Raw genomic sequence first — 138,392 nt, 5'->3', positions numbered from 1 at the left:
CGTTTAATAAATGATGGCCTGATATTTCTCGCTTGCGACGTACCTCTCTGATTAGTAAATGTTTTCTGCTCGCTGATTAACGTTGTTTATTTCTTAATTAGGTTCAGCGCCGGCTGTCTCGCGGTTCCCAAATAATTGTTTGATTAATGGGCCTGGATTTACATTTTCATTAAGCTCCCCCCCCCCAATTAACAGTGCCAGAACAGGCAGATCTGGGCCCTCAGAATGACAATTTTAGCCCATTAAGTAATAACTGTTCTATTGATCAGGGATAATGGAGCACGGGCAGTAGATCCACGGCTGAGTCACAGAATTCCCGGGGGGAATGTTGGCAACGCACCCCAGCAGCACCTGCTGCTCCAGCTCCCTTTGCCTCCACTCGGTGATTAAAGGGGTTTTAATTGATTTCCAGTTTGGGCACTGGTTGGTGGGGGAGGGTTTGGATTCAGGGAGGGGAATCACCACTTGGTGGGGTGAATTCCCTGGATGGGGAATGGTGGAAGAGGAATGGGATGGGGATGTGAATGGGGGTGAGAAATGGGGCTGGGAATGGGGAATGAGGGGTGGGGACAAGGCCAGAAATAGGAATAGGGGCAGGAACAGGGATTTGGGGACAGGAAGGGACACAAGGACAAAGAGGAGAACACTGCCAGGGGGAACTGCTCATCCCGAGGGAAGGGAGAGGAATCCCTGCTTGTGTCAGCCTGAAATGCGCCCAGAGATGCTTCCCCAGTGGGGAGGGGGAGACCCTGGAGGACAAACGAACCCTTTTCCATATTGCCAGGGGACATGCCAGGCTGTGGGGATGTCACCCTGGCAGGGCTTTGTCACTGGTAGCGCTCCAGACGAGCCCGTTGCTATATTTGCTCTCACCACAACCGCAGCTTTTCCTTTTTCCTTTTTTTTTTTTCTTTTTTTTTTTTTTTTAACTGGATTCTGCTCTCCAAAAGTAGGACACAGCCATTCCACGTGTCTGCTCCAAAGCTCCATAATCTCCTGCCGTTGGCCAGGCTCGGGAATCATTGTGCTGGGAGCTCTCTGGCCAGGAGCAGCTTTGCCGGGTGCTCCAAGGCTCCCTCGGCTCTGGATCCAGCCAGGAGAGGTTTAGGACACCCCCAGGAACCCCTGGGATCTCCTCCTGTTTTGTGGGAACGATGTCACCTCTGCCTGGGGACCATCACACAGTGACAGCCGTGTGGCTTTTCTTCCTTCCCACCACCCCACTGCCCTCACCCTGCCCCTGGGATCTCCTCATCCTCGCCAGAAGAGCAAATCCCTCTGCAAGGAGCTGCCAAGGGAAGGTGAAAAAATAGAGCAAAAATGGGGATTTTGGAAGGTCTTCCTGAGTTTCCCCATTCCACATTAGAAGAAATCTGGATTTGCCTCATTGTTCTCCAGTTTTCCCCCTCTGGAGTGCCAACCTGCCCCAGGGAGGGCGAGGAGCAGCTCACAGCTCATTTATCAGCCAGAGCTGAGGGAAGAGCCAAAATCCTGTGGCAAAGCCACGGGAAGCAGCTTTGTCTCTGGATTTGCAGCTCCATGGAAGTGTCGGGGTGATTCCTGAGCACACAGATGGTTCCTCTGCTCCCCCTCAGCCAAACACCTGCCCTGCCACCAGGATTTGGGGACCTGCTCCAGCTGGGAATGTCAAGATCCAGACCAAAAGCACCACCAAGGCCATGGCTGGGAGCAGCCACAGCCTCAGGCCGAGCACAAAACTCCAGGAGTTCACTGGAAGATTTCCAGCTCTGCCTTGTGTCCTGTCCATCCGTGATGGAGGATTTATGGAGCTGCTGCTTGCCCAGGTCAGGGACAGATCATCGTCCCTGCCTCTGCTCCGGCCCTTCCCCACATCCATCACCACCCATCCCTGAGGCTCCCAGGAATTGCTGGAGGAGTTTTCCTACATCCTGATGGACATCAGGACACGCTGCCCTTCCTGGGTGGGTGCAGCTGGGGAACTCCTCACTGATCCAAACCCCTCACCCCTCCCAAAGGACCCCAAAATTCCCTCCTTCAAACATTTTTCCTCTTAAATCCCCGACTTTTCAGGGCAGGAAGAAATTCCAGGAGCTATTTGGTGATGCCGTCCGTGGATTCTCCAGGCAGGACGCGGCACGGTCTCATCCCGGCGCCTGCCGTGCTCCGAGGGCAGCTTGCAAACTCCAACACGTGAAAAGACAAACCCAGATCCATGAATTAGTGGGAAGAAATGGAAATTCGATCCCTTTTTGAAGTTCAAAGGGAAGGTGCTGTGTGTGAGGGAGGCAGGGGAATGGGAGCTGCGGCTGGGATGTGCCTCCCATCCTCATGGAACGCTCAGGACACCAATTACAGGAATATTCATCAGCTTTTGGATTTCAACAGCTCTTTTGGAAAACAAAGCCCCGAGCCCCAAATCAGCTGGAAGCAGCTGCACGGATTGCAAAATGCCCTTTGCTTGAGAGTTCCTGCCTGGTTTAAGGAATGTTTTGTGTCTAGGGAGAAAAGTGTGCTGGCTGAGGACAGCGGGAATGGTTTTAAATGAAAAAAGGAGAGATTTCGATTTGATTTCAGGAAGAAATCCTTCCCTGGGAGGGAGGGGAGGCCCTGGCACAGGGTGCCCAGAGAAGCTGTGGCTGCCCCTGGATCCCTGGAAGTGTCCCAAGGCCAGGCTGGATGGAGCATCCCTTCTTTCCCTGAGCCATTCCCTCCTCCCCAAACCATCCCCTCCTGCCATAAATCTTTCTTTCCTGACCCAAAATGCCCCTCATGCCCTGTGCCGGCAGCACAATTCCGAAGTGTTGGTTTTTATAATTAATTAACAGGACGATCAGATTTAGGCCCTGCTGACAAATGGGATGTTGTATTCCGGGAGTTTATCCCTAAGGAACAAATAAACAAACACAGAGCTGGAAACCTCATGAATTTTTTAAAGAGCTTATCAAAATCTTTTTTTTCCCCCCTTTTCCCACAGGCAGAGTGACTGAAAGGGGAAATATCCCCTCCATCTGCATTCCCAGCACTTCTTTTCCCTCCAATCCCTTAATCCTCTTCTTTCCAGCTTTAATCCACACGGTTGCCTCTTTCTTGTTTGTTTTTTTTTTTATTATTATTATTATTAATTCCCCCCACTCCAAATAATCACAAAACCAACACCAAGACTCCAGAGATCCGTGTCCAAACTCCCGGCTCCGTGAGCATCCACAAAACCCTCAGCATTACATCATCCCAATTCTTATTTTCTTTTTTCCCCTCTTTTTTTACCCTAGAATGACCCAGGATCTGCAGCCCCGGGGCGTTTTTTGGGATTGCAGGCAGCAGGAATTGGCCATCCATCACTGCGGGCACCGGGAGAGAGCAGCTCCCCGCTGGAGCCATCCCTGTCACTGGCATCCTAACGAGTTCATTAAGGAAAAGCAGAGCAGGGGAGGTGCGGGCCCTCCGGGAATTCTTCCTGGGAGAGGCTCATGGAATTCCCAGAGAACCGTGGCTGCTTCCCAAGGGGAGAAAGGCAACGCCAGAATCGAGGAAAAGCCTTCAGAAGCTCCAGGGGGATCACAGGGCGTTGGATTCCCATTCCAAAGAGAAGTTTCTCAATATTCCCCCGCAGCTGCCTGGGGCTGGTCCGTCCTTTGCAGCACCGGGGATGACTCGCATGGATCTCCTGCCTCCGACCCCTCCAGATCCCAAAATTCATCCCTAAAAGCAATTCAAACCCATCAGGAAAACTGCTTTTCGGTGATTGCAGCTTGTTCCTGCCCAAGCCATACCCCTGGAAAATGATGTGGGAAAGAAGAGCAGGAAAGGCCAGCCAGAGCTCGTTATTCCACAGCTTTCCTGATTCCTGGGCTTTATTCCCTTTCCTGCCCCACACTCAGCTGGAGCAAGGGCTCTGAGAATGCAAAATTTGCTAATTAATGACCTTTAATCAGCTCCTACCTGATAACTCAGCCCCAATGCGGGAAAACCGGGATTGCAGGGACATTTTCCACCCGCAGAGGAACACCCTGGGAGGTCAGCAGGGATATAAATGTGTCAATGAATGAAATGAGGATCCTTACCCTGCCCTTCCCTGGATGTCACCTCCCTAATAACTCAGACCTGGAAGTACAAGCAGAGCTTCATCCTCGGGAAGAAGGATGGAAAATCTCTGGGATGCTGCTCCAGCATCTGCCTTGGGAATATCAGGGACCAGCGGGAGAGAAACTCCCTTTCAGCTGTAGCCTGCACCTCCCAGGCAAAGAATGATCTCCTAAAAAGTTGAATTTCCAATCCCAAAAGGCCCCAAATGTGACTTCAACCCCAGATTTCTTTTCCCATGTGCCGGCTTCTTATGGAGCACAGCAAAACATCACCAGGCATCTTTTCAGTGCCTCCATCTAAATCAGAGATTCTGACCTTTCTGCTCAGGATCTTTCCTGCCATCCTGTTTTTTAATGTGTGTGTGTGTGTGCTGGAACTTCCTAATCCTCCAAATGAGATTGGATGCAGCATTTTCAATATTATAATGCACCGCATCCTCTTTTTTCCCCAAGTCCTCCCGAGCCCTCGGGTTAATTAGAAGGTTTTTAAATGCCCATAAACGAGGGCTGCGGTGGTGAGGAGGAGGGCACGGCCACTCCAGTGTCCCCACTGGGGTAGGGACACAATATTTGTCCTTTTCCAGTGAAAGCCACCCCAGTGCCAGGCACTGGGAGCCGCTGGCTCGTTTTCCCTGGATAAGGCCGGCGCCAGGAACCTCCACAATCACTTCTGGCTCAAAATCCGGCGTTCCTGACGCGGGGATTTATCTGGGGACACTTCAGGCCAAGGTCAGAAGTCCCTTGTCGCTAACCTCAATGTCTTTGGGATGAAAACAACCCTCAAACCCCTGCGGAATTGGGTCCTTCTGGCGCAGCATCACTGGGAGCAGGGATTGGGAATCGGTGCCACGGTCCAGAAGGAAAACAGATTTGATGTCCCAGGAGGAGCCTGGGAAGCCAAACTTTATTCCAACAGATGGTGTTCCCGGGGGAAGGCACCGTGCATCCATCCCACCAGGAGGGCTGGAATTGCAAACGCCCTGCTGGGGAGATGCAGAGGGAGAGGATATCCCGGTTTTTATAGGATAATAGGAAGAATCGCTGGGTTTAGGGGGAATATGGGGGAATTTGGAAAGCCCTTGGGCTGTGGGATCCACTGGCCCAGCCCTTTGCAGGTCTCGTCTCCCCCCATCCCGCAATTCCCAGGGTTTAGCCGGGGGGAAGGAGCTCTGAGTGACCGAATCCAGGGAACAAAATCCCGGGAGGATTAAAATAGTACAAAACAGCTCCTCAGCCCCCAGACTGGAACTGAGGCAGCATTCCCAGCCTGGTTTCCTATGGAAACGAGCGCCGCGGTCCAGCCGCTTCCCTGCGCCTGCCTGGGGCGGTGTCGGGTGGTTCCTGGCACATGGATGCTCCCGAATCCCGCGTGGATCTGGGCCGAGGCTGCGCTTTCCCTCGGCAGGACCCATCCCACCACGGGCTCCAGGAATTCATCAGCGGGATGAATAAATCCCTGGGGATGTGTTGGAACCCTCCGTTCCCCTGGCACACAGAAAATTCCACCCTCTGAGCCCGTATCCCAGGCTGCGGCTTTGGGAGCGGAGATTCCCAAAGATTTGGGAGAAGGTGCTGCCTTAATCAGCTCCAGGCACAGGAGTTTCCTCTGGAGCCTTTTGGAATTCTCTGCTCACCTGGAGGGACTCGTTGTGTGCCACAGCCGGGAATGCTGAGGGATTGGGATCACAGCCGGGAATTCTGATGGACTGGGATCACAGCCAGGAATTCTGATGGATTGGGATCACAGCAGAGCCAGCATCGAGTCCCAGCTGCCACCAGCACCCCCTAAAAATCCCCCCCCAGCGCTTAAAGTTGGCAATAAAAGGGGTGGGGGAAAAAAATGTCCCGCTCACTTTAATCCCTTCAGGGTCGCAATTTTTCTTATTCCCAGGCTCGGGAAGTTTTATGCAATTAATTTTTAATTGACCTGACAGCACCCAAAAAAAAACCCCCAAAAATCCACAAAGGCAAAAAATATCAATAGATATATCCCATTATATATTTTATTTTAATAGATGTATTATATAGATAGATATCTATAGATATATTATATAGACATATATAATACGTCTATTAATTTTGATCTATTTAACCGTGATATATTTATTTAGAACGTTTATTTAGATAATTTAGATGCATTTCCATCTATATCTGTAGCTATCTATTGGGTGTGCGTGCTTCTCTACGTATTTTTAATTTTTTTTTTTATATATTTTAAACGTAGGTTTAATCCTTTCTGGCTCCATTCGGTAATTCCCGGGCCGGTCCCGAGCGCCGGGAGGATGGAACCAGATTCCCGAGGTGGATCCAGATCTTCAGCATCCCTTTCTTTGGGCGCATCAGCGGGGCCGGGACCACCCCAGAGCCGCTTCCAGGCATTGCCGCATCCCTGAAAAACAGGGAAAACAAGGAATAAATTCCAAAAGCGGCTGGCAGGGGCCGGCGGGAGGGGAGGGGTTAAGGCCGGCAGCCGGCGGAGGCAGCGGAGCCGCCGCATGGAGACATTAAGAAGCGGCGCCCGGCAGCGGCTGCGGGCAGAACCGAGCGGCAGCCGCCGGGCCGGGCTCCTCTCCACCGGCACCGCTATCACCAAAACCTCCCGGGAGCGGTACCGGTACCGCCAGATCCACCCTCGGCAGCGGGGCCGGGCCGCGGGCAGCGCCCCGAGTCTCCTCCCGGCCCCGCCGCTCCCGGATGGAGGAACGGAGGGATGGATGGAGAGATGGATGGAGCGGCTGGAGCGGCGGCCGGGAACAGGGCCCGGGGACGGTGAGGAGGAGGAGGAGGAGGAGGAAGCGGGGGAGGAAAAAAGGCTCGGAGGTACAGGGGGGTAAGCGGCGCTGCTGGAGGGGGGAGAGCATTAAAACCGGGGTTAAAGGGAAAAAAAACAAAAAAAAAACCCCAAAAAAACCAAAACCCCAAATTTCCAAGCAAAAAATAAGAAAACAAGCAACACCACCAACCATCCCCCCAGCCACCCTGCGCAAAATAAAATTTTAAAAAACAGGAGGAAAAAGCAGGGCGAAGCTCGGCCAGCGGGGGTCGGCAGGACCCCGGCCCGCCGGGAATTGTGCATGGGAAGAGGCAGCGGCGTGTGCGGGAACTTGGGGGGGCACCGGGTCCCCCCGCGGCTTTGAGGGAGTTAATGATCCCCTCCTCAGCCCGGCAGGGATTTTTCGCTGGTTTCTGCTGGTTTGGGAAGGGTTTTGCTTTGCCGAGAGAGGCAGACAGGAGAGCTCGCTCTCCTCGTCCTCATCCTCCTTCCCAGACTTTGTGCAGGAACATCTCCGCCGGGGAAATAAGGAACATGAGGGAATGTAATCCTGCCAGAAGCCTCCCCCCTGTTTATTTTTCTCTTCCCACATCCCATGCTGGCAACTTCGGGGGATAATTTAATATAAAGATGAGCAGGGAGAGCAGAGGCAGTGGCAGAACGGCGTGAAGGTAACCTTGAGCTGAGCCCTATAAACCCCGGCCTCCGTCAAGGCAGGATTAAAGAAACTTTCCTGGCAATCCAGAGCTGGGAATCACAGCCTGGCACTGGGAGCCACAGCCCCGCGCTGCTCCCACCCAGCCTGGCCCTGGCCCTCTGCATCTTCTCATCCGGTGAGTGCTGCATCCTTCCTTCCTCTGGGAATTTATCTGGGACTTATCCTTTATAAGGGGCTGTCCCTTCTCTGGGCTTGGGAAAAAGCTCTGCCTTGGAATATCCAATGCTGTTGAGCTCCAGAGGCTCCCCCAAGACAGGATTTGTTAGCAGTAGTTAGGAGTTTTTTAATGCATATTATTATATTATAGATGTTATTAGCAATTATTGTGGTTTTATATAGATTATATTACATCTATTCCATACATTATTAGCAGATATTATGGGGTTTATATTTATTATTCTATTATCTATATTACTAGCCTCTACCGTGGTTTAAATATATATTATATTATAATATTCCACGTATTATTAGCAGTTATTAGGCCCAGGGATATTTCCCCAGGAGGTTTTACTCTGTTTTTTGGGATGCCTTTCCCAAATCCTGGTGCTCAAGGATCTGAGTCCAGCTGCAGCATCAGGGCTGCAGGAGCCTGTGTCCAGTGGGATATATTCCTGTCTTTTAGGGTCCTTGATATTTGGGATCCTGGCAGATGAGAACCACCCCACACAGAGCCCTGGTTCCCTAAGGGAATTTTGGGATGGTTTCTCTCTCCCAGAAAAAAAAAAAAAAAGCTCCCTTCTTCCTGGGGGATCTTTTCCCCATGGAAAGCTGGGCCAACCCTCAGCAGCTCCAGGCTCCCATCCAGAGTCACCATTCCCATGGCTGAGGCAGGATCCATTCTCCCTGTGTGAGGTGCAGCCTCCATGAATGTTCTGCATCATTCCCAGCTCAGTCCAGATCTCGGAAAAAAAATCCCTGCTTCTCCCAACCCCTTCGGACTCACTCGGTCACTGTGGGCAGTGCAGGGAGCTCTGCGATGGGAATTTGTGCTTCCCAATGTGTTGGCTCTCTCCGGAGCCGGGAGCTCCTCCCGGGAGTGGGGAAGGAGCGTGGGCCAGGAGGATGTGCCCTGTGCTGAGGGATGAAGAGCCTGCAGCATCCATGGGAACGGCAAATCCCTTCCCGAGCCGGGCCTCCCTCGTGCAGCAGGATGAAGGGAAAGGAAGGAATCGGCTCTCCCGGGAAAGGAGGTTTGGAAGGAAGTGTTGCACGAAATCCTCCTTCTCACTCCATTAATGTCCGTGGGCTGTGCAAGGCATTGTCTGCTGCTGGAAAAGCTCGTTAGTTAATTGCCCCAGTGCTGCTGTAATCCCAGATTAACGAGGGCTGAGGCAAATCTCCGTGGAGCAGACCTGAGCGTGGGATTTAGAGAGGGAGATTGGATTTGGCTTTTCCCTACCTGGGGAGTCCGTGAGGGCTTTATCCTGGGCTGGATGTGCCGGGTGCTCCCAGGGGAAGAGGTTTTCTGTGGGGTTGAGTCACACTTCCCAAATCCCCCCTGATGGTCCTCGTGGTGGGATTTAGGCTGCTCTGAGCACCACGAGGTGGGGTCCTGGTGGGATTCCCTTGGGACAATGTCCCTTTGGTGTTTCTCATCACCTCCCGTAAATCCTGGAGCCAGGACCGGGCCCCCGTGCTCAAAACCTCGGGATGAAACCCTTTGGCTGCTGTGGGGTTTATTCCTCGTCGTTAAGGAGAAAACCAGCAGCGTCTTGACTTTCCCTGGAATAAGGAGCTGTCAGGCTCGGGATGTGCCGGCAGCTGCAGCTCAGGAATGCTTTTCCACAGTGACAGGGACGTGCAGGTGCCCATGGATGGAGTGTCCGGAGGATTTGGGGAGGATGAGCAGTGCAGGGAGGGCCGTGCATCCCCCCGGGTGGCTGCCAGCCCCGGCACTGCCTCTGGAAAACTCAATCCCGTGTATCTTAAACCTCCTTCTCCTCCGGGATTCAGGCAGCTCCGTCTGGGGGCAGCTTTGCTGAGCCAGCAGCTGGCTGAGATCCAGCTGTGTTTCCCTGGGGAACAGCCCCGGCCTTCCTCCCGCCCTCCTCCTCCTCCTCCTGGCTCCTGGTGGGAGCGCATCCCTTGGGATGCACATCCCGGCTCCCCAAGTCTGATTGAAAACCGTAACTGGATTTTGCAGACTGGGCATATGAAACCCCCCGAACGTGAGACATGAAAACTCAGGTTAAACCCTGTCACAGGCACTCAGCGTCCTCTGAAGGAATTACATCACCTTTTCCAAGGGCTGGAGTGTCGGCAGGGTGGGAAGGAACAGGAGAGGGAGTCTGGGAGCATCCCTCGGTGTCACTGAGACCCCGCAATCCGGGCTGGCCTCTCCCGAACACCGCTGTTTGTCACCCAAAAAACAGGGAATTAACGGGGGAATGGAGGTTTCTCAGCCTTGAATGGCGGGCTGGGGCTGGTGCCGGCAGCAGGAATGCTCAGGGAGGGATGCTGGAAGCCGGCAGGGATGTGGTGAGGGAAGGTTGGGATCCTGCTCGCCAGCACCCAAATTCAATGACCCCTATCCCAAAGGAGGGAGCTTCCCTCTCCTTGCACAGCCCCTCCCGAAATACCCCGGGCAGATGGGATAACGCTGCTGGAGAGAACCGGATCACCCAGACCCCTGGGGTTGCTGCAGATTAATTAATTAATGAAAATGCTAACGATGCCGGGAGGGGAACACCAAGTCCCGCAGCTGGATCCCTGCTGTGCCACCTCATTTCCATCATCCCACAATTCCCTGGACCCTCTCCTGCCCGAATCTCCGCAATCCACGGTTCTTTCCTTCCCCATTTCCTTCCCTGCCTTCGGCAGTGCCGGGTGCTTTTTAAATGATTCATGGCTTAAACCATTTTTCTTTATGAGCTGCTTTTCACACTTGTGAGGGGAATTCAGCCTCCAAGAACCTGGAACGGGCTTTGATGGAATTGTGGGTGGAGGAGCAGAGCGTGAAGTAAAAACTCTCCATTTTCAGCTCCACTTGGGCCATTGTGGAGTAGAATAACCAGGGAAAGCAGCAGAGCCATGGAGATGGGATTACCTGGGAATTAGTGGCCTGGAGGCAACGGCATTTCTTTGCTTCTGGGGGCTGGAGCAGCCTGCTCATCCCAGCTGGGATTGCTTTGGGGAGAATTCCCACCACCATCGTGGTGATCCCACCCCGTGCCAGCCCATGGCTGTGGGGATGAGCATCCCTTGTACAAGAACCAGCATCCTCTGGGCAGGAATCGGCGTCCTCAGGGCGGGGAGGAGCATCCCTTGGGCAGGAATCCGCATCCCTTAGGTCGAGGTCTGGGACATCGGTGGGAATTTGGAATGCCAAAGGCAGCTCAATGTCGTAATTAAAAATGGGGTTAAACTTCCTTAAATAAGCTTGATTAAACAAAATTGCCTTTCTGGGCCAGGCTGCAGGCTCTGGGCTCGTGTAGCACTGTCCAGTTATTGGAATAAGCCAGGGCAGGATCCATCCTGATGTTCCTGGATTTATTTATAGCTCAGGCCTGGCAGAAACGGGGCTGGTGCCCTGTGGGCTCTGTCCTCTGGAGAGCACAGGGAGCACTAAGAGGAGGTTGTGCAATTAGCACGACCTCATTTCAGAGGAGCCTCTCAGAGACCTTAATCAATTAGTCTGGGGCAGCACCAAACGGATCCCGGATCCTTCTGGATTTGCATTCCTCTGGATCTCAGTGCCTCATGCCCTGGGAAAGTGCTGAGGCCATTGATAAATCCCCAGAGTATTTCAAAATCAGTTTTTGTTCTAAGCAAAATCAGCTCCCTAATCCCAGTCCAAACTCCTCCTTGGACTCCCAGCAAGGAGGAAGATTTGAAAATCTTCTCCCACAAAACTCTTGGAAATCCCACACAAAAATCCACCAGCAAATCCTGCCCTGGATTTTCAAATTGAGCCAATAAATCCCAAATGAGAGTTTTTTCTTTGCATCCCTTGCTGGTTTGGCCTGTGGGAAGGATTTTGTGGCTCCACAGGGAAACCCAGGCCAGGGAAGTGTCTCACCCTTGAGGATGAGGATCTGATCCCGGTGCAGCTTCCTGGGATGAGTCTGGAAGCTGCTGAGTCAGCTGCTTTTAAGGCTTCCCCAGAGGAGAGGAGGCACAAATCCATTTCTCAGCAAAATGAAGACAGAGAGAAGCTGAATAAATAAACTTGGCTGTGATTTGAAGGCAGCTGACAGCTCCCTGTGCTCGCCCCTGCGAGAGGCTCTGGGAGGTGCTGGATGCTCCAGGTGTGCCCTGCTGGGATGGAGTAATCCTAATTTATCTCACTTTCATTCCCAGCCATAATGGTGTTTAAATCCAGCCCAATGAATCCCATTTGTTGCTTCCTTAAAGAGTGGGAAAGGGACAAAATCCATTTCCACAGGGCTGGAAAAGAGGATGGCAGCTCCTGCCATTGGGAGCTTGGGTTGCCCAACCTCTGCCTGGGCAATAATTCCAGGTTTCCATCGCAGGACATTCCTAGGGATGGAGGCTGAAGGGTTTGAGGGATGGCAGAGCTGAGGGTGCCCAGTGTCACTGGGGTTTGTACTGGTGTCACTGGGGGTTGTACTGGTGTCACTGGTTGGTGCTGGGAGGATTTGGGGCTGCAGGAGCTGCTCTGGGAGCTCTTTATGGAGCTGCTCTGGGATGGGATGGAGACACGTGTGGCTTTCTGGTGGTCACTGCACCCAAGTGGGTGGCTTTTGGTGGCAGCAGGTCCAGGGATCCTCCATGCACTGTGTCCCATGAGTCCTGCACCCCATGGATTGGGGTATTTTACCCCATCCCCTGAGTCCTTCATGTGGCTGCATTTCCAGGCTCGGCAGAAGCATGCCAGCATTCCCAAGGCTGCCCAGAGGGGTGCTGCTGTCCCCATGTCCTGTGGCGTGGGACCCAGGTCTGTCCCTGCGTCACAGCCCGCCCGTGGGGTCACCCCATTGATGTCACCACCCCGCGGTTTTCAAGCCCTATTCTTTCCCCGTCCCTGTGATAAGAAATGTTAATGAGAGGATGAAATTGGATATTCCCGTCGCCTTCTCCTCCTAAAGGAATTCTGGTGGTGGTTAATTTGCTGGTTTTAATGGGCCCATTGTTCTCCCGGCTGCGGGAGCCACGTCAGGGTGTTTGGCCCTGCTCAGATGGGAGGTGGTGCCTGAAGACAAGTGAACCTTGGGGCTCAATAATTGCAGAGCAATTTGAAGACAAGCCCCAGATCCATAATTGATGGGCCCTTCATTCATCCCGCTCCCGCTGTGCCGAAGCCACTCGAGCAGCTCTCGGACCTGCTCCCACCTCTCCACGTGCAGAGGGATGGATAAACCTGGATAAAGCTGGCAAATTATCGAGGATTTCCTCAGCATGGAGACAGGTGACACCGCTCAGGGAGGTGGGATGGGTGTGGAGCGATGCTCAGCCGGGTATCCCGGTGCTGGGATGAGGATTTTGGCTCTTGGAGAGAATGTGGTAATGGAATTTTGGGTATCCTGGTGCTGGGATGAAGATTTTGGCTCCTGGAGGGAGTGTGGTGATGGATGTAGGCAGGGAACCATTCCCCAATCCCGGCTGGACCCACATCCTGGGCAGTGCCCCTGGCTGTGCTTTGGCTCTGGGTGCCAAAGGGTCTGGGGGAGCAGGGAGGGATTCCCCAATCCTGGCGCTGCCAGCCGGGGGGATTTTTCCAACACTGCAGCTCCCAGGGCTGGGATGTAAGCAGAGGGATGGATCACAGCGGGTCATAACCGAACGAGGGCTGGCGGATAATTCCCTGCATTCCCTGCTGTCCCAGCAGTTTTCCAAGCCGCCGTGGCAGCAGCAGCCGCCGGAAGGCCAGGCTGAGGACACTGCACTGCGCTGGCTTGGGGACTGTCCCCGTTTGCTTCATTAGTTTGGATGACAAAGTGTGTCACCACTGTCCCCCGGCCACGCCGCGGGCTGGCGCCGGCGCCGCTCCCGAGCGGTGGGGTTGGGGGCAGGATGGGACCCCCGGGGACACGGTGGCGGGTGACGGTGACACTGGGGGACATGGGGTGGCCGGTCCTTCACCCCGGCGCTGCTGCACGGGGTGTGGATCCATCCTTACAACGCAGGGAGCGCTGGTGGGATGCAGGGAAGGGCGTTCTCGGATCCTTCCCGCATCCCTCAGCTCCCGATATTCCCCAGCCCCTGCCGATACTGGGAGCACTGGTGCCTGTACTGGGAGCACTGGTGGCGCCTCTCTCTGCTGGCCTCTTCGCCTGTGATCCCCCGGCATTCGGGAGCCCGGAGCCGAGCCCATTATCTGCTCGAGACAATTAGCAGAAGCATTAATGGAATATATGCAAATGAGCAGTAATTGACCTGTGACTCCGCAGTTCATGATGGAGAAGGATGAGCTCCAGATGGCTTAATGAGAGTAATTTAAGCCCCTTCTTTATATGCTGTGCCGGAGCCTGGCAAGGCCAAGCCGAGGAGGGGAGGAGGAGGGGTGGCACTGGGGACATTGGGGACGTTCTCTTTGCTCCCCAAACCAGCCCGTATCCAGCTCCCATCCAAACCCCGGGAAGGTGGGTTTATTCTGGATAAAGGAAAGCGATAAAATCCCGGTCAGGGAGCGCGGGAGAGCAGCCAAGCACCCCAGGGACCACCGGGCTGGGGGCTGCTCTCCCAGCCTGGCTCTCTCTCCCTGGTGCCACCTGCACCTCCCCTGCCACATCCCACAGGTGCAAACCCCCAAACCCCTGCAACTCCGAGGTTACTCAGCCTTTACTCCGGCTGTGCTGGCTCCTAGCCAGGCTGGGGAGGGCTGGTTTGGGGTTGTGTCCCTCCACTGCTCTGCCCCAGCCTGTCAAGCCCTGAGCTCCATAAAAAATTCCCGCGGCAGAGCCGGAGGTATCTGAATAACCACTCTGGGAAACCAAATTAAAATATTGATGTATAATTCATGCCATATGTTCCACCAATATTTTTTATTTAATCAACTGAAGACAGATGGCAGGAACATAGAGGCCATTAAACTAATGGCACTTTGTCTTTCCATTTATTTCCGTCTCCTTTCCTAAAATAAGACGAGACCGTGACAGGCAGCACACCCTGGGCACTGGGATGTGTCAGCAGGGACATTTCCCATCGGGTATTCTCCCAGGAAGGCCTGGAGCAAATCTTCCATAGCTGGGGGATGGTTTGAAGGAGAGAAATCCCATGAGGGAAGTCCAGCCTGGCAGGGCTGGAGGGGACTGTCCCTTCTCTGCTCTTCCAGTGCCAAGAGCCACCAGGGATGGTCCTGGTGTTCCTGGGACAACACTACCTTGGTGGCAAGGTGGGAATGGGGATGCTCCTGGCTGGAGGATAGAGGATGTCATGGCGATCTCCATGAGGGACTGGAGAGGCATCCAGGGACCCTGTGGGACGCTGGAATATCCACTGGCACCCTGCTGCCCATGCATGGGTTTCACTCGGAATCTGCTGGTGCTGAGATGTTCAGATCTAGGGGTGAAATGTGCTCCTGCAGAGTGCGTGTGCACAGCTCATCCTCCTGGGGATGAAATTGGGTGAAACTGGGAATTTTCCACGTCCCAGAGCCATCCTGCAGCGCCTCTCCTGCACAACGAGGCAGAGCCGTGTAGGCTCTGGGATTTGGGCTCACCCCGCCAGCATCGCTCCCTCTGCACCCAGTTACACACCTGGGAGAGGTGGAACTGCCCCTCTCCAGGGCTGGAAGGTGATGGACACCTCGGGGGTCCTTCCTCACCCCCTCGGGGACAGGGCCACCACCCTCCGGTGTCCTGGGACGTTTTCATGAGTGTGCCTCTCTCTTTGACTTGCAGGTGGAGATTTCTGGCCCTGGGAGTGAGCTGAAAGGGGTTTCCTCAGACAAAGGGTGCCAGGCAGCATTCCAGGCTCCAGGCGCGTCCAGGGACCTTTTATTCTTTGCCTGAAAGGGCAGCGGTGCCGTTCCCATTCCAGCGATGCCTGACGGAGCCGGTGCCGCCGGGAGCGAGGAGCTGCGGCAGCTGATCGGCTTTCAAATCACCTTCAAACCTCGATTTCCTTAACATGATCCCTCCATCAGCGCAGTCCCCGGGGCACAGCCGGGGGGCTTTGCCGGCAGGAGAATAAACCGGGGCTGGAGGTGACAGCCAGCGCTGGAACACCCCGGCCACCACGCGGGGACTCCAAATCCACCTTCCCCAGCACTCCAGGACTTTTTCAGGGTCGGGCAAACAGCTTTGCACGACTTCGCCCTGCAGCTCTCAGCCCATCTGGCCGCCGGGATTCCCCTCCAATCCCGGCGGGATAATCCCCTCCTCGGAGCATCCCCGGAGCCTCTGAGCAGCTTCCCCGCGGCGCCGGCTGCCGGGGAAGGGATGAAGACGCTATGGCCAAGCTTTTGCTAAAACTCCAGCGGTACTTTCGGCGCAAACCCGTGCGTTTCTTCACGCTGCTGGCTCTCTACCTGGCGGCCGGCAGCTTGGTTTTCCTGCATTCCGGTTTCTCCGGGGAGCCCAGGGTACCGGGGAGCCCCCGCAGCCCCGCGGCCGCCGAGGGGCCGGGGCTGCCCTACCTGGGGGTGATGCAGCTCAGCCGCGGCTTCAAGGCGGCGGCCACGATGCCGGCGGGAGGCCGGCGACACGGCCCCTGGTTTAAAAGCACCTCCAAGGAGCCGTCGGACAGGGGAAAATCCCGGGAAAACGGCGGCCCCCGGAGCCGGGCGCTCAGGAGCAGGAGCGGCCGGGAGAAGGAGGAGGACAGAGGTGAGGGTTGGGGACATGCACCAAGGTGGGGTCTCTCTTTTTTTCCTCTCCCAGGGGGGCCTTACGAATTGGTTTTTGAGCTAGTTTTGGGTTGTGCATCCTTACCACGACCACACACACCCCAGGAAATGTGTATTTATTTGTTCATTTATAAACCATGTGCGTGCGCTGCTGGAGCATCAAGGTTTTCTTTCCACATTCCACGGGAGCAGCACCTCACTCTGGAGAACATCAGTCCAGAGGATATTTCCAGAAGGGTTTTTCTCCCTTCTTCTTCCCTCCTCCCTCTCCTCCCTCCCCAAATGCCAATAATTTGCTTTTATTTTTCCATCTTCAGTCTTTCCCCCTGGTTCCTCACCAAGCTCCGAGTCCCCCCCTTGCTGTTAGAGGAGATTTTGGGGGTGGCAGCTGCTCCCACCCTTTGGCTCTGCCAGGGGCCAAAATCAGTTTTCACCCTGTTGGCCTGAATCGACACAAAATTCAGGTTTGTGTGGGTGTTGTGTCGAGGCAGGAGCTGGCTGTGATTCCCATGGAAGTGCAGACAGGGCTGGGCTGTGGCCTCTGGAGCCAGGAGATCCGTGCCTGGCTGGGGTCTTGTCAAGTAGTCCATTATTAATGATCAAGGATAAGAAAATGGAGTCCTTCCCATTGATTTTTAAAATATCCATCTATTTATCCTGAAGGCAGCCAGAGCTGCACATTCTGTGGGATTTGTGTGGCTGGACTGCAGCAGGAACCCCCAGCTCCATGGCAAACCGGGGCTTTCCCAGGGGTCCAGGCTTGATCTCTCCAACCTGGGCTGCTCCCAGGGAATGGAGGACTCCTCCTCCTCCAGTAGGATGTGGTTGTGTTCATTCCAGGAAAGCTGGATGGTCCAGGCATGGAAGCTAAAGGAAAAGTGGTGCTTAGAGGATTTTTTCCCTTCTAAAAGGAGCTGAAGGGGTTTCCCCGTTGTGACCCCGCTCCGAGGGGTCTCTGGGGTGTTTTGGTGGCCACGTCTCTCCATTAGTGCAAATTGGCTTCAGCAGATGGTCCCTGAGCCTGGGCTGGCTGTCCCCATGAAGACCCCAAGCAGTGCCCGTGTCCTGGGCCATATGTCCCGTGTGCTCCAAGATTAACCTCATCCGGCACTGCCAGCAGGGATGGGATGCTGGGCTTGGGATTCCTGGATTTATCTGCTCCCGGGTGGTCTGGGGAAATTATTTTCCCCTTGGAGCACCTTGGCAGCTCCTGAGTGTGATGGTGTGGAGAAATCCCACGTGCCCGGTGTTCCTGGTGTGGATGGTGGGGCCTCGGGAGCTCCCCCTCTCTTCCCTGCTCCTCTGGAGCACCGGGATATCTGGCAGGAGCGGGATATCTGGCAGGAGCGGGCGGATTTAATGGCGCTGGTAATTAAGTGGGGACAGCTTAACGAGGCGGCTGCGGAGGCTCTGCCACGTGAAATCATTCCAGGGGGAATACTGCTCCAAAAATCCGCTCTGGTTCAGAGCGTGATGTGCAGCTCCCTCTTCCTCCTCCTCTTCCTCCTCCTCCCTCTCCCGGCAGTGCCAGGCGAAGGTGTGGGTGGAGAGCAGCCCTGTCTGCCTGGGAACGGCCTCATCCCCTTGGGAATGCAAATCCCCGGGGGAAGGGGCATCTCCTGCCTCCAGCCAGGGAGGGTTTTTAGGCACAGGGAGGGATTTTAGGCACAGGGAGGGTTTTAGGCAGTGAAGCCAAGAGAAGCAGGACCAGACCCCAACCCTCAACCACATCCATCTCTGGTGCCTTCCTGGACAAGCCCAGCTATTCCCACCTGTGATACACAACCAGGCAATTCCATGAGGATGGAGGGACCAGCCATCCCAGGCAGTCAGCTGGAGCTATCCTTTACCCCTAGCCCTGGGGAAAATGGGATGCTTGAGGGAATTTAACGACAATCACTGGGTGGATCTGTGTGTGTCTGCTCACAGCTGTATTTCCAACAGGCTCCAAAATTCCCCCTGGAGATGTTCCCCCTCTCCCTACAAACTTCCAGTCCCACCCTCCCCCATCCTCAGTATCTCCCTCTTCTCTTGTGTCCTCGTCTCTCCCTAATTATTCCGGCTGGCTTCCCAATAAGTGGCAGCACGCATATGTCAGGAGCATTGGATTGAAGGTAATGCACATCAGTCACCAGCTCCGTGCAAGTGTCTGGAGCCAGCCCACACCCGCTGGATCCGGCACGGCTGGAATCCACTGACCTGCCAGGACCTGCTCAGCCCTGTGGGAATGTCGTGTGGCATAACTGGGAGTTGTAGCTCTGGTGGTTGATGTTATCCTGCACATTTCTCTCCCTTTTCCTCTTCTGCTGCCGCCCAGGGTGGCTTGGGAAGGCGGCTTCAGCACTGGTGGGGTCTGTGCTGGGATAATTGGGAATTGGGGGATTCTGTGCATGGGGCACACCATGGATGGGGTTAGCCAGGCAGGTGTGGAAAGCAGGGAGGAGGTAGGAAGTGTTATCCCAGATTGTGGCTTGGAATTGGAGTGGCACAGTGAAAGAAATTCCCTCCTGTGAGGGTGGGGAGGCCCTGGCACAGCGTTCCCAGAGAAGCTGTGGCTGGAAGTGTCCAAGGCCAGGCTGGAGCAACCTGGGACAGCGGAAGGTGTCCCTGCCTGGTTTGGACCCAGAGTTTCCACAGCAAACAAACAGGGAATGCTGTGCACATCCCTCCTCAGGGAAAAATCAAGAGGGGTGGGATCAGTGGGTGTGACCCCTTGTCCCCTCTGTGTCCCCAGCCCGGTACATCGGCTGCTACGAGGACAACACCCGGCAGAGGACCCTGCGCGGGATGTCCTTCTTCGACTACAAGAAGATGACGGTGTTCCGTTGCCAGGACAACTGTGCCGAGCGGTAGGGACAGTGACAGGGGCTCCAGGAATCCATCAATCCCTGCACACTGCCTCCATCAATCCTTCCCCACCGTCTCCGTGAATCCCTGCACGCCGTCCCTATCAATCCCTGCACACCGTGTCCATCCATCCTTCCCCATCATCTCCATGAATCCCTGGGCACTGTCTCCATCAATTCTTTCCCACAGCATAGGATGGGATAGGATAGGGATAGGGATAGGATAGAATGAAATGCAATTAAATGATATGATAGATTAGAATATGGTAGGAAAATAGGGTAAGATATGAGGTAGGATGGGATGGAATGGAGGGGAGTAATAGGATAGAATAGACTAGAAAAAATAAAGATGGGATGGGATGAGATATAGGATAGGATAGGATTGGATCGGATATTTTCAGTTGGAAGTGTTCTGCAAGGATCACTAGCGCAAAAATGAACCCCTGGGATGCACTGCTGATCCCAGCGCTGGCCACAAGTAGGAATGCTCCTCCCAAACCCCCTGGAGCCGGGAATGTGCTGAGATCCCTCTCCCTCCCGGCAGGGGGTACCTGTACGCCGGGCTGGAATTCGGGGCCGAGTGCTACTGCGGGCACAAGATCCAGGCGTCCAACGCCAGCGAATCCGAGTGCAACATGGAATGCAAGGGAGAGAGGAGCAACATCTGCGGCGGGATCAACCGGCTCTCCATCTACCGCCTGGAGCTGGCCCAGGAATCCGCCCGCAGGTGTAAGTTGGAGGCATCCCTGTGGATCCCAGCTCAGCCCTGCCATGGGGGCACTCCTCGTGCTGCTGGAGGGGTGATCCTGGCATTCCTGATCCTGGCATTCCTGAGCCAGGTGGAGGTTTTTGGAGAGTGGTTTTTGAGTCTGGGATGGTTTTGCTGCTGCAAACATCAGGAATCTCCTTGTGGGGAATGCTGCTGGCTGGGGTCGGGTGGAGGGAGGAGCTCCAAGGACTCCTGCTGGAATTCAGGGAATTTCGGGAAACTTTGGGTGGGGATTTCTTTCCCGATGGCCAAACAGGACCATCAGTGTCTCCTGTGTGTGCTGCAGGATGAAGGATGTGTGGGAATCCCAGACAGAGCTGAGGGTGCTCCCAATCAGGCAGGTCTAATTACCCACATTCCCTGCTCACCTTTGCCCATATCCAAGGAATGGGAAAGGGGATGGCAGCAACCAGGAATGCACAGGTGCCGAGGACAATCCCGGGGGATGGGATTCCAGTGCTGGGAAAGACCTGACCAAACCCAGCCATGCTCTCCTCCCTGGCTCCATCCCTGGGATCACCAAGCTGATAAAAACAGCCAGGAAAAAAAAAAAAAAAATCCCAGATTTGCTGCCGGGGTTTTGCTCTGATTTTTGCTCCGTCAGCAGCCAGACGAGCGTCATCCAAAGTGGCTGCACTGCTGGAGGGGCCGGGAGCCACTGGAGCGGTCAGGAATGACACACTGTGTCACGCTGTGTCACATGGAGTGGCAATAGTGTCACCTTTGGGGTGTCACTGGGGCCTTTCTCCCTGTCTCTCCCAGATGGAAGCGCGATATTCCGGGGGTGCTTCCGCCGGCCAGAAAACGTCTCCATCGCCCTGCCCGCCAGCCAGCTCATGCTCAACATGTCCGTGGATAAATGTGTGGATTTCTGCACAGAGAAGGTACGGGGGTAATCTTCACTTCTTCATCTTTGTTTCCATCATCATCACCAGAGTCACATCGGGAGATCTGAACCCCATTAGGGACATGATTTTTGTGTATCCAAACGGCAAAGGGATAAATGGATTTGTGTCCCTGCCATGGGAGGGACTGGAGCCAGCAGCAGCCCTGGGAAAGTTTGGGAAGGAGCATCCCAGAATTACAATTTAGGTTGGAAGGGACATTTAAAGGAGCCACCATGGGGTCCTGCTGTGGTCCAGGGGTCTCATCCTGGGACATAAGCGGGGAAGGGAAATGTTGGCAGTGGGAACTGATGGAGGGTGGATGCTGGAATGGGCTGTAAGGATGATGGAAACAGTCAGGAACAGTGCTTGAAATAAGTTAGGAGGATGCTGGAAATAAGGCAGAAGACACTGGAATTGGAAGGATGCTGGAAAGGTCTGGAAGAATGTTGGAAATGTGCTGGAAGGATGCTAGAAATACGGTGCAAAACATGATGGAATTGGAAGGATGTAGGGATTGTCTGGAATGGTGCTGGAAATGGAAGGATACTGGAAAGGGCTGGATTGATGCTGGAAAGGGCTGGAAGGAGGTTGGAATGGGATGGAATGGGCAAGAACAATACTAGAATTGACTGGAAGGATGCTGGAATGGGATGGAAGGATGCTAGGAATAAGATGTAAAAGATGCTGGAACTGGAAGGGTGTAGAAATGGTCTGGAATGGTGCTGGAAACGGTCTGTGATGATGCTGGAATTGGAAGGATACTGGAATAATCTGGAAGGATGCTGGAATGGTCTGGAAAGATGCTGGAATGGTCTGGAAGGATGCTGGAAGGACGTCACAGACCACCCCACACTGCCCGGCGAGGGCAGGTGGGGCAAAGGCTCTGCGGCAGGGCTGGGGGAGTGGAGCCAGCGCCATTCCCTCTGTCCATCCCTGCAGGAATTCCCGCTGGCAGCGCTGGCGGGCACCACGTGCCGCTGCGGCTTTCCCAGCACGCTGTTCCCGCTGCACGAGCGCGAGGACGAGCAGCTCTGCGCCCACAAATGCGCCGCTGAGGAGTTCGAGAGCTGCGGCTCCGCCGAATTCCTGCTGGTCTACCAGACACAAGTCCAGGGTGAGCTGTTCCCAAGCCCCTTCCCCCCAGGAATGCCAGCAGGGAGTGTGAGGATCCCGTTAAAAATGAGCGTTTCTTTGAATTCCCTGGGAAATCGGCGCTCCCCTGAGGAGCTCTGGTTGGCGCCTGACTCAGCTGCAGGGCACAGAGGATTCCTCCTTCCCAGGGCTTCTCCCACCTCTCCATGATCCCATGGGAGTCTGCTATCCAGAGGGGTCAAGCTCCAAGGAAAAAGGGTGGGGAAAAAAGTTGTGATCAGGCAGAACATTCCCGAGAGGGCTCTTGTCCCCCAGCGATGGGAGCAGGGAGCCAGGGAAGCACTGGGAGAAAGGAAAACTGTTCCTGGGAGAGGAAAGATCTGAAGGGAGCAAGTGAGGACCCAAATTCGGGTGGTTTTGGGTCAGTCTTGTCACGATCCTTTGGTGTTTGGGGCTGTGCTGGAAACTCTGTTCATTGATCCATAAAAAACACAGGAGTGTTGCTTGGCACAGGAATCCCTGTTAGTCACTCTTCCCTAAGCACACAGCTGGGAATGAAAGAGAACTCTTTGGAAAAATCCTCTCAGGACTTTTTGGGTGTTTAGGACTTTCTGAGCTGTCCAAGATCCTTTGGGATGCCCCTCCAAGCCTTAGGCAGGGCACCTTTCCCTGCCCAGCCACCTCCTCACCCCTTCCCCAGCATTTTTCCTGGGAGCAGCAGTGTTTCCTAAGCTATCCCTGCGGGAAAAGCAGGTTTCCATGACACATTCCTGATGCCTCTCCCTGCAGACAACCGCTGCATGGACAGGAGGTTCCTGCCCAGCCGTGCCAAGCAGTTGGTGGCCCTGGCCAGTTTCCCTGGAGCTGGGAATACCTGGGCACGGCACCTGATTGAGCTGGCCACCGGCTTCTACACCGGCAGCTACTACTTCGATGGCTCCCTCTACAACAAAGGTGAGGGGAGGGCGCTCCTGGGGTCCCACCCCAGCTGGGGACAGCCCTGGGGACATCCCAGGGGCTGCAGGAAGGGCGGAGCAGAGCTGGGTGTGAGCGGCGCTGCTCTGTGGGGAGGTTTAGGGTGGAGTGTCCTGGTGAGGGAATTCTTCCCTGGGAGGGTGGGGAGGTTCTGGCAGGGGCTGCTCAGAGAAGCTGTGGCTGTCCCATCCCTGCGAATGTCCAAGGCCAGGGCTTGGAGCGACCTGGGAGAGTGGAAAGTGTCCCTTTCCAAGGGGGTTGGAATGGGTGAGTTTTATCATCCCCTCCGACCCAAAGCATTTTGGGATTCTGGTTCAAATTACCCACCCCAATCCCAGTTCCCTCAGTTTAGAACCTCTCACAACAGTTTTATGGGGACACCTTGAAGGTTTCTCCTGTTATTCCTTCACTCCTTGTGGCTTTGAGAGGAAATTCTCCATTCCCCCTCAGCTGTGGCAGAGTTGGGATCTGCATCTGTGCCGTGTGGTCGGTGGGATCTGTACCCAGGGTATTCCCTAAATCCATATTTTCCTGACACCACAGGCAGCACATTCCTTCCAAATTCCTGCCAAATCCAGCCTTGCAGAGAGGGAGCACTGTCCCAGCCCCCAGGGTTCAGCAGCATCCCAGGGAAAGGAGCAGCAGTGGGAAAAGCCTTGGCTGGGTTTTGCTGAGCCACCCGAGCGTGGGTTCCGTGTGCTCGTTCCCTGCCGGAGGGGCCAGGAGGTATCCAGGCAACCGGCAGACTTATCCCCCGCCGAGAGCCAATTACACCTCTCTAATTGATGGAATATAGCTCCTTCCAGCTTATCCCCCACTCCAGATGCATTCCAGAGGGTGGGATTGATGCTGGCTCAGCCCCATGCTCAGTGCAGGGTCCCCTTTCTGGACCCCCCCATGGTATCACCTGCACCTTGGGCTGATCTGCTGCCTCACAGGCCCAAGGATTTCCCTTTCTTTCTTTATTGTTATTATTCCAACTGTGCTCAGGGAGGTTAAAGCCATAAAATCTGCCCTTGACCCCTCAAAACAGGCACAAGAGCCAAGTGTGGCCAGGGAGATGTCACCCTGAGGGGCCCCTGTGCCTGTGAGCCACCCACTCAGGAATTTTATGAGACTCGTAACATGGGAAAATAAATGATTTCCATCTGGGAGAGGGATGCAAATCCTCCTTCACGCCCCAGCTGCTTTCATCATCCAACTGGATTTTGCAACCTGATATCCCTGTGATGTTCCCTTTTATGGAACCATGGGGTCTTTTGGGTTGGAAAAGCTCTCTGAGGCTGAACCCAACTGTTCCCCCAAAGCTGCCAAATCCACCAGGTCCCCAAGTGCCACATCCACATGGCTTTTAAATCCCTGCAGGGATGGGAACTCCATCCCTGCCCTGGGCAGCTGTGCCAGGGACTGATCACCTTTTGGGTGGAGATATTTTCCTTTATGTCCCATCTAAACCTCCCTGGCACAACTTGAGGCTGTTTACTTTAATCCTGTCTGGTTTTCCCTGGGAGCAGAGCCCGATTTCCCCCCACCTCCTGTCAGGGAACTGTGCAGAGCCAGAAGGTTCCCCCTGAACCTCCTTTTCAGAGGCTGAGCTCCTGTCCCACCTCCCTGTCCCACCTCCCTGTCCCACCTCCCTGTCCCTCCCATTAATCCCGGCTCTATCCGGGCAGGATTCAAGGGCGAGCGGGATCACTGGAGGAGCGGGAGGACCATTTGCATCAAGACCCACGAGAGTGGGCAGAAGGAGATCGAGTCCTTCGACTCGGCCATCCTGCTCATCCGCAACCCCTACAAGGCGCTGATGGCCGAGTTCAACCGCAAATACGGCGGGCACATCGGCTTCGCCGCCCACGCCCACTGGAAGGGCAAAGGTAGGGCAGGGAATCCCCTGGGAACTGGTTGGGAATGCTCCAGCCTGCCTGCAGGAGCTGGGAATTGGTTGGGAGAGCTCCAGCCTGCCTCCTGGAGCTGGGAATTGGTTGGGAAAGCCCAGCAGAGCCGTAGCTGGGTGTCCACCAGCTGGGGGAATCTTGGACTGTGGTACTGATGTCTTGGGAAGGCTGACCTGAAACAGAGGCTGGAGAGAGCTGGAGAATAAAGTAGATATCTATTGAAAGGTATTTAAAGGCAGGACAGGAGCCTGGCCACGGCTTACAGCCAAGGAGGACCCAAAATGGTCACAAAATGGATGACCAGCCATAAGGTCCCACACCTTTATAAGTTTTGGTCTATTTGCATATTGGGGTTTAATTGTCCAGTTACAGTTTCAGATCATGAAGTCCCATCCTTACTGTTTTCTCTCTTCAGCCCACTGTTGTTTGTGCTTTTGGGCCTGAAAAATTGTAACAGTTTTCCTTGGTCTCCATTAGGAAAAGGATTTGTTTTGTCTCGCTGCTCTGTGCAGAGAGCTGACTGACATTGAGTGTCAGGCTCAGAACTACACCCCTAGGCAGCACAGAATCTGAAAAACATCAGAGCTAGAACTTAAGGCATCACCACCACTTTGGGTCCACCTCTTGGTGTGACCGCGGATTGGCTGTGGGCTCCCGTGTTGGGTGGGATGGGACAGGACAGCAGGAGCACTCTGCCCTGGCTGGCCCAGGAAAAGATGGTCATCTCCTGTCCCCAGAGTGACCACAGGGAGTGGTGGCAGCTCCCCAGCCCATCCCTGAGGTATCCAGGTGTTATTTCTGTGTGTCAGGCTGCTCCTGGGCTACCACCCTCCCCACGCTGAGGCTGCTTAATTACAGCAATTTCCAAATTGCTGTTGTGGGATCGACTTCATTGGAAGGAGTTAAAATGTTTAGCCTGATTGAACATCTGCTACCCTTAACTCTGAGTTTATTTAAGGGGAGTTTTGGCTGCTGTGGCTGGGATGTGCCTGGATTTTGTTATCTCCATGTGCTCACAGCCCAGCCCTGCTCTCCCCGAGCTGGATGTGGCGTCTCCACGTCCTCAGCCTTGTGTCCCTGGGCTGGCACTGTCCCCACTGTGGTGGCATAGGAGCTTCTTGATGGATTTTTTTCCCCATCCATCTGTGGATAGAGCCAGGATTGGTATCCCAGCACCACAGGGAACCTCCCAATCCCAGCTCTGTCCCCAGCCTGGCCCAGGCCTCGTGTCTCCAAGCTGAGGGAGATCCAGAGGGGACAATGCCCTCCACGCCAGCAGAGTCTTGTTTGAATGCATTTCAATATACATCACCAAATTCTTTCCAGAGAATGTGTGGAGCAATTAGCCAACGGGTTAATTGACAGGTTAATTAGCCATTGCTGGGAAAGATGGAGATTTTCCATTGAATGGTTGGTGAGCCCATTCCCATATGGAGAGGCCCCTGAACATGGAGCATGAAGGTCCCACTCCCGGCCTTCCCTGTAGCCCAGCTCTCCAGATTATTTTCTTCTCCCAACAACAAATTTTGGGGCAAAATTGGGGAAGAAAAGCCCCCAGGCCCTCTCTCCAGCCTCACCCCCAATACTGACGGGGTGTTCTCCCATTTCCCCCAGCCCATTCCCAGCCCTGCAGAGCCCAAACCCCTGTTTGGTTCCGTGGCATTAATTTTACAACATCCCTGGAGCGGCTCCAAAGCAAAGTTTTATGTGCTGTGATTACACAAGGTGAATTGTCCTGGATCTGCTTAATGGAACACATCCTGTGGTTAACGATTCCTCAGGGAATTAAACCCAGTCCAGCTGTTAATCAGGCCTTGGTTTTTGCGGGGAGCCCACGAGGAAGAGGGAGATGCCTGGAGCTTTAACTGCCGGGAGAGGCGAGGCTGATTATTGCTGTTCCACCATCCCCTTTTTACCACCTGATTTGAATGGCAGGATCAATTAGCCAGAAGGAGGTTAATTGAGAAGGTTAATTCCAGCAGAGATGGGGAGAGGACACAGAGGACATCCACTCACACCCTCTGTGTTAGTTTATAGGCAAAACCTGAAGCCACTTTGGTTTTGGTTACACTGCATTATATAATTTTCTTTACTGAGCATCTCAATACTAAAAACCAATCAGCATCATAAACAAAACCTTTATTATTACCTCTAGCCTATCATAATGACTTTCGTTACCATATTACGTTACAGTTTAAGCTTGAAGTTGTTTTTCAGTTTTCTTGCAGTGGAGAATTCTTAGACCTTTTTTTTTCTCTTGGTAAAAACATGTTTTTGTTTGCTTATGGGATCTTTTGCTTTTCCGGAGACCTCTTTCTGCTTGCTAAAAACATCCTTTTTTGTTTGTGGTCAACATATCCCTCGCTCTAGCCATAAAACCTCTTTCCAGCTCAGCTTAACCTTTGCCTTCTGAACTGTCCAGCAACAACTGGCTTCAGCAATTCTCAATTTAGACATCTTTAATTCTTCTATATTAAAACTTCTATATGTTTTGATATTCTTTTATATCAAAACTTCCGCTTTGTGGAACGTAGAGTTCTACAAGAACGTTCTGCTAAGCGCTCACATCCATAAAACCGCGCTGTAAACTTTCATAATTTCCAACATCTCTCCTCCTTCTTTTTTTTATTTTCTTTTTCCCCCAGAGTGGCCGGAGTTTGTGGCCAACTACGCCCCGTGGTGGGCGACCCACACGCTGGACTGGCTGCGCTACGGGAAGAAGGTGCTGGTGGTGCACTTCGAGGACCTCAAACGGGACCTGTTCGTGCAGCTGCAGAGGATGGTGGCCCTGCTGGGCGTCACGGCCTGCGAGGACAGGCTGCTCTGCGTGGAGGGACAGAAGGACGGCAACTTCAAGCGCTCGGGGCTGAGGAAGCTGGAGTACGACCCCTACACCCCCGAGATGAGGAAGACCATCGGCGGCTACATCCGAACCGTGGACGCGGCGCTGAAGCTCCGCAACCTCTCGGGGGTGCCCGAGGATTATTACCCCAGATGATGGTGACACACGGCGGGGGGGACCACAGCCCTGCTGGTGGCTCGGTCCTCTCCAGCTTCCCGCCTAATTCCACCCAGTGGGTGGCTCCTCTTTTAACCCTTCATGTGCTGCTGTAGCTGTTGGTCACTCCCTTGCATGAGCCGCCACAGGTCCCCAGATGTCGCTGAGCTTTATTTTTTGGCCAACCTGGGGACACGGGTGCCTTCCCTGCTCCGGGGTCTCTGCTCCTGTTTTGGCTGCCCCAGCCCTCCTGGGAAGTGCAAAGGGACGTTTGTGTGTCCCCTCAGGCTCTCCTGGGGACGCTGAGCTGCTCAGGCCGTGCCTGATGCACCTGGAGCTGCCGGAGCTGAGCTCTCTGGGGTGCGTGTCCCCAAAATCCCAGCCCTGGAAAGGATTCCGCTTGTCCTCGGATGGAATCTTCAGCCTTCCCAAGGGAGGACGGACCAAGGGCGTGGCTCCCGTGGATCCTGCCTGAGGTCCTGGGATGGGCAAGGCCATGATGTGCAATGTCCCCAGACGTGGTGGCTGTGGCCCCTTGAGCCATCCAGTGGCTCCCTGAGAATTCCCTGGAATTCCCCAGCCACAGCACCAGGCAAAGTTGCTGCTCCAGCACTTGGGGGGAGCCCATGACCCCCACCAGCGCGGCCACAGGTGGAAGCTCCCCTTCCCTGTGGATGCTGCTCCAGAGGGGGATGTTTTCCCTGGACAGAGGAGCTGGTGGAACCCATGAGCTCACCCATGCCTCATTTCAGAGCCCACGAGCCAGAACGGCCCCCAGGGAGCATTTTTGGGGGACCAGGAGCAGTTTGAGGGGACCAGGAGCAAGGTCCACACCTGAACTCAGCTGCACCCAACCCCCGTGGGGAGCAAACCCCGGGGCTGAGCTTTGGGGTGTCCCAAAGCCAAACCAAAGGATCCCACACACGCCGGGAATGTGCCGATTTCCGGGCTGGCTTTGTGCACAGCTGCATGTGGTCCCTGGCTGTCCCCTCATCCCACGCCACCCTCCCCGTCCTGGCTTTGCCCCAAACGAGCTCCAGAAAGCTCCCAAACCCGCAAGACCCCCTTGGATGTAGGTGCAAAAGCCATATATTGTACGCAGCCTTTTTCTAGAGTTAGAGATTCACCAGTTGGCTTTTAACTCTTGATCCTGATAGAAATGCAGGCACAGGTTGAATCCAGAGACCCCTCTAGGTCTCTATTCCAAGAGATAAGAAAACTCCCTGGAGAAAAAAAGGAGAATTTCAATAAAAATCTATTTTTCTAAGGTGTGTTCGGAGCAGAGCTGGGGGACTCCTGCTCCTTGTTTTTTTTGAAGGAGGTGGGGGATTACCTTCAGAGGGAGCAACTGCCCCATTTTTAACTCTTCCCTTGACAAACAGCTGGAGATTTTTTGGAACTCGTGGCAGTGGGAATGGAGCTGAACCCATGCTGCTCCTTCAGTCGTGGCAGCCCGGGGGTTGTCTGTCAGTCAGAACAAACCCTCAGGGCAAGCCAGCAATTAAAAGAGAGGTTTTGCTGCTGCTCTGCCTCCCCGTGTGTTTGTGGGGCCACCTGAGCACCCCCTCACCCATCCCAGACCGGAGCAAAGGGAGAACAGCTCCTCTCCCCTTTAATGCCATTAATTCATTGCTGTATTTAAACCCATTAATGGGTATGTAAATCCCTTTAATGTCATTTCTGTGTTGACCACGCAACCGAAGTGACTCCTTTTTGGGAGCTTTAGTACCCAGAGAGTGTCCTGACAGACAGATTTAATGGGATGTGTGGTAGGAAAGGGAGATTCACTGCGGGATTTATTCATTTATTCCTGACCTTCCTTGGCACCAGGGTGAGAGCTGAGTGCAATTTATGCCTTATGTCTAATCTGGAGTTGGTGAAATTCCCTTTTGTTTCTTTTTATTTTATTTTATTTTATTTTATTTTATTTTAGCGGGGATGAAGCCTCTCATCAGCCTTGATCTGTTCTGACAGGCCCCAGCCGCCAGAGGGGCAGCGCTCCCTCCCGCCCCTCGGAAGTAATTAACCCCCCAAAGCAAATTAATCGCCGAGATAAAACAATTAAGGGATGACAATCGCGTGCGGCGCCCAGAGCCTGGGCTGCAGCTTGGGAGGAGGGAGGGGACCCCACATCTGCACCTCCGCCCCCCCAAACCCCACAAAAAAAGCCTGGGAATCTCCCCAGGCTCCAGAACTATCAATTTACCTTTTTTTTTTCCCCCTAATTTTACTGCACCACAACTGCTTTTCTTCCTTCCTTCCTTCCTTCCTTCCTTCCTTCCTTCCTTCCTTCCTTCCTTCCTTCCTTCCTTCCTTCCTTCCTTCCTTCCTTCCTTCCTTCTTTTTTAGTTTGTGCTGAAATGGAGCGGTTGGAAGATATTATGACCATGTCAGGGTGTACTGCACATCTGGCCGCACCTCTGGATTATGGGATCCCCCTTCCCTCATCCCAGTGACGCAGGAGCAGCTTCCCCCTCCTGCCAGGAGCCGCTGGTCCTGCACGCACAGCCTGAGCTGGAGCTTCCTACTCTGACTTTTTTTATTCATTTTTTAAACGCTGGGTTATATTTTAACCACGCAGAATTGGCACGCAAGGATAAAATTCCCATTTCCTACGGAAAAAAAAAGCTGGCCACTCTTCCCGCCATCATTTTCCTGGGGAAAGCTTTTGACATTTCGTCGCCTGCTCGGCGGCCCACGTGGTGCCTGGGGGAGGCGGCACTCAGCCTTTCCATGAGGATTTGAAAAAGCTGGGAATCTTTTCCACTTGACTCAGCCTGAGCATCCCTCAGTGGGCACAGCTCGCCCTGCCCTGGTATGGGGTTGGGGGGACCGTGACCTCCCCCTCCTCGCTGGATTCCTGCAGGGAAAAATCATCTATTTTTGGCCATCTCGCATCCCTGGGAGTGTTTTCCTGCCTCCCGGTCCTGCTGCAGCATTCCTTCCTCCAGGGCTGGATGCGTTTCTCAGCTGTTGCCGTGGCAACGGCGTCTGCACCAAAAGCTCCCGCATTTCCCCCAATTCCTGGTGGGTTTTGTGCTCCCTGGACGCTGAGATGCCCGAGGTGATGCCAAGCGTGGCTCAAGTCCGTGATCTCTTCCTGGCAAAGGCAGTGGATGCTCCTTTGGGGTGAATTCACGGGATTTTGGGCAATGTCCCCAGTGATGCAAATGATGCTGCGAGGCTCAGAGGGAAGGAGTTCCTCTTCTTTCCAAATTAAATCCTGTGAAGTTCCAGCTGTGTTTAAAAAAAAGGGAAATCCCCCCTCCTCCAGCAGCAGCACTTCCACAAAAACCCCAGGATGGGGAGATGGGCCATAAATCTGAGAGCAGCCAGCTCCATCCCTGACAAAACCAACAGGTTTATCTATCAGCTTGGCTATTTCCCCTCAAATTTACAGCTGACAACCTGCCTCAGCACTGCAGGGATAATTTAAACCTGGCTCCAACCTACCTGGCTCCGAGCAAAGGGAGAGGGGAACACGTTTAGTCCTTTTTTTTTTTTTTTTTCCTTAATTTTAAATTTCATTCCAATTCGGAATAAAGGCAGTGATTTGTGGGAGAGGGAAAACACGGCTTTATTTTAGGGCTGTGACAGCCAAGTGTAAAAGAGCTGTCCTTAAGGATGGCAACACATTCCACAGGAACGGGGTTTGTTGTTTTCCAGAGTAATTTCTCCCAGGAGATGAGACACATTTGAGGTTTGGGGTGGGGGGTAAATCCAGAGAAGTAGAAGCAGGAAGAGGTTTGGGATGTGCTGGGTGAGGACCAGCCCTGCCACAGCTCCCAACAACATCTTTGGGATCTGGGGGTACTGAATCCCACAGCACCATGGGGAATTGGGATCTGGAGAGGTGGGATGGTTGGGAACAGGATTTGGGAGGTGACGACTGCGGGTCCCAAGGTTGAAGGCTGGGGGTGCCGGGCTGAGGGTGAGAATCACAGGGATGTAAATGGGGGTCCCGGGATGAAGATTGGGGTCACAGGGTTTGGGAAAAAGGTCCTGCACAAGGTTTAGGGCTCCAGGGCTAGGGCTGGGGATCCTGGGATGGAAGATTTGTGCCCCAGCTCCAAAACCTGCTGTTCTTCTTTACCACAAGCCCTGACCTACCCTAAAATCCTGATCCTCACCACTGCCCTCATTCCAGATTTCACGGGGATGGTGGTGGCTCTGCATCCTACTCATCCCTTGACTCTGAGGTGTTAAATCCAGCTGCACCCCAATTTCACCGATTTCTGCCCCAAAAGGGGCAGCAGATCCTGGCACTGCCAGCCCTGGAGCTGCAGCTCCCACCCAGCCCTTTCCCTGGATGCTAATTCCAGTTTTTGTACGTTCCCCGGGAGCTGCCCGTGGTCATTAACCTCCTGCTGCTGTTAATCAAGAGGACTTTGTTAATTAACAGCTAAGGATGTCTCCAGCTGAGCAGCGCAGGGGTGGGATCGGGGTCACCAGGACACATCCAAGGATCCTTGATTTAATATATTTATTATACTGGAGCTTCCCAACACTCTGGGGGAGTGCAGACCCCTCCTCTCCGTGAGTAAAATATCCAGCACTGCAAAAAACCCCAAGGAATGATGACAGGATGCATCCTCAGCACCCTGGGAGATTCCAGAGCTGCAGCTCCTGCAGTATTTCGGGAATATCAGAGCAACTGGGGCAATACTGAGCTGCATTTCTTTGCCACTCTGCCAAAAAGGGAAGAAAAACCTGGCTGAGGAGGCTGAAGTTTTCTGAGGAATGTGTTGGGGTTTTTTTTCCCCTGCTTCCATTTTATAGGCATATAAAGATGTGCATTTTTAAAGCTGCCTGGGTGAGCTGTTGGCTGCCTGTCTCAGCGGGTGACACGGGAACAGAAATCACTGATATTCCTTGGGGATGTTAATTCAAAGCTACTGGGGTCCAGCAGGAAAAACTCTGGATTTTTCACTTCTCTTGCCCATCCTCATCCCAAACCCTGCCAGGATGAGGAGAATCAGGGACGAGAGGGGACAGAAGAGCAGCGCTGGTGTCTGGATGGACGTGGGGGTGGAGCACTTGGATCATCCATGGGACATCTCCCAGAGCCCATCCAAGAGGCTCAGATCCCACCTCAGTCACTCAAACCCCATCCCTCAGCTCCTGAGCTCTTCCCACAGTTCCAGATTCAACACCAGGGATCAGGAATCCACACAGGGAAGTGACTGCTCAGTGAAAAACCCTGGGATCCTTCCCACTCCACACATCGAGGTATTTGTCTGGAAAACAGAGGTTTTATTAAATAAGCAAACAGCTACAAAGATGGACTCAAATATCTGGGAAACTTGGGATTCCCAAGCTGCCATTACAGTGATGATTTAACCCCAGGGTGAGTACCAAGGCACTGCTTTTTTTGTTTTGTGTTTTTTTTGTTTTTTGAAAGCTGTTTGGAGTAATAACAGATGGGCTTGGAAAAAACAGACACCAGAATTAGTGAGGAGCATCCTGAATCCATTTGTGAACATCTCAGCACCAACCTGAGGGGCAGTGAGATGGCGTCCAGTCCTTGAGGCTTCATCCCATTGTTCCCACATCCAGGAAGAAACCCTGAGCCCAAAAACCTCAGAGGCTGCTGGCTCTGGGTGCATCCACTCCCACTCTTTCCTAAACAGATCCTCTGCAAGTTCTGTGTGTCCCTGTCACCGCCCTGTCTGTCCATCTGTCCCATCCATCCTGTCTGTCCTATCCCACTCCTAACAGGATCCTGGCAACTTTCCAGCAGTATTAATTAAATATGGGGGAAGATGAGCAAAAGGAGCCTCCTCTCACCACCAGAGAGGCCCTGCAGCCTCTTCAGGCATTGCATCTTCCATGGATACGGATCCAGCAGGAATTTTGGGGGAAAAGTCTCTGCGGGTCTGGGCTGGGAGTAGCCCTGGGCTTGGGATGTGGTGTGGTGTAGGGATATGGCAGTGCTCCCGAGGGAAGCAGGTGGATCCCAATCCCAGGAGATATGGAGACAATCCAGGTGCTGAGTGTCCCAGCACACCAGGGAGGTGATGCAGATCGAGGTGGGGCAGCGAGGCAGCGCCGGGGTGGAGAGGATGATGGATAATCCATCTGAAATCCTGGAATCCAGCTCCCACTGCAGCCTCCGCTCTGATCCGCGACGTTCCCGGGGCTCAATTACCCCAGCTTTACTCCTACCTGTGTCTGGCACAATCTGCTGCCTGGAAATAGCTCCCTGGTTTTCCTGGGAGCTGCCTCTCCATTTTATTTTCCATTTTCTGATTTCCAAGTAAAGCTATAAATATTTATTTCAGTTTTTGTGGGCACCTGGGAGAAGCCTCTCAACTGCCAACGTGTCAAAACTCGGCACAAAGCTCCCCAAGGAACCTCCTGAAATGTCCCCAGGGCAACTGGGGGCTGCCTAATTCCAGCTCCAGGGATTCCTCACTGTCCTGGGAGTGACACATAGATGAGGGTGACACTGGGGTTGTGGTGAAGGAGCCCTAATGGTGAAGGAGCTCCAAAATTAATTGGGTGTGAAATTGGATCGAGGTGGTGGCTCAGCCCATCCTTCACTGCAGAGATGGGTGTGCTGCAGCAGAGTCTCCCACGAAATTCCCAGAATCTCCCAAGCTGGGAAGGACAAAATCATCTCATAGAACTGACTGGTCCCACCAGAGAGCAGCTGGCAACACAGCCAGTGTTCCCTGGATACAGGAGGGGACAGCAGGCTCTCCCCAGGAGCTCATTCCTAGTTCATGGACCTGTTCCTGGCCCCAAAGATCCACCTTCTGTGCAGGATGTACCGTGTGGAACATGCCCATCAAAGGGAGGGTTAAAAAGACATTTCAAATCCATCTTTCCTTTTCATCTCCCAGTTTTCCATGCCGGTGACCCTGTGCGTGAGCCCAATCCCCACACTGGAAGGTGGCCCTGGCTCTGGATCACTTGGAAGGCATTTGAGACTTCCCAGTTCTTTGAGGTGGGACATTCCAGCCCCTCATAAGGACGCTTCCCAAAAAAGTCACAAACGCCTTGTTCTGGTACCAAAACACCTCAGGAATTTACCATGAGGAGCCACACACAGACATGGGAGAGAGGAGTGTCATCAATTTGGCCATGGCAGGGATCACCCAAGGCGCTGGAGATGCCTACTCAATATCCTGCACCCCACCACGGTGCCTCTGGAAACACCAGGAATGTCCTTCCCAGGCCAGGCAATGCAAAGGTTGGACGGGAATGCCCCAAAACATTTTCTTAGTTTGGATTTTGCAATCCCACACAAAATCAAGGGTGGATGTGTCTTCTCCATACCTTGGGGGTCTCCATCCCCTGCCAGCCCCCAGGCAGCAACACCAGTCAAAAACGGGCTGTAGGACAGTGCTGGACAACCCACACCAGGGCCACCACAGGGGTGGTCACAGTGCCAACACCAGAGGACTCTGTCCCTCCTGCAGGCTGAGTTTAGACAACCGTTGTCTCTTTCTCAGTCATGGAGGAGATCTTGGAGAAGCTCCTGTGCACGATGCTGGAGTGTCCCGTCTCCTCGCTGAGGGCGTTCACCAGCCTGGAAAGGAGGGTCACCTTGAACTTCTTGAAGTCCTGGCCCATGAAGACGTAGAGGACGGGGTTCATGCAGCTGTTGGAGGCTGCCAGAGCCGTGGTGAGCGGGATGAAGATCTCAAACACAGACCAGGGGACTGTGTCGGGCACCGTCTCCAGGAGGTTCAGCAGGTGGTAGGGACTCCAACAGAGGAAGAAGGTGACGATGATGGTGACGATGATCTTGAAGGGCTTCTTGGACTTGGCCAGGCGGTTCCGGCGCAGGTTGAAGACGATGGCGACGTAGCAGAAGGTGATGATGGTGATGGGAAGGATGTACCCAGCCAGGAACCTGGTGATGTTCACCGTGCGGTGCCTCATCAGGGCCAACCCTTCGTAGGATTTATTCCTGGAGAGGGAGAAGTTGCTGAAACAAATGACGGAGCTGCGGGTCTGCGCCGTGTCCCGGAAGACCAGCGAGGGGCAGCTCATGACGATGCCCACGGTCCAGATGACCACGCAAACCCCGTAGGCCAGGTTGGTGGAGCGGTGGTTCTGCGACCACACCGGGAACACCACGGACAAGTAGCGGTCGAAGCTGATGGTGGTGAGCAGCAGGACGCTGGTGTACATGTTGAGGATGAGGAGGAAGGAGTTCAGCTTGCACATGACGGTGCCGAAGATCCAGTGGTAGCTCATGGCCGTGTAGACGATGTTGATGGGCAGGAAGATGTTGAAGAGGAAGTCGGCCACGGCCAGGTTGAGGAACCAGACGGCGTTGACCGACTTCTTCATCTTCAGGGTGATGATGGCGATGACGAGGCCGTTGCCCAGGATGCCCAGCACACAGGACACGCTGTAGATGATGACGGACAGGATCCTGGTGATGTCCTTGGGGCCGTGGGCCGGGTCTGCCCACACGCTGCCGCTGTCCTCATAGGTGTAGTCCGAGTAGTCGCTGTAGTTGTTGAGGCCATCCTCAGCAGGGTAGTAATCAGACAGGTTGAGGAGCGCCATTGTCCGTGCGAGAGGCGGTGGATCCGTGTGATCCCAGGGATCCGGGATCTGCAGCCAGTGATTGTTCCCTGCTGAGCAAACATTTGGTGTTAATCATGGTGAGGAGAGCAGGAGGGACGACAGCCCGCAGCACGTGTGGGAACTGGGGACAGGGACATAAGGAACAAACACACAGGAATGGGGGACGCCATGAGAACCACAGTGGTCCTAAACAAGATGCTCCCGCAGCTCCTCCCTGATTTCCACCACCCCCATCCATGAGACATCAGGACGTGATTCAGTCCCTCAGCTCCGCCAGGATGTGGCTGCAGCCTCATCCTGCAAAAAAAAAAGTTGATTGCCCGCCTACTTCCAGGGGGAAAACCGGGATAATGCTCATTAACAGCTCATCAACAGCTCTGACCTTCCGATCTGCAACATATTATGGCTCCTCTCTTTTTTTTTTTTTTTGTTTGAGTTGGACTAAAACCCAACGGGAGCCTCCCCACACACCCCACTGACGCCAGGCACCCTCTCACCTCTCTCCTCTGTCGGGAAGGGGGACAGGTGACAGTTCAGTGTCCCAGGGCACTCCCTTCACACCGGCCTAAGGCAGGAGCTGTAACATAAAAGTCAAGATCAAAGAAAGGCCACTCACCCCCGGATGTGGGGTTAAGGCAGGAAAACCATTCAAGGCGTGGCAGCAATTAACCCTGTGCAGCCTCTCTCGGGGGGTTGTGCTGGCCTGGGGACCCTCCTCGCCTCCAGGCTGGGGAAGGTGAGGTCCTGCCATGACCTCAGCCTCTTCTGGGATAACCCAGGACAGAAACTCCATCCTGGGCTCTCTGTACAAGCACCCACCACGAGCAGCATCCTCAGGGACACACAAAGAACCAAACAATCAACCACAGGTTACTAATAATTAAATAATAAGTAATTGAAGATATAAATGAGGTGCACATTATCTGCATGACCTATTTTATATTCTGGATTCTCAGAGGGTTATTTCCCTGATTCAATTGGTGCCCTGTATGTTTAAATATGTTAATTGTGGTAATCCAACAGCATCATTTGCCATTGTCAGACTCCGGGCTCCAGAGCCTGGATTGAGGGGGTTCAGCCTCTCTCCTGTGAATGGTTTAAATGTTTTAAAACCAAAATCCCCCAAAGCCTGACTGAGAAGCACTGAGCATCCCACCCGGATTGTCCTCACAGGAGGGAGGTGGGGACGTCCAAGGACCCTCCCTGTTCCCTGTTTCACCCCAAAGGTCCCCGAGCGCCACCCTCCCGCCAGCCCTGCTTTGAAATTCCCATGGTGTTTGTGTTGGAAGCTATTGTTTCTCCCTGGGCTTTTCCTGCTGTTCCTTCCTGCCATTGCTGCTGCAGAGTCCCCGGCCGGGGGTGAAATCCCACCCTGTCACCTCCCCCTGGCCCAGCTCCGGGGGACGATAAGCAGCCAGAACAAATGAGGTTTGAGTGCAAAGCTTGGGAATGAGCTGAGGCTGGGAACAGGCCTTGTCCCAGGAAAACCTCGATGGTCAAAGAGATGAATTAAAGTCGATGATCTGGTGGAAGGAACAGAGTCAGCAGAACTGACTCTTGCAGCAATGTTAATGCCGGTTAATGAGTCGTTGCTTGATGGAACAGGCACTTTCAGGTCACCCCCTTTCCCAAAGGCAGAGCCCCAGAAAGGTGGGGGAGCCCAGAACCCCATGTCCACCCCACCCCATTGCCTCATATCCCACCCCACTTCATTGCCTCCCATCCCACCACACCCCATTGCATCATACCCCATCCCATCATCCAGAGAACAACAAAACTCCCTGGACTTGCTGCACAACCACCATTTCCACCCCATCCATGGGGTAAGTGAGACCCCCCGGGGCTGCACCTCCAGCCCTCACCACCCCAGGGTCACTCTGACCCCACATCCAGCTCCTGCTCCAGAGGGACAGGAGAAATTCCCACTCCTCCTCCCACTGTGTTCACTTCCATGTTTTTAATGTAAAACTCTCCCTTTATTAATATTTTTAATTGCTGGGCCTGATGACTTTCAGCCTATTCCAGAGTTGGATTATTTATTTGAATTCTCTGGTAATTTTGCTCTGCCAGTTTGGGCAGGGATTGGTCTCTGTTCCCAGTGGGGAGGAGGATGGGAGAGAACAACGGTAACAGCAGGACTCTGCTTCCCTGTGGGATTTGGTGGAGGATTGGCTCATGAGGAGCAATCCCGAACTCCACAGGAGCAGCAGGCAGCTGCCAATCCCACCATGAACATTCCAGATGGGCAGGATGGGCACCAGGAGCCCAGCCCCGCTGGAAAACCATCCAGCAAACTCCCACCTGCCTCTCCAAGATTCCCCAAAAAATGGAGAGCCCCATGGGCAGCTACATAAAACCTCCTCATTTCTCACAGAGAAAAAACTCTGAGAGAAAAAAAAAAAAAAAAAAAAAATAGCTACATGATACTAAGAGTTTTTCATTGCTCCTCTCCGGGCTGAAAATTCCCTGCTCCAGCCAAAACCACTGTTCTCCCTTCAATCTATTCATCTTTGTCCTCCTACCTCAACAAAAACGAGCGGAGGGTTTACCCAAAATAGCCTTTTCTCCGTCATTCCCGCAGCTGTGTTTGTCTTGGTACCCAGGGAAGGCCGGGTGGGATTCCCGACGGGCGGCTCGCACACCGGCAGCATCCCTGCGCTTACCGGGGGAGGATGAGGTCAGGGATGTTGTTCTTGGGAAGGCAACAGGAAACCGAGAGAACAGCAGAAAATGTTCAAATCCAGCTTTTCTGGGCGAAAAAAACTCTGCCCTGGCCAAGGCAGCCGGGCGGGGGACGGATGTGACCGGGGAAACGCGGCGGGATGCGCGTCCCGGGGACACGGGCAGGGCAGGGGACGCTCGGATCCTGGCAGCGCATCCCAGCGGGCGGGGCGGTGCCAGAGCCCCGCTCCAGGAGTTTTTAGGGATGGGCAGGCTGCCAGCACCGCCTCCTGCCTGCCCAGCGCCCTCCGGCCAGGCTTTTACTGGAGCCACTGGGACGGGTTGAGGAGAACTGATAGAACCTAATCAAATCAAATCAAATTAAATCAAACCAGCAGAGCAGCTTTTGAGCACATCAGATCCTGCCTGAGCTGTCAAAGTGCATCACGCTTTGATCCACATCATGAAATGAATCCGGGCTGGGAGCTGCCAGGGCTGGGGAAGGAAACTGGGGGAGCTCTTTGGGTTGGTGTTTGTCCCCCCTAAAAAATGCTTGTCCCCGGCACGGGACACCCCGGACAGGACAAAGAAATCCTTTGGGAAAAGCCGGGTCCGTGCCCGCCTCCTCCCTGGCAGCTGCTCTGCCTTTCCCCCCTTGGAGCACTTCCCTCCCCTCCTTCCCCCGGCGGTTCCCAGCGCACCCCAAACCCCAACCCGCTTCCTCCGGGCGTGGGAGGCGCGGGCAGCTCCCCCCGCAGCTCCGGCACAGCTTCCCGGGAGAGGGGAATTGCCGGCAGATGTTTGGAGCTCAGCTTTGGGAAAGGCTCGGGGTAAAACAGGATCTCCACGTCCCTCTGGACCCGCTGGCATCTGACCCCACCGAGCCCTGCCATAGTCCTGGATGTCGCCGGAGGGCAGGGATGTCCCTGGGGACATGTGGCAGGTGCTGGTCCCAGATTCTGGCTGAATCTGAGTCCTACCCTCGGGACTTGAGTCCCACCCCGAGCATCCCCAAGAATTCCATGGCATCTCATATCCTAGGGAAGGCAGATGCAAATCCAATCCCAATCTGGCACCCGAGGCCACCCCATCAATCCCTCTGGCACCCAGGGTCACACAGGACGGACATCCCTGCAGGGATCCAGCTCCCGGGAATCTCAGGGAGCAAGGCTCCGAATGGGAAAGCAGTGCTGGGTACCCAGCCCCAATTCCCCTTTATTTTAGCCAATGATTGCCATGGCAACAGATGCCACAGGGATGACGCTGCTCAGCACCCCACTCCCCACCGGGATACCCGGGATGGAGCCCCATTCCTCGGTGTAAATCCACCACCAGCCATCAGGAGGGAGTTTAGACATCCAAACCCTGAGCTCCAGCCTGCCCAAAAGCTGCACCTGGCTGTGATTCCAGCCCTGCCACCATCCCTGACCCCTCTGTCCTGTTCCAGCAGGCTGGCAAAGGGACAGGGATGTGGGATGCCATGGGAGCAGCAGCAGCAGGCTGGGAATGAGCTGCTGCCAGCGAGGATCTGGGCTGGAAGTTCTCCCAGCAGCTGGAGACCCCCAGGGCAAAGGGAGGAGGCACAACCACAGGGGAAACTGAGGCACAAAGCTCTGCTCCAAGGGCAGTGGGGAAGCTTAATCCCTACCTGCATCCACCCAGACACACCCCAGTTCTCCATCACGGATCCAGGAGCCCCACACCCGGCATCCTCAGCCTCTCCCTGAGCCGAGGCTGCACACCCCGCCCGTGTGAACAGCGCAGGAAAAAGGGAATAACTGGAAAAGGCAGCCTTAAAAAAGCTGCTGTGCCCAGGGTGGGACAGAAAAACATGAGTCAGTGTTTGTCTGGGCAGAGGCAGCCTGGCTGTGCTGGACGGGTCGGGATAGGAGGGGATGGATCCCACTGATCCTCCTGGCCACAGTCTGGGGTCACCCCATGGGGAAAAGTGCCCCAGTCCTGCCAGAAAGTGGGGTTTAACCTCAAAATTTGGGTCATAAAAGGCCCCTCCCAGGGTGAAACTGCAGCAGAGGAACCTGACCTTCCCTGGCACAAAGTGTTCAAAGAGCCACCCTGTTCGTAAAATCCCGGCCTTTTGCTGCATCCGTTCTGCTCTTGGGAAGGTTTGAGGATTAAAAGGGAAAATTTTGGGCGTTTGTACCTACACAGGCAAAGATTTCCTTTAAAAAGGGCAGTTTGTACTTCTGAGCTGCTTAAAACGACTCTGCTTCCAAGATAATAAAAGTTATTTTTCTCTTTTCTCTGCTCTCTTCTTTTCTGATAATCCAAGGTTTTCTCCTGGCACTTTTCAGGCAAGAAAAAGGACAAAACCCTCCCTTTTTCAGCATCCTCCCTGCTACATCCAGTCCAGTGATACTGCCCCTAACCATGGCCTGGGCTTTGTCAGGGCTCCTTGGGGACAAAACCCTGGGGACATCACTCTGGATTTGGGGCTCAGAAAGGGAAAGAAACCCAAGAAAACAGAAATAGGGCTGCGGGAAGGACGTGACCCCGCAGGGGATGTGGCACGGCTGGGGACAGCAGACTCAGCCCCCCCGAGTGAGGAAGTCACCCCGGATCCGCTGGAGCATCCTCCCAGCTGTGCTCCGTGTCCCCAGCTGAATGCTGATCAGCACGGCAAAGAAAAGCCACCCTGTTCTCCCTGTCCCCAGCGAGGGGACACTGCCACACTGTCAGGACATCAACCCCCCCAAATTCACTGCCAGCTCCTCTCCCTTCCGCGCTGTTTTCCCACCACACAGGCTGCAAAGGCCAGCTCCAAAAGAGGCTGAGATTTTAGGGAAAATTAGGTTTGGGGTGAAAGACAATGGGGGTCCCAGAGGTCCTAAACTCACTGTGTCACAACAGGGGAGCAAAAGACCTCAACTGGCTGCAAATCTCCAGGAAACCCTCCCTCCCAAATCCCTATTTAAAAATATAAATTAACAAATATATATAAATCCAGAAGTCTTTACCTGAGCTGGATAAAATCCCCAAGGAATTTTCAGCATTTAGAGGCTGGATTAGACATCTCTGCTCCTCCTGCAGCCCCGCTGGCCTGGCATGGGAACGACCCTGGGCTTGTGGCTTTGGCATCCAGCTGGAGCTGACACGGATGTTGCCGAGGTTTCTCATCCCAAGGAGATGCACATGGGATGGGAGGGTGAGGAAAATAAATGCAGCCCGTGGAATAAACCAGCTGCTGGCCTCAGCAGGGCTGGGAGGGAAAGGGGGAAGCTCTGGGGGGAGGATGTTGAATTTGCGGAGTTTATCCGGACACAGAAGGGGATGTGGCAGCAGTGATGTGCCCCGTCCACCACAGCTCCTGTGCTGCCCACACTGGCTTGGGAATCTCCTGGGAGCCTTTGGGAAGGGTTTGGGTATCCCTCACTGTGAGCACAGCCAAAGGGTCTCCTCAGGCTCCTCCACCTTGGCTGCCCCTCATCCCTGTTCCCCAGGTCCCCAAAGCCACGCCCTGCTCCTGGGATGCTCCTGGGATGCTCCTGGGATGCTCCTGGGATGCTCCTGGCCTTGCACAAACAGGAGAGGGGTAACCCAAAGCCATTCCTGGGGTGCAGGGAAGAAGAGAAGCTGCTCATCGGGTCCTGCCCATTCCCAGCTGTTCATCCAACAGTTCATCCACCCCCAAAAAGAGGGTGATCACCCAAGGGCCATCCTGACCTCACCCCTGTGCCTGCCAGGAGCTGGATCTGCCAGTGGCATCCACGGTGCAGCCGGTGATATGACACGAGTTGAGCCCGGATGGACACAAATCCCTGGACACAAACCCCTGGGCACAAATCCCTGCCTCGAGCCAGGATAGCTCATCCAGAGGGAGATGCAAAACACCCGGAGCCAAAGCTGCACCATGCTGTGACAGAGCAGCACCTTCCACCAGAGCCCCCACCTGCTCTCTGTCCTCAGCACCCAGGAGTTTTCCAGCTCTTGGCTTAAGCCGTGCACAAGGGACAAATTCCAGTTTCCTCAGAGGTAGAAAGCCACCACCCAAGTGTGACCAGGGGACAGGGGGTGATGCAGCAGGGAGTGAGGGCAGGTGGGTGGGAGCTCGAGGCCACCGTGTCCCGGCAGGTGGGGACATTGACCCTGTCCCACGTGGACGAGCTCCCGTGAGAGCCGAAAAAGAGGAATCGGAGCCGCTGCCAGCTTTGCACAACTCTGTGTCGCAACATCCCCGAGCTGAATCAGGGCTGGAAAAATGCTGATGTGCCGGCTCTGCGGGGAAAGGAGAAGCCCCAAAAAGCCCTGATGTGTGAAGCGGGCAGGGATGTGCCAATCCCCCTGTGGAACCAGGCACGGGGCTCGTGACCAGCTCCGTGGTGTCCCTCTGTCCCAGGGGCTCACAGGAGCCCTGGGATGGGGCAGGAGCTCCGGGAAATTCCACATTTATGGCACCTGTGGCAAGTCCCCAGCAGGGTGCAGAGGAGCCGTGTCCCAGGACAGTGAGAAATGCAGCCCAAAATTATAAAACCACCGAGCAACACGGACCCGGCTGGGGAGTGGCACAGGCTGGATCTGCCACCGCATCCTGCCCCGTCTGCTCCTGCAGTACTAACCCCCAGCGCTCCCAGTAACACCCCCCAGTGCTCCCAGTAACCCCCACCGAGCTTTGCAGTGACTTTTCCCGATACCTCGTGCGGTGCCAACGCTGTCCCGCTGCTCCGGGTAGGGCAGGACGAGCTCGGGGTGCCCTGAGTGCCAGCGGGATCCCATTCCCAGGCGGATCCCGGCGCTCCGGGACCAGGCACAGGCACGGTGCCGCTCCCCGCCGGTTTTAAGCGAGCGGGGAGGGAACTGCATCCATCACCAAGGTTTTCTTGGCAGAGCGATGCTCGGCGAGCAACAGCTGGGAGAGGGTGTGACGCCGGGAGCTGGGAACGCTGGCCTGGATCACAACCCAGCGTGAGGAAGCAACAAGCTGCTTCCCAAGGGGCCTCCTTTCCTGTGCCGCCCCCCGGGCCGGAGCACACCAGCCCACGGAGGGATAACGGAGCACAGAGAGCTCCGCAGGGATGCTGCTCCAGCCGGGAGCCCAAGGGGAGGCAGGTGGCTGCCAGCCGCCCTTGGCCGTGGTGTCCCCACCCTGGGTCAACCGCTGTCCTCTGCTCCCCTCACCGCCCCCAACTCCTTCCAAGACGTTGAGTCACTTCCCTTCAGGCGAATCTGGCTCCCAAACGGCCGCTCCTGCTGCTCAGGGGCTGCTTTTCCCGATGGATTTCATTACCACCAGGATGCTGCAGCTGCTTCCAGGCAGCCACCCCAGCCCGCAGAGGCTCTGTGGTGGCAGCTCTGTCACCCCCAGCCCCTTTAACACCTGCAAGAAAAGTTCTTCGGGAGCCACAAAGGGGCTGGGAGAGGCTCCGGGGCAGGAGGGTGGGAGGGATGCAAAGGGCTGGATGCAGGGATGGGGTTCAGGGGGACCAATGAGGTTTTTGGGGTAGCCCCCCAGTTTGGGAGCACTCAGCATCCCAGTCTCCACCCACACGGAGCAAGAGGTTTGCATAACCCCAGGCTTGATGTCGCACCAGGAAAATTCCTTCCCTCCCCACGCAGCTCCCGCGCTCCCCAGCCTCAGCCATCCCAATCCCAGCATCCATCCCAGCGGGAGCAGAGCCAGTGCAGTGGCTGGGAGCAAAGGCAGCATGAGGAAACACGAGAAAATTCGGCAGTGATGCCCCCTCACCCTCCTCCAGCCTGGAAAAGGAGCAGGATTTGCCTCACTGGGACGCCCCAGCACCATCTCAAGCAACACTGCCCTGGATTTGTCACTGGCCATTCCAACCCTCTCTCCAGCAGAAAGGAAGTTCATCTACCACAGGAGATTAATTAAGGTCAATTAATTACCCTCAGCTGTAAAGATGTGACAAAAAACATCCTGCATCCAGACAGCAAGGGAGAAAACCAACCACAAACTAATGGGATTTCCTTTTGTGTGTCCAGAATCAAACGGTACCACCAAGAGATGCTCAGCCCAGGCAGCTCCGGGTGGGACCTGTGGGCTTCCCAAAACCATCCCAGGGCCTGCTGGGGGCTAGGAATGCTTGGCCATGGATGCTCCTGCATCTGACCTTGCCAAGGGCTGACCCCGTGCTGGAGCAATGACTGAAATCCCGGCAGCTCCAAGGGCTCCAGAGCCAAGACCCGGCACAATCCCAGTGTTCCCAGTGCTCCCAGCAAGGCCCCCAGAACCAACCCATCCCTCGGCACTGCCTCCTTCCCCAGGCACCTGCCACTTCACCACATCCAGGCAGGATGCAGGATCCTGGTCTCACACTGCTCCCTGGGATTAGCAAGACGAAGGGAAAACGCGCTGAGTTGGGATTTGATTTCCCATCCCCGGCGTTTGTGGGTTGGGGTTTCCCTCCGGGACACTCGGCATCGCCTGCTCAGCAAAGCCCTGCCGGCAGCAGCGCCTGCGGAAGGACAAATCCCTGCTCCCAGGGCTGGTGACGGAGCAGGATCCATGCGGGAGCAGCCGCCGGGAGCAGCAATTCCAGACAGCCAGAGCAGCCTTTGGCAGTTCTCATGTCCTTGGCAAGCGCCGAGTGCCACCCACACCGAGCAAAGCAATTAAAGCTCTAAATTGATTTGGGCTGATTAAACGCCCTGAAGCAGCTCCTCGCCGAGCCGGGGGGATGGGGCCGGGATGCGGGATAGGGCCGGGATGAGGGGATGGGGCTGGGATTGGGCAGGGAAGGGGCAGGGATGCGGCAGGGATGCGGGGCTGGAGCCGGGATGGAGCAGGGATTCAGGGATTGGGCAGGGATGTGCGGATGGGGCAGGGATGGGGCAGGGATGCTGGGATTGGGCAGGGATGCGGGGATGGGGCAGGGATGCGGGGATTGGGCAGGGATGCGGGGATTGGGCAGGGATGCGGGAATTGGGCAGGGATGCGGGGATGGGGCAGGGATGCGGGATTGGGCAGGGATGCGGGATTGGGCAGGGATGCGGGGATGGGGCAGGGATGCAGGGATGGGGCAGGGATGCAGGGATGGGGCAGGGATGCGGGGATGGGGCAGGGATGCGGGGATGGGGCAGGGATGCGGGGATTGGGCAGGGATGCTGGGATGGGGCAGGGATGCGGGGATGGGGCAGGGATGGGGCAGGGATGCAGGGATGGGGCAGGGATATGCGGCCGGAGCCCGGCAGGTCCGACCCCTCCGGCTCTCGCCCTTCTTCCCTCCCACACAGGCGCTGGGAACACGCCTGACTCATCCCGAAACAGATGTCGCAGTCAATGGGGAAGAAATTGGAGGAAGTTTTCCCTCTCCGGGGGAGGTTTCTCCGGCCTCCAGCAGCACTTTCCCTTGCCCTGGGCAGAGCCGTGGGGACAAATGGGAATGGCTGGAAAAGGAGCTGGGCTAAAATACAAAACATATTCCCACGGCATATCCCAGCCTCCAAATCCCAGGTTTTAGAGCTGGGTTTATGCCCATGGATAACTCTGCCCTGCCTTTCCCACAGGGAGCTCATCCCTGGCTCCTGGCTCCACACTCGCTGTGGTCCCGAGCTCCGGATCCCGTCACTGCCTCCCGATCCAAGTGCAAACTCCCTGCACAAATAAAAAGCCACAGACAGGATGTTCAAGAGACGGCTCCCGTTCCTTTTTTCGCTGATTTGATACAACCACAGAGAAAAAAAAAACCCAGTCCAAACCTTGTGCAACTTGAGCTTATAAATAGACCCAGAAATGCAGCGGGGCTGGGACAGGGCGGCCAAACCACGCTGTGCTCCTAAGGCTGACACCATATCCCACCCCTGGGATGGGCAGGTCAGGAATCTCCACATGGTTCAGCCCCCAAACACCCTCACAGAGTCTCTGTTTGCCTCCAATCTTGTGTAATTTCCCCCATTTTTCCACGTGCTTCCCTCAGAGCTGTGCCAGGGGCTGGATCTGAGCGATGCACACCCACGAGCCAGGGGACAATTCTGAATTCTCAGCTCCCAAACCCCACCCTTGGCAGAGGAGGATTGATGGGAACATTCCCAGGGCACAGCTGGGCCCTGTTCCATGGATTTCCCCACCCATGGCATCACCCATCCCCATCCTGCAGTGACATGTTCCCCCTGAGAGCGATGGAAGTGCCACAGCGGGAGATTTATCCATGATTTCCAATTCCTGCTGGAGCTGTCAAAGGCCACTGACAGCTCCTGGAGCAGGGGTGACAAATTGCCAGGCATGGACACTTTGTTCCTGCCTTGAAGCCCTTCAGCAGGTGACAGACAGGATGTCACCTGCCCAGGGATTTATGATCAGAGGTGGCATCAAATCCTGGAATGGCTGGGTTTGGAAAAACCTTAAACTCATCTCGTTCCATTAAGTGCCACGGACAGGGACAACTTCCACAGAACTGGTTGCTCCAAGCCCTGTCCAGCCTGGCCTTGGAATAAGAAATTCCACTGATAAAATGCCTACAGGGCTCCAGGTCTGGATGCTGATCATCCCACTGGAAAACTGGAGACCTTGACAGGTTTCAGTTCCTCGTGCTGGGAACTGCTGGAGCAGAATTCAGGCTCATCTTTCACCCTGAACTCCCTGAAATCTTCTGGCTGTGCTTTTCCTGCTGCTGGTGTGCTGAGTGAAGATACCACACACGGAGAGAGAGGAGAATTCCTGAAATCTCCCAGCAAAAATCAGTGGGATCTGGCTGATAAAACCCCTCAGGAAACTCCCAGTTCCTTAAGGCACCAGCTGGATTTGTCTTATTAACAAGAACTTAATAATAATAGATTCCTTTAAATTCCCAAACATCCAAAAGGAATCCTGCTTTATTTATGATTTTTAAATTAATAAACCCATTTTTCCTTGCAATCAACATCTGGGAACTCACCATTCCACGGAGCTGAGCTTTGCAGGGACACGTATTTTTGAAGTTGACTTTGCCAATGGCCCCATCCTGCTTCCCATCACTGGGATGGGCACAGGGACTGCCCAGCTCTGGGCTGGGGAGCAGCTCCTTGCAGGAAGGTTCAGCATTCCTGTCAGCTCTGAGCAATCCATGCCTTTTTCGGGGTTTTTTTGGCTGGGGGGTGACCTTGGTGCAGGTTCCCTGGGCTCAAATCGCCTTGGAATTTGTAAAAATAACAGCAAAATATGTTTTATTCCTGAGCCTTTGCCAGGCTGGGATTATTTCTGGAATGAAGGAGTTGCTTGGTGCTGCCAGGGAGATGTGGGGGTACCTGTGCCCTCACTGGGGTCCCCCACAGCATCTTCCTTGGATGGATCTGGATCACTGATCCCAATATCCAGAGCTCAGCCCCGTGCTGGATACAACCCTTTCCCACAAAGACGCCAGTCCAAAATCCAGCTGTTATCTAAGAATTATGTAAATAGATCCAGAAATGGAGAGATCTATCCAGAGGGTGCTGTTGATGGAAGCCAGATCCAGAATTTACCTTGGAAAGCAGAAAACAGCCGGGCCCAAAGGGAGGGAAAGTTGTGCCATGAAGCCACGAGAATATTCCGTGTTACGTTTTACGGGATTAATGCTCCAGGTCGGATGGAAAGGTTTTAACCTAAGGATTCAATTAAGGCTCCTCACAGCCTGATTTAACCTGGGTGAGATTGGGGGAATCCATAAAACTGCACAGCAGGGAGAGGCAGGAGCATTTGGGGGATTTGGGGAAAGTCAGGAGTGGGACAGGACAGCCACAAGCAGCCAGATCCTGGCAGTCCCAGAGCACCAGCAAGATAAAATCATGGATTTTTAATTACAGGGGAAATAATAACCTCGGCTTTGTCCCCAGGAGCACAGCTCACCTGTGGGTGGGATCCTGGGAAGTACCAGGGCTGGATCAGGATCCACTCCAGGGCCAGGGCTGGCACACAGCACATTCCTCATGACCAACTGGAGATCACTGAAGTTCATCCAGGAGTGATGGATGCACCAGTGCAGGAATTAATTCCAGCCACGGAATTCTGGCAGCTTCCAATGCCAGCAGAAGCTGCCTTCGAGGAGCCATAATTCCCAAGGGAAAGCTAAAGCATTTCCCTGGATATCCCACCTGGAATGCACCAGGGCACTCACCACCCTGGCATCTTCCCAACCCGGCAAATCCCCGGCACTGCTGCTGAGGAGCTCCTGCAAAACAATTTCCCTGTGGAAAACAGGGAGCTAATGGGATTTAGGGGAAGAGGAAGGAGAGGTTGGCTGGAAGCAGAGCCAATTAGTGGATGGGTCAATGAAGAGAGAGGTGATGGGATACTGGAGATCCCAAATCCCTGAGCACAGCATCCCAGGAGTGAGCACTCCTTGCTTGGAGGACCCCACGTGCTCGTCTCCCATCATTGCTCCTGGAAAATTCCACCATGAAGGATTTAAACGAGTCATTTATCAATTAAATGTGCGCTCTGGCAAATTAAAATCTGTCCTCTTGTTTAATTAATAGGGCAGCTTTATATTCGACAAATTAGGGAGCCTCTTGATGAGCTAATTTGTTAATTAATGGAAGCCTGGAGGCTCTTTCTTCATTAGATGTTGGCACATCCTTGAATCCAAAGTGCAGCTCCCCCTTCAGGACCCCTGGGCTCAGACTGGGAACAGCCCTGGCAGTGGATTTGCCATGGGAGAGCTCTTGGCATGGCTCCTGGCATTCCTGGGATTTATGGCAGCAGCACTTTCCCCTTCCCTTTCCTTTCCTTTGGGAAAATTTACATCCTCTGCCAAGGAAAAGCGCCAGATCCTGTGGCTGAGCCTCTGCTGAATGGAGCCCAGAGCTGCTCCAGGATGGAAAGAGGGAAAGAAAAGGATAAAAAATGGGGAGAAAGTTCCTGGCCCTGTCCAGGGATCTGTGTTGGGTGGGAATCAGTGCTGTGGGTGGCGGATCCAGAGCTCATCCCAGAAGATCCAAGGATTCCTGGGTGTATCCAACACCCGGATCACTCCCACCAGGAAAATGAATCCCCCAGGTATATGCAGGCTCATGGATCAGCCCTTTCCCCCATCCCAGATGGCCACAGCCACCCCCAGCAGCCCCCTCCCAGTGCTTCCAGTACAAACCAGTGCCAGGATGGTGCTGAGGCTGGGTGGGCTCCATGAGCTGCTCCAAACGATGCCACGGAAAGAGGAATTGCAGCAATCCCAGGACAGAGATCCCAAAAGGAGTGTTGGAGTCCTCCCCAGCAAGGGCAGGACCAGTAACACCAGCAGGAGCAGCGTGGTGGGGCACACCCACACTGACCTGGGATAACATCCTGCTGCAAATCCCACTCCACCTTAAAAACCAGGAATGTGGATTCCCGAGCTTGCGCTGAGGACCATTCCCCTCCAAACCAGAGTGTCCCAGACCCCATAGAGCAGCTCCCTCGGTTATTTTTATCCACCAGTGCCTGCTGCATTCACCAGTTATCAAATAAATATGGGAAACCAGGAGAGGCACCCAGAGACTCCCTTATCTCCGTTTTCCATGGACTGGCAGTTTCTGGGATGTGTTTACCCTCAGCCTTTAAAAAGCAACCCCAGGTTCACTTTCTACCACAGGAGTCTGCCAAGTTTCCAGCTTTCTCTGGATCCCATCCCACCCAGGCAGGTCCTGGAGAGAGGGCACAGCTTGCTCAGATCCCAAAGCTGCAATAAAAAATCACAGTGAAAGGCAAATTCCTGATGGATTTTCCACAAATACTTGGCCAAAAAAATCAAGTTGCCGTCAAAGCTGCCCTTATTTGGGTGCCTTTTCCAGGAGGACACCGGTGGTTGGTGCTCTGGCTCTGGATCCTGATCCATTCTCCAGGAATGTCAGGCACAAGGAACTCAGCTGGTGCTGGGACCTCTTCATAATTCCTGCTGGAATGTGACTCTCAAACACTTTTCCCAAGGCTGATGCATCTCCTGTTCCTGCCGACACAAGGGATGCATTCCCACCCTCTGCCGCGATTCCCAACACATTTAGTGCTCCAGTCCTTCAGAGAGATCTCAACTTCAACACCTCCAAGAGTCTCTCTCCCCTCCCCACAAGAAAAGGCACTTCCAGAGCTGTCTCTTCATCCCATTTCAGCAGCAGCTTGTGCTGCAAGTGGACGAGAGAGAAGCAGACGCTTTTCCCTCATAGTTTTCCCAATGCATTTCTCCCTCCACACCATAACACACCTAAAAAGAGGGAGGGGGGGAAAACAAAACCCTTGGAATAATATTTATGAGCTAATTAGGCAGAGAATTGATTTGAACATCACTGGGATACCGGAAAAATGCTGGCTGAGCTGGGAAGGCTTGAGTTGGTTTTCCATGGAAATTAAAATTGCCACAGGCTGCTGGAGGCAGGAGCTGGAGCCATTCCCTGGGAGGTCTGAGCCCCTTCCCACCCCCAGCAACCTCCTGGAATCACTCGGTTTATCTCCAATTTGTAAAATGACTGTGAGAGGTGAAGGAAAGGGCATCTTCCTTCCCAACAGGAGAGCAGGATTTGAATTCCTCTGCCACGGGATTAGGGAGAAATCCAAGACATGCTGCAAAAACCCACAAATTCCTTTTAATTCCACTTTAGCAGCACTGCCTTGCCCAAAACCCAGCCAAAATTCCAGTTCCTACATCCCAACAGATTTCACACCAAGGAAGGACAGCATGGAATGGCTTCTCCTTCCCTTCCTCACTTCCCTTCCCAGCTTCACTCCTTCCTGCCTTGCCAGACCTCAGCCCTGCACTTCCAAGGCTCCCAGGAGCAGGGATGGAGGCACCTCTGGATTTATCCCTGCCATTATCCCAGTCATCCATCAGCCAGCAGCTCATGTTTGGAGCACTGCTCTCCTGTCTCTCAGGAATTATGGATCTAGCCAGCAAAGGCACAGGGAAATAATTGTTTGTTTGCTGCTCAAACCTCTGAAATTCCAAGAGAAAATGAGATTTCTCCAGCTGGCTTTAGATCCTGGTGTTTCCCCCACCTCTGCTGGGTTTATTTCCAAATTCCCACTGCTTCTGTTCAGCTGCCAAACACAAGCAGGGAGCTGTCAGTGGCATTCCCTTTGGGAAGGGACAGGGAGCCTGGCGCTGCCCCCTCCCAGTGCTCAGGGAGATTCACACCCAGCTCCTGTTCCAGCTCAGCCTCTTCCTGTTGAAAGCAAAGCCCAGCTGGGGGAATTTAACATTCCAGCTCCAAAGGAATTAAATCTGGCCTTAAAAAGGGAAATATTTCCCAACTCCGAGTTTTTGTGGAGTGCTGGAGGCACCTGATAACCACGGAGTTCCACAAACAGGGGCTGCTCCCTGCTGGCAGGGGGAGAGGGGAGATTTTAATTTGGAGGAATTTCAGAGGATCCATTTTATCCAGCAGCAGGCAGGAAAATGAACAGAGCACCCTGGAAAGCTGGGAATGGAACAGGCTCTGTCTCCATATTTCCAAGGAGGCTGTCTGAGCTCTGCTGAGCAGCACAGGTTTGCAAATCCATTTCTTCCATTTGTAAATCTGGTTTTTTTCCAACTCCTGCCTTGTTCCTGAGTGTAGGTGCTGAGGAAAGAGTGGTGAAGAATTCCAAGGCCTGATCTCCTCAGTGTCACCAACCACAGAGGGGCTTTATAATTCCTAAAGGATCATCCACCTGCTTTGGTTCCCATTTATCCTAATCAGCACATAGCAAGAGTCATTTGCACATCCCAGGCTCTGGGAGCTTTGAAAACTTGGAGAAGCAAAATGAGAGTGGCAGGTGGTTTCTGAGGCCTCTGCTCCAGAGCTCCTGTTTCTCTCCCTGGGATTTAGGAACTTAAATGGCTTTGAAATGTCAGGAATATTCCTGTGTTCAAATCCTGCTCGGGGCATCCTGGTTGAGTAGAACCTCTCCCAGGTAGCCCACACTGCCTGAGATATTGGGAATTCAGCCCAGCATCAGGACAGGAGATGTCCAGCAGTTCCCCAACACCTCTGCCAGGACACAGCTGTGTCCCCAGCATCCTGCACTGCTGTTCCCATGGAGACCAAGCATCGTCCCCTCTCCTGCCACCTTGAAGGAAAAATGTCCCTGCAGGGCACAGGGCTGTCCCCAGAGCAGTCCCACACGGCCTCTCCTCAGCCTCACCCTGCACCCAGCACATCCCACAGGACATCCTGGTTTCCCAGGACAGGGACTGCTGCCTATGAGGAATTTCCTGCTGGCTCCAGCCTGGAGCTGACCATCACCAAGGGAAAATAAAATAAAATAAAAATCCAGGAGGATCCAGTCATCCCCACACCTAGACAGGTGAGGTTTGAAGTGAAATCCAAGCCGTGAGGAGCTCGAGGCCATCCAAGACCAGCAGAGGATCTTAGAGCATAGAAAAGCGTGGGGCCACCACTGTCCCCATGGCTGGTGGCACTGGCAGCACCAGGGAATCCACACACAAGCAGTGCCACCCCGAGCGTGCCAAGCTGCTTCCGTGCCCTCCCAAATCCCCCCGGGACACCTGCTGAGCTCTGACAGCTGTCAGGACCTAAGCAGGGGGCGAGCTGAGAAGCTTAAAGGAAAAATAGCTCCTTTTGTAATCTGCTCCCACAGCACTCCCACCCTCCTGCCCGTTTTAGCCCTCCTTGTCCTACATTGGAGTGCCGGGGATGGGAAATGGGTGGAATCGTGGCTGTTCAGGGATGGATCACACGGGGTGATGTCCCCTCTGCGTGTGGCTGTGGCAGGAGAGGTTTCCACCCTGATCCCAGTGCTCCTCTGGTGCCTGGGGAACACCATGGAATCACGGAATGGTTTCGGGTGGGAAGGGACCTTCCAGATCATCCCATTCCCTGCCATGGGCAGGGCACCTTCCTCATCCCGACTCGCTCCAACCCAGCCTGAAAGAAACAACACTGATGGATCTGCCCGATCACACCTTCCAAATTTATGCCAGGGAAGATTATCCCGAGGATCAGCGTCCCAGTGGGAGCACTGTGCAAGCTTTGGGAAGCACAAGCTCCGTGCCTCAGCTGCTGTTACACCCGGGATCCCAGGAATCTCCAAGCGCGCATACAAGGGAATTTCATCCCAGCACAAACAGTTCCAGAAGGAAGCCAGAGCCTTACTCAGCCTCCAAATATCTTTTCCAGGAGTGCCTCCAAAGGCAGAACGTGGGAAGGTCCTGGAGAGGGAGTGCAGCAGGCTGGGATGTTTCCACGGAGCAGCGAGATGAGTCAGTGCCCTCTGCCGGCTGCGGTGACCCCGCCGCTCCCAAATCCATCGGATTCGGCCTCGGATGGAGAGGAATAAACCCCAGCCTCACGCTAAAGTTTCCAGGATCCCTCTGGAACGCTGCTCCAAATGCAAATTCCCCTAAGGCTCCAGATGGAATCCCTTTGGCACAGCCATGTCCAGCTACAAGAACTCCCAGGACGACCCAGGAGGACTGAGAGTCCTTGATGTACCCAGGCTGCAGCTCCAGCATTCCACAGCCCTTCTCCTTGTTACCTTTGGGATTTTCCTTTGCTGTTCCTGGCGGAGTCATACATGGAAATCCTTGAGCTGTCCCGGATCCACGCTGAGGAAGAGCCGTGGGAATGCCACGGATCCGCAGTGTCCCGAGGAATGATGTGGCATCATCAGCTTCTACTTCGGCTTGGACCATCCCGAGGGTACCGAGAGGCATCAAGGCTGGATGAGACACCAGGCATTCCTGCCTACCCCTGTTGGCCCACGCTGCTGGAGTAGATTTAATTAGGGAATAGATCCCAAGTGTGTTTCTCACCATTTTTAAAAGGGAAACTCATCCCTGCTCTGTAATTATCCCAGAATTAGCTTTAGGTGCTAGATCCCTGGCACTGAGGAAAGCACACGTTTGTGTCGAAGCTTCTCCTTGGAGAGAAGAGGGATTTGCTCATCCTTCTGGTGCTGATTATCCCCCGAAGTTCTCTGTAGGTGTTACCAGGCTCTGGCAGCTCCTGGTGGCTGGAGCACAGTTTGGAGCTGCAGGGATGGCCCGGGGCTCCGTGTGCTGGAGAGATCCCGGAGCTGATCCCATCAGGCTGATCTGAGCTCATCCAGCTGCTTTTGTCAACCGCAGCAAAACCAATGAACATCTGAGGGAACAGCAGCTCCTGAGAGAGCAGATCCTGCTTTTCCTGCTGAAAACAAGCCCGAAAAGGGGAACTGTCTCTGGAAAACTCCATTTGCAGAGGAAGCAGGATGGAGCAGGGGCAGCACAAGGCTAATGTGGATTGGGATGCTGGGCACGGGCACATCTGTAGAGGTTTCCCCTCAGCTTCCTCTGAAACACAGTTTAAATACCCTGACGTCCTTTCTGACAAACCAGGTTATTTTCCCCTCCTGGTGGCAATATGCATCTGGTACAAAAGCGCCTTATCACCTCGCTAGATACTGATTCTGAGGGCATGATCTGAAATTCCTTAAAACATTATCTTTACCCTCAACTTTTTCCCAAACTCTCTCTATTCCTGACCTCCAGCAGAGAGAGGGGCACAGGTGTGGAACACCAAGGTACGCTGCTACTTAAGGCCGAAAATAGCGAGCGTTTTTCCAGAACGGCCACGGATAGGCGACGAGAACTCTGTATGAAGAGAAAGAGGTGATTTTCCATGGAAATGGCCATGAATTAAATGGAATTAAACCCTGCGGGAGGCCGAGCGGGGCCTGCCGCGCTCCCGTCGCCTAGCAACAGCACGCCATGCCCTTATGTGGCAACCGCGCCCGCCCACTCCCCGTCCTGCTTTCTCATTGGCTACGCATGGTGTGATTGACGTGCGCGCTCGCCGGTGCCTACACTCCACGAGCCTCTCCCGCGCCCCGGGCGCGGCGCTTCCGGGAAGCCGCTGTAGGAAACGGAGGGGAGGAGCGCGAGGGAGGTGTCCGCTGCAACAGCCAATGGGAGAGGAGGAGGGGAGCGGCTCATCCAATGGCAGCGTGCGGGGGCGGGGCGAGGGGGCGGGGCTGCGGGAGCCGGCAGCGGGCGGCTGCGGGAGGTGGTAAAGGTGCGGGGGGACCCGGGGGGACATGGGGGGAAATCCCGGGGCAGCACCGGGGGAACAGGGCACGGGGGACGCGGGGAACCCCGGTCAGGGGCCAGGAAAGAACTAGAGGTCTTGGGCAGAGGGGATGTGGGGGAAGGCCCGGGGTGCACCGGGCAGAGCGGAGCCCCGGGGACACGGGGTGCTGGCGGGGGATTCTGGCCGGGGTTCAGGCTGGAGGAGGGAGCTGTGGGGAGGGATTACAGAGTGGTGCAGGAGCTTCTGGCTTGGGGGGTGTCACAAGCCTGGAGGAGGGTGGGGAGGAAGCTCAGTGATCCCCGCGGAACCGGCTGGCAGAGCCTGGTGCCCACGCTGCTCCTGGGCTGCATCCATGGCTCCTCCCGCTGCTGCTGTCACAGGAATGCGCAGCACATCCCATACGGTGCTTGGGGGTGGCAGGGAAGGGGATGGCCGGCACAGCCCCCAATAGCTGTGACAAACTCCGGGCACATGCACTCAAACCCACTCTTTCCCCAGGACACTGGGGGTAAAGCTGTGTGTTCCCAGGTGGGAGCAGTGGTAAAGGAGATGCTCCAGGTGTCCGTGCTGGAAGCAGGATGAATCTCGTGGCGATGGCGACCGATCCCGAGCTCCAATGGGTGTCCCTGTGGCTCCGTGTCCGGTGGGCGGCCGTGCTCGTGCTGCTCCTGAGCTCCGTGGTGATGCTGCTGCTGCCCCTGGCTGCCGTGGACAACCAGTGCCATGCTGTGCTCAAGGGCCTGTCCTTCCTGAAGAGTAAACTGGGCTCCTCGGGAATCGCCAGGTTCACAGGACAGAGCACGGAGCTGAGCGTGACCTCCAAGGGGCTGGAGCTGATGGTGCTGAAGGGAAAAGTCTCCCCAGGTGAGAGGGTCCTGGGTGGGCACAGCCGAGGACATCTCCTTCCTCACACCAAGGGGATGCTGGAGAGGGTCCAGCAGAGGCCACAGAGATGATTTGGGGTCTGGAGCATCTCTGTGATAAGGAGAGCTGGGCCGGGTCAGTCTGGAGAAGGGAAGGCTGAGAGGGAATCTCCTCATTCCGTACAAACATCTCCAAGGGGTGTCAGAGGATAGTGCCAGGCTCTGTTCAGTGGTGCTTGGTGACAAGGAGCAATAAAGTAAAACACAAGTTCCACCTCAACATGAGGAGCAATCCTCTTTCCGTGAGGGTGGCAGAGCACTGGGACAGCTGCCCAGGAGTTGTGGAATCTCCCTGCATGGAGACATTCCAAACCCACCTGGTCATCTTCTTGCTCCAGGTGACCCTAATATGGCAGGGGCTTGAAGTCTGTTGTTTCCAGAGATCCCTGACACCAACCCAGAGATCATCACCCCTTTCCTGGCCATGTCCTGTGCCCCTGATGGCAGTGACACTGTACCCTGACGGTAACAAACTGCAATTAGCTGCAATTAACACTGGCTGTAGATGACCCTGAGGTCAGGCAGGCCCTCACCAGCTCCTTGACTGCATTCCAGGGCCTTGTGCTGGCATTGCTCTGTCTCTCCAAAGTTTTTTCCTCGTGTTTTCAGTACTAGTAACTTCTGTGGAGGTAACTGGAACACAGAGAGGTGGGATACACAGAGTTAATCCCAAAATCCTGGCTGGCACAGAATGGCCTTTCAGGTGATATCAGGCTGTGGCCATGGCCTGTATCAGTCAGGACATTAATTTGGAAAACACTTAAAGGAATTATTATGATTCTAGCACTGTATCTTTGTTTGCATTAAAGCTCTTACTGCTGGGAAAACGTTGGATAGTTAAGTGGAAAAAACGGAAGTGCTGTTGGCAGCCAACATAATAATGTTAATATCATAATTTCACCTAAAAGAATGCCAAGAGAACGTGTTTAAAACACTATTTCCTCCCACATGAGGCAGTTTGGTGGCCACCTTGAGCCTGCTGCCCACAGGTCCTGCCTCCCCACGCTTCCTGTCAGGAACGGCTCTGCTGCCTCATACTCGGCCTGGAAACATGGCATAAAACTCTGGGATTGTAACCTGGAAAAAAGCTGGAACACAAGTTCTGTTCCAGTTCTTCGAGGCTGGTTTTGTTTAATTTCTGTATCAGTGAACGGTGACAGTCATAGAATATCCTGAGTTGGAAGGGAGGCATGAGGATCACGGAATTCCAGAGGTTTTCAGTAAAACTCACTGCTGTTTATCTGTTACCATTTCATTCCAGAGGTGAAGTTGGAAGCCAGAGCAGCTCTGAATCAAGCCCTGGAGATGAAACGCCAAGGGAAGCGGGAGAAGGCCCACAAGCTCTTCTTGTACGCCCTCAAAATGGACCCGGATTACGTGGACGCCCTGAACGAGTTCGGGATCTTTTCTGAGGAGGAAAAAGACATCCTCCAGGCCGACTACCTGTACTCCAAAGCTCTGACCATCTCCCCCCACAACGAGAAGGCTCTGAGCAACCGGGGCCGGACACTGCCCTTGGTGGAAGAGATCGACCAGAGGTATTTCAGCATCATCGACAGCAAGGTCAAGAAGGTGATGGCCATTCCCAAAGGGAATTCCGCCCTGCGCCGGGTGATGGAGGAATCCTACTACCACCACATCTACCACACGGTGGCCATCGAGGGGAACACGCTGACGCTGTCGGAGATCCGGCACATCATCGAGACCAGGTACGCCGTTCCCGGGAAGAGCCTGGCGGAGCAGAACGAGGTGATCGGGATGCACGCGGCCCTCAAGTTCGTCAACACCACGCTGGTGTCGCGCATCGGCTCCGTCACCAGCAGGGACATCCTGGACATCCACCGGCGCGTGCTGGGCTACGCCGACCCCGTGGAGGCCGGGCGGTTCCGCGCCACGCAGGTCTTCGTGGGCCACCACATCCCGCCCCACCCGCAGGACGTGGAGAAGCAGATGGAGGAGTTCGTGCAGTGGATGAACTCGGAGGACGCCACGAGCCTGCACCCCGTGGAGTTCGCGGCGCTGGCGCACTACAAGCTGGTTTACATCCACCCCTTCGTGGACGGCAACGGCCGCACCTCGCGGCTGCTGATGAACCTGATCCTGATGCAGGCGGGGTATCCGCCCATCACCATCCGCAAGGAGCAGCGGGCAGAGTATTACCACGCCCTGGAGGTGGCCAACGAGGGCGACGTGCGGCCCTTCATCCGCTTCATCGCCAAGTGCGCCGAGACCACGCTGGACATGCTGCTCATCGCCACCACTGAGTATTCCGTGGGGCTGCCCGAGGCGGGAGGCACCGCTGACTGCAAACAAACCATCCCTGTCAAGACTTGAGGGTGTTTTGGGTGACTCAGGAGCTGGTGAAGCCGTGGGAGAGCAGGACTCCAAGGCAGTCAGTTGTTGCTGCTGGGAAATGACTGGACGGGAGGTGTCATTTGAGCGTTTTATTTAAAGTGTCTTACGTTTGATTAAATTAATGTAATTTATTTATAGACGTGATGCCGAAAGGAACGGGGGATGGCGGCTGTGCGCTGGAAGGAGGTGGGGAGAGATGTCAGAGGGCCCAGAAAAATGAACAAAAATTGAATTTCTTGAAATTAAACTTTGAGGAGCAAATCACAACCCTTCGCCCAGGCAGTCAGCTCTACTATCTGACCTCAGCAAAGTCTAAACTGAGTGGGGTTTGTGTTGCCTCTTCCCTGTAGCTCCAAAACACATCCCTGAAGGAACAGCACTCTCCCAGCTGTGTCCATCAGACACTTTGGTGTCAGTCACACAGGTCCTGAGCAGCAAGGAGGCTGAACTCCAGCCCTAAGGCATCTCTCCCCTCCCATTTCTGTGGCACTTTGCACGTTTACTTTCAGCTGCCTTTCCTGGGGTGAGTTTTGTACAAGTGGGAAGTGTTTGGTTTGGGATTACAGGTTGTAGGAGTGGAACAAGAAGAGAAAACTCTGACTTACTTGAGGGAGGACTCAGAAAACACTTCAGCCAACAGGAACCCTGGGAAAGCACAACTGTCCTTAGACATTTCAGTGGAGAGGTTGAAAGGAGCTTGTCTGCAGAACTGTGGGCAGAAAAGGTCATCAGGCAGAGCCAGGAGACACCATTTGTGCCAGTTCGGGAAGAATGTGTACAGGAAGTTTGCCAAAAAGTTCCGTTTCTTTAGTTTAGATAAGGGAACTTTCACAATTAATCACTGGTCGTGTCATTACTCTGATAAATGTGTCAAGAATCACTCGAGGCCTCTGTGTGCTGCAGGGGCAGTGCAGTGCCTGGAGCTGCTGAGCAGTTCAAAGAATCACTTTTTCCTTGGTTTTTAAGGTCAAAGTACCCACAGATCTCCCTGCCCCGAACCTGCCAGGTGTGAAACAGCATCAGTTGATCCCACCACCTCCAAGCTAACAAAACTTCAATTTAAAATCCCAGTTTAGAGCATTTAACCCCCTTGACAAAAGCTGCCACGCTGTCCCAAGCTTAGTTCTCTTCCCTTTTAACTCTCTCTTACTTGACAGGGAGTTTAGGACACGTTTTAGAGAAGCAGAAACCAGGATGAGACTGAGAGTTCTCTGAGCACTGCTGCCAGGGAAAGCAGACAATACAGGAGGAAAGGTGTCCTGTCCTTACAAAGCATGTTATTTTTGTAGCGCAACGTGAGTATAAATAATGCACTTTAGAGCTCTGTGGGGGGTGGAAAAAATGTTATTTTAGTAACAGATTAATAAACTATTTTAATATTAAAGCTTGGTTTGGAAGAGGCTGTTCTCAGAGCACACTTGGCTGCAGTGAACTAAGTGGTTGTGGAGGAGGAAAGGCCATGGGAGAGATCCTGGTTCCCTCAGCCACGTGACAACATGAGCAGAGTCATCATTTCAAAGTAAAGCCAAGTGAAATCAGCACAGAAAATAGTGTTTTATTTGCAGCAGTGTTCATGTGGTCCAAGTGAACTCAGCACTGGGGTCTCCCCTCCCACATCCACCCCCTCTGGCTGGTGACTTCCCAGGGTAGTTGGCAAGCAGGAATGTTTCTATCCAGGATCACACCACTGTTGGAAAGTCTGAGGTGATGACTGAAGTGATTTCAGGACATTCAGAGCTGATGGAATGAGCTGCTTCAAGGCCTGAGGGACACTGAGCACACCTGAGAGATGAGGTACATCACTAACACCCAGCTGCCAGAGAAGTGCAGTTCCAACACCCACATTTAAACAGAAGCAACAGTATTTATAGAAAACCTTTGAGAACTTGAGTTTAATAAACCAAGAAAACGTCAGCTTGCACTTCACAGTTGTACAAAACCATACAGAAACCACCTGCAAAAAGACATGAGCTAGCTAGGAAAACTAACCAAGAACAACCAAAAACCTGGTCCTCAGCAACAGCACGTCCAGCTTCATGGGAAACAAAAATTACCACCTAAGGATCAGCTCCTTACACTTGAAAATAATCATCTCAATGTCCTTTACAAATACACCATATAAAAAACAGGTCAACTGGAACAGAACAGGAACTGGATACATATATATGTATATCTGTGTATCTACATATACACACATATGTATAGAAACTCTCCCAATACTAAAAGAGGCCATTGTGGTGAAGTTGGAGCATCTGCTGTTGGATTCTGCATGGAAGGAGATGACAGTCCCTGCGTGCGTGGGCTTGGGTGGAGAATGGGGCTGTTGGCAGAGAGAATGTCTGCAATCCCAATCTGAGCTGACCAGTGGAGCTTGCTGAGGTCCTCCCATGGCATCTCATTCGTCAATGAAAGAGAAAATCGTTGGAGAGTACTCCAAGAACTCCATGTGGCATCCGAGCAGTGCAGGAAAGATTTTCCCCCCTCGTTACCCTCAATATGAGGGATCGCATTAACGCCGTTTCGCCAGAACAAAAGTGTAACTCTTTGCTCTTAGAGGAAAAAAAAAAAACCAAACCAAAAAACAAAACCACCACCTGGATTTGTGCCATCCTCCACTGATCCCAAGGAATGCAGCAGTCCAGTATTTACATGGGATTGGGACGGGCATTCTCTCCTGGCAAAGCTTAAGGACACAACATGGCTTCCAGAAAGGCATTTCACATTGGACCAGACCCGCTGAGTGCACACTCCCTGCTCACTTTTTCAGGAGCATCTTGGCAAAATCAGCATTGGACATCTTTTTAGGCTCTGCAGGAGGGTCAGAGGACGCTGCTGGTGAGTTCTGGACCATCCCATTCTCAGCCTTGGCCACGGGGTTGCTCTGACGCTGCAGCGCCCGGGGCATCATGGAGAGCTGTGTCCTTCCCTTCCCTCGCCTGGAAGGGGAAAAAATTCCCATTAAAACATGCTCTTTCAACTTGGGGGAACAACAAGGGCTTGTTTGCCATGAGGAATGCACATTTCAATTATTCCTGTCATTTGTTTCAGGGATAAAGCTTTGCATGGGTGCCTTTGAAGCACCCGAGTTCTGGCAGACAACAACTGCCCCACAGTCCCCAGGATTGAAGCTCTGTTTATCCACAGGGGCTCATCCAATACAGGAATACTAAAAGATGAAAGGAGCAGCCTTAATGCTCGCTAGGAACAATGGCTGAGGATGTGGAGGTTATTAGGGATCAGTGCCAACATCAGATCCAAAGGGATGGGCAATGCCTGATCCTCTCATCACTACAGAGCTGTTCCTGTGGATAAAGAGGAAGAATCTCTTTTTCCTCATCAATCCAACAACTCTTTTTTTTATGGTTCAACACCTTTTAAATGTTTTTTCAGATTCATACAGTCCTACACTGATTTGGGTTGGAAGAGGCCTTTGAAGATCACCCCGTTCCACCCCTTGCCATGGGCAGGCACACTTTTCACTAGCCCAGGTTGCTCCAAGCCCCATCCACCCCAGCCTTGGACATTTCCAGGGATCCACAGCTGTGCCAGAGCCTCCTCACCCTCACCCTTCCAACATCCCATCTAACCCTGCTCTCTGACAGTGGCAAGCCATCCCTTTTACCCATACAAAAAAAACCCCTCTCTCTTCTCCTTTTCCTAAGGCTCTATATTCCAGCTAACACTTCCAAACTTTAGCATGTGAAGAAGCACAGGCAGGCAGCCCTCCCTCAGCCCCTCCCTGACTCACGCTCCATAAATCTGCCGTGGCACCAGGGGCAGGGAAGGCAGGGTGGCCTTGGTCCGGTCCGGAAGCTTCCGGAGCGGAGGGTTGCTGATCATCACCTTGATGACGTGGTCCTTCACTGTCAGCCCGTCCATCTTCAGCACAGCCTGTGAGGCCTGGGCTTCATTCTCATATTCCACATAAGCCAGGCCCTAATTTAAGGGAAGAAAGAAAGCTTCGTTAGGTTTTAGTGGTCCTGTAGTGGCTGATGAGGAATTTATAAATGAAGGGAACTCAAGTCTCAATGTTAATCGCTCCCAGTTGTTCTCTTTATAACCTGTGTTTCTTGTTTCTCACTCCTGATGACCTCGTGTGGAAAAGGTATTAAAAAAGGAAAGAACCACCCCAAAAATGCTAATAAAGTAAATATAATGAAGTGCCACAGCAGGCTCACACAGAGAAGGGCACCACCTCTCCCTGCTGTTACTCTTTTAAATGACATTCAAAGCCTTAAGCTGCATTTTTTGGATTATCCAGTTTTTCACACAGGAGAGGCATGAGGTTTTACATAACTTTCCCAAAATACATTTATTTGTGGTTTAAACATAATCCCAGCTCAAACTAAGCTCAGAACAAGACTCAAGAGCACTCATTACAAGGTGTGCACACAACAGGAACTGCACCTGAGGTGGTGCAAAGGGCAAGAAAATTCACTTTAAATCCATGTCCATCATTCCCAGGATATCCCCGTGGACAGGACCCACCACACAGACACAGCCCTGGTGTCAGGTAGAGTTTTGGCAGAGCAGCAACTGGCTCAGAATCCCTTATTTAAAAAGGAGTAATTTATTCAGGGATGGAAATAATGAGCCCTGTCAGAGAAGGGGCTCATTTCTCACTGGCAAATCCCTTCCTGCAGCAGATGGAGGAACAAAAGCCTCAGGAAACTGAGGAAAGGAGAATGGGAATTGGTAAACCCCATTAAGCCAGTTATTTGAAAAACAATCCTTTACAGACTTGCCTGTTTTTACTATCCTGGAAGTGCTGTAAACACCTCCCCCTCCATCCCATTTTTCTTGTGCAATTTAAGAAGTATTTTGGAAAAATTCCTTCTGGTTTTCTGCACAAAGGCACATTGGGTTGTATAAATCTAAGTTCTTTCACAAGTATAAATACAAAACCACACTGGCAACTTAATGAACCCAACTTTTTTGTCTCTAGACTCCATGACAAGCTTCTTTTTGAAGGATTCCTTAAAACCAGGAGTGTGTTGAGGATGCCTACCTTGGGTTTTCCAGCTCTGTTGGTGACCAGTCGAATGTCCTTCACATTCCCATGGGCTTTACACACCTCCTCCAGCTCTTCCTTAGTGCAGGAAAATGGCAAACCAGATATAAAGAGTTTATGTTTCTCCAGGGTAGTGCTGTACCGGAACACCTGGAGGAACAAAAAAGATGTTGGTTCACAAACCAGCAAGAAATTCCAAGGATTACAATCCCATACCTCAAAAATAATTCCAGTTTGTGGGATCCACAACTGCCTCAAAGCCACGAGTAGTGTTTTGGAAGGTATCTGCACATAGACAGAAAGGACTTGGGACTAAATGCTACTGAACCTCTTCCCAGTGAGGACACACACTGAGAACCACAGAATATCCTGAGCTGGAAGAGATCCAGAAGGATTAGAGCCCAATTCCTATAATAAGGTATTTATAATATTGTCTTCTTGCTCAGCTGTCACTACAGGAACATCAAATTTTTCTGTGCAGGAACTCCAGAATGCAGAAATCCCCTGATTACAAAACTGAGCTCTGGTACAGAACATCCCCAGCCAGGGGATTGGGTAACAAATGCTGACCAAGAAAGCTCTTCAGAGGTTGAACCTAGGTAGGTCCCACCACTGAACTGCTCAGATCAGCAGATTTCTACAAATCTTGAGCAAATTATGCCAATCCTGGTGTCTGGCAAAGTAACAGAAGATGCAAAAAGTCCCAAAAAAAGAGTTTAAAGAAGCGTGACACAAACTGACTGGATTTGAACACCCTGGATTCCACCAACTCCCTTCCCCAGATCCACTGTCCAAGAGGAACCAACAAAACTTCACCTTGAAGTCAGGATTCTTGTTCTTGTCCACACAAGGAGACACAAACATGGGCCTGCCCTCCACAGCCGTGCGATCCAAGGCCAGCGCCTGCCGAGCAGCCTCCTCCTCCTTGAACTGCACATAACAATAACCCCGGAAGGTGCCCTTGTTGTTGAACACTGCTCGGATCTCCACGACCTCCCCACAGCTCCCAAAGAGCTCCTTCAGCTTGGCCTCGGGCTCTGCCATGGTGTAGGAGAGGTTGCTGACAAACACGGTGACTTTATCCTTGCTGCTGTCGTGGAAAACTTTGGGGATGTCCTTGCGGCTGGTGGACCCCTTTTCCTTTGGGATTGCTGGGCCATCTGGTGCTTCACTTCTCCCAAAGAGCCCAGTCTCCACTTCCATGTCCTCTTCAGGGAGCACTCCATCACCCTCTCCCCTGTGCCTCTTGCTGGGCAGCTCTGATTGATGGAATTGAAAGAAAAAAAAAAATTACCCCATTTCCTTCCCCATTGGAACTTCTCTGCCCTCCATTCCCACTGTGGAGCTTGGAAATGGCATAAATACAATGACAGGTCTTAAAGACACCAAATGAAAACCTCCCTCAGGTTTTAAAGAACAAATAACAACAGATTACTTCACCAAGACAGTTTTAGATGAAAGCAACTGGAATATTTGTTCCTTTTTTTTAATCTAGTCATAACTGACAGTTGCTGATTCATGTTCTTTTTCTTTCTCTAATGGGTCTTTAAAAAAAAAAATCTAAAAGCTCACAAAACTCCCAGGGGAAACAACCTATTAAAGTCTTCTGTTCCCACCTTCCAAGAGGCTGCTACAATCCTGAATAACCCAATTTAGACACATGGCTCAGAATTATAAGGTGAGTCAGAAAAATTACTTTAAAGGAAAATTAAGGAAGAAAAAAAAAATCACAATATCCAAAGTAAGAAACCCCAAGGAAACTCTGGAAGTTCTTATAAACCTGTTTTTCTCTTGGTATAAAACCATTTAGCCTTGTTTGCATTTCACTCCCACACTGAAGACTTCCCAGGAGAAAGCAGCCCTGGAAAGACACCAGTGCTGGCAATTCCTCAGCTCCTTCTACCACAAGACAACCAATAACTGCCAGAGCCCTGCAGTTTTAATTTATTTTTACCTTCTTCTTGTCCCCATTCACCCTCGTCATCCTCATCCGCTTTGCGCTTGTCTCCAATCCTGGTTTTTTTGGCTTTTTTGGAAGCTTTCTTCTCTGCCCTTGCCTGCTTTCTCTGCTCAGCTCTCTCCTCCTCCTGCTTTGCCAGAGCAGCTTCTTTCTCAGCAGCCTAAAACACAGATGATTCTTTTTTTTCCCCACTGGCTGCAGATTGCAGAGCACTTTCCAGAGCACTGAAGCCCAGAGGGTTTTTTTCTCCTAACCCCAACACTAAAGGGGACATCATTTAAAGCACATCCTAATTCTTTGCTCTCACAGCTTTCCTGGAGGGCACATCACTCTTGTGGCCATCCAAAGGGCAAAAGCAGAAAAACAAAAAGCAGCAAGAGGTCGCTAATCATAGTTTTAAAGCAAAAATCAATAGTTCTAGGGCTTGAAGGCATTTCAGGCTTATCTCTGGGGGAAAGACACATTAAAAATGTGACGTTCAGAGAAGCATGGACTTAATTTAGGTGTATAAAATGCTTTGGTAGCTCACAGAAAGTTCTGACCTTTGCTCTTTGTTCATTCACTCGGGCCAATCTGTTCTCAGTTTTCTGAACAGCTGCATCCCAGTCTTCCAATGTTCCTAAAGGATAAAATTAAAATAATTTTTACAAGCCTTTTATTTAGCTTTCTCATAATTCAAAGATGATACAATTCTGGAAGAGTCGCTGAGTTCATGGCACTTGCTGTTCATATTAAACATTACACATGAAAATTCGAATTTTAACAACTGGCCTGCAAGGTTAAAACAAAAAACCCGAGAGCCAAGCAGAGCAGAAACTTCTCATTAATAATGCAAAGCTCCAAAAAGGCATGGAAAAATCCAGTGATTTCAGAAAAGCAAGGAAGAAAAGAGCTGTCTGTGGATTTGACAGCAGCAAAAAGAAGTGAGACTTCAGTGGAGCACAAACACAGGATCAAAAGCCTGCGTGTCACCCCTGCCTAACCAGGCTAAGAGGCGCAGCAATTAATTACCTTCTGCCAGTCACTTAGTTACTTTCTGTTAATTAATCACCTCCTGCCTGTCACTCAGTGACCTTTTGTCACTTGGTCACCCCCTGCCAGTGCCCAGGTACCTTCTATCCTCTCGAGGGTGAGCAGCACCTCGCAGACGTGCTCGGGGTAGTCGCTGGTGCACTGCACTGCTCGGTGCAGGGCCTTCCTGCAGTGCTGGGTGTCCCCGTGGGCCCTGCAGGAGGGGACAGGACACTGAGGGCACAAACCACACAGAATTCCAGCCATGCAAACATTCCCCCTCCTCCCCCAGCTGCTGCAGCACTTCTGGAAGCCGCAGCAGAGCCGCCGCAAGAACTTCAAAAGTGGTTTGCAAACCCAAATGAAACACACTCGTTCTAAACTATTTCTCCCACAGATGAGGAAGCTAAAAATTGAATTAACCAAGCTCCTACCTTTCCAGGTTGTAATATTCCAGCCACATGTTGGCATATTTGGCATTTCCTTTAGTCATGATGTTGTCCCAGAGCTCCCTGGCTTTCTGCATGTTGTTACACAAGCGGGCCTGCAACGGAGCATCCAAAATATCCTTCAGGATTATCTGTTCAACATCATTAACCCCAAACCAAAAACACCCACAGATGCTGCAGACAGACCCAGGAAGATACATCTGAGCCTTACAGTGTTCAAAATCAACACCTGACACAATCCTACTACTGAATAATCCTTCCCTGCCCATCTCTCCCATTAGTCTTGGCTCTGGCTCCCCCATCCATTTGATTTTGGTCATTATAAAAGTTAGAAAGATGTTTCTGAATTTTTCCTTTTGTTGTTGATGAATGTACGTAATAACTACTCAGACTGAGAACTTGGTTTGTGTTTAGGAAGAGCAAAAATGGATTAGGGAAGGATTGCATTCCATGGCAGGAATGTTAAAACATTTTACTTAAAATCCATTTTATCAGGTTCAGCAATTTAAATACAGCAGAGAAAAACATCACCTCAATTCTTGCCCAGTTCTGCATGATGGTGCAGGATGGATCTCCACTTTCACTGAACCCTAGGAAGAAAAACAAGAAGTGTTTGTTGCACTTGGCTCTTGGAAATATAGTCTTTATTAAACAAGTCCCACATGGTGATGAAATCTTTATCTGCAGCTTCCTGAAACATTCAAGATTCTTGAAGACAAACTCTGTGTGGAGAACTGGTCTTATGAAAATGATTTTGAAAAGGAATAAAACAATACTTGGGATGGTTTCACTTACTTTCTTCTACTTCTTGTTTCAAGTACTCCACAGCTCGTGCAAATGCAGAGCGCAGCTCCTCCAGCTCCTTACTGGAGTCTGCAGGAAAAAAAAAAAGAAAGAACAGCCTTAAAATAATAATTTAACTTTCATTTCCCACCCAATAAAACTTTCTCCTTAACACCCACAATGATTTTATTGGGTAGCAGAGGAAGATTAAATTTTTACTTCTTGCTTAAATTTATGATTTCATTATTAGCAGAACTTACTACATGAATCATAAAAAAAAAATCAGGTATCAAAAATATAAGGCAGGGAATTTCTGCAATAGCAAACCAACCAAATTCCCAGTTTTTATAGACATTAACTGGCCAGGAAATAATTTTTGTGAAAGACAAAAATGCTGTTAATTTTCTTAAAAAAGTAATATCCAAGAAGTACAAAGAAAATAGTTTAGATATTTATTCTGTATTTATCATACAGACCTTGTGTAAAATCCACCCTTCTCCTCAGGTAATCCAGGTAGGCCTGCCAGATCTCTACATAGTCTGTTGCTTGAATAAAGCCTGCATTCAGAGCTTTTTCAAACATTTCTGAAAGAAAAATGGGGGAAAAATCAGTTACTTTCCATATACTGTCAAAATTAGCATTGATAACACAAAGAAACATCTACACAAGCATCACTGGTTTCTGGGAAGAGAAGAAAAGAAATGCTACACAATAAACTGGTTTAGAAAGTGAACTGAAAGGCAGCTGAATTCAGGAATGTTCATTCCAAGCTGTTCATTGATTGCAGCTCAGGGTGAAGCTGCTCAACCAAAGCAGCTTTGCCCTTGCATCACCTGCTGCCCGCGACAGCAGCAGGATGAGAACACATCCTGCAAGTCCCATTTGTCCCAGGCTGTTTGGAGTGCAGAGAGCAGCCCTGAACTGCATTTGCTGGCTCTTTCCTCACCAGAGATGATGCTGTGCTCAACCCTGTGCCTCTCCATGGCCAGCAGGTACCTAATCCACAGCCCAACAGTCCAGGGGCAGTTCCTGACAGCACGGTCGTGAGCGGATAAAACCAATTCCTTCACCTTCAGCTGCCTGTCCTGAAAGAATCACACAAAGAAAAGTGAAGTTCCTGTCAGTCAGAGAGACCACCTGAGCCAAACTCCAGCTTATAAAGAGCCAGCACCTAAAACCCAGTACTTTCACTTTATATTTAAAAAGCTCAGGTGTGTATTTTAAATTCTGTATTCCTAAAAACCCAGTGAACACCTTCCAGTGAGGAAGAATGTGCTCAAGAGAGAACTACCACGCCAGTGAGGTGTTTTTTGCCGAACTAATAAACATAATAAAGGCATTGAGTGAATTTCCAACTGTTCCTAGAATGTCAAGGACACAAAGAGAGAGCACACCTAGCCTATTTGTGTAGGTGTTGTTCCACCTGCAACCTGCTGTGTCCAGCTGGGAAGAGAAAGAGATGATGGAAAAACTGAGCCTGGATAAGCTCCTGCAGGGAGTCACCCTGATCCCTTAATCCAGCCACCTTCTGTCCTGCCTCTGGAGCTCAGCATCAGCTTCAAACTGCCCTAACAAACCTCCCTGGAAACAGGGACTGAACATCTGGGTTTGCTTCAGTGCCCACACCCCGTAATTCTGCAGAGAAAACACAGCTAGAGCAGAGCAAAGTGAGAAATGCTCACAAGAGCAATAAACACATCCCTGAAAACAGGAGGAAACCAAAGGTGAGGTGAAAGTCAGTCTGTGGAAGATTGACAGACTAAAGGACAGGACTGAGGTAGAACTTACTGGCTGTTTATCAGCAACTGAGGTTAAAAAGAAACAAACAAAAGTAAAGGCAGGAAAACAAATCTGCAAACATTCATGGGTTCATTTCCTTACCAAATACTGGTTGTAGCGTGCCCAGAGGTCTGGGACAAGGCAGTTCTCAGCCAAAGCTCTCTCATAGATCAACTGAATCCGAGCTGGGTCACCTGCTTTCATTTCAAAATCAATGTAAGCTTGGTATTCTGCCAGCTTTGGGGTTTCAGCACCCAGCTGGAAAACAACCAGGGAGACACAACATCAAACTCTTCGACAAAGCAAGACTCCAACAGTTCAGCTGTTCCTCAGAGCAGCTCTTGTTCAAGACTTCACACAAGGAATTTGTCTCTATATCAGAAGCTGTTGATTGTCATACACTTCTGAATGAGCCTGAAATCAGCCACATCCTGGGTTTATTCCCCTTAGCCTAATGCTGGAAAACACACCCAGAGTCCTGGTGTGCACCTCAGGATGGCCTGGCAAACTCAATGCACTCCATAATTTCCAGTATTCCCAGTCTATAATTCTCAGTATTCCCATTGCTGATGAGTCCCCAGCTAGGGACTAGAAAAAATAATAAATTTGGGAAAAAAACAAAAAATCACCCCAAAGCAATTCCCTCCTAGTTTTAAAGGAAGGTGTAAGTGCCAGCATTACCAGTGCCTCCTCGTAGGGTTTACACTTCTCCAGCTGCTGTAGAGCTTTTTTGTAGTTCTTTATTGTTATTTCTGGAATGGGCTCTTCTGACCACTCCTCATATTCAGCATATGAAGCCTCCATGTCTATCAAAACATGAAATCCCATCAATAATGCACTCATGAAACTAAAAATTCAGATTTCAATCTATGTTTGGTTCTAAGACAAATTCCTATTTTTATTTATATAACATTTATAATTTAATTATAATAAACACTCAAATTGTTATCCTGTTTTGGTCCTTACTGTCACACTGCTGCATTCTTAAAGGATTCAGACATTTCACCTCACACAATGTCCTACAACAAACTCAGGGCAAGTTGTATTAAAGCTGCTCATTTGGAATTAGAAAACCAAAGTGGCAAAATCCTCCCCCCAAGGCTTTAGAGAAAAGAGGACCCAAATTCTTTCCAGATGGAAATGAAATCAAAAGAACTGTGCTGAGCTTTCTCCCACGAGCAAGAGAAGAGACTCAGGGAGCTAGAGAAGGCAGAATTCCAACAATCCAGCTGCCAGATACTCCCTACCAAGGGTTTTATGGAGCAATCACAGCTGAACTCCTCATTCCTAAGTCACATTTTTGTGCTCCTCACTTGCACTTTGAACATCCTCAAATTCCCAACCAGGTGACCCAAGTTCCAACAACTCAGAACATTGCTGATCCAGAGGGATCTGTGCTTCATCCAAGAGAGCACAAGATCTCCAGCTGCACTTGGTGTGGCTGTGCCAGGAGAATCCTGATGCCTGGAGCATCACCCAGCTGCTCCAGGCCCTGTGTCCCAGCATTCCAGCCCTTACCCAGCAATGGGATTCCCAGCTGGCGCCGGAACAGCGCGTGGATCTTCTCGAGCTGGCCGCACAGCACCTGCTGCTGCTCCGGGGATGGAATGCTGCCAGGGGCTGGCTGCAAGGAAAAAAACAGGGAAATTCAATCCATTCCCTCCAGCCCCAGCTGATGGACATGAGAGGGAATTGTTTATGAGCTGAGGGAGCTCAGATCCAAGTGAATACATGATCCTTGAAGGGCACACAGGGCCAAAAATGAAATTTCAGCATTTCAGCCGCTGCCGGGAAAGCTAAAACTTGGGAACTGCTCCTCTTGGAAGGTGGATGAATGGGAAGAGTATTCCTGACTGAAAGCTGACACAAGCACAGGGAAATGATCACCTGAGAACAAGGAAGTAGCAGGTGACTGTGCCATTTCACAACCCCACCGTGCTGCCAAAAAGGGTTTCAGTAAATCCCTGGGGTGAGGATCTAAAACTTCCAGCCTTAATTGTGTTTGGGAATGAAAGAACATCCTCCTGTTACTCCTTTATAAGGGATTGAAAAGGACCTTTAAAGATCAAACAATTCCCACTGCCACCATGAGCAGGGACATCTTTTAACTCCCATCTCTTATGTAGCAAATTATCAAAAATAAGGAAATATTCCCATTCTGGCCATCTTGGAAAGGTCACTTTTGCAGATATCAAACTGTACATTCCAGGGATAAAATACCCTCATCCAAAAGTCTGTGGTTAAAATACCCTCATCCACAGATTGTGGAATAATGAATGAATTAAAAGCTGCAGAGTCTAGAAATTTAAACTTCATTGACTCTGTGCACAAACAGCCACAGAACACTGTTTAATAATGGAACATTTCAATTTAAAGCTGTTCTTGGCACTGCAGTCAGCAGCAGAGCCAAACTTTGCGCCTGGATTTGAGATGATTTTAGGATTTTACTGAAACACAAATCCATTACTTTATCAGCCAAATCCACAGAATGGTTTTCCTGGGGCACAGGCTTGGTTTTTACAGCTGGGAAAAAACAACTGAGACACAACAGGGACCAGACAGCTCCAGGTGACTCTAGAAGCTGCACCACAGCTTTTTTGGGATGGGAGTCCAGAGGAACAGGCTCACCTGTGCTGTTTCCAGGATGGCATTCTCAAATTCCCTGTAGGCCTCCCACAGGGCTGTGCCCTTGGTCACATGCAGCCCCACAGCTGTCAGAGCCCGCTCGAAGATCGACCGGACCTTCTCGATGCCTCCTTCCTGACCAATGCCTCCAATGGAGTACTGGGCATATTCCAGCCAAATTTCAGGACCTAAACAAGGTGAGGAGAAACATGATTGGATCTTTTCAAGAATGGTAACAAGGAAATGGAGCTCTGCTAGCCAAGTGACTCGTGTGCCGCATATAAAAACACGTGGAGATGTTCTTTATCCAGAAAATTAAAGTATTTGGGAATTGTATTTATGCTGTTGCCTCAGCAGCAGGCACAGTTTACTTCTGAATGGTGCCACTCTTGTGGTTTTGCTGACAAGGACTGGCCCTGCCTGTCACCTCTGCCACAGAAACCACAGCAGGGATGCACCAAGATGCCTGAACAGCAAATTCCCAATTCCTGAGCTGGGACCACAGAGCTGTCACACTCTGCATGATAACTGAAACAAGAAACTTTCCTACTAAAAAAATTTAAAAAGCCAAATCTGGATGTAACAAAACCCATTTTAAAGCATTTCTGAATGACTTACAGATGTAATCTTTGACAGCTCTTTCGAAGAGCTCATAAACCTTCTCTCTCTCAGAGACCTCTGAAGCCATTTTTATCTCATCCTTCAACCAGTCCAGCCAAATTTCTAAAAGAAAAAAGTTTAGAACACATCGTTAATATTCAGAAAAAATAAGTTATGCTCACTTGCTGAGTTTTTAGCAACAGACTCACACCAAGGAGAGGAATTTTAACTTCCACAATTCCTAATTAATTTCAGATAAGTTGGGCAGAGACCTTTTAAATTGGTGCTAAACAAACACCTTTTTACTAAAGGGAGAAGCTGGAATTTCTTAGGACTTTGAAAATTATCCTATTCCACTTCCTGCTATGGGCAGGGACACCTTCCACCATCCCAGGTTGCTCCAAGCCCCGTCCAACTTGGACTTGGACATTTTCAGGGATTCAGGGGCAGCCACAGCTTCTCTGGGAAACCTCTGCCAGGGCCTCCCCATCCCTTCCCAAGAATAAAATCCCACACTGAGCAGCCTCTGCCGTATTTCCATTGCCTCTGAGCAATGAGTAAAAAGAGAAATCCCCACTTCAAGCATCCACAGTTTCCACCAACAGGGAACTTCCTTTGCTGCCTGTCTACAAAATGTCATTTTTAGTGGGAGTTTGCCGAGCTCTGGATCACATTCCCTGATTGAGGGGGATGAAAAGTGACCCAAACGTGCTCTTTCACTACTGAAGCATGTTGCACAGGTGGAGAGCAGAGGATGCCCCGTACCTTCAGTAAGGGGGAAGAGCTCACTCATCTTCTGCCGAGCTCTGCGGAGCTTCACCAGCTCTCCCTCCTGCCGGAGCAGCTTGATCAGATCCAAGTGACAGTTGTAGTCAAAGGCATTGATGGAAAGCTTTAAAAAAAAATAATAAAATCAATTTTAAAACCCGTGTTGAGTGATGGACGCGAAGAAGGCAGAAAATAAATGGCACAATTCTCTCATCGTGGGATCACAGAGGCAACACAGCACAGAGTTTCCTCAGATTTAAGCTAACCCCTTGACACAGCTCCGGCCGCTCCCTCGGGTCCCGCCACAGAGGGAACTGTGATTTGATTTCTTTAAAGGCAATAAAAAAACGCGGGCAGCCGGCTCAGATTTCTCAATGAACACCAACCGCCTACTAGGACTTCCCTCTTATTTCCCTCTCAAAAAAAAAAATCCCAGGCTGGTCAATTTTTATCTCACACTCCAAACATTCACGGCATAAAATCACGGAACATCCCGAGCTGGAAGAAACTCACAAGGACCACAGAAATTCACACCGTGACGGTTGTGACACCAAATGCCGGGGCAGACACGGATTATCCCCATTCCCGGCACACCCGCTGCTCCGCCGGGCCCACCTGCTCCTCCAGCCGCTGGATCTCGGCTTCGTTCTCCTTCTCCTCATCCTCGCCGTCCCCAGACGAGTCTGAGTCGCCCTCATCATCCGAATCGCCGCCCGACTCGGGGTCACCCTCCGGCAGCCGCTTCTCCTCCTCGGCCGCCGCCTCAGCTCCCGCCGCCGCCATCTTATGCAGCTCGGCTCGCCGGCCGCCGCGGCTGCCCCCGCGCCGCCCGTGCCGCCTCACCGCCCGCAGAACCGCGGGGAAAGAACCGGAATCCTCAGCCCGACCCGCCCTGAGCTCGCCCCCGCACCGGGACCGAGCAGCGCAGAACGCGGCCGCGGCGCGGCCCTTTGTGTTCTGGCCCGTGGCACAGGCAGCACCGCGGCCACCCCGCTGTGTGGCCGTCAGGGGGCCTCCGAGAGGGTCGGTGGCGTGCGCGGCGCCGCTCTCCCGCCATATTGAGAGTGGCACCGCGTGCCGCACGAGCACCGGCTGTGGCGATATGGCGCGATTGAAAGGCCGTTTCCATCGTTTATTTATTTACTCATCGTCTGAACCACAGCAAGAAACCCTTCCCACACGTAACCTTGAGCGCTGGCGCCGCGCGGCGGACGTATGACCAGGGAGAGAGCCGGGCTCCGGAGGCGAAGGGGCGTGGTTGGGGCGCGGCCAACCCGCCCGAGGTTATAAAAGGGACTCGGACCCCGCTCCTCCCCTCAGTTAAGATGGCGGCGCTGAGGGCGGCGGGGGCGGCGCTGCTGCGGCCCCGGCCCGGGCCGGCCCCGGCCGCGGTGGGCTACCACAAGAAGGTGAGAGGCGAGCGGGACACGAGGAGGGACAGGGTGGGGGCGCGGGGTGACACTCGCTGGCACTCGCTGACGCTGTGTCTTGGCAGGTGGTGGATCACTACGAGAACCCGCGCAACGTCGGCTCCCTTGACCGCAATGCCAAGAACGTGGGCACCGGCCTGGTGGGCGCCCCGGCCTGCGGCGATGTCATGAAGCTGCAGGTGACCTTGGGGGCCCGCTGGCTGCTGGGTGGGGTCACATGGGGCTGTTGCGAGGGTGAAACCTCCCGTGTCCCCTCAGGGGACAACATTGGCTTCCCTCATGCCCGCCCCGGCCGTGCCCTGTGCCCGCGGCAGGGCCAGTCCCGCTCCCCGGGGCCCGGCTGGGCTGAACCGGGCGCTGAAATGTCCCCAAAATGCTCCCACAGGTGGAAGTGGACGAGAACGGCAAGATCGTGGATGCTCGCTTCAAAACCTTTGGCTGCGGTTCAGCCATCGCCTCCAGCTCGCTGGCCACGGAGTGGGTCAAAGGGAAAACGGTGAGGGAGCTCCGGGAGAGCTTCAGAGCTTCCCATGTGCCTGTGTTCTCTGTAGGGATCGTGTAAGAAGTGCTCTCCAGGGAGTCCCTGCACTACTTTGTGCTGTAGAAGTGACTTGCCAGCGCTGTCCGGGTTTCATTTGTAGGGCAATAATTGTCTTTTTCAGCAACCATCAAGAAATCATTAAGGTTGGAAAAGTCCACTGAGTACATCAAGTCCAACTCTTACCCAGAACTGGCAGCTCCACCACTGACCATGTCCCCAAGTGCCACATCCACATGTTTTTGAGCAATTCCACCAGGAAATTACTTTGTGTATTATGCAATGAGCAATACCAGGCTGATAACAGAAATTTTAGTTACAGGGAGCCTTAAGATCAGTTAGATTGGTTTATCTACCAGCAGTAAATGCACCTCAGTGTTGTGATAGAGGATGAACAGACTTGGAGCAGCCCAAGTGGGGACAGTCTGTGACACTGATATGTCAGTCAGGCATTCCTTAATTCCCACATCCCTCCCTGCCCTGGGCAGCTGAGCTGATTTCCCCTGTGGATTCTGCTGGCTCTGGAGCACTAAACCTTCTTAGCAAACACAAACAGCAGCCTGTGACCATCTCTGCCTGTGTTTCAGGTTGACGAAGCGCTGAAAATCAAGAACACAGATATTGCCAAGGAACTCTGCCTTCCCCCTGTCAAACTGCACTGCTCCAGTAAGTGAAAACCCTGCATCTCACATACTCTGGGAATACCACAGTTGCTTCTAGATGCTGTTTTCCACACAGTTTCTGCGTGATGTTGTCCTTAAGAGAAAACTTCTTCACATTTTTGGGTTAATTCAAGAACGTTCAGGTCATTTCAATATTTTGGAGCCCGTGGCTCAGCAGACTGATAATAAATGACCAGATTCTGAATTACATTATTGTATGAAGTTATATTACATGGAAGTCAGCACTGTAGGAATTCAGTATTTCAGGAATTCCATTCAGCTTCTACTCCTAAGATCAGTCTGCTGATCTTGTTAGCTCACTGCTGCCCGCTTTTCCTTTTACCTCATCTTTCGTCCTAAAAGCCCTTGAATTGTCCTTAAAACCCTCTTTTGGTTGACTTTTTTTTTTTTTTTTTTTTTGCTTTGCAGTGCTGGCTGAAGATGCCATCAAGGCTGCCTTGGCTGATTACAAACTGAAGCAGGAGCCCAACAGAGAATCGGACAAAAAAGCCGACAATGCCTGAACTGCCTGCTCAGCTTCCCCTCCTCCCTGCTCACTCTGCAGTGCAATTCCCGAGCTGTAGTAGGACCCTGTGCACTACTCAAGCTGTAAGATACGCACAAGTTATGCACAAAGTGTCCCTGTGGTGTCCAGCCACTCTGTAGTGCTCATGTGGATGGGGGCTCCCGTTCCCTCGGGAATGCCGTGGGAAGACTCTGCTCCGGAGACAAAACCCCGCTGTCCGGTACTGGAAGGGCTGCACTTTTATTTTTATTTTTTTTGGGAAGATGTCTAGTTTTGCCTAATATTTCATGGAATTTGGTGGGAATTGTTGCCCTGATTTGGATGTGTGTGTGAGAGCTGTGGGGCCGCCCTTGGCTCCGTCTGCGTCAGGGTTGGTTTCGCAATCCGGGGGCAAATTCCTGCTCTTGGAGTTCTCGGACCCTTTGCAGGTGCCAAAGGGAAAAGTGGCCAGGAAACACTGGTGGTTTCTGCTCCTATCCTGTCACTGCTTAATTTTTGAACCTCTTGTTTGAGGAACAGCCTGAATTTTGGGGTGTTTTAAGAATTCCACTTTTTCACTCACCAGGTGCTCTCTTACAGCTGTAAATCCTGGGCTAGAGGAAGGTGTCCCTGCCCAAGGAAAGGGTTTGCAACTGGATGACCCTTAAGGCTCCTTCCAACCCAAAGCACTCCAAGATTCTATAAAATAGAGCCTCAGACTGGAACCCTGGTGGGGAATAGCAGAGCTGAGGGGGAGCTCCCAGAGTTCCTCTTTTCTGGGAGAGTATTTCCAAACCAAGCAGACAACACATTGGCCAACCTCACTTATTTACCTTCTAACCCCCTACAAGACACTTCACTTCCCATTTTTCATACTGAAGGTGTTGTTAAAAATTTAAAACCACATTTAAAAAAATCGTCTCATTCTGCTCCATCTGGGCACGATATTTGTAATTTTTAACACAGAGGTCACACATTGCTGCGAGTTTGCCACTCACAAGGTCCCTCTTGTGGTTCCTCAGCTCCTGGCACCCTCCAGCAGTGAGGAACGTGCCTCCCCCTCATGGAACAATCCTGCTGTTTCCCAGTTTAAAAGAAAATCAGGGAAACTTCACATCTGCTTTAGGGCAAAATCAGCTCTTTGTGCTGGCACACTCCTCCCAAGGGAAGGTTGTCCTGAGGCAGGGACATAATGAGATAAAACACAGGGATACAGGGATGTGGGGTTGTGCTGCTTTTGAGGCAGAACAGCCTCTCACCTTTCCAGGTTTCACTGCTGTCCCCACTGCAGCAGCCACACCCCAGTGCCATGGCTGAATCCTCCACAGCCCGCCCTCGGCCCCACAGCTGTGGGTACAAGATAAAGGTTTCTTGGAAGGGCACGTGATGTGCTGATGTGGGGGCTGATAACACCCTGCTCAGGGCTCCCCTGCCCCTGGAGGAGCACAGGGACACGGGAGCTGTCCCCTGGCCACCCCACAGCTGCAGAGACACACGGGGAGAGGAGCTGTGCGGAAGAAACGTTTATTTCTAGCTGAAGGGGTTCAGGAAGTGAGGCAAAAATCCAGCTGGGCTCTGGGGTGGAAAAAGGAAAGGAGGGTCCTTGTCCCTAAATCCTCATCCCTCTTTCTTACGAGTGGCCATGGGCAAAGCTGACCCATGTCCTACAGGCCTCCAGCCCTGGTCCCATCCCTCTTCCCCGAGGAACACAGCTCCCAGCCAGGAGCCTGGCACAGACCAGGCTGCTGCTGCTGCTGATTAAAATAACATTTGGGAGGAAGCTGGTGGCACAGTGGGGGCAGAGCTGGAGCTGGGTTAATGCACCCACCTAGTGCCTGGGGTGGGAGAAGCCCCTTGGGCAGCAGGAGCTGGGGCTGACGGCATTCCAGTGCTGGGGAAAACCACCAGCTGGCAAATCCCCCCCATGAGCATCCCATCAGCACGAGGGTTGGGGGAGCTGGGGGGGAATGGGATCTTCATCGGGGCTTCCTTGAGCCACCACGTACGTACGGAGCCTGATCCACCGTGTCCATCTCGTGTCCCAAGCCAGCAGCTCCTCAGGCTTGCCCGGGACTGTGTCCCTGCCTCACATCCCAGAGGGAGCCTGGCAGCCATCCTGGGATGCACCAGGGGTCTCCTTGCTTCCTGCACTCCCCGCTTCCTCCGTGCCTGGATTTTGGGCAGGAGACTTGGGTTGCTCATCCCCCAACTTCTTTCCTTCCTTCTCTTCCTCCTCCTTCTCCTCCTCCTGAGGGGAATTCTGCTCGCCCTGGGCCCCGTTGGCCAGCGGCGCCTTGTGGGGGGATTTGAGGTTCTGGGCAGCAGCCAGGATGTCCGCCTGGAGCTGCCGGCTGCCGTCCAGCGGCTCCTCCGCGCCGGCCTCGGGGGCTCTGTCGGGCACCTCGCTGAAGGCCCGCTCTCCCCCCGACTTGTCCCGCACATCCACGTATTTCTTCTTGGGAAAGGAGGAGGGATAGTAGGCGGAGGCCTTGTGCTTCTGCCGGACGATGACGGCGGCGCAGATGATGAAGAGGAGGACGAAGGACAGCGAGCCCACCACCACCACCAGCAGCAGGTACTCCTTGAAGAAGTCCACCAGCCCGTCCAGCACGCCCGGCGCCGAGCTGTTGGTCACCGTGGTCCCCGGCATGTCCCCCACCGTGGGGCTGATCTGGGGGGTGACGGGCTGGGCGGGCAGAGTGGCCGATGCCTCGTCCCCGTCCCCGCTGCCCGCGGTGTCTGGCAGCACCGGGCGCTGCCGGGGCGCTGCCGCCTGTGCCGGGGCTGCCACCAGCAGCACCAAGAGCAGCAACCACGTGCCCATGGCTGAGCCCATTCCCAGGATTCGTGCAGGAGACCTGTGGGATGCAGAGGGGAGGGGGGACATGTTAGAATCCCAGAGCTGAGCCCACCAAGCCAGCCCTCACCCTCCTGAATTTCCTTATGGAGGTAGAAAGGCAGTTCAGTTTTCTCGCCCTGACAGAGCGAGGGGCTCCGTTTGTTTTCCAAGGGCACAGCTGGAAGCCAGCTGGGTGGGATTGCTCAAGGCCCGGGGACCGGGGCTGCTGCCAGCGCCCGGCTCCAGACAACGGTCATTTGGCTGATTAGAGAATTCCTGAAAAAATGGAGGTTTGCAGTGGAAACTTTGACACAGGCAACGCTACAAAGGGGCTGGGCCCAAAGCAAGAGGCATTTCCCAACTGCCCGTCCCAGACCGTTAATTCCCAGCTGGAGCACAGCTAAAAATAGGTTGGGGCAGGATTTCACCCCGGTGCCACCATGGGGGTTGAGTGGAGCAGGGATGGGGTGTGCGACAAAGGGGCAGCCCCGGAGCTGAGGTGCAGGGAATGCAGCTGCCTGAGTGTCCCTGGTGAAGGGGGGAAGGCCGGCTCCATCCCTGTGCCGTGCTCCTCACCAGATGGGGCTGCATCTGTCCCATTCCACAGCCCACAGTGTGCTGTAGGACACAGGACACGCGCTTCCCTCCCTGGAGCAATGACCGGGGTGAGCCCCTGCACCCCACGGGATTTGGGAGAGGGACGTGACCGTCTCCACCACGTCGCGAGACATTCCCGAGGGACATCAACGCGTGCCACGCCACGTAACTCCATCGAGCTGTTCCCAGGGCTCTTCCCCTCCACACGGCTCCATGGGGAGGTCTCAGGAAGCAGCTCCCCAGGTCCAGCAGCAGGGACCCCCTCAATGACAATTCTCCAACCTCAGGCTCCCCAAATCCCAACCCACATCCCATTTTCCCCCCAAACGAACCCAAGGCAGCAGCTGTACAGACCGAGAGGGACTCCAGCAGCAGGATTTGGCTTCCAGGCTCTCTCTCGGCTGCACAATCTGGTTTCCATTAATCCAGTGCAAAAAAAGGCAGCAGAGGTGGGAGGTGCCCCTGACCCCCAACCCTCCCGGCTCCCCACAGGCACTGCTGCAGCCGTGGGGTCACAGCACTGACCAGCACCGGCAGAATGAAGGGTTTGAGGGGCTGAGATGAGCCCCTGCATCCTCCTCTTCACCCCCGACAGGGGCCCCTCGGCGGGAAAGGGGTCCCGGGATGGGGATGGCATCAATTCCCCGGCAGCCCTTGGAGCTGAGGAGCAGCCGCGGCCATGGAGGGGCTGAGCAAAGCCCAAAGCAGTGCCAAGAGCAGGGCCTGGCACCACGGGCATGGCCAGCCTTCCACCCACATCCCGATCCCATTCCAGCCCCTTCCTTGCCCACCCCCAGACCCTCAGCTCGTTCCCAGCTCCGTTTCCCAGCCGCTCCAGAAATTCACAGTTTTGGTGTTGTCCAGACGCAGCACGCTCCGATTCCTGCCCAGGAATGCAGCCATGTGGCCGACTCCATCCCATGTCCCGCCGTGGGGACCATGCCCAGCCCTCACCGCAGCACTCCCGGCAGTGGGACAGCCTGTGCCCTGTTCTAGAGCCACCCAAAAATTGGGGAGCAGCTTGACACATCCAGTAGGATCCTCACCTCGCCCGCAGCCGGCAGGAGGGAGCCGGGAAGACGGGATCTGTCCCACACACCTCGAGCCCCTTTCTGCAGCCTGCTGGGACGGAGCCTCCTCCTTCTCCCTCTTCTCCTCCTCCTTCTTCTCCTCCTCCTCCTGCGTCGCAGCCCGGGACCAGCTTGTTCTCATTACAGGCGGGATGGGGAGGGGGTGTGGGAGGCCAGGGAAAGGCAGGCAGCCCCCAGCCCCCTCCCAGATGAACTCCAGCTGGGGCTGGGGGTGTTTCCTGGCTTATCCCGTCACCAGAGAAGCCATGGTGCTCCCCATCATAACCCCGGAAGGGGCCACATTTTGGGGTGCAAGCGGGGATGGGGGTCACACAGGAGCTTGTTTTTAGTGTTGTTTTTACCCACGAAGGTGAGGATAAAGAGCCCATCTAAGGGTCCAAGGGGCACAGTGAGGGATGTGGGCTCTGGCATTACTGAGGCAGTTGGGCAAACATGGCTTGGGACCATCACCTTAATTTCAGGAGAGCATTTCCTAAAAATCCCAGCCTGGGAATGCTCTGGCCTGGGCACCTCTGCCATGGGGTACAGGCGAGGGTCCCCCTGGTTCCCCAGACAAACACAGCTGCTGCTCAGCTCCCCGGGTCCTGGTGTCCAGTTTGGGGGTCTGGGGGCATCTCTTGAGCCCCCCTCAAAGCTCTCTCCCCCTGCCCTGGTCCCCTCGGCCTGGCCTGAGATTGCTCAAGAGGCTGCAGCCGCTGCGTGACCTCATCCTGTTGCTATTTTCCTCTGCTCTTCTCTGGGGACCTGCCAGACCCCCCAAAAAGCCATGGCCAGCGCCGGGGGACCGTGACCCCCGCGGGGTGGGGGGTGAAGGATTCTGTCCCCTCGGCCGGAGGGGAGCTGGCGCCGCCGGGGTTTCTCCTGCGTCTCCGCCGGCGTCGCGGCTCCCCGAAATAAAAGCTCCGTCCGTCTGGCTGTCCCGGCGGCTCCCAGCAGCTGCTGGGGCGGCTTTTCCCGGCCTTAAGTGCTCAATGATGAAATCTTAGAGGGGAAGGGGGAAAGGCGAGAGGAGGCCGGGGTTGAGGGCGGCCTGGAGGAGCTCCAGCAGCATCCGGCCCTGCTCCTGCAGGTGGGGATGGGGCTGAGCTTCCCCCCAGGCGCCCAGCGCTGGGTTCAATCTCCTTGTCCAGGGTTTCCATTCCGCCCTGCCCAGGGTCTGCATCCCACATCGTCCAGAGTCCCCATTGCCACACATCCAAGAATCCCATCCCACCCTAGCCAGGATCTCCATCCTGCTTTGCCCGGAGTCTCCATTCCTCCTTGTCCAGCATCTTCATCCCACCCTGCCCACGGTTCCCACCCTTCATCGCTCAGACTCCTCATCCATCCCTGCCCAGTATTTCCATTTCCTCTCGTCCAAGATCCCCATTCCCTCCCTGCCCAGCGTCCCCACCCTCGCAGCCGGGATCCCGGTCCCAGTTCCCGGTGCCAGCTCCCACCGCCCATTAGGATGCCGTTTTTGCCCGCCGCGGGCGCGGGCCCGGCCCCTCGGAGCTGGGCAGGGTCGGGACCGCCCGGCCCCGCTGTGTAATTTGGGGCAGCAGGAACGCGGGGCCGCACAGGGCTGGGCTCGGCGGCACGGCCCGCCCGGGGAACCGGCAATTTGAGGCAATTCAGCCTCGCTCTGCTTCTAATTTGCTTCCCCGGGCTGCGCTTTGCTGTGCCAGCAAAATACCCGGAGGGGACCCGTCCTGCAGAGCTGCACGACGCGTGTGGGGCTCCACGTGCAGCGTCGTGCGTGGGACTGTGCCACTCCTGGCCCCTTGTCACCCACAGCAGCCAGGTGCCACCCTCGACCCCTTGTCACCCACCACAGCCAGGTGCCACCCCCAGCCCCCTGTCACCCACCACAGCCCGGTGCCACCCCACCACACTCGACCCTCCCCTGTCCGGCGGGATCCCTGAGGATCCTGCTGTGACACCGCGCAGGCTTCCCGTGAATTCCTGTGCCGTGAGGTGGGTGATGGCAGCCCGACAGGACCTGCTGACTGCGCCAAATAGGGCGATTCCCGGCTCCCGGCAGCCGGCCCCCGCTCCTGCGGTGGAGGAAAGTTCCTCCTCGCTGCGCTCCTGCTGGAGAGCGGCCGGCACAGGGCTGGGAAAACTGGAGCAATCCCTGGGATCTGCACACATCCAATTCCTCAGGACATACCAGCCTCATCCTCAGGGCGGGCAGAGGGTGGATGAGCCGCTCTGGGGTGAAGCCAGGGTGGGGATGGGAGCATCCCTCCTTCCTCGTGGCTGCTTTGGCTGGCAGGGCACTGGGGTGGGGACACAGTGTGACACAGCAGGGTGGCATCAGCAAGGAGCCCACGGCCAGGGTGTCCTGTGTGGGGACGGTCACGGTCACCAGCTGTGGGTCCCCTGGCCCGGCTGACTCACCCGTAAACATTTACATTCACAGCCGGAGCGGGGCCGTGCAGCTGCCAGGATCCAGATGGAAAATATCCCAAGCACAGTGTGAATGTAAACAGGCAGCAGGGCCGGGTTGCAGGTGAACGACCACGCTGCCAATTCCCACTGGACAGACAGCCCAGAGTGGCCTTCGAGGAGGCTGCAAGCCTGGGGACGTGGGGAAGGGATATGGGGATGTAGGAATGGGGATGTGGGAGTGGGAATGCTGAATTTGGCAGGGGTGGGGATGGAGAGATGGGGACATTGAACCTGGTCACAGCACGGATGGGGATGTAGGGTGACTGACACCTGCCTGAGTGGGTGAAATGGTGGGACCTTCGCTGGCCTCTCACGGACGTGCTTTCCCCATCCCTCCTATTCCCAGTCCCAGCCGGTGCCAGCGCTGCCGGACGATGCCGAGACCCTGCGGCCCCGGGGCCGAGCACCTGACAGGCAGCGGCGGCTCCGGAGGCGTCCCCGCCTCGCTGCAGCGACCGCAGGCAGGAACATGTGCCACGAGCGCACCCGTCCTGTCCCTGTCCTTGTCGCTGTCGCCTGTCCGCTTCCGCCCCGTCCTCCCCACCGCCCTTCCAGCTCCCACGAGCCCGAGCCACGCGGGGAAGAGGACCCGGGGTCTGGTCCCTGTCCGCCGAGGGGTGGCCGCCGTTTTCGTTTCTGCTCCCCCAGGGGCTTGAGGGGGAGGATGGAGAAGCGAAATTTGGGCAGCAGGATGTGGGCAGGCGGCGCGGCGGGGAAGGGGCTGAGGGGTGCCAGACTTGCCAGGAAGAGACCACCACGCCCGGGTAATTTTTTAATGGGATGGGCCTCGAGGGCTGAGCTGGCAGCTCGATGATACTGTTCCAAGCTGAAACACCGGGGGACAGGGGGTCCCCTGCCGGCGGCCCCACTGGGGACCGGGCACGCAGCGCCGTGGGATGCGGGAGACATCCCTGGGGCTCAGGAGTGCTCCGGCAGGAAGCTGCTCAGAGTCAGGTTGTCTCCATCGGGATCGGAGCTGCCGTCGGGCAGCAGCAGCTTGTGCCGCCGGGCCGGGACAGGCCGGGGGCCGGCGGCCACCTCGGCGTCGGGCAGGAGCGAGGAGATACAAACCATCTCGGTGCGGCTGAAGCGGCGCTCACCCGTCCGCGTCCGCCGCCACAGCAGCGTCCCCAGCACCCCCGTGGACACCAGGAAGGCGGCGGCCACCAGCCCCAGCACCAGGATGGCCAGCAGGCATTTGCTCATCACCCCGCTGGAGTCCCAGGGCACCTCGGTGCCCGCCGGCGTAGTGTCCCAAAAGGCCGGAAGGGTCGGTGCAGGCGGAACTCCGGATTTCTTGGGTTTCTTGTTGCCCGTGGTGGGGAGGACAAAGGCTGGGGGAGCTGTTGAGGGTGGCCCGGTGGAGGAGCTGCTGTCCAGGCCATCAGTCACTGTGTCCTCCTCGATGGGTGGCATGAGCCGGCTGGGGGTGGTGGTGATGATGCTCTTTTGGGCTGCAGACGGTGCGCCAGGCTCTGAGGCTGGCAGCAGATCGGGAGCAGGGGAATCGGTCTCATCCATGGCATCCGCTGTGGTTGGCACCACGAGTGCCCGGCTGGCCTCGGTGCTGGCTGCTGCTGGTGGGGCAGAGCTCAGGAGCAGGTCGAGATCAGGGGGATCTGTCTCATCCATGGGATCAACTGTGGTGGGCACTACAGGCACCCGGAGCAGGCTGGTGCTGGCGCTGGGCGCTGCTGGTGCCACAGAGTCCTCCAGTAAATCAGGTTTAGCGGAATCTGACTCATCCACAGGCTCGGGTGTGGTGGACAATGCGAGCACCTGGAGCAGGCTGGCGTTGGAGCTGGGCACTGGTGCTGCAGAGCTCAGGAGCAGCTCAGGCTCGGGGGAGTCATCCAGGGGATGGGCTGTGGCTGGCACACGGAGCAGGATGGCCGTGGTGCCGGATGGTGGCGGCGGCGCAGAGCCACCATCGCTCTTGTCACTGCTGATCATCGTGGTGGCACTGAGCTCCTGCCCACTGTCATCCCTCTTCTCACGAGACAGGGGCAGGGGCTTGGCTGTCCCCCAGACCCACTGCCTGCCCTGGGGCAGCCCCGGCTCCAGCGGCTCAGCCCCACACGCCCACAGGGGGCTCAGCACCAGCAGCACCAGCACGGCCCGGCCCAGCGCCATGGGACCTGCAGGGGACAGAAAGGGCAGGTGACATCGGGGTCCTGCTCCCCGCGGGAGAATGCTCAGCATGGAATTGCCCCAACGCGGGATCACATTCCAACCGAGGATCCTCCTCCCACTCTGGAGAGGAGCCCTCTTGTCTGGGGCGATGGAGGATGCACCCAGAGAGCTCCTCCTGCCACAGCCCCCACCTGCGGGAGCTCGGCGCCGGTGGCTCTGCTCCAGGGGCAAGTTTTGATAAGGAAGTTGAGTGTCTGGAAATGGGAAATCAGCCGCGATGGAGGCGGCTGCTGCAGGATGGGGCAGTTGCAGGATGAGTGTCCGAGTGGAAATGAAACCACAGGGATGTCACCCGCGCTTTGACAGAGCCCCCGCGCCGGAGTGTACATCCTCCCCCTCCAGCCGGGCTGGCACAGAGCTCCAGGGCTGAGGGCACCATGAGCCTGTGCCTCTGTGCTGGAGCAGGAGAGGCGAACCCACCACAAGCTCACCCCAAATCCCCCTGTCCCATCACCAATCCCCTCCTCCTTCGGCAGCTCCGGTCGGCGGAAGCCACCGAGGTCCCCGAGGATCCGCACCCAACCAGCATCCAGACACGGCTCAATGCTCCGAGCATCCCCAAGAGACTCCCACATCCCCAAAACACCCACCCGCCTCCCCGAACCCCCAGGGACCAGCACGGAGCGTGGCACCCTCAGGGACCCTGAGCACCCCCGGAGCATCCCCGGGGCCGAGCCCCGATCCGGCACCTTCCCTCCAGGACTCACCTGTGCTGATGAATCGGATCCCAATTGCAGGACTCACCGGCGCGGGGGGCGAGGGCAGCCCTGGCACCGGCACCCGCGGGGCGTCGTGGGCCACCCTCCGCCTGCACCTCCGGCCGGGCGGGGAAGGGAGGGGGCGGGAAAAGCGCCTGCGGTTTCCAGAGCCCGGGGGGGAAGGACGTCACGGCGACAATGGGGCCACCGAGAGCCGGGGGGCTGCGGGCACCCCTCGGGGAGGGTGGCAGGGTGTGGGCTGCACCCCAAAGAGGGGCTTCCTGCCCTGGTGGGAGCCCCCGGCTCGGCCCCGCGGAGCAGCTGCGCGCCGGGGTTGGCGTCGGCCCGAAAGCAGAAGTGACGGCAAACCTGGTGCCAGGGCTGCCGCCCCCCCGGGCACGGTGTGGGCATGGCCAGGGAGGCGGCCAGGGTGCCCTGAGATACCTCAAAAATGGGAAACGCCCTAGCACAGAAGGAGGAGGAGGGTGAGGGCCTGACTTGATGTTTTGCACAGCCCTTGTGCCGGGGTCCTCTCTGCACCATGCCCAGGATGCTCGGAGGGGCTCTCGGGGGGCTGCCGGGTGTTGTCCCGGGTGTTGTCCCGGGTGTTGTCCCGGCCTCGTGGCATTAGCACGACAGGAAACCCCCCGCCCCAACCGCAGGCTCTGGGGCAGGAGGCGCAGTCGCAGCCGCAGGAAGGTGCTGCAAGAGGCACATCCGCAGAAACGCGCTCGGGGTGACAACAACCCCCCGCCCTCGGAAACCTCAGCCCGTCCCTGCTCCCAAACACTCGGCCTGGGGGCTGGGAGAGGGAAGGAATGGGGCTCAGGGCTGTGGGATGAGCATCCCTGGGATGGATCCATGGTGCCCAGGGAGCGTTGACTCTCTGGGAGCATCCCTGCCCGGCTTTGGGTGGTGCCGGGGTCGGGGTGCTCCGGAGGTGGTTGAAGGTGGTTGTGCAACATCCCCTGAAACGCCTCAGCCCCGAGAAAGCTCAGACCTGGGCCGCGTAATTGATGCTGTTTCCAGCCCAGGTTCTGAGTCCTTCCAGACTTCCTGCAGCCTGGAAACGAATTTTACCTGGGCAAGAACAGAATGAGCCCCCGCACCCAAATCCAGGTGTAGAGTTCCCAAGCAGGGCTGCTCCTTCCTGGGAACAAATCACCCCCATCCACCCCGAGATCCCCCAGCCCCTCTGTGCCATCACATCCCACATCCAGCCAAGCTCTTGGGTTCATCACTGGGAATCACCAGTGAGGATGACTCCAGGAATGGGCCCTGGCTGTGCTGGGACAAGAGCAGAATGTCCCCAAGGACCCCTTCAGCCACAGCCCCCCCACTCAAGTGTCCATCATTCCATATCCCCGTCATCAATCAGACCTGGAATGCCAGGGGCGGGTGCAGGATGTCAAAAGCCAAAGGAAAAGCCAAGCAGAGGCAGTTTATAATCAATGACTTTTATCTTTTGAAAATGGAAGCAAATATTTGGACAGATACTCTGGTCGCTCTATAAGAGCGCGTCTTTCCGGACTGGGCTGGTTCTCTCCCGGGTATCACGGCTACAAAAAGCTTCAGGCACTGACTCCGGTTGAGCCTGGCGAGGCATCAGTTCATTTAAATAAAATACAGGCTAGGAACTAAAATCTCCCACACCCCCACCCCGGGGCACCTCAATCCAGCGGCTCCCAAAAATGATTTCCCTCCAATGTTAGGAACAAACCCGAGGTCCCCGAGCACACAACCCTGAAGTCACACGTACAAATCAACACAGAAATCACCACTGTGGGGAGAACGACCTTCGGGCTTGGGTTCCGAGAGAAAAAAAAAAAAAAAATCCATAAAAATACACATCTCAGGCATTTACTGCAATACAGAAACGTCACCAAACAGCCAAAGAACCCGGAGTGGCCGGATTGTGGATCCACAGGCACAGGGCAGGGGATGCCACTTGTCCCTAAAACACAGAAATCCCACTTTTCTGAAGCTTTCCTGCTCTGCAATCCCACCACATCCTCCGTCTCCTCCATCCCGTCCTCGTGCCTCTCCAGCTACGTCCCTCGGCCGATTCCGCCTCCACACACACATCCCTCCACAACAGGGAATCCTTAACCTGGAAGTTCTGAACATGCAAACACTGGGAAAAAATGGAAAATCGGAGAATTCCTAGCTAAACTAATGGAAAATAAAAAAAAAATCACTTCAGCCTGGACGAAGGGACTCGTGTCCACCGGGATGCTCCAGGTGGGAGCACACGGAGCTGCCGCAGGGACAGAGTCCAGCTGGGACAGGGATCCAGAGCTCTTGGACACCTGATGGTCTCTGCCCACCTCTGGACTCAGGATGGGTTATCAGCACTCCCTGGCACTGCAGGGATGGGCTGTGCCACGAATGGCAGCAGCAATCCTGCTTAGCACAGCTTTCCAGGGTGTCCTGGATCCCATTCCCAGCACAAGGACACAGCCTGGGAGCAGGGAGCCAGCCTGCCCCATCCCTGACAGCTCCTTCACAGGGGAGACCCTGCCTGAGCACAGCTTTGCTGAGCTGAGCTTCCATGGAATTCCAGGAGGAGCTCAATCACCAGCCTAGAGCACTCACAGGGCCTCTCCCTGCAGGATCCCAAAGGAGCTGTGTGAGAAACCAGTTCTCCAAACTGGGATCAAATCCACCCTCCCAGTCCCTTCTGCTCTGAAGGGCTGGGGGTGCAGGGTGGGGTTTGGGGTTGGAGGTCGCTCATCTGATCCGGGAACAAATCCTTTCCTGCAAAGCTTTCCAGCATGGCAGGGGGGAGGCAGGAATGGAAACGCTGGATAGGAGAAAATGATAAAAAAGTAACAACAGAGGGATTCTGTTGGTGGAGAATTATCACGGAAAAATCACCTTTCTGCTGCTAATGCTGCCTTAGAAGCACAGAAAATTCCTATCATAAGCACTGGTGTGAGGGGCTGATGGATTCCAAAAGTTCCTTAAAATCCATAAGCTCAGGAGCATTGCGGGGCAGGAACAAACATTTACAGCAAGAGCTGCTGGCATCCCACAGCTCACCTGGAACTCCATGCTCCATGGATAAAAAACATTCCTGTATGGAAGCCACTTCTGCCTCGAAATGGAAATAAAAATGAGCAAGTAAAACGCGTGAGTTTGGTCATGGAATCAAACCTTGGGACTGCAGGAAAATGGGAACATAGTGCTGGCTTAAAACTTCAGTAGGAAATAAATCCCCTTGTTCAGAATGATGTATTTGTATTTTTCTGTCAGCCAGTGGGGCTGGGGACATGTTGTGGAGCAGGAAAGGCAGCTGATCCCATCTCCAAGGGGATTCCACAGGGAAGAGAAGGGAACCCACCTGATTGTTCCAAATGGAGGATTTATACAAAATAGCTTCAGCTTTGTTCTCTGCACAGTGTAAACACCCCCCACACCCCCTGTCCCTTGGAATGGAAACACAAATACTGCAAAAATGGCAAATAAGAAAAATAAAAGCTTTTTTTTTCTGTTTTTTGGCAACTCTAAAAAAAATGGTTAAGAACAATGTGACGTTGGTCCCTAAATCTAAAAAAAAGATATTGGGGCATGACATTGGAAGTCAAGAACGGATTAGTTTTTCAAGGATTCATAATAACATCTGGAAAATCCCCCCCAAAAAACCTGTAAAAGTAGCACTTCTCGTTTTTGCCTTGTTTTTGACACAGTCACAGAAACTCATCGGAACATCGGGAAACAAAAAAAAAAAAAAAATCTTTCACTAAAAAGCTTGGCTTGAAATCATCGGCTCTTGTCTTGTGAATTTAGAACAGGAAAGCTCGTACTGGAATGCTGCAGGCTGCTGCTGGCTGAACTGGGAGCTGGGATGTGCCTGGGCTGGCCCCGTCAGTCCGCGATCTTGGCCATCTGCTGCTCCAGCTTGGCGATGCGCTCGTCCTGGTTGGAGATCGTGTCCTTGATGGATTTCAGCTCCTTCAAAATCTCGTCCAATTTGGCGTCGTTTTGCTGGAGGAGAAGGAAGGGTGAGTGAGGAGAGCTCTGGGGTTTTCCAAGGAAAGGGCTCCTCCCAGTGGGATTGTCTGAGGGATGAGGGTGTGGCAGATTGGAACAGTTGGGATGCTCAGGGCATGGAGCAGCATCTCCAGCAGCACTCCTCCAGGACCACTACCTGCTCTTTAAGCCATACTTTGTGTCCCAAAGGACACAGTTTGAGGACAGGGATTAGTGGTGAACAAGGTGCTGCATTAGGGTTGGACTTGGGGAATCTTGAAAGTCTTTTCCAACCTTAATGGTTCCATGATTTAGAAAAACAATTCCAAATAATCTTCCATATGTACAGAAGCACTAGACCCACAGAATCATGGAATATCCCAAGTGGGAAGGGACCTACAGAGATCACCCAGTCCAACTCTTGGCCCTGCCCAGGACACCTCAGCAATCCCACCACCAGTGCCTGAGAGCATTGTCCAAATGCTCCTGGGGCTCTGGCAGCCTTGGGGCTGTGACATCCCTTGGGAAGCCTGAGCAGTGCCCCAGCAGCCTCTGGGGGAAGAACCTTTTCCAGACACCCAACCCAACCCTGTCCTGACACAGCTCCAGCCCTTCCCTGAGGTCCTGTCACTGGCATTCCCACCTGAGGCCATCACCCCCAAAATTCCTGGAGTTTACTCACGGAGTTTGAGGCATCCGCTGCTTTCTTTGGAGCATTTATGAGATCACTCTTCTTGTTCCCAGCAGGTTTGTTGTCCAGTATGTTCTTCTTGACCACCTTGAGATCCCTGTTTTTGCCTGGAATGTACCCGTGCTTCAAGGAGATGAGGAGAGGATCAGCGTTCTTCCCCTCGAACCACTCCTCTGCTTCCAGAGCTGCTTCTGGGCCGGCTGTGTCGGGGTACAGGTCATCCTGGAAGAGGTCAGACTGCAAGGCAGGAGACATGGATCAGTCAGGAGCTTTGGGAGGCAGGAGCTGGCTCCAAAGCCTGTCCCCAGGGCAGTGCTCACCTTGCGGGGAACCGTCATGATGATGGGCTCACACTTCCTCTCGTGGAGCTTGAAGAACCTGCCATGGAAAAGGAGAGGTGGGACAGGGAGTGAGGATCAAGGAGATGGAGGAGATGAGAAAGGAGCTACCCCAAGGCAGCAGAGAAATCCCTGAGACCATCAAGTCCCACACTTGTGCCCCAGCACTGCCAAGACCACTATAACCCGTGTCCCCAACTGCCACATCCATGGCGGTTAAAATCCCTCCAGGATGGGGACTCCACCCCTGCCCTGGGCAGCCCCTTCCAATGCCTGACCACCCTTTCTATGAAGAAATTGTTCCTGATATCTGAGGACATTTCCCCTTGTCCTATCACCTGTTTATTGGAAGAAGAGATGGATCATGCTCCTAAGCAGCAATGATATTCCCTCCTGGAGCCACTGCAGTGACATCCCGAGATATTTCCAGCCCTTCCCAGGTTTTCCTAACCACGACTGCCCCGTGCTCACCGCTCCGCTGCTTTAACCACCCCTGAAATCCCCAGCCCTGGGATGAGCTCTCCTCACCTGGCAATCTCACACTTGTTGACGTCGAGGCCCCTCTTTGGCATGAACCCCATGCCCCTCTGCGGCTCTTTGCTGCTGAAGGTGTTGAGGTAGTGAACGTACGGGGACTCATCCGTGATCTCGAAGTAGCGGATGCTGCTGTCACCCTGCAAGGAACCCCAGGAGACCCTCCAGAGGCTGCAGGACCTGTGTTCCCCCTGCCCACACTGCTGCTCCCAACAGCCTTTCCTTCCAGGAATGCTGCCATGGACAGCCCACAGCTGTTTTGGAAGCAAGGCTGATCCCCTCCACAATCTGAGTCCATCAACTGAACAATTCCTTAAAGTCCTGTTCCAAACACTGTGGGACAGGGACTGAGCTCGTGCTTCCAGGCTGGGAGCGGCCTCTTCCTCACCTCACCTCCTGCCACAATCAGGCAGGAAGGCCATAAACCAGTTTATCCTTAATTCTAAGCAATTCTACCACACCACTGTCTCTGAAACTGCAGGAGAGATGGCAGATAGAAACGAAATATTCCTCATCAGCTGCTACAAAGATGGGAATTCATGAGCATACTTGTATGGATCCTCCTTTGTAATTCCTTGCTCATCTTGGCTTTGGCTCCTATTTGTAGGAGTCCATCACATGTGAGCACCAAATTCCTACAAACTGCTTTTAGAAAGGAGCACCTAATTCCAGTTTTCTATTATTTAACCCCACAAAATTACAGAGAAGAGTTACCACATGCTCCAGCATCTCCAAGAACAAGGAGGACAACACCCAAAATGTACCTTTCTCCCATACCAGTGTAAAATCAGAAAGGTCAACACCAGAAATGTTTTGCCATCGGTGTGGAACTTGTTGCATTAGGAGCAGCTTTACCTAATCCATCTCAAAGAAACATCCAGGTGCTTCCCAGGTTATGCAGGGTGAGGATCAAACCCATTCCAGAGCAGTCTGGTCTCTTTACAGCCCCACATTTGCTGCAGCACTGATTTTTTGGGGAACATTCCACAGGCACCACTCCCTCCAGGTGCCTCCAAAGCCTCTCCTTACCTTCCCACACAGGTAAATGATGTTGGTGTCTGGGTCGTAGAAGGGCAGCAGGACCCCGTTGCTGGTGTCCATCTCGTGAAGGGCTATTGGCTCCTCCATGTTTTTCTGGAAATAAAAATGCCAGGGATGTTAATAAAGATTGGAAAGGCTTCTGTTCATAGAGTGAGGGTCTAAATTATTAACACTCTGTAGGCAGCGAGTTCCCAGTGGTGTCTGCACCACCCAGAAGGATCCGTGTGTTACAACAAATGCTGGGAATGTTCCCGAGCTGATTCATTCCCCAAGGGCATTTTAATCACTAAATTAAATAAAAACAGGAGCCAGGAAAATTCACTAAGTCAAGGGAAATATGTGACACACTGAGTTAGTGTCAGTGGGATGGGACGTGTGATGGATGATGGGATGGAGCCTCCTTCCCTGGAGACACTCAAAAGCCACCTGGACACAATCCAGGTGGTCCCTTCCACCCTGAACTCTCCTGGGACTGCTGCTGTCCTGCTCTGCACAATGCACAGAGAGAAGTGACCTTCCCACAGCCCCTCTGCTCCCTGTGCACCTTCCCAGGCACTTCCAGCCTGCAGCTGCCTGCTAATTCCTGCTCAGTTCCTTCACTGAGTGAACACACAGCCAAAATCACGGAAGCAGGAGCAGGCAGCAGATGGAGAGGGAATAACCTCAAGTATATAAACCATGAATTTAGGAAAGAATTCTTCCCTGTGAGGGTGGTGAGGCCTGGCACAGGGTGCCCAAAGAAGCTGTGGCTGCTCCATCCCTGGAAGTGTCCAAGGCCAGGTTGGACAAGGCTTGGAACAACCTGGGCTAGTGGAAAGTGTCCCTGCCCTGGGCAGGTTTGGAATGGGACGGGCTTTAACGTCCCATCCAACCCAACCCATTCCATGATTCCACAGCTGCAGGGCTGGGTTGGGAGCTCCCTGGATGTGAGGAGCACAGGGATCCAGTACCGGGTTCCACAGGGCCAGCTGCCGCTCGCTCATGCGGCTGAAGCCGGTGGTGAAGATGTTCCCGTCTGCCAGGAAAATGGCTCTCATGGGCCGCGCTCCCTCGTGGGTCTTCTCCTTCTCCTGGAAGAGAAGAGCAGGCCAGGATCAGCAGTGAACAGAAAAACCCTTGGACTGGTGGCTCCTCCATGCAGGAAGAGATCCAAAGACCAGCATCCAACTCTCCTTCCCTGCTGCGTGAGGGAAGAACCCCATCACTGAACCCTGGGAGAAGGGGACATTCCTGGCTCATTCCAGCCTTGCCAATCTGCCTCTTGCAAGGCTGAAGGAAAACCTCTTTACAAGCTACAACTAAAGCTCTGCTTTGCATGCACAACTCTGGAACTGTAATTATACAAAAGGATTAGATGTGGAATTACACTCCTGCAGGTTTAAAACTGAGCCCTAAAATCCCGGTTCAAACACTAATCCCAATAAACCCAGACAAATCCTCCAACCCCTACTATTCCTCCTGTAATTTCTGAAGAAAAGGACTGAACGTGGTGTATAAACTGAGCAAGAAGATTCTTTCTTCCATATCTTCTTGCTCATTCCCTGCTGGAGTGAATCCAGTTGTTTCTTTAACGATGAAGCAAACTTACAGCAACAATTTCTTGTTTCCTGGGGTCGATAACTCGGACTTTCTTGTCTTTGGAAGCTGTGCAGATGAGGCTGCCGTTGCGATTCCAGCTCACATTGTAGATCATATCCACGTGCATGTCATCCAAGTTGATGAGGGCTTCTCCTGTTCCCACATTCCAGATGATGATGGCGTTATCACAGCCTAAAATGGGAAATAACAGCTCAAGTCAAAGCATTGGGATACATGGGGGCAAAGCCAGAGGTGGGGAAAAAGGGATAAATCCCCTGCAGCTCCAAAGGTTTTTTTTTTGGAAACCAAAACCCAGACTGGGAGCTCAGGAGGGATTTTTATCATGGAAAACACCCAGCTCATCCAAAGGACTCACTTCTTTCCTTGGGACTGAACCCATGGAAGCCTCAGATCGTGCCAATGGATAATGAATTATCCAATTTATTTCCATAATGATGTGACTGACTTGCAGTGGTCAAAAGAATCTCATTCCATGGACTGTACTGGCCAAGGAGATAATTTGGAAAATGCTAACCATGAAAGCTTGTGAGAGGAACAGCTGGATTCTGGGATACTTTGCAGGGGTCAAGGGAAAGGAGAAAGACTCGGGCCTGTTCTAAAAGTACATGAGAACAGGGATGTGGGGAATGCAGATATAAATTGTAACTGCAGATCAAATAAAGCCTGGAACAACTTTCACACTCCAATTCCAGACAATTCCTTGGTGCTTATCCTTGTAGACTGAAGATAAAAAAGGCTGAGATACAGAGGGGGCTGTGAGCCACGTGTCCCAGTGTTCCCAGCTACTGCCACGGGTCTTGTGATTCACAGGGATCTGAGCAGCTGGGAGAGGGAAGAAGGAACAGGAGAAGCTGGAGAGGAAGGAAAGCAGGCAGAGGTGGCTGTGCTCCGTACCTGCGCTGAGCAGCACATTCCGCGCCGTCGGATGCCAGGCCACGATGCCAACTCTCTTGGAATGGCCTTCTAGCACCACCACGGGCTCTGTCAGGGACAGGGTGAGCCCGTTCTCGGGAATCTGCCACACCTGGAAGGGAAAGGAAAGGAAAGCTGCTCAGCCAAGGGCAGCCCCTCTGAAGAGCCATGGTTCAGCTGCTTCCTGTGTCCCACAGCCGCCGGAGCTGTCACTTCTCCGTGTGAACAGGAAGGGAATCCAGGCGGGAATCATTCCCAGCTGTCAATAAACCCGTGGCTGATCCATGAGGAACATCCTTCCTCACTCGTGTGCCAGCACAAACCCACAGCTCCTCATGGTGGCAACCCCTTTATTTCCATGTCCACAGACCCACTCTGCTCCTGTTCCCCAAGGAGTGTGAAAAATCTCCCCTGCGGCTCCAGTTCCATGGGAACAAGCTGCTGTCTTTCCGAACTATACTCAGTCTTTCCAAACTATGCTGGTCCCTCAGAGGGATGATGCTGCAGCTTTACCACTGCCTACTTTTCACCTCCCGTTGGATTCGAGATCCTTTCAAATCCCATTTAATCAGGGAAGAGCAGTTTAGTCCTGGAAGAAGCCAGAGCAGCCTGAATCAGCTCTGCCTGTTCACTTCTTGCCTGGTTACACAACCCTGTTGCAAACTTCCTCAGGGGAGGGCCACCAGGAGGAGGAACAGGCCCCCAAGGATGCCAGAGCACTGGAATTCCAGCAGGAGGGAGGTGGCTTTTGCAGCTGGCAGTGACCAGGAATGGGACAGACAAACCCATGACCCCAAAGCCCCAGGGCAGGATCAGCCCCACCAAAATTATTCCTGCAATTCAGCACTGGACAATCATCTTGGAATTGAATTTGACCTACATAGAGTGTATTAAAAAATGACACGGAATTCCAGGGAGAGCTCCTCGAGGAGCAGTTGGAGTTGCTGTAGGTAGGTGGCAGCATTAGAGCACGTTTGCTTTGCTTCCCATTGTTTGCTTTTCCTGGAGTTGGGAGAACGGGGCTTGCCAGACCCTGCCCACGATGCCCAACGAGCTGTGGGATGCAGGGAGAGGATTTAGGAAGCAAGGCAGACTGAGATGGACACTTGGATTTCTGTGCTAAGCCCAGTTTTCCCTTCTCACTGGCACCAGAGAAAAAAAAAACCAGCAGAGATTCTCAGTGGGAACCAGCTCACCTCTAAATAACCCAAAACTGATTTAGTTTTTCATGGACACAGCTCCCAGTGCCATCAGGATCCCAGGAGGAATGACCACAATGAGAACAGTTCCCCAGGAGAAGATTTCTCTGCAAGGAGTGAAAATAGCACAGCCCCAAGGCTGCCAGAGCTCCAGGAGCCTTTGGACAAGGCTCTCGGGGACAGGGTGGGATTGTTGGGATGTCTGTGCAGAGCCAGGATCAAACCAGGGAAATTACAGAACTTCAGATGCAGAACTGCCAAGGGGGAAGACTCACTTCTGCTCTGCACCATCTCGGCCAGGAAGGATCCTGAAACCTCTCTGAGCAAGTGCAAAGAAGCCAGAAAACTCCAGAACCAAATTTAAACAAGACAGCAAGTGCAAGGGGTGAAAAAGGGAAGGGAGGCAAAATCCCAGTGAAAAGGGTTTTCTTTTAAAAGGCCTCTGGAGGACAGATGGAATTTTGTGTCAGGTAAAGCCCTGGTAGCTGGGAGCAGCTGCAGAGCAGCGTAATCCTGGGCAGATTTCAGACTACTGACCCAATAATCCTGCCTGCTATTCCCAAAAATAATAAAGAAAGGAGTGTGAAAGGTCAGGGCATGGTCCCAACTGGCCCAACCCCTCGTTCCTGCACAGGGTGGGGGTCTGGCCTCAGCCTGGGATCAAATCAGGTTCACAGGGAAATTACAAAATTTTGGATGCAGGACTTACCCTGCCGAGGGGGAGGACTCAGGATGACTCCATGGAGACCTTAAAATGCTGCAAGATTGTCTGGGCTTTAGGAAGTGTTTGTCAGCTCTCCCTCCAATAGGTGTCTGGATGTTTTTTGGGGGGGTTTGATGTTATCAAGGCTGTTTGTTTGTGCAGGAGGAAGTGGAGTTGTAGCACAGCTGAGGGAGAGGTTTGGGGCTGCAGGAAGGGCAGCAGAGGAAGGTTTCGCACAAACAGCACATGAGAAAGAAAACAGAAAACTTTTCTTTCATCCCCTTTAAAGAGAAGTGAAAACAGCCTCCTCTGGCTCTGCACAAGTTGAAAAGAAGATTAAATCCATATCTATAAAAAACATCCACTTCCTACATCATATGTATCAATTTTTATCACTTTAAGTAAGGAAGCAACTGAATTTGAGGCCTGGATTTATCCATGGCCCTGCTGCCATATCCCTGCAGGAAGAGGCTCTTGGTGGATCATTTTTGTAGGATCAGACCTTCTCCTTATTCTCCCTGTCCTGGCTGGTGGCTCAGGTCACTGCAAGGGCTCTCTTTCATTTTTAAAGCAATTTGCTCCATCACATGAGCTCTGCTCCGGCCTTTCCACACAAATTCCTTAAAATCCACCTTCTGATGAAGGGAATTTTCCATATCTGAGGAAGGGCCTCGATACCATCTACAAATCTTTATCCACTGAAACATTTTCCAGCTGAACAAAAAGCCTGCAGTACATCAGAGCCATTCAGCACAACATTGAGCAGGAATATTTAAGTAATTCCTCATTTGCTGGCACAAGGAAACAATTCCTCCAAGGAAAGAGGCCACAGAAGGCATTTGCAAGGGCTCCAAAGGAAGCCTTTGGAGAGGGATGTCAGGTCCTCTCCTCTTCCCCAGTCCTCTCTCCAGTGCTGTGTCTGGTATTCCCCACCCCGAACCTGTTCAAGGTTTATGTGCAGGTGTTGTAAAAATCCGTGAACTTCTTTAGAGGAAAAGGTTTTTGGCTTTGGATAGGCCAAGTGAAGCCTCCTTGTGCCACACGGGGGCTGCAGAGTTATGGCTGCAGGGAATCAGCCCTTTCCACATGAGAGGTTTGCACCTCAGATCCATGTTCTCTCCCTCAATACCACCCCAAATTCATGTTCTCTCCCTGAATACAATCTCAAATCCACATTCTCTCCCTCAACACTGTCCCAAATCTATGCTCTCTCCCTCAATACACGTCTGGCTGACGTAGCTGAGATCTCCTGTGGCAGAGGGTGAGATCCTAAATCCTTGAGTGCCAGGGCACAGATGGTCTTTAAGAACAAGGTCTTTTCTCCAGCAGCTGGAATTGCCACAGAATCCCCCACGTCACTTTTCCTTGTCTCCCCCTGCAGAGCTTGGAGCCCACGAACAACCACATGCCCTGGAATGCTCCCTGGGTTTATTCCATTCAGGCTGCTCAGGAAGCAGGACCCAAAGCCTTTGTCAAGGTAAACAGGACACTGAACTCTAGGTGCCAGGCCAGATAAGCAATTAAAATTGGGAAAACTCATTAGTTGATTCCCAAAAGTCCAAGGCAGAGGTGTTCTTTACGCACCAGTACAGTTCCCAACCATCCTGAATGACTTGGGATCCATCATTTCCCATTCCAAACCTCCAGCTAACACACTCCCAGCATCTTCCAAACCCTGTACATCCCTGGAAGTGCAGCAAGGACTCACCTATTTCCCCTTCCACTCCACACAGGTCACACAAGCACCACCACAAAGGTGCAAAGCCCCAGGCAGCTCCACCCTAAGCCCTTCCCACACGGGTGCTGCCTCCAGGGATGGACAGGAAGCTCATCCCCACCTTGGGAAGTGTGGAGAACCTCCAGAGCCCAGCAGGAGGTGCAGATTCCTGCAGTTTGTGTCCACACCAGGATGGTGTGAGGGAGAGAGTGTGGATTTGGGATGGTGTGAGGGAGAGAGCTTGTCCACTTGGACAAGTGTTTGGACAACTCACAACTGAACTTTGTCAGTTTTTCTCCACAATTCAGTCCCTCTGGAGCCTCCCAACATATTTCTCATTGCACTTGGATTACAGACTTATTTTGCCTCCAAGGAGGCAGCTCTGGGCCTTCACTGATGCTCATATTTCAGAAACATTCCCAATGCACATTCCCCTTCTACATCCCAGTTGGAGGAACATTCCCGCATCCTTCCAAAGCTCAGTTCCAGCCCAGTAGTGAGCCTTGCAAACACAGAAGTTGTTGTTTTGTTTAATATTAAATATAGCCCATTTTGTTAACATGCTTCAGCTTCCAAGACTGAGAGATCACAGGCAAGAGCTGTCCCAGGAAAAGCCTCTTGGGATGAATCCCCTCCCAAACATTTTAACGATGAACAGAAGCAAAGGAATTTATCTGACATGATCTATAATAAGATTTCAATATAACATTCAGCCTACAGCATTTCTAAATATGGCCAAAGATCCCTGGAGTTATTTGGCATTATTTCATCTTCCAAGGATTTTCTTTCACTTATTCTGCTGTGTTTGCATGCACGGGATTCCACATCCGTCACGGAGCGAACCCGGCTGGGCTATCACTGAGTGAGAACAGGTCTCAACCCAAGGTTGGCAGGTGCAGAATTTGGGGTTCTTTCTATTTATTTACTTAAAAAAAGACTTTTTGACACTTGCTCAAAACTTGGAGGTACAGGGAAAATTTCAAGCGACTCCCTTAAATCAAGAGTTGAAGGAATCCTGGAACCTGCTGGGATCCTTCCCTTCCAATCCCTACCTCTTCCCAACACACACTTCTACATCCACTGGGATATTTGAGGTAAGGAACCACCTGTCTTCTCAAAGCTCAACAAATCAGAACGCTTCACCACAGACTGGCACTCTCACTCCTCTTCCCAAATATCAAACAAATGCCCAAGGGAAGGAAAAATGGAAGAAATTCTTCCCTGTTAGAGTGGTGAGGTGCTGGCAGAGGTTGGCCATCCCTGGAAGTGTCCAAGGCCAGGTTGGATAGGGCTTGGAGCAACCTGGTTTGTGGAAGCTGTCCCTGCCCATGGCAGGGGTTGGAATAGGACAAGCTTTAATCTGTTCCAGCCCAAACCCTTCCATGACGACTCTGCCGTCACTTCACCTCGGAACAGGAGGTTCCTGGAGACACCTCCAGGAATTCCAGCGTCCCTTGGCCAAAGCCCACCTCACAGGGAACACTCACCATGACAGTGCAGTCCTCGGAGCCGCTGGCGATGACCTGGTCATTGTGGGGACACCAATCGATGTCCAGCACCGGCCCCGTGTGGCCACACACCGTGGGGTAGGACTTGTCAATCCTGCCTGTCTGGAGGGAAGAAAGAGAAAGAGAGCTGTGATATCCCAAAGGAAGGTGCTTCCCAACCCTCTGTTTGCTCTTTCACATTCACAGTTCCATGAGATTTGAACTCATGGATCAGCAGAGGAAAATGACCAGCAGCTCTTCTCCAGCACCAATGAGCTGGAAACTCCCCATGGAGCAAAAAAGGATTCAAAGATCCAGAACAGCAGGGTTGTGATCCCACATCTCAGCAGCTGCTGCCACACCATCCCTTTTTCCATCTCAGCTTTTTGGGAAGAGCAAAGCTCTGGTTTCACCTATGCTTCCCAACAGAGATAACCAAAGACAATCAAGCTAAAAAGGTTATTGGAGGGCGTTGCTGCACTCTGAATTTACCAGGTTTCCCTGGTTTCTTAAAACAGAGAAATTTTGCTTGGGTGGGAAGATTTTAGGATGCAGTTGCACCGAGGAAAATACTCTTTTGAGGAATAAATATTGCCAACATGGTCTGTGACAGCTACCCCTGCTCCACATCTCTCTCTCCATGGCCAGAGGACAGAGGCCACCAATGCCAAGCTCCCTACAGGATAACATTTCCAAAAAACAGAGCTAACGAGCCACTTAAACCTGAACTGGGACAAATCCAGTGATACCAACCCAGCTGATGCTGAGACACCAGTTCTGCCCCTGGGTCTACATTTTGCTGAGGAGCCCCTGAAGATCCTGAAGCGCCTGATCCCCCAGCCCCACAACAGCTGATTCCACAATTCAGAATGAAAAGGAAAATCACTCTCATCATCCTTCTCTCTCTTGGCCAAGCCTTGCACACAAGGGAAGCAATATTTACACTACTGAAGATGCAAAGCAGTAGCAGCAGGATGAGGAGGAGACTCTTCCACAGCCACACCCCTGGTCCTGCTCCATGGGGTTTTGTTTCCAGGGAATGACCTTTTCAAGATGAGTGATGGGAGAAGAGACACGGAAGGGAGAGGTCTGGGATGGGGTCATCTTCTTTTGTGTTCAAACACGCAGAAGAAATGGCTGGAATTTCACTTGTGCCACTGGATGGTAACATTCCCCAACCTTGGAGGTGACATTCCTTAATTTATGCCTCCCACCCTGCTCCATGTGGGAGGCTGCTCCTATTCAAGGCTGATAACCAGAATAATGCTGGACACTGAGTTTTGAGGATGACTGACCTGGAGCCCCTCCACGAGCAGCAAAACAAGATGTAGATCCCAAAAGATCTCACTAGCTCCTAAATGGCCAAATTTAGGCTTCAAAAGGGAAAAAAGTCTCAGTGATTCAGTTGCTTTTGGAATTATTAAAAGGGGAAGAGTTGTGGATGAAAAGCCATAAACCTGCCATTCAAAAATTAAAGCCTGTGTAATCCCTCTTGGATGCCATAATGTGAAATAGGATTTAAAAAATTAATACACCCAACTGCCATGTAGAATTCATCCATTTTAATTTACCCAATTAAAAGGAGAACCATGCAGAGCACACGAACTGCAGAAGGCACATGACAGGCCACAGACAAATACAGACCTGAACTAAAAAGGAAAAATAGGAATAATAATGCAAAATGTCAGGGACTGCCTGTTCTGGCTTCCTGGCAGGAATCAGTAGGATCCTCCAGGAGGAGCCCCAGGTAACTATTTCCAGGCTGCACAGCACTTGTCGGTTCAGTTTTGGGCTTTTACAGTAATTTATTACTGTGGGGAGGCTGAAGAAAATTTAATTTGAGCTAATTAAACCCCAAAACTTCACCTTTCAGTTTTTATCATGATGAACCTGCACAGCCTGAGCAGGAGCAGCCAAGAGCCTGTGACAGCAGTGACACACAGGAGCTGCTTCCCACTACCTGTGATGGGGCTTGGCTCTTAAACCAGGATCCTGCACTTCCATAAGGAGCAGAGCTTCCAGAATTATGGAGTGGGTAGGACTGGAAGGACCTTTTAAGATCATCCAGTGCCATCCCCTGCAATGTCCAGGGACACCTTCCACTATCCCAGGTTGCTCTAAGCCCTGTCCAACCCGGCCTTGGGCACTTCCAGGGATCCAGGGGCAGCCACAGCTTCTCTGGGCACCCTGTGCCAGGGCCTCACCACCTTCACAGTCAGGAATTTCCTCCCAGTATCCCATCTAAATCTACCCTCTTTTATCTTAAAGCCATTTGCCCACATCCTGTCACTCCATCCCTTGTCTCCAGCCCCTCTCCAGCTCTCCTGGAGCCCCTTTAGGCACTAGAAGGGGCTCTAAGGTCTCCCTTGGAGCCTTCTCTTCTCCAGGGGAACATCCCCAGCTCCAAACCCCGTTTCCAACAGGGGGCAGACAGGCAGGATGGGGGAAAGGAGATGTTATTTAGCAGCAGTTGTGGGAAAGGCAGCAACCCCAAGCTTGTTTATCCACAAAGAATTATCAAACCAAGGAAGAGCAGGGGATGTCCCACACAGCACCTCCCTGGGATCTGGCAGAGGACCATCCCAGGGAGATGAAGAGCCCAGGAGCATCAACATCTTCACTTGGGCATGAGAGGAGAGACTCTGCTGCTCATCAGTCTCCAGCATTAATTCCAGAATCATTCAGGGGGGAAAGACCCCCAATATCACCCAACCTGTGACCAGCCCCCACCTTGTCACCCAGCCCAGAGCCCTGAGTGCCACATCCAGTCCTCCCTCGGCCACCTCTGGGGATGTACAAAAATGAGCATCAAACATCAAAATGAGTCTAAATAAGGACATAAAGGCGTTGCTGGAGGCCCCAGTGAGGCAAGCACGAGCCCCAACCCGTTGAGAGAAGCTCCTGCTCTGTGGTCAGAGGCACCAAACGGTTTCTGCAGAGCAGAGGAAACCACGGCTGTCTTTCTGTGCACATCCTGAGAGCTCGGCTCAGCTGCGCTTCCGAAAGTGCTGCATCCGCCCCTCGTCACTGACACCTTCACCAGAGACCCTGTGGGGACAGCACAGGACAGCCACCCACAGCACCTCCCCAGGGCTGACCCCTCAGGGTGAGCAATGGGCAGCTTTTGAATTCAGGGCTTTTATTTTACCACCTCTCAGCAGCGCTTTTGCAAATTCCATCCACCAGGTTCCTCCACCGGCAGCATTCCGCCCCCCAAATTCCTGGCACTGTACTGTGCTCAGGAAAGCTTGGAAAAATCAGTATTCCAGGGGATTTGCCAAAAGGGAAAGCCCAGGAAAGCTGCAGTAGGGTTATAAAAACCCACCAGGCTGCAAAAATCACCAAATCTCATTGTTTTCTACACGATTCCTTTCCAAAGCCACCAGAAAACCACGAGGTTTGGCAACGTGGTTGGCTGCTGGGTGTGCTTCCATGCCACTCCAATGCTCCCAGGTTTGGGGATTTATTTATTTATTTGTAAAATGTAAGCTTATAATTAGGAGAGGATTTAAAATAAATCTCAAGTGCTGATACACAGCTTAAAGTTAACTTCAAGAAATTAAATCTTTCTCATAATCCGTCGGGGCCGCGGTTCGACACATTCCTGGTAACTTTTGAAAACTGGAGCTGTATTTTATAAAATGTTGGTCAAAAAGGTGAATCTGAGGATTTTTAATAAAGTTGGTGTTGACTGAACACACACTCAATATTCAGGTGCTTCAGCAAGGGGTGAATTTGCCTTATTAAATTAATTTTCATAATTAAAATTAAAATTTAATGTAGTTCATGTATTCCAGATCAGAAAAAAAAAAGTTAAATCATCAGAAATATTAAACCTAGATCACAACAAAGTGACAGATGAGAAGAAAAAATATGATTAAATCCAAAAGGGATGGATAAGCAACACAAGAAAAGTGTTCCTAAAAGTAGGAGTTTTATGAATTAATTTGAGTGTCTTGTGATCGTTTCTCTGCCAGAAAAGGGCATTTGGTGGCAGGAAACAGCTCATGGATTATGGTAAAAATATCAGGGAGAACAGCTGCTTCCCCAGTCCATGGCTGTGCTCCTTGAAATCTCCATTTAAATTAGGGAAGTGGCATCGTGTTGCACAAGCCAAAGCAGCTCCCCCCTCATTCTGCACAAGTTTGAGGAAGGAAATCAGGTCACAACTGCAAAGTTTGAAACTCAAACCAACTGCACCTTTTCTCTGCTAGAGAAAATACTCCTCTTTGCTTTAAATTCTGGGTTTTCCTTTTAAAAAAAACCTCCTGAATTTCATCCAGGGAAGTTGAACTTCTGAGTGCTGACCCTCCATCTCTGGCTGCAGCAGCTGGGCCTGGAAGAGGCACTTGGGAGAAAACTGGGCTGAAATGGAAGGCCCAGCCCAAGCTCAACAGCCATCAGCCACCACACAGCCCAGTCCAGGCATCCAGAACTAATCTGGAAGATTAGGAAGTGTTATTCCCAAATGATCCACTGGAAAGTCGGGCAGTAAGAGACCACTGTGCTCTCCAAGAATCCCTCAGCAGTTCTCCCGTTCTCTCTGTCACCTTGGCAGCTGCAGGGCTGTGACATTGGATATTGGGGAAGATTTCTTCACTGGAAGGGTGGTCAAGAGACTCCCCAGGGAAGTCACCATCCCTGGGAGTGTTAAAACACAAGCAGCTGGGGTATTTTGTGATGTGTAGTGGGAATGGGGGCACTGGGTCAAAGGTTGGACTTGATGAGCTCAGAGGAGTTTTCCAACCTTAAGGATTCCGTGATTCTATGATTCCATCTCAGGCTGACACAGAATGGACACGTGCTGGCTTTAAAAGGGAAAAAAACCCAAAAAACCAATACAAACAGTCCTCACAGCCAACCCAACCTGCAAAATCCCATCACCCAGAGCTGGGAGTGCAGCACAGCTCCAGCATTTCCATGGATATCTGTCCCAGAAATAACATTACAATTAAAAAGGGACAGAGTAATTTTTTTTTTCCTTCTCTAAAACATGATTTCCAAAGCAGTTTATTCCCCTGCTCCTTCCCAACTGCAGGAAAGCCAAGGGGAATCCCAGAAGCTGAGGGCTCTGGATGAAGTGGTAAAACCCTGCTGCTGTTCAGAGGATGAGCAGAGCTGCTGGGCAAGGAGACAGGGATCCACAGGGATCATCCCCATGAGCTGGGAACAGATGATCCAGGGCTCCACCAAGTACAACTTCCATTTTCATTATCAGACAAAGCCTGAAAATTGCAGAGATACTTGTACAAACCTCTGACTGTAGGACAGGGGATGGAATTTGCTGCTTTTTTCCCTGGAGGAATGAGATGCATTAGCCCCTGTGCTGCCCTCTCTTCCCTACCACATTAGAACCTGATGATCCATTGGAATCAAGCTGGCAGTGATAAATATAAACTTCTTTTTATAGAGAAAAATCCAAGGTAAAATAAAATGACGAAATCCATCACACTCCCCCTAAAATGTCTGGAAAGGCTCAATAAACCCATCACAGCAAAAACCTCCCGATTTTATTTTACACACAGTTCAGAAAAGGATGATTTTCTTTCCCCCAAATCCTTCCTGGTGGAACAGCAATTGGGAAGAGCTGCTTAACAACTCTCATATGCCATGGATGAACACCAAGGCCTGTCACTTGCAGAACAACATATTCCTTGGAGAAGATCATTCCCGAGGTGTGCACGCCCCCACCCACATGCTAATTGCCTCTCAGGGCACCATCTGATTCTAGATCCTGCAGGAATGCTGCTGGTGTGAAGGGGGTGCAGGAAAGGATCAAGAAAATGGAAAATCTAATAAAAGCTATATCCAAAGGGGACTGAATAAACCTCTGGTAAAGGCCTTATGTAACACAACTCGCGGCTGAATGGCTCTTTCTGCATGAACTCAAACAAAAAGGAACATTTGCAGCAGGTTTTTCTGTGCAGATAAAAAATGAAGGGTTTTTGAGGAGGGGGAAAAGGAATTTTTTTCTCCAGTTCTGCTGGAGCACAGATTGAGCACCAGAACCACCCCCTGAATCCAGCTGCTTCCAAGTAATTCTGCCCAACGTATCAGGAAACCCAGAGAATTTTTATCTGGTGCCTTCCCAGTGTACCCAGAGCTTTCCCGGGGACAAGCCTCTGAGAAACCCAACTCTACAACCACAGCCCAGAACAAGGAGGGAAGTTTCCAGTTCTTTCCCTGGTGAGCAGAGTTAATGCTGATTACCACAGCTCTTATCACCTACACAACCCTGAGCGAGAGGAATTACAGCTTTTCCAAACTATGTGCCTCATTCCAACAGAGGCCAACCCTCCAGACCAAGCAACCTGTGGGAATTAAGATTGTCTGATGCTCAGCAGCTCCTGCCGGAGCATGGGAATGGCGAGCTCCTGGCAAAGCCCCTGCACATGTGCATGCAAGAAAACAGGAAGTTCAGACAAAGCATTTCCACAGCCAGCAAAGCGCCCGGGCTGCGGCTGATCCGAGAGCTGTGGGGATGGAAAGGGGATGCAACCCCTGTGTCGCCCTCTTGGTGGGGACAGGGTGGCCGGAGAGACCCTCAGCAGCACGTGTGGGCTGGGGACACGGGCGCACAGGGGTTAATTCACACACACACACACACACACACACACACACACACACACACACACACGGGTTACACCACGCACACACAGGTTAATGGACTCCTGCACACACGGGTTATACTGCGCACACATGGGTTATACCACGCACACACGGGTTAATGGACTCCCGCACACACGAGTTAATGGATTCCTGCACACATAGGTTAATGGACTCCCGCACACACGGGTTAATGGATTCCTGCACACACGGGTTAATGGACTCCCGCACACATGGGTTAACGGGGTCCCGCACACACACGGGTTGGGTTAATTCCCGCACACACGGGTTAATGGACTCCCGCACACACACGGGTTGGGTTAATTCCCGCGCACACATGGGTTAACGGGTTCCCGCACACACACGGGTTGGGTTAATTCCCGCGCACACGCAGGTTAATTCCCGCGCACACACGGGTCATACCGTGCACACACGGGTTAATGGACTCCCGCACACACGGGTTAATTCCCGCACACACACGGGTTAACGGGCTCCCGCACACACACGGGTTGGGTTAATTCCCGCACACACACGGGTTAATTCCCGCACACACACGGGTCATACCGTGCACACACGGCTTAATGGACTCCCGCACACACGGGTTAATTCCCGCGCACACGGGTTAATGGGGTCCCGCACACACGGGTTAATGGGGTCCCGCACACACACGGGTTGGGTTAATTCCCGCACACACGGGTTAATGGGGTCCCGCACACACGGGTTAATGGGGTCCCGCACACACGGGTTAATGGACTCCCGCACACACGGGTTAGCGCGTTCCCGCGCGCACGGGTTAATTCCCGCACACACGGGTTAATGGACTCCCGCACACACGGGTTAATGGGGTCCCGCACACACACGGGTTGGGTTAATTCCCGCACACACGGGTTAATGGGGTCCCGCACACACACGGGTTGGGTTAATTCCCGCGCACACACGGGTTAAGGCGTTCCCGCGCGCACGGGTTAATTCCCGCGCACTTGCCGCGCCGCGCCCCCGCCCCCGCCAATCAGCGCGGCGGCCGCGAGCGCTGCCATGGCCATATACGGTAAAAAGCCGCGGCCGCCGCAGTGCCGCTGCGGAGGGCGCGGGTGCGCGCGCGCGGAGGGGCGGGGCTTGCGGGGAGAGGGGCGGGGCTTCCCCGTCCGGCCGGTGCCCGCCCCCCCCGCTCCGCTATCCCGAGCACATGGGCGCGGGGAGCGGGGTCCCGGGGGGATCATCCCGCCCCAAAAACACCCCCAGGCTTCTCGCCCAGCCTCGGGAGGAACCAGCCCGGCAGCGACAAAGCCCGGCCGTAACAAAACCCTGTAATATCACTGAGAATTGGCAAGAAAAAGCACGTTAAGACGAGTAAAATCTCCCCTTTTTCTGTGCTCGCCCCGCACCAAGGGTCAGGCACATCCCGGGTAATTCCCAGTGAGCTGCAAAGTGCTGGGTTTGAGCAGCCACGATTTCATTATGGGATATGTTCCCCTGCAAAAATGCAGCAAGTGTATTTTTATGGCTCAATTTTAAAATCGCCCCAAACTCATGGCTGAAAATTGCCTTTTTTTTTTTTTTTTTCCTTGAATATAACAACAAGGATTTTGCTGCAGGGACCTTAATAAGTATCTGTGCTAAACAGGCTCAAAGAGAAATCCAAACGTTATTTAGGGTGTTGAAGGAACTGAAGGAACAATTTCATCAGCCCAGGCTATAAAAATAAATGCGGAACACAGGAACTGGTTAGAGCAGAGCCAGCAAAGCACTGCATTGCAAAAGAACGTGTCAGGCTGGGGGTGAGGGACGCAGCTCCTCCAGCTTCCCATGGAACCTCCTCAGATGTGGATGTTAAATGGCTGTGGAAGGCAGGAATGGAGCTCAGGGCACCAAGGCAGTGATGAATAAGAGGGTGGGAGGAAGAACAGAATGGCTGTGAAAATAACACCAAAGGTGGCACTTAAAAATACAAAAGGGCACCCAGCATTAGCAGGAATTTCTGCCAGGGACTGAGAAAACACAGAATCATGGAATCATTAATGTTGGAAACGCCCTCTGAGACCATTGAGTCCCAACTGTTCCCCAGCACTGCCAAGGCCATCATGTCCCCAAGTGCCACATCCACAAGGCTTTTAAATCCCTCCAGGGATGGGGACTCCAACACGGCTCAGGGCAGCTTGTTCCAATGCCTGACAACACTTTCCATGATGAAATTTTCTACAATATCCAATCTAAATCTCCCTTTGCACAACTTGAGGCCCTTCCCTCTGCGTCTATCCCTTATTCTTTGGGATCAGAGCCTGACCCACCCTGGCTGCCCTCTCCTGTCAGGGGAGTTGTGGAGAGCCAGAAGGTTCCCCCTTTTCCCCAGCCTGCACCCCCAGTTCTCCCTCATCAGATCTGTGCACCAAACACTGGGATATAAGAGAGGAAAAGAGGGATGCACATCCCCTGCCATCATCATCTGTGCTGTGATGCAGTTGAACGAGGAATTCCTAATCCAGGGCTGTGCCACCACGCGTGGTCCAGGCAGGAGGAGGACACGTGGCCCAAGGATGAGCCCTAAGCAGGGAAGGGCTGCTCATCAGAGCAGCAAACTGAGCTATTTTGGGTGGTTGGGGTTTGGCTTTGCTTAACACCATGGAGACATTGCTGCCTCTGCTCTGCCCTGGCCGGGTGGGAAGTTGTGCTGAATCCTGGGCACTAATTCTGTATTCCACAGGGCAGATCTGGAAGTGGAGCTGGGAAAGCAGCTCAGGGCTGATGACAGACTGAGGACAACTTAATCACAGGCTTAAGAGAGGAGTCTGAGGGTCACAGAGAAAAGGATGTTGCAAAAAAAGAATTTTGATCACAAGAATTTGCTGGTTAAGCATCAGAAAGAGATGAGAAGACTGTCCTCCAGAAGGTGGATGTGACTTTTCCATGCAGGACCAGGGGCAGCAGGAATGCCCTCTTGGAACTAGCTCATTCCTCTGCATCCCTCCAATATGGGGCTGCAAGGAGCAGTTGAGCTCAGGTGCATTCCTGAATTAAATCTGCAAGGAGCAGCTGGATTCAGATAGTTCCTGGTTTAACTCCCAAGGAGCAGCTGGGCTCAGGTGGTTCCTGAGCAAAGTGACAAAAAAAAAAGCCGAATCCCTGACAGTAGAAAAACCTGACTTGAGCGTCAAGAAGCTTCTAAAATACGATTCTACATGAAAAGTTCTGCCAGAATCGGCTCGGATGAGTCAAGCAAACAGCTTGTTTGTTGTGTTTAATGTACAGGAAGCATCAGACTGATTACAGACATTAAACACATTCATACATGGCACCACCGAGCAGCCGCTGTCACCACAAGCCGACACTTCCCAGCCTCCGTTACTCCCAAAGAAACGCCGGGATGTGACAGCACAGCCGAGCAGGTTAACTCAAAGCAGTATCCCAGCAGCACTTACCTTGTGCAGAGGCAGCACCAGGAAGGCTCCCCCACCGCTGGCATCCACGATGATGGCCACGAAGCGGGGGTTGACGGCGCAGAAGGAGCTGTCCCAGGTGACGCGGGACACGCGGATGTCGTCGTAGCACTGGTCGTTCTTCACCGCCTGGCCGAAGACGTGCCGGAATTTGCTCTGTCGTACCACCCGCCTCATCGTGTCTGCAACAGGAGTGCAAAAGGAGGAGGGTCACTTCCCAGGGAAAGGATGTTCTCATTGTCCTGGAGATTCCCGGACAAGGATCACAGTGGATTTTCTCATCAGCTACACGGCCACGCTTGCAGCAAGGCGGAAATACGGATTCGCTCGCTGTTTGTGGGATTTTGGAATGGTTTGGGTTGGAAGGGGCAGAATCCCAGAATGGCTGGGCTGGGAAGGGATCTCTGGAGATCACCCAGTGCAGCCCCCTGCCACAGCAGGGTCACCCAGAGCAGGTGACACAGGAATGCGTTCAGGTGGGTTTGGGATGTCTCCAGACAGGGAGACACAACACCCTTCTCTGGGCAGTTCAGTGCTCAGCCACCCTCCATGGGAAGAGGTTCTTCCTCATGTTCAGGTGGAATTCCACATGGTTCAGTTTATGGCTATTGCTCCTCATCCTGTTGTTGGGCACTGCTGGAAAGAGTCTGGCACCATCCTCTTGGCACCAAAGACTTCAAAACTCATCCCATTCCACCTCCTGCCATGGGCAGGGCCACCTTCCACTATCCCAGGTTGTTCCAAGCCCCATCCAACCTGGCCTTGGACACTCCCACCTCCACCTTAAGACCTGCCAAATTCTCAGCCAGCTTTCCCTTTTACTTCTTTTATTAACTAAAATTTCAGGGTATTTTGCATCCAACCCAACTGTACTTCCAGGGGGTTTTTACAGAATTTGCCAGTTAAGCATTAATTTCCCCACTGTAAATGTGTTCCCTGACTGCAGTAAAGGAAGTTCCTAATCCCAAAAGCAGTTTTTAGACAAGTCTCCACATATTTTCAGGGATAAATCTAGTCTTGGATTGAACTTGTTTACTTTCAAGTCAGACAGAGTCCAGAAGATGTAAATAAAAATGCAAGCTCTCAAAATCCGGTGTTCCTGTGAAGTGGTTCCACATGTTCCCTAGCTTCCAGTTCTTTCTTCTAACTCCAAAATCACCCTAAAAAAATGAGTTTCCTAGGAAGAAAGGAGTAATGGAAACAAGTTAATGACTCCAATTAACTTGGTGTGTCTGTAGCATTTCTTGAGAAAAATTATTTTCAAGAATGCTGGAGTTAGAATAGAGGGAAAGGGAATTGGTGTGGAAAATTCCAGCACCTGGAAGAAGACACAGGCAGAACACCAATTTTGGACTAGGGATACAACCTACAGAGTCTTCACATCTGGGAAGGGTTTTTCTATCATCCTAGACTTTCTCCTTCAGAGAAGAAGGAGCAGAAGAGGAGCTTGCATACAGCGTCTTGCTTTTATATATGGGAAAAAACACTTTTTGCCCCAGTCTCTAGGGATAGAAAAAAAAAAAAAAAAAAAAAAAAGGTGGGGGGAGCAAATAAAAATAAGCAGAGTCCATCTCCTATCTCGCCTCCCAGAAGGTCCCTAAGCACATGGAGAGGCTGGGAAAAACTGCTCAGTGCCTGGAGCTCCTCACTCCAGAGGAGTGAGAGACTGGGAATGTGGTTGTATCCCGAATCCCTGCTCCCAGGCTGTCTGCTGCAAACGTGATGAAAGCTCGGAGGGCTGTCTGTGACTGCAAAGGCTTCGCAGGGAAGCGCCGAGCGTTGATGGCTGTTTTGTAGTCTGGGAGGTTAAATAAAAAATTAACAACGACAAAAAGCAGGATAACTGCAGGGAAGAGCTCATCAGAGCCGGGAAATGCCACGGAATGTGTTTGAAGAGGAGGAAAATGTTCCAATTAACGAAACAGACAGCTCTGCAGTGAAACTCTCCAGTTCCGCAGAGATAAGGGAGAAGAAGCAGAGCATTTTTTCCACCAGAGCCCATTTGGGAATTGGCACTGGTGATTACCACAGCAGCTCAGCTGCTGGGACCTGTGCCACTGGAGCCACCCAGATTTGGGGTGAGTTTTGTGATGGAGACACCTGTCCCAGGTGTGGGGTGGAGGCCACCAAACACCGTCACACTAAATCCCACATGCTGGTGACACAGAGCCAAGCATTCCACAGTCATTCCCAGCCATGGAGAACAGGTAGGGGTTCCCCACAGTACCTCTTCCATACTGATATTTTAAAAAGGATTAAGAATGTTTAAGAAAAAAATAGGTTTTAAATGCAAAATTTTGGGAAGAACTGAGGTGTTGAAGGTGTCCACGGAAAAGAGCTATATGGAAATTTTTAATGCTTTCTATCCTATTAAAGCTGAACTTAGGCTCCCTCCTTACTTCCATCAGTTACTGGAATTGTGTAATGCACTTTCTGCCAATTGTTTCCCTCAGAGCACAAATCAAAGGCCTGTTCCACTCTGGACACATCCCGGAACACCAGAGTGTGATGGGAAGTCATAAACTAGGAGCTGCTCTCCAGCTCCAGCCGGCAGGTGAGAGCACTTAATAAAATCATAGAATAGTTTAGGCTGGAAAGGACCTTAAAGCTCATCTCATTTCACACCATGCCATGGGCACGGACACCTTCCACCTTCCTATCCAGTCTGGCTTTGGACACTTCCAGCACGACCCCAGCCTCAACCAAATAGCGCACAAAGAAAAGGTGAATTTCAATTCCAAGATGCCCAAATGACACGAAATGCTGAAGTCTGAAGGTTCAGTTAAAACACATCATAAAAAATGCAGTTCCACACCCAGTTACTGATTTGTGTCGACTCACTCTGAGCCCTGTCACACAATTCCATCCCAAGGGCTCCTCCCAGACCTGGGAGGGCTCAGCTGAACCTCTTGAGTCCATGGGAAGTGAGCACAATGCAAGAATAGCATCTTCCCACCATTCTGGGTAACCCCAGGCCACCCCCAGGATATTGGGAATGTTCTCCCAAGGCCAGAGTGACACCACTGCAACTCACAGCCAGCTCAGCCCTTTACCACTGGGAACACCCCTTGCAGCAAATCCTGCACGACTCATCCAGGAGCAGGGAAAAGGCTCCTGCTTTGTGCACGGTGGATTTCCAGGAGTGCTCACCCCCTGGCAACATTCCCACCCTGCTGTGAATCCAGATTAAAATCAGATTGTTGGGAAGAAGGTAAAGTGAAGGTTTGAACTTGTCGTGCTGAGCCAGCACAGCAAATTGCCTGGAATCGCATCCCACAGAGCCAGGGGGCTGGGAATGTGACTGCTCAAATGCTGGGAATTTAGGTGTGATGGTTACAAAGGATTATTTGTATCACCTGGATAATTGTATCACTTCTTCACTTGATCAATATCAGAACAGCAGGGAAAAAAAATGTTCATTTCAAATATCAGATCCTGTGGATCTGTAACCCTTTCCACTTTCTTGGAAGAGAAACTCCCTTTACCCCATGGTGAAACCCTACTACTTTATTTCCCTCATTTTCACCCTATGATGCAAAGGCTAATAATTTGGTTTTCTATAAATGACTTTTAAAAAATGCAGAGAGTTCAGATGCCTCCAAAAATATCCTTATTTGTTCCAAAGGGATCTGTTGGAACACACCTTCCCTGCCCTCTTCCCCACCTACAGCTCATCATCCTTAGCAGGAACTCTCTGATGAACACATGGTGAGCAGCCTCCAAGTGCTCATTTCCATAGCAAAGGGAGTGATTCTTGGCGTTGGATCAGAGCCATTTTGATCTGGCTGCTCTCCAAGGAGAAGGAGGGGGGAATGTGCTGGTTGTGGTTGGAAGGAGCAGCGACTGCAACTCTTTCAACTCACCAGGGAGAGCAGGTGAAAAACCCAACGGGGGGAGCGGGAGCCTGAGCACCCCAAAAGAGTCCTAGCCCTGCCACAGACTGTCCCTAAATGGGAAAAGTGTTTAGTCTCCTCTTTGCTTCTCAATCCTGCCATGCAAAGGATCCCCTCCCTTCTCCTCTTCCTCCTCATCCATCTCCAAGAAAATCCGCAGCTCAATTTGGTTACCACAGGTTCTATCAGCAGAGTCATGGACAGGAGCTCTGGGCTTGGCCAATTCATGGCATGGTTTGGTTTGGAAGGAATCTTAAAGCTCATCCAGTTCCACCCCCTGCTTTGGGCAGGGACACCTCTCAGCCTGGCCAAGGACATTTCCAGGGATCGTCACAGCTTGTCTAGGCAACCTGTGCAAAGGCCTCCCCTCACAGCCAGGAATTTCTCTCCAAAATCCCATCTAAATCTACCCTCTTGTCTTAAAGCCATTCCCCACTGTCCTGTCACTCCATCCTTTATCCAAGGTCCCTCTCCAGCTCTCCTGGAGCCCCTTTAGGCACTAGAAGGGGCTCTGAGCTCTCCCTGGAGCCTTCTCTTCTCCAGGTGAACACCCCCAGCTCCCCCAGCCTGGCTCCAGAGCAGAGGGGCTCCAGCCCTGCAGCAGCTCCGTGGCCTCCTCTGGACCTGCTCCAACAGGTCCATGACTTTTTTGTGCCACTTTTAGGATTATCAGGTGAGACACCAACACCTGAGATGATTCACCCTAAGGAAAGGCTGATTCAGTTCTCTATCACACTTGCAAAAGGATGACCTGGGCCGTTCAGGGAACCTTGGGAAGTGACTTTGGAAATACCCAAGTGGGTAAGGAAGTGTATCCACGGCTAACAGGGCTGTGCTGGGGATTTTCTCTTAGGAAGTAGACTTGGAACATGAGCATTAAAAAAAGAAGTTAATTAGATCATTATCTATGCTGTTAAACCTTGGCTGAGGAACCATTTCCATCCACTTGCTAGACAGAATATTTTTTGGGGGGGGTAAAGTGCAAATTTAGAGGATTTAAAACCTCCTGACTGGGAGCTGAAAGGCCTTTAAATTTTGCCAGAGTTACAACCCTCAGCAAAATTAAAACAGAAGCATTGGACACCCTGCAAAGGCCTCCACAATAGAAGTGCTGACAGATCTACGGCTGCTGAGCTCCTGGATCCTGCTCGGCCACACACAGCATCTTGGTGGGGACAGAGGAATGAGCCTTCAAATCTCTTATTTATTCCCTCCCTGAGCTACTTCCAGCTGAACTTTACCAAAACTTTGGGTTCATCTGCCAGTCTGTGCCCTCTGAACAGCCCAGGCCTTGTGGCAGCTTTTAAAAGGACCCTGAAAAAGGCTGGATGCCGCCGGCCGCGCTCGCACAGGGAAACTTTTCATTCCACTCCTTTCTGATCCCCCATCACGATGTGTCACAAGAGCTACCATGAGTTTGCCCATTTTCCTGTTTATAAAGGATTTATCTGTCTCAAGAATCCAACAGATGGATTTCTGTGGCTTCGGAGGGTTTTGCAGCCTGCTTATGCAAGAGGAAACGCATCCTGCTAGGGAACACTTACAGGAAAACCCCCCACTAATGGCAAAATCCTGCTCAGCCCATGTGATTGTGATCCCTTCTGGAAAGGGAGGCATTGGAATAAAAGGCCAGTTGAAGTCAGACAGCCAGAGGCTGCTGTTAAGGGGGGGGCTGAGGAGTTACAAATCCAGTGGATAGGGAGAACAGCATTTATAAAAGGTTGGTACTTGGGTCTGGAAAGGCTCTTCCTTAAGTGGAAAAAAAGTCAAGTTGCAGCTGTTGATGGTGAATCCCCAAACTCCCAGTCTGAGCCTTGCTGAGGAGCTTTGGAATAAAGGTCCAGTCTTAATTGTGAAAAAATGAGAAGCACATTAAGGAAAATATAAGTTAAGAGGTTAGTAGTTGGACTTAATGATCTTAAAGGTCTTTTCCAACTTCAATAATTCAATAGTTCTCTAGGCAATGCACTAGCAGGAATTATGAATGATGTTATGGGATGGATGAGATGCTGAGGTCAGCAGGGACAGGGGATGGTCCCATTGGTGAAACTGCAACATGGGAAAGCCCAGAGGATTCCCAAGTACCAACTGTGAGGCCCGTGATCTTTCTGAACAGCTGAACTGGGCTGAGCCACTTGGGCCTCATCAGCAAAACATCATCACCAAACCAGCTCTGCCCTCAGAGGTGACATTATAAAAAAAAAAATCTAGGAAGTATGTTACAATCCTAAACCCAAACCAGGCCATGGATGTTCCAACCTGCCCCTAGCATGGAGAAAACACCAAACACCGTCTGGGAGCAGAGCTGAGCCACATCTGCAGAGCAGTTGGCCATCAGGGAGATAAGCACTGGAGAAAAACCCACAAGGCATCTGCTATCCCCTCCTCAGGGCACTTTGAACATCCTATGGAAGATAAGGTACAGAGCCACACATGGAAGGGAGGACAGAGGCATTTGGAGGGTTTGAGGCCATTTAAGCACCACCATCCCCACGGCAGGGATGGCTCCATCCCACTGCTGTGGGCCCAAGGGAGCAGGGACTGAGCCAATAGCTGCACCCCAGTGAGAAAAGGCACAGAGACCTCCAGGATATTTCCTAATCGCTCCCTTCTGGCATTTCTTCACTCCACAGACTTGGTTGTGCAAGCTCTGAGGTTCTGGCTGACCCAGGGCCATGCCCAGTCACAGGGACGGGGACACACTGTCCTGGGCTCAATCCAGCTGCACACCTACTCCAGGGAAATCTTGCCACCACTGTCACCAATATGTCACCAGCAAGCCTGGAGGAGGAATTAGTATAACAGGATCCCAGAATGGTTTGTGTTGGAAGTGGCATTAATGCTCACCCAATTCCATCCCCTGCCATGGGCAGGGACATCTTCCACTATCCCAGGTTGCTCCAAGCCCCATCAAACCTGGCCTTGGATATTTCTAGGGATGGGGCAGCCACAGCTTCTCTGGGCACCCTGGGCCTCACCACCCTCACAGGGAAGAAATTTCTCCTAATAGCTCATCTACACCTACCCTTGTTCAGTTTGAGCCCATTCCCCCTTGTCCTGTCACTCCATGCTCTTGGAAAACTTCATCTCCCTCTCCAAGTAACCATGGAATCAAAGAGCTCAGTCTCGTGATAAGAAGTCTTGCAAGACTTGGGCAAAGAAGGAAGTGGGGGGAAAAAAATGTCACGTGGCCTCAAAAAGTTCAGCTCACCCCACAACTTCACATGAAAGCTCAGCAGAAAAAGGGAACAGCCACAAATGCCTTGATGCAGTTTCTGTGCTTTCAATCACAATTCTATTCCCTCTGTGTATCCCTTTTCCAATCAATCCGTATCCAGTCCATTGCTGACAGAACTGTTGTTTTCAGCTGTTCAGAGTTATTTAAAACAAAGGTGAACACTACTACAGATGGTCACAATTCCAAAACACATCATATTTGTGTGCAGATTATTTTCAGTCTTTGGTTACTTGAGCCTAGGTTGAGCAAGACCCTGCCATCTGATTTCACTTCACTTTTAAAGACAAAAAGCTGGAATATGAACATAATACTGAAATTTCCAGCTGTTCTACCACTGGCAAGATTCTATTTTGGGATGGGAACCTAAACCACAAACTACCAGGGAATTTGATTATATCTCAACTGGGGAGCCCAGCACATTCAAAAACGTAACACAACCCAAACTTTGAATAAACTGAAATTTCTGTTCTGGACAAAGCGCAAGGTGTTGGCTGCAACCTGCAAAACACTTGATACAACTCTGGATTTCAGAGCTGTAACCTGAAATGATCGTATGAAAACCTTTAGAATATGAAGGACTCTTAAGTCACAAGTGCCTGTAGAGCTCAAATCTCCCAGGATCACCAAGAAGGACTCGTTATTTCCTGAGGGTTTACCTGTGTGTACTTGTCTCACATCTCCCCCTCGGGGCTATTTTCACTTCAAGATTTCCAGGGATACAATTCATCTTCTTGGGGAATCACCTGGTTGAAGAAGGTGTCCCTGCCTGTGGCAGGGAGGTGGAATGAGATGAGCTTGAAGCTCTCTTCCAAGCCGAACCCTTCTGGGGTGATCTTACCCCTCCCACACTTTGTCACTGTATCTCCACATCCAGCATTACATCATTGACCATAATTTGCAGTGACAAAAGGACGCTGCAGTTAAAGTCATTACCCCGAACTGAGAGCGTTGTCTGGCTTCATTTAATCTGTGTCATCTACCAGAAAGGCAGAGCAATGAATGCACACAAAAATCATTACACAAAATAATTCAGCAGGAGCCATAGCGAGATGGGGAACCAGCAAAGGGAGACGCCAGCAGGAATGGGAGTTCTCCTGCTGCACTAGAGCAGCAGCCTCCAAAAAGCCTCTTTTTTTCGGTTTTGTATTTTTTAGAGCATCCTCTGTCAGCTGGCACTAAAGCTGCCCCCACCACATAGGTGGTGAGGGATGTTTTAGGTGATGTTATCACAGGCTGGGCAAAAAAGGGTATTAAAATGAAAGGAGAACCAAGTGGAGATAAAAATAAAGGACTGAAACCCAGAATGAAACCTCATAAAGGCAACTAACATACAAAATACAGGGCTAAGAGAGCTGGGATTGAACATTCCAGGTGTCTCAGTGCATTCCAATCCAGGCTGGAGCAGAAAAGGTGTCCCTGCCCATGGCAGGGGGTGGAATGAGATGAGCTTCAAGGTCCCTTCCAACCCAAACCAGTCTGGGATTCCGTGATCCCTGCATTTCAGCTTCCTCTTTTGCTGCCAGCAGAGACAGTTGCACAGTGGCTGGACACCACAGAAGCTTTGTACTGGATAAGGAAAGGGAAACCTCCCACACACTCCCACCTCCGACACCGCTGTTCCAGCAGCCGACCACAGAAGGCCGTGGCCTTTCACATGATCCCCTCCAAAAAATCCTTCCTTTTCTTTTCCATTGCAATAAACACCGGAGAAGGTTCTTTGCACGCTGTATCCCATCCAGTGCCAAGAGACAGAGCAACATCCTGAACAACAGCCCTGGGAGCTGCAGACACAGACATCACAGCAGCCCCAGGGATGCTCCTGACACCCAGCTGAGCAGTTTTGGGCAGAGGGAAGAACAGGGCTCCAGACCACACCGTGATCCCAAGGGAAACACAAGCAGGAGCACACGGCTCTCCCAGGATTCCAGCAAAGGGAAGTCAGTGATAAAATGCTTTCCCCAGCACTGACCTAGTTCTCTTATCAGAGCTAATAGGGAAGTAGCAATCTGGTCAGAGCTGCTGCCCCAACCCGCTGGATTCCTCTCTCACTCAAAGGTTACATGCCGGCGTTTTCCAGACCATGTTCCTGAGATACATTCGAGGCTTTTCTTTTTTTTTTTTTGGGCAAAGGTTAGTGGTTATGAACAGAAAAGGTGCTGCCCCAGGGCAGCTTCATGAAATTCTCACCAAATCACCACCAGATCCCAGCATTCCCAACCAACCAAGCACCTTTTCCTAACAGAGTGCTCACAGCAGAGAAATGCTGTGTTTTCATCTGTTTTCTCCTACAGCTCAAAGCAATCAAATTTGCCTAAATGAAATAATTTTTCATGAGTTGCTATGAGAGGAGCTCACCAGTAGCACTAGACCTGACACTCGTGCTGGGAGCCTAAAAAAGCACAGAAACAACAACACCTGCAGGATTTCTGCTGGAGTCAAGAAGAGGTGCAGCCATGAAGGGAACTCCACTAACACTGTTTTCCAAGCCTGGTTCCTGGTAAACTCCAGCAGACATTACTGGGAACATTTCCCTGCTTCTCCTTGCTTACTTAATTGGATCATTCCTTAAAAAAATGACCAGAGGATGTAGTGGAAGTAGAAATTCCAGAATGGTTTGGATTGGAAACGACCTTAAAGCTCAATCAGTTCCTCCCCCTGCCATGTCCAGGGACACCTTCCACCATCTCAGGTTGTTCCAACCTGGCCTTGGACATTTCCAGGGATCTAGGGGCAGCCACAGCTTCTCTGGGCACCCTGTGCCAGGGCCTCAGCACCCTCACAGCCAGGAATTCCAATATTCCATCTAACTCTGCCATTCCCCCTTGTGCTGTCACTCCATCCTTTATCCAAGGTCCCTCTCCAGCTCTCCTGGAGCCCCTTTAGGCACTGGAAGGGGCTCTAAGGTCTCTCTGGAGCCTTCTCTTCTCCAGGTGAACACCCTCAGCTCTCTCAGCCCAGCTCCATGGCAGAGGGCTCCAGCTCAATCCTCAAAGGAATAGACAAGCTGTTTTTTGTTTCTCAATTGCAACATCCCTTGGCATCCACAGGAAGAAATTCTAAACATTAAAGGTGTTATAAGAGATCAACAATCTCACAGATGAAAGGTTGCAGGTCCCAGTTCTCCCAGAGCATTGCACCATCAGGGAACCAGGACCTGCAGAACCCTGCGCTCCAAACACCAAATTAACTGGGACACAAATTCCTCCCAGCTCTGGAATAAGGCAGAAACAACAGATCAGCACAACCAAGGATCCCAAAGAGCCTGGCCAAGAGTGAGTCAGACTGACCAAGTGAGGAGCAGCGTTCTCCACATGACCCTGCCTGACCACAGCGGCTCCAAGCTCTGCTGGACCGAGCACAGCTCCCATTCCGGCCGGGAGCCTGCGGAGAAGCCGGAGCTGCCTTGGGGAATGTGACCCGGGAGCAGCAGGATGACCTAGTGCAATGGCAGCACCTCGTGGATTAACACCACAGCCACACATCTCCTGCTGTAACAGCAAACAGGATGGGCTGGAGTCCTGGAGAATATCTCAGGTAGATCAGAGGAACAGCACAGAACAGTGTGGTCACTCTGGAATTTTGAGTGGATACACTCTGCTCCAAAAAGTGACAATGAGCTGGGCTGGCACAACTTTCTTCCACTTCTCAACAACACCCACTCAACAGGTGAGGCCCTCACACTGAGCTGCTTTTAATGCTCTGAAAATAACCCCAACAACAGTGAGTTGTCAAAGACAAGACAACATCCTCACCCCAGGACGTGGGAGGTTTGGGCCGGACAAGGCCAACATCTCGGATTTTAATGCAGTACAAACAAGCTGCAAAATGAATCTCAGTGCTCCCAGTTGGAACTGGCGTGTGTTTCTCCACATTTCCATTTGCTGTCCTGCCAGCTCTTCTGGCCAAGCAGCCTATAATTCCAAGAGCACCATTGTCATTCCGTCCTGTTTCCGTAACGTGCAATTTGAAATCAGGGCTGGGGGAGGGAGGACGGGGACAGAGGAAGCTGAAACTCAAATCCAGATAGTTCAATCTGCTAACTTGATTTTAAATCCCTGTCTCGTGGTGCCAATTACAGACCCCCAAACATCTGTTTTAGCAGAGGCTTCCAAGTTCAAACACATTTCCTCTGTCCTACAGATGTTCCTTGTCACTGACCTGTCGTGGGACAACAATGAGGGGAACAGTCTGGTGTCAAACCATGAGGGAGACACAAAGCACCTTCCTCATTTCTCTGGGCAGGCAAGAAACCAAAATTTAACTTAGGGAAGTAGATTTAGTCTATTAAGGAGCTTTAATAAACGTTCTTGGCTGTGAAGACAGATATCAGATCCATGAAGGAAAAACATCTTCTTACCCATGTCCTTGACACCTCCACGGCACCACCTCCACCTCTGAGCTTCCCTGACAGGGAGAATCACACCCACCCCAGCACTGGGCAAAGGCTGATTCCTTGGGGAATTCTTGGACCTTCAGCTGGCTGCTCTCAGCTGGAGAACTGGTTTCCAGTGGAGAATTACAGCCTGTACCTTGATGACCTTTAAGCTTTACTTACCTGTTGGCTTGACAGTCACGTTGCTGCACGTGCAACCCACACTTCCAGTCCTTTGGGAATCCCTGTGGCATTTCCAGCAGCTCCAGAGGAGCCCGGCCAAAACAACAGAATTACACCCAGATAAGCCCAGCTGGTTTTTATGGGAGCTTTCAGAGCACTTAAGAATTCCCTGAGTAGAGCAGAAGATAGATGCGACAAAACACGGATTCAAAGAACAAAAAGATAACCTTTACCCCCACAGAAACATCAGGGAGCCAGGGGAAGAACAGAAAGATAACCCCAGGGTAGCCTGACCCTAAACAAGGGCACCCACCTTTAACAGCAGCACCTTAAAGCACCACACAGAACAAATTTGCCCAGAAAGGAGCAATTTTCCTGGCACTGACCAGGAAAAGGATGCTGGAAGCACAGCAACACTGAGCTAGAGGAGTTTTGTGCCCACCCTTCAGGCTGTGCTAAAGCAGAATATATTGCAGAGGAATGTCTGGCAACTTGTGTTTGCCTAAGCTGGCTCAGGATTCTCTCCTGCCTTGCAAATTGATCTCAGCAGATCCAAAAATTCAAATAAACCTGAAAAAGTATCACTGAAAGCTTAAAAAAAAAAAATGCAATGCATCTCCTGTTCTGAATGAGACAGCTTTGGGCCTCCAGTCTCAAGATACAGCATCATTAATATAAGTACTGCAGAAGGGAATTAAGAAAGAAATCAAGAGTTTAAAAGTGTAACAACAGTGTTTTATCCACATGTACACATCCTAACCACATGTGCTGGGGCAAATACCTGAACCATGTGTAAAACAACAACTCCACTTAGTAGTACATGCTACAGGTATTACGTGCTAGAAGTATTCCCAGCCTGGGACCTGCCAGACCCTGAGTAAAACGTGTCACCTCACATTCCCAGCTTGGAAAGAAGGATACCAATCTGTTTCTCACAGGTATGATGAAAAATGCCAAGGAAATGCCAAGAAGACACCCTGAGTCAGCTGGAGGATCCAGATTCCAGCAGGAAGCAACGAACCACGAGGGATTTTTAAGTATTTAAAGTGGAAAAGGGGGACAAAAAAAGTGACTCCAGGAAGTAATTCCAGCCTTGAGCAGGTGCCTGAGCACTGAGGCTTGGCTGATGACAATCTTCCCTATCAAGGCATCATCTGCCCAGCATGGCCAGTTTGCCCAGTTCCCAAGGGACACGCTGCTTACTACAGATTGAATTTGTTACAGCCTGCTAATCCCTGGAGCTGCTAATTACACCCATTATCAGTTTGTCCAGCGTCCAGGTCTGGCAAGCTGTAGGATGTCAAGTCCCCATCAGGTTTACAGACTGGTTTGGGTTAGCAGGGACCTTAAAGCTCATCCCATTCCACCTCCTGCCATAGACAGGGACACCTTCCACTATCCCAGGTTGCTCCAAGCCCCATCCAACCTGACCTCGGACACTTTCAGGGATGGGGCAGCCACAGCTGCTCTGGACACCCCGTGCCAGGGCTTTGCCACCCTCACAGGGAAGAAATTCTTCCTTAAATCCAAGTCAAATATCCCCTCTTTCAGTTTGAGTCCATTGCTCCTTGTCCTGTCAAAACAGCTCCTGATGAAGGAATGCTTAGGGATGGGACACTGCAAAATATGCTGCTTTAACACCGCAGCTTTTTATGTTTATTTGGGAGAAACAATGGATTTTCAAGGACTCCGGAACACGGTCTCTATGGCAACTATATGCAGAACCACGGGGAGGGAAGTTCCCATATTTCCAAACACAGAACTGAGTGATTTGAAGTCCATTTCCCAGGGATTAGTTAAACCAGGAACTGCAGGTGCAGTGCACTACCCAGGTTCACACAGGGATGCAAACGAGGAGTAATTTCAGGCACACCATTCCCATGGACTTTTAGGAAATCCTGCTCAGACATATCTGCTAAAAATGCAGAAATGGCTGCCTTAATATTCAGCTCAGAAGAATTATTACCTATGAGCTTGTTCCTACATAGATGGCAGCCAAAATCTGGAAAATCACAGAGAAACCCTGGTCCTAAAGTGTTCCAAAAGAGACCACTTGGCCTCAAGCAGAGTTCAACAAAACTCCAAGGAGAGCTGTGAGCTCATCTCAGCATCAGGCTGAGCCTTAATCACTTTAAGTCAGAGCCCACCACTGGTTTATTTCCATTGCTCTTTCAAATTCAATTATTAAAAAAGGAAAACAAGACAAACCTAATTATGCTGGGCTGAGAGGCCCAGCTCAATGTCAGAGTCACTGCAACTTCTCCCACCAAGAGCCAGACCTCAGACGTCATCACAGGCTCAGCAAAAGGCAGATTAGAGATCACTTATTGTTATCACCAACAAAACATCGACTGAGACATAGCCAGGGGTGTTGAAGAGGCAAAGTGGTCATGCTGAAGAAATTGTCCTTTCCCTAGTGCAGCTGATTCTCCCTCTAAGTCATCAGCACAGAGGAGAAATGGTCCAAAAGGCCACGTTTTGTCACTTCCAGACCAAGGAGATCTCTTCTATCCACCACGGGCAGCAGCCTTCAAAAAGCACATGTTTTCCCCTTTGGAGGCAGCAGCAGATGCCATTTTCAATTTTTCTCTGTCAAGTTCCTGACCTACAGAGCAGGATTTTAAAGTTTTCAGGATGTTCCATCACAAAATCCTCTTCCATTTGAGGAGCACTTTGTGACCCCCTTAGGAAGCTGTCTGCTCCAAGGGATCCCCCTGTCTTACTGGCATCAGGAATTTCATGGGAGCGGGGCAGTGTAAAATTATCCACTTGCCCAACAGCCACCTTCTACTTTCCAGCTACATCATTATCTCTAGCCATTAATTCTGATTGAATTTATATTCCCTACACGACCCCATGAACACAACAAATGGCTAGTGATACAGTTAATGGCTGGTATATTCCATTAGGATCCTCTCCAGACAATTTGCTCCTCCGAGGATGAGCCCTGCAAAGCTGCCAGTGGAACCTGGGAGCAGCTGAGCAGTTCTGTGTCACGCTGGTATTTCACATGTCTGTGTGTGGTTTGAGATGAGAAAAGCCACAAAAAGTCATGCACTGAACAATTATAACCTCAAAAAGAAACAAATAATCCATTTTTTTTTGCACGGTTACTCACAGGAGGAAAGGCAGAACAAAGCAATCCTATTAACAGATAAAAAGAAAGGGCCCAGTAAACAATTCCCAACCATACTGGTGGAGCCACATCCAGAAAAATGGGCTTTCACTGCTGCTTTCCTGAGTCACTCAGCGAAGCCTAAAACCTTTTTTTCTGTTTCATTTTAACTTGGTGTTCACCACCACTTGCAACTGTGCAGAATGTGACAAAAACTCAGCAGTTTCCATGCTGTCAGCCCCAAGCCACCAGCAGCCTGACTCTTCACACATGGCTCCAGGAGCTGCCTAAACTGAAGCTCTAAGCAGTTTCTAATCATACCAGTTTCAGAGTTACCCACCAGAATACACCAGCCCAGAAATATTAGGTGGGGGAGACTACAGGGAGCGAGCCAGAAGAGAGCACAGACATTTAATTCTTGTTCCTATGCCCTGCAAAGGCTTAAACTGGGGCACTTCAAATCCTCGGTGAGTTTCTGTTCCAACACATCCTCGGAGAAGGGCTGAGATTATCACAAGAGGCTCAGTAAAACGAAATCAAAACAAACAAACGCAGACTTTAAAAGTCAAGTGAAAATGTGCCTGTGAGCTTGCCCAAGAGGACATTCCTGGCCCTGGGAGTGGTGCACTGATGACCTCACCGGGCTGCAAACTCGGTCCAGGAAGTGTTTTGCTCGTGTCTTCAGAAAAGGAAGCTGGCATCCCAGGGATATTCCTCGGAATCGATCACCAAATGAAAGCCAGGACCATCAATTCCCTCCCCATCACAACACAACGATTTGGTTTAATGAGCCGTTTTACGAAGCCCTCGTTAAAGCCCAGTGTTGGACGTGGCCACCACGATGTCACTGAGGGCACCCTGTGCTGCATCACCCAGGGAAAAGCTGATATTTCCCCCTTCTGCACATTCCTCCTCACTGCCATTAAACTGAATCCCTGCCTTTCGCTTGGAGTGGATCCCAGAAGTGACAGATGCAATAAGCATGAAGATTTCACTTGAAAAAATCCAATGATGTTTGAAAAGACAGCTCGGGAGAAAACAGAGCAATGCCAACAGAGAACACAAATGCTGATTAAAGCAATCTGGATAAAAGGCTACAAGTGACCATTGAAAAATTACTATTATGAAGTGCTGTATTGAAACAAACACCGAGCAAATGCTGCCTGACGTGTCCTCGAGTGTGTCAGGTCTTACTGGGGCTACCAAAACCACAGAAATACACATATACCCAAAACAAACAGGCATTGCCACAAAAGTATTTGATCTTCTACCTTTGTGTACTCAGTCCTTAGCAAACACCACTATTAGCTGCAATAAAACCCTCCTGCAAGCACAGAGCCATCTGGATTTTTTTTTTCCCCCCCTTGAGCAGAAAAGATGATTCAATGCTCGTTATTCAAATGAAAATGGAATAAACCCTCTCCTGCCTCCTGCACACATCGCCTGCTGCTTTCCCCACATCCAAACACGCTTCTCCCAGGACACGCTGTGCCAGTTCACACCATTTTCCCACACTCCAGACCTTCCCTCGTGCGTGCCACGGAGGCACACAGAGAGGATGGAGCCAGGTAATTTAGGAACAGCCTGGCCTAAAATTAAAACAAAATCGGGAAATTCAGCAGCGAACTGAAAAAAATCAACCGCAGCCTGGTGTGCTGAGAACATCCCTCTCTGATTTTGCCACCGTCCTTGGTTTTGCTCCCAGTAATCCCCACGCACATCTGCACTAACAGACGTGCTCAGACCAACTCCAGCTGCTAAAAAAAAAAAAAAACCCAACCCTACTGCATATCACTTCTCTTCAACAATAAAACTGTTTCCAGCGGGTTTCCTTTTGTTTCCTGGTGCCTTTCACTGCCTTTTTAATTTTCTTCTTTTTTCAGACCTGTCTCCTGTGCAGTCAGTTACAGCTGACAGTTACAATCCTACAGCTGAACCTCTGTGTGGTGGTGTCAGACACCTGCCCGTGTATCCAAGCCCTTCCCTCGTGCTGATAATGGAATCGGTGGGAATTTCATAAAGCACAGGTATGGGCTAACCTTTAAATTTCAGCCTTTGGCATATCACTGTAAAACAATGTGCCTTCCTGCATAGGAAAACAAAGCCCGGGGACATCTGGCCAAGGCAACGAGATGGGAGAGATGGTGCTTAAGGTCCTTTCCAGCCCAAATCATTCTGGGATCCCCTGGTGATTCTGTGACATGTCACACAGCCCAGGAGTCCACACATCTCCTGCACAGCCTCGACAGAGCCCCTAATAACGGCGTGACAACGACCTGCTCTACGGGAGCCTGCGGAAAATAAACCCAAAGTAAACCCCCCTCGGGGCGCTCATCTTTTGTCCTCTGCCATGGTGCACGGCGGGGACGGGCGCTCCGGGGGCGGCACACGCCGGTGGCACCGAGCAGCTGCTGCATCGCCGGGCGGAAAACAACGAAGGGAGAAAAAAAAAAAAAAAAAGAAAAAAAAAAAAAGGCAAAACGTACCGAACAAAAGCCCCCCCAGCGCTGTCCCCGCCGCGGCATCAGGTGCGCGGCGGGAGCGCCCGGCGCCGCCGCCCCGCCCCGGGCTTGCCCTGCCCGGCGGCCCCGGCCGGATGCGGATGCGGCGGCGACCCCGCGCCGCTGCCTAATAAGGAGGGAGCGGGGAGCGGCCGGGGCCGAGCGGTGCGGGGAGGGCGCTGCCGCCGCGGGCCCCGCGCTGACAGCGGCCGCCGCCTCACGGAGGGCTCGGCGGCCCCGCGCGGGAAGGGCCCGCCCGGCCGGACCCCCGCCCTTGCCCGGCGCCCTCCCGCGGGCACCGCATCGCCCGCCCGGCCGCAGCCTCGCACCCCGGTGTTCCCCAGTTCTTCCTGCTCGCCCTCACCGCCCCCGAGCCGCACCGCGATCCCGAGCCGCCTCCCGCGTCCGCTCCTCAGCCCGGCGGAGCCGCCGCCTCCGCCTCCTCCTCCGCCCGCCGCCGCCGCCCGACTGAGCGCCGCGGGGTGGGGCGGGGCAGCGCGGCTACGGGGCCCGCCCCCGCGGAGACCACGCCCACAGAAGGGGCACGCCCCCTCTGCTTAGGCACCGCCCTCTCCGCCTCCCTCGATGCGGCGGGGCGAATCGATGAGTGACGGCTCCGCCAGCCAATGGCCGCGCGGCGCTCGCCACCACGCGCTGTCGCGCGCTCTCAGGCCCCGCCCCGCCGCCCCTCAGCGGCGGGAGGTCATGAGGGAGCTGAGGGGCCGATGGTGTCCGACCGGAGGGACCGGCCGCGTCTTCCCTGTGGACCGGTCCTGTCCGCTCTGAGGGACCGGTCTTGTCGTCCCTGGGGATCAGTCACCTCATGCCTTAGGGGATCGGTCGTGTCTGCCCTGAGGGATCGATCATGTCATCCCTGAGGCATAGATCGTCTCATCCCTGAGGGGCCGATTGTGTCCTCCCTGAGGGACCCGTCATGTCATCCCTGCGGGATTGGTCATGTCCTCCCTGAGGGACTGATCGTGTCCTCTCTGAGGGATCGGCCGTGTCTGCCCTGAGGGCTGAGATGAGCCTGCTGTCCTCAGAGGTAACGCTGAGGAGAACCAGTAGCTCCACAAGAAAACAACCGCGTCACCTCACGCTGTCACACCAAATCACAGCGGCTGTGGTGAAAAAACAGACGGTGACAAAAGCCCCCGCTAAAGACTGCAGAGCTCAATCCCCGCTAAGAACCACACTTCAACGAGACACTCGGGGCAGAGGTTTGAAACCAGAGGTTCTCCCCGTCGTGGTAAAGAGGATTCGGGGATGCTGCACTTTGAGGGGTGTAAGGTTTGTATCTGCGCTGTTCTGAGAGGTCGGGTCACACACGGCTGGCTGCACGCAGGTGACACCGCCACACCCGGGGCCACCGCGGCCTCAGGGCGCCCGAGGGGCGGGTGAACAACACCCGAGCAGAGCCCACAGCCCTCAGTGTTACCATACATGGCCAAAACCAAAACTCTTCGAGCTTCCTCATCCGTTTGGGCCGACGTTTGCACGTTCATTTGGGTGCGGTTTGATGTTAAAGAGGGGGGTGAGGTTTCGGGGGAGCATCACTCTGCTAATTCCTCTTCTAATATTTCACAGTTTGGAGGGATATGCGTCGTGATGAGCTGAGCTGAGAGCCCTCCTCGTCCCCCACGGAGCTGTGACAGGACCATGAATTACCCCTGTGAGTGATAGCTGCTGTTAAAACACAGGGAAAACCTCGAGGAGATACATTTGTCCTGGTCTGACTGTCACAGCTAATGGAAACATCAGAAGCTACAGATTAAGCAAATGTTATCCTGCATTTATTAACCTTTGACACTAAATGTAACCGCTGATTCAACAAGCAGGAAAGCCTCTCTTACCTGCTGAGTAACGCCTTGATAAAAAAAATGACACACACAGATTGGAGCGGCAAGGCTGCGCCCCTGCCCGTGACAACAATTACCCTGAAATTAATCCATACCGTCTTTTTGAAAGCCAGCCCAGCACAATTACACCACCCTGCTCCCTCAAACAATCTCATTAAAGCTAAAAGGGAAGAAAACAAAAGCAGCCTTGGAGCAGAGCTGCAGGTAACCCAGAGTTTAGGGAGTTTAGGTTGATTCACATTTTCCACGTACATACGTGACGTATTGAAGCTCACGGAATGAGTCAGTGATAGAGCTGAGAGTCCTGCCTGCCCATTGATAATTTGTTAGAAGCCTCAAACCTGGTGGGGAGGGGAGGGTAAATTTTATAAAGGTGATATTTTAATCATGTTCTGAGCAATGCTTTAGCCTGGATTGGAAAACAAGAACGAAGGCAGCAGCACCCGGCACTGCCCAACACTCAGAAGGGGAACCAAGGAAGATTTTTGGCCTCCAACAGAAAAGAAAGTGAAACACAGAGGACACAAAGTGAAATTCATCCTGAGAAATCTGATTGAAGCCTAATCCTCTCAAGAGCTGCCTTGGGAAGGGTGGATCCTGCAGAGATGGAAATTCCTTGCTCGACACAACGCTGGGAGAGTTGCTAAGGATGGACTCAGGTGGAAATAATACCTGTGGAATTTTAACCAGAGCTTCCTTAAACAGCTGGATGGAAACACTCCAAAAAACACCCAGATCCTGTCTGGGATTAACGAGCTGTTTAGATCACAAGGTGATGAAGAAATTACAGGAATTTTAGGCTGAATTCTCCAACAAACAGAAGAAACAGCTCAGGTTTTACATGTGCTCTTTGGTTCTGCTGTAACCACTAATTTTCATCACTTCAGATGAGTAAAACCACCCTAACAAACAATTTAAATGCTATCTACAGTGCTGCAAGCCAAACAGCTTGTCAAAATATGCCACAAATCCTAATTTTTCTAAAGGAAAAACACTAAATCCTTACAGCTACAAGGAACAACACGCCAAAGTTTGCCCTATTTTACCAGCACCTGGTTAGCACATTTTGCAGAAGTTCAGGATTTATTAAAAAAAAAAGAATCCACTTTTAGGCATCCCACATATTTCCCCCTCAGCTACATCACTGCAGGATTGCTGCAAACTATCTCACAGCCTTTATACGGAAACAGCACCGTGGCTACAGACTCCACCTCTGAAACTTATGTCAGCTGCTAAATTTAGCCTCCTGCAAATATGCATCAATTCCATCCCTGCAATAAACCCCCCTTTGCTTCGCTCCTGGGGTGAGCCTGGTGTGCTTCACAAGGACCACGGCAGGTGTGTCCCACAGCCTTCCCCACCAAGGCCATGTCTATAGTTAAGAAGAGGCAAAGAAACACCTGAGGCACCATTTTTTTAGGAGAAATTTTGATTATTTTCTTCAGTTTGGTGTCTCTGAGATATCCCAAAGGGGTGATGAACCCCATTTTAGGAACCAGTAAGGTCATTGGAGGGATGAATTTGTCTCAGACTTTTTGTTTTGCTGAAATCCTCACTGCTAAATAATTCTGAATGGAGGGAAATGGCTCAGGGAGGGTTTAGAGAGATCAGCAATTTAAAGTCCTGTTATTTTGCAGCTTAACTTCTACCAAAATATGCCAGACAGCACAGTCTTGAGCCTTAGATTTGCAGGTGTCCAAGTTATACAAGCTTTTCAAGGACTTTCATCTCCCTATTTATCTACTTATTTTCTGAAGTATTTTTATTTATTAATTATTATTATATCTTTACTTAATAATAATATTTATTGACCAGGAAGTACTAGATTCTCTCACATGAAATTAGAATATTTTTGTATTTCTCCTTCTATGGCTTCCATAATTTAGGGATCCCATCAAGGCCAGGCCCAGCAGCTTTGGGAAGAGCTGCTCCTGCTGCAATCAGGAATGTGATCTTACCTTTCACTTAACATTATTGGACTTCAGTGATTTTTAGTGCAGGGAAATGCTCCCTGCCCATAGCAGGGGGTTGGAATAAGATGGTCTTTAAAGTCCCTTCCAACCCAAACCATTGTGGGATTCTCTGAAATCTGAACTGATTGCAGTGAAAAACCCTCCCCACTCCACTTTCTCTGTGTGGAATTAGATTTACTCTCAGCATTAATTTACTTTTTCTGCCTTGATTCCTCCATGTCTGTGGGCACGGAGCGAGTGCCAGGGGCAGCTTGATGAAACGACTCCCAATCCTGGTTTTTAAGAGACATTTCCGTGATCATCAAGTGTTGAGCAGCTGCCAAGATGAAATTGTTCTCAGAGCCACCACGTAAGGGCTCTGGATAATGGGAAATCGATTCTGTCTCTGGCTGGGAGGATGTGCTCTGCCCAGGGAAGTGTTCCCCAGCTCCTGCAAAGGGTTTGTCTGCAGAGACAGGGAGAGCAAAATCCCTTTGGACTGGCCTTATTCAATCCTTGACCAGAAAGGGGAGCTGTAGAATTAGGGAATGAAGATAAGGAGAGCAAAATGTTCCATCAAACAACAGGCAGGGAGGGAGAGGTGTCTGAGTGTGGTGACAAAGAAAGAGAGAAAGAGGAAAACGTGGGTTAAAGGGCAGGGTTGGAAGCCAGCACCCCTGAGCTTTATTCCCAGCTCTGTGTGACTTCTAGACCCCAAAAGTGGGGCCATTCACAACCCCCCTCCCCAAAGGGCAATAAAATCCACTGTGGTGACTGAGGGCCTGTGCTGACATCGCTCCTGTGCTGCTTGGAAGGGCTGAAGGATGCTGGAGATGGATAAGGAATGAGTGAACATTAGGCCAGGATGTTCATTAATAATTGATGCTATTGTTATTAATGATTTACAATAGATTTCATCCAGCACATCTATCACTGCATCTCCCCACTCTCACACCTTTTGTGCAGCAATATCAGTGTCAGACACATCCCTCCCAACTCTGCTGGAAGAAAGGCAACCAAAAAACGAGCTTTTACAACAAAAAGAAACCTCTAATTTTTCAAGTTATTCTATTTCCACATGTATTTTTTTCCATCATTAGACAGGATTGTGAAATGTATTTTCAATTCTCTTCTATTTCTGCAGTGAAGGGGAGGTTAGGTCCTAATACCTAATTAAAATGTTGGGCCACCAAATAAACCCAAAGCAATTGCTTGCAACAGATGGGATTTCCTTTGTTGCTGTCTCTGGATGATTAACGAGGAGGAGAGAGACAAGAAAGCAGAACTGGGAAAAAAAAAAAGAAAAAAAAAAAAAAAAAGAAAAAAAGAAAAAAAGAAAGCAAGGTGTATTTTATTTACAACATTAATATCCTGGGATTGACAATTCCTAGCATCCTGAACAGCAGGAAAAAATCAGGCAGGCAGGGAAGGAGCCGGGGCTGGGTGCTGGGGTTCCTGGGCACTGATCACAGAGCCTCACTATTCAAGCACTTTGGAATTCTTTTGCCATCTCCTTCTGTTTCTCTCCCTGCTGTCTAGGATCAGGATGGACCAAAGGTGCTGGAAAAATCAGAGATATAAGAAAGGAAACACATAAGGGTAAATCCAGGTGAGGCGCCTGTGTTTGAGATTTGGGAAGATCAATGCTTTTAAAACCCAGCTTTTAAAACCCAACAGACTGTCATGGATAAAGCAGAATGGGAAGCTGTTCCTGCTCTTCTTCCTGCTCCAGTGAAAGGTGTCCCTGCCCATGCAGGGGGTGGAACAAGATGGGCTCTGAGGTCCCTCCCAACCCCAACCATTCCGTGAGTCAGTGATTTTTTTATTGCGACATTTCCACAGTTCAGCGCTGAAATATTGTCTCAACCCTCCCTCCCTGTTTCTTCTGGAGAACAAGGAGGTAAAAATGTGTCAGGAGGGGTTGGGCTGCAGCTGGCATTGCCTTGGGGAGGGAGCTGATTCCTTGTATCCCTTCTCCTGCAAGACCTGTTCCATCCACCTGCTCCTTCCATCCCGGGAAGGATGGGCTGAGCAAACATCCCGGTGCCCGCTGTGAAGGGAAGGCTCCAGCTCAGCTGTACCTCTGACACTAGACAACCTCCCCTTTGAGGAGTCTGGAGATCTACACTCAGATGCCACCACCCTGCCCCATGCCCTGAGCCTGGCAGTGCTTGCACTGACAAATATCTCCCACCTCGGTTTCTTTACACCGTGCAACGTGTCCTCAGCTGCTTCCTGAGAGCACAGGAGCTGTTTGTCATCCCTGCAGGGATTTTGTCATCCCTGACACGCACAAACTGTAGCACGTTCACGCTCCGACTCTGTCGCGACAGTAACTGATCACACCTACTTTTTAAGCAAACTCAGTTCAAAGCCACCACAGATTTCCTGTGTCTTAAAACACTTATTTTTTTTCCCTTATAAGGAAATGCACAATTGCAGATTGTCACTGAACAGAAGATGGGAGTTAAGCAGCGTGGGTCGGGTGGCTCCTTGCGGGATCCAAACTCTCACACAAACACTCATTTCTATCCGTCCTATTTCTGCAGAACTGCTGCTTTACCAGAAAATTTCAACAGGGTTCACTTCTCCATATTTCTTTCAGTGAAAGGGTTTCCAAGTTGTTGTCATTCTCCTGAAAGGCTTATTCAGTGAAGTTACAGTGCAGGAGAAAAAGAACTTAGAGAAAATAATGCTGCTTTTTTAATGGCTAAAATAAAATTACATTGGCTCACCCAGTGCCTGCAGAGACAGAGGCAAATAATCCCACATGGCAGTGGGAGGATGCATCCTATGGACAATGCTGCACTGGAGCTGCTGTGAGAAGCAGTAAATTGTACTTATTCCTACACAGGAGTCTGACAAAACAAATCTTTCTCCAAAACAGTTTCACTGCACGAAGGGCTTAGAACCAATACCTGATTCCCGTCCTGCCTCCTTAGGAGACTCCGTGTGCCCCGAGCACACCTCGTCTGTCACCAGGCTATTCCCGGCAGTCATTTCCCATCCAGGGCCGTGTTCCCGCCTGCCCTGGAACAGCGACCTCCAGGACCCCCCAGCCCCACGGCAGAGCCTGGACCCCTCACTCCTCACCTTTTTTGGGCGCTGGTGCTGCTGCCGTCCCCTCCGACGCCTTGGGCTTTTCGAAGGTTTTCTTGGCATCGGCAACTTTAAGCACATTCTCATCCTCCTGACTCTGCCTCCCCTTCCGCTCCGGCTCCTCCGAGCCCCCTCCTCCCGCAGTCCTGCCTCCAGGGAGCAGCTCCGTGCCCGCCGCTGCCCACTGCTCCCTGCCAGCCTTGGCCTCATCGCCGAGGGGCTCCAGCAGCGCCTCCGTCAGCGCCACAGCCTTGCTCATACTCAGAGCCAGACACTCCTTGCTGTGGGTCCTGACAGGGGGGGCCGGGGGTTTCTTTTTCGGGAGGTAGGAATCGAGTTCATCAGCTTCACCTCCGAGCTGCTCCCTGCTCTCTGGGAGCTGGCTGCTGCTCTGTCTCGAAAGCCTCCCGATGTCTCTGGCCACCGAGGGATAATTTGTGACCGGAGGGACCATTCTCTCGAGGCTCTTCATTACCTGCTGATCCGGCTCGGACTTCCTGGCCGGATCCTCCTCGCTGGCCTGGCCGTTCTGGCACAAGTCAAGTGTTCCATCGGGCTGGGGGGTGAAGCTCCTCGCCTGCCTCAGGCTCTCAGCTGCCTTGCTGCTGTCCCTGGCGATGTAGGTGACAGGTGTGCCTGCTTCTGGCTTGCTTTGCAGGATGTAATCCATGAGGATGGCGTTGCGCTCGAAGCTGTCGGACCTGACGGGCACGGTCGGCTTGTTCCCCTCCGAGGGGCTCTTGGGGCTCAGTTTGGTCACTTGCCTGCTCTCCACGCTGCTTTCCGAGTCCGAGCGGCTCATCTGCCTCCTCAGCACCCTTTCCAAGGAGTTGAGCCTGCTGAGGCTCGGGCTTGCCACCTTCCCATCCCCCGTGTAGCCCTCCTGAATCAAGGGTAGCGTGTCCTCTGTCTCTTCCCATTCCTCCTCAGGTTCCGTTTCTGCCTCCTGGATGAGGCGCCGGTACTCGCTCTCCTCCAGCCTGTACACCACCGGCCTCACCGTCCTGCCCGTGCCCACCCTCCTGGGCACCACCTCCAGCTCGTACACCTTCGGAGGGGCTTCTCCCTCCCGCCCTTTCCTGCACCCCTTGGACACGGGATGCTCTTCCAGGTACAGCTCCCCTGCCGGCCCCCGCTGCCCTCTCTGCCCGCTGCTGCTCATCTCTGGCCTCTTGGCAGGGCCCGCGGTGTCGTTCCGGAGGTCGGGGAGGTCCCCCCGCTCCCGGCTGTGTCCCAGGCCCTCCTGGCTGAGCTGCAGCAGTGGATAATCCTCACACGTCCCTGCGGAGTCTCCCCTGGAAGCTGGGCAGTCTCTCCCCCTTGCCTTACTTGTGTCATCCCGTAAAAATCCACGGTACTGCCAGGTGGAGGCTTCCATGGCCGGGAGCTCTGTCACCGTAATTCCTGATCCCAAGTGCTTTGGGACTGGCCAGCCAAGATTTTTCCCACCTTGGGTCTCGGCAGGCTTTCAGCACCGCCTCCTCCTCGCTCCGCTCTGGGAGACGGCAGCACTTGGAAGCATCAGAGCCTGGGTCATGTGAACCGGCGTTCCTTGGCCTCATGGCCAGCAGAGAGGAACATCCCACTGGCACGACGGAGCCCGTGCTCTGCCACTCCTGACACCACACCCAGCACAGCTGGTGCCACGCTGGTCTCTACCCAAACACATCCCACCTGGGTGACTGGAAAAACCCTCTCCAGCTGCTAATTTGCAGGTCCATGGCACTTCACAGTCAGGACTTGCTTCCTTGCATCTGCATCCTTCTCCAGGGATTATCCTCTTTCCCCAACCTGCTCCAGCAACAGCTCTCCACAGTTCTGTGCAGCAATCCTGGCTTCCCTCCGATTTCGCTGCTTCCAGAGGGATTCACTGCCAGGCTGTCTGGGCAGGATCACCTCTGCCAGCTCCTTGTGGGTTCCACGGAGAAATGGAAACCTGCATCCGTGCTCCGACACGGAGCAACTCCCCCAGTGCTCCTTCCTTGGAAGCAGCACTCAGCCTTGGGCTGTGTCCCAGGGGTTGGAGGAGAGATGCTGCCTGCACAGAGCACGCGGGGCAGAGCCGGAGCAGCTGGAATGATCTGCAGGAATACGTTATGGCAAAGGGAATTGCAGTGACAGAGAACGGCTGCCTGAGATTAACACGGGAGCCCGACAGCAGCCTCAGACATGACTTTCCCTGCAGACACTCTGAAACAGAACTTATCAAAAATCCCTATTAACGCTCTGGCCATTTCTCTAAATAACCCCCCAGGCAGAACGTTCCTCCCTTTGGATAACCCTCCGGAAGGCAGCGGAGCCGGAGAGCTGGAGGGCTCTAATCCGTTTGTACACAGCTGGGATGCCTGGCATTGCAGCGAGCCGCAGCTCCCAGCCCAGCCACTGCCCCTGTGCTTTGCCTTTTATGGTTCCCCAAGCCGGGAAGCATCCCGAGGCAGGATGCAGGAAAACACCTAGATCATCCCAAAAGAGGTGCCTGGGCTGAGTTACCCCAGTGTCACCAAAGAGTTGCCAAACAGGATTCGACCCCAACCCAAAGGCATGCCCTGATATGAGGTAGGAAAATCCTGCAGGGCCTCATCCAGAGACCTCAAGGACCCAGGCAGCCTCTGAGCACCACAGACACACAGCAGCTGCATGTGTGACACCTGGAGCATGGTCATGATGCCACCATCTCATCCTGTGTCAGCAGAGAATCCCTGCCACTGCCGAGGGGAAGGAGCGAGGGATGAGGGTTATCCCAGCCCTTATCAGCCTGGGGCCAGCCAGGCCCCTTGCTGGGACAGTTCTTTATCAGCGCACGTTGCCGAGCTGCTCT

The 138,392-nt window shown here is 52.5% G+C and overlaps 8 protein-coding genes across 13 annotated transcripts; 3 read left to right on the top strand and 5 right to left on the bottom strand.

The window, feature by feature from the left end:
- Positions 1-6,541: 6,541 nt before the first annotated feature.
- WSCD2 (WSC domain containing 2) lies at positions 6,542-29,037 on the top strand. Its single transcript, XM_066331585.1, has 9 exons — positions 6,542-6,833; positions 15,358-16,284; positions 19,039-19,153; positions 19,695-19,879; positions 20,682-20,803; positions 21,746-21,920; positions 22,688-22,852; positions 24,547-24,747; positions 27,414-29,037. The coding sequence occupies exons 2-9, from the start codon at positions 15,909-15,911 to the stop codon at positions 27,764-27,766; spliced, it is 1,692 nt and encodes a 563-aa protein (XP_066187682.1). The 5' UTR covers positions 6,542-6,833; positions 15,358-15,908; the 3' UTR covers positions 27,767-29,037.
- Positions 29,038-33,167: 4,130 nt separating this feature from the next.
- Positions 33,168-36,740, bottom strand: CMKLR1 (chemerin chemokine-like receptor 1). The gene has a single exon (XM_066331594.1). The coding sequence runs from the start codon at positions 36,290-36,292 to the stop codon at positions 35,198-35,200; it is 1,095 nt and encodes a 364-aa protein (XP_066187691.1). The 5' UTR covers positions 36,293-36,740; the 3' UTR covers positions 33,168-35,197.
- A 19,033-nt stretch (positions 36,741-55,773) lies between these two features.
- FICD (FIC domain protein adenylyltransferase) lies at positions 55,774-60,541 on the top strand. 3 transcript variants are annotated; one of them, XM_066331581.1, is made up of 3 exons: positions 55,774-55,864; positions 56,408-56,743; positions 58,064-60,541. In XM_066331581.1, the coding sequence occupies exons 1-3, from the start codon at positions 55,789-55,791 to the stop codon at positions 59,134-59,136; spliced, it is 1,485 nt and encodes a 494-aa protein (XP_066187678.1). In that variant the 5' UTR covers positions 55,774-55,788; the 3' UTR covers positions 59,137-60,541. The 3 variants fall into 3 exon arrangements, with proteins under 3 accessions (XP_066187678.1, XP_066187675.1, XP_066187676.1); XM_066331578.1 differs by having other exon boundaries at positions 55,821-55,864; positions 56,378-56,743; XM_066331579.1 differs by lacking the exon at positions 55,774-55,864 and having other exon boundaries at positions 55,950-56,743.
- Positions 60,542-61,021: 480 nt separating this feature from the next.
- SART3 (spliceosome associated factor 3, U4/U6 recycling protein) lies at positions 61,022-75,279 on the bottom strand. Of its 2 annotated transcripts, none has more exons than XM_066331576.1 (19): positions 74,759-75,279; positions 74,141-74,267; positions 73,394-73,498; positions 72,779-72,963; positions 71,669-71,774; positions 70,832-70,956; positions 70,253-70,408; positions 69,318-69,456; positions 68,848-68,955; positions 68,384-68,461; positions 68,120-68,178; positions 67,574-67,683; positions 67,241-67,353; positions 66,671-66,747; positions 66,123-66,288; positions 64,985-65,427; positions 64,166-64,318; positions 62,906-63,093; positions 61,022-62,093 (listed from the first exon to the last, which is right to left on the bottom strand). In XM_066331576.1, the coding sequence occupies exons 1-19, from the start codon at positions 74,924-74,926 to the stop codon at positions 61,913-61,915; spliced, it is 2,787 nt and encodes a 928-aa protein (XP_066187673.1). In that variant the 5' UTR covers positions 74,927-75,279; the 3' UTR covers positions 61,022-61,912. The 2 variants fall into 2 exon arrangements, with proteins under 2 accessions (XP_066187673.1, XP_066187674.1); XM_066331577.1 differs by having other exon boundaries at positions 74,657-74,762.
- A 121-nt stretch (positions 75,280-75,400) lies between these two features.
- On the top strand, positions 75,401-77,603 carry ISCU (iron-sulfur cluster assembly enzyme). The gene is made up of 5 exons (XM_066331584.1): positions 75,401-75,552; positions 75,639-75,752; positions 75,959-76,069; positions 76,699-76,777; positions 77,203-77,603. Exons 1-5 carry the CDS (start codon positions 75,469-75,471, stop codon positions 77,295-77,297), a joined length of 483 nt encoding a protein of 160 aa, XP_066187681.1. The 5' UTR covers positions 75,401-75,468; the 3' UTR covers positions 77,298-77,603.
- Positions 77,604-78,786: 1,183 nt separating this feature from the next.
- TMEM119 (transmembrane protein 119) lies at positions 78,787-83,207 on the bottom strand. Its single transcript, XM_066331583.1, has 2 exons — positions 81,761-83,207; positions 78,787-80,136 (listed from the first exon to the last, which is right to left on the bottom strand). Exons 1-2 carry the CDS (start codon positions 82,171-82,173, stop codon positions 79,365-79,367), a joined length of 1,185 nt encoding a protein of 394 aa, XP_066187680.1. The 5' UTR covers positions 82,174-83,207; the 3' UTR covers positions 78,787-79,364.
- Positions 83,208-84,997: 1,790 nt separating this feature from the next.
- SELPLG (selectin P ligand) lies at positions 84,998-87,449 on the bottom strand. The gene is made up of 2 exons (XM_066331582.1): positions 87,139-87,449; positions 84,998-86,376 (listed from the first exon to the last, which is right to left on the bottom strand). The coding sequence occupies exon 2, from the start codon at positions 86,369-86,371 to the stop codon at positions 85,157-85,159; it is 1,215 nt and encodes a 404-aa protein (XP_066187679.1). The 5' UTR covers positions 86,372-86,376; positions 87,139-87,449; the 3' UTR covers positions 84,998-85,156.
- Positions 87,450-88,570: 1,121 nt separating this feature from the next.
- CORO1C (coronin 1C) lies at positions 88,571-137,517 on the bottom strand. 3 transcript variants are annotated; one of them, XM_066331573.1, is made up of 11 exons: positions 135,569-137,517; positions 111,345-111,544; positions 101,323-101,445; positions 96,199-96,328; positions 95,294-95,475; positions 94,656-94,775; positions 93,694-93,798; positions 92,659-92,804; positions 92,113-92,170; positions 91,784-92,029; positions 88,571-91,116 (listed from the first exon to the last, which is right to left on the bottom strand). In XM_066331573.1, exons 1-11 carry the CDS (start codon positions 136,950-136,952, stop codon positions 90,997-90,999), a joined length of 2,814 nt encoding a protein of 937 aa, XP_066187670.1. In that variant the 5' UTR covers positions 136,953-137,517; the 3' UTR covers positions 88,571-90,996. The 3 variants fall into 3 exon arrangements, with proteins under 3 accessions (XP_066187670.1, XP_066187671.1, XP_066187672.1); XM_066331574.1 differs by lacking the exon at positions 135,569-137,517 and adding an exon at positions 129,045-129,146; XM_066331575.1 differs by lacking the exon at positions 135,569-137,517 and adding an exon at positions 129,029-129,115.
- Between the last annotated feature and the right edge of the window lie 875 nt (positions 137,518-138,392).

This window comes from Sylvia atricapilla, chromosome 17, assembly GCF_009819655.1.
Source record: "Sylvia atricapilla isolate bSylAtr1 chromosome 17, bSylAtr1.pri, whole genome shotgun sequence".
Classification (NCBI taxonomy): Eukaryota; Metazoa; Chordata; class Aves; order Passeriformes; family Sylviidae; genus Sylvia; species Sylvia atricapilla.
The sequence above is the reverse complement of the archived record's forward strand: the minus strand, read 5'-3'. Positions and strand labels throughout refer to the sequence as shown.

Bases quoted from the DNA above. Each gene is read 5' to 3' on its own strand.
- WSCD2 (XM_066331585.1), top strand. From the start codon at position 15,909: ATGGCCAAGCTTTTGCTAAAACTCCAGCGGTACTTTCGGCGCAAACCC. The intron at 20,804-21,745 runs GTACGGGGGTAA...CCATCCCTGCAG, and splicing joins TGGATTTCTGCACAGAGAAG to GAATTCCCGCTGGCAGCGCT. The intron at 24,748-27,413 runs GTAGGGCAGGGA...TTTTTCCCCCAG, and splicing joins CGCCCACTGGAAGGGCAAAG to AGTGGCCGGAGTTTGTGGCC.
- CMKLR1 (XM_066331594.1), bottom strand. From the start codon at position 36,292: ATGGCGCTCCTCAACCTGTCTGATTACTACCCTGCTGAGGATGGCCTC.
- FICD (XM_066331581.1), top strand. From the start codon at position 55,789: ATGGCAGCGTGCGGGGGCGGGGCGAGGGGGCGGGGCTGCGGGAGCCGG. The intron at 55,865-56,407 runs GTGCGGGGGGAC...GTGTGTTCCCAG, and splicing joins GGCTGCGGGAGGTGGTAAAG to GTGGGAGCAGTGGTAAAGGA. The intron at 56,744-58,063 runs GTGAGAGGGTCC...ATTTCATTCCAG, and splicing joins GAAGGGAAAAGTCTCCCCAG to AGGTGAAGTTGGAAGCCAGA.
- SART3 (XM_066331576.1), bottom strand. From the start codon at position 74,926: ATGGCGGCGGCGGGAGCTGAGGCGGCGGCCGAGGAGGAGAAGCGGCTG. The intron at 70,409-70,831 runs GTAATGCTGGCA...GTTGTTTTCCAG, and splicing joins AACCCTACGAGGAGGCACTG to CTGGGTGCTGAAACCCCAAA. The intron at 62,094-62,905 runs GTGAGTCAGGGA...TTCCCCTTCCAG, and splicing joins CCACGGCAGATTTATGGAGC to GCGAGGGAAGGGAAGGACAC.
- ISCU (XM_066331584.1), top strand. From the start codon at position 75,469: ATGGCGGCGCTGAGGGCGGCGGGGGCGGCGCTGCTGCGGCCCCGGCCC. The intron at 75,753-75,958 runs GTGACCTTGGGG...ATGCTCCCACAG, and splicing joins GCGATGTCATGAAGCTGCAG to GTGGAAGTGGACGAGAACGG. The intron at 76,070-76,698 runs GTGAGGGAGCTC...CCTGTGTTTCAG, and splicing joins AGTGGGTCAAAGGGAAAACG to GTTGACGAAGCGCTGAAAAT.
- TMEM119 (XM_066331583.1), bottom strand. From the start codon at position 82,173: ATGGGCTCTTTATCCTCACCTTCGTGGGTAAAAACAACACTAAAAACA. The intron at 80,137-81,760 runs GTGAGGATCCTA...TGCATCCCACAG, and splicing joins TCCTGCCGGCTGCGGGCGAG to GTCTCCTGCACGAATCCTGG.
- SELPLG (XM_066331582.1), bottom strand. From the start codon at position 86,371: ATGGCGCTGGGCCGGGCCGTGCTGGTGCTGCTGGTGCTGAGCCCCCTG.
- CORO1C (XM_066331573.1), bottom strand. From the start codon at position 136,952: ATGGAAGCCTCCACCTGGCAGTACCGTGGATTTTTACGGGATGACACA. The intron at 101,446-111,344 runs GTAAGTGCTGCT...TCTTCCCTCCAG, and splicing joins TGGTGCTGCCTCTGCACAAG to ACAGGCAGGATTGACAAGTC. The intron at 92,030-92,112 runs GTGAGCACTGCC...CCTGCCTTGCAG, and splicing joins TCATGACGGTTCCCCGCAAG to TCTGACCTCTTCCAGGATGA.